General features: G+C 38.8%; 1 protein-coding gene across 1 annotated transcript; it reads left to right on the forward strand.

Annotated features, from left to right (window-relative positions):
• Window positions 1-5389: 5389 nt before the first annotated feature.
• On the forward strand, window positions 5390-73306 carry LOC149072353 (homeobox protein six1b-like). Its single transcript, XM_089246633.1, has 2 exons — window positions 5390-6737; window positions 72517-73306. The coding sequence occupies exons 1-2, from the start codon at window positions 6052-6054 to the stop codon at window positions 73016-73018; spliced, it is 1188 nt and encodes a 395-aa protein (XP_089102759.1). The 5' UTR covers window positions 5390-6051; the 3' UTR covers window positions 73019-73306.
• Window positions 73307-144179: the final 70873 nt, after the last annotated feature.

Consider the following 144179-nt stretch of genomic DNA (forward strand, 5'->3'; position numbering starts at 1 on the left):
ACGGAGTGAAATTCCAAATGCAAAAAAAATTCTAATATTAGGCCTACTGTAAAAATAATGTAATGATTATTTTTAATATAAATCATATATTGGAATAGAAAATATCAAAATAATGACACAAGTATGATTTATTTATAAAGTCAGTCAAACCCCTCAATCATGTAGCGCCAACCCCGCTTAGCGTCAAAATTTTTCAGTGAGCAAATCTTCTATATATATGGATTGCACACACGTTAATATATTAATATTAACGTCAAAAATGATGTAACGCCAAACTCGTTACAGCGCCAGAAATCTGCGTGACAAATGGTGGCGTTACATTGGGGTTCGACTGTATGTATATATGTTACGGTAAATGTGATAAATCGGTTATTATGCATATTTACCAACAGTCTTGGTAAGTTTGATAAATTTATCACTTTGGCCTGAGATTATGCATAATAACCAAGTGCCGTTGGTAAATTTGATAAATGCTTTAAATTTATCGTCTTTATCTGTAATTATGTGTAATACCCTAGAGTAATTGGTGAATTTGGCAAATATGAAAAAAAATTCTAAATGAGTCTAGCATTAGATGAATGTAGTCGGACTCCGATATAATGATAACAAATTATACGATGGAACCCCGATATAATAATACAATACATGTAAGAATTATCATGTATAGTATATCATACAGTACGATTTATTATGTTGACCAACATCGCGACGCTTGGGTATTATGCATAATCGTCGGTAAAAGTGATAATTTTTTTAGTAGGCTACTTATTGAATTTATTGAAGACGCTTGGGTATGCATAACCGCCAATCATTTTGGTAGGTTAGATAAATTTTCCTAAATTAATCACGTTCACTGGCGATTATGCATAGTACCCCAGCGTCTCATATTAACCAGATTTATTTACCGCAACATACATACATACATATATATGAAATGCATAATTATTCTACATTATAGTTGTAGAGAGGAAAATCTTTACTCCTGTCAGTTCCCTTGATGCTAGGTGATTGCATCAGAGATGCAACATCCGTGATGTCAACATTTGCTATATCTGTGGCACTGATGTGAACAATAAAATATTTTCTCACTTCTCCTCTTAAGGAAATTGGTAAAATTTTCTGTTGGACGCATCCCACACTGTTAAGTTTGCGTCTTCCAACAAATTTGACCAGGAAATAACCGAAGGCGAATAGAAAAGAAGAAATGAATGTAGCTGAAATTTTTATGGGAAAGAAGTAAGAAAACTATAAAATTTAAAACATAAATATATAAAATTGTATTTAAAAGCAAAAAGGAGACGAATTAAAAATTAGTGTAAGTTGAGTATTTTTCAAGGTAAACTATAGGAAAATTTCAAGTTTTATAACGTTCCGAGTTACACGATCTTCCACCATTCGGATTAATATCTTTCTTCACAGTGCTTGGTATGATTGAGCACTTGGTATGGTTCATCAGGTGATTGTATAGATCGGTGTTTCTCAACCTTTTTCAGCCCATGGCCCCTTTGAACCTTATTTTTTTCTCATGCTTTATTCGTGGCCCCTACCCTCGCCCAAGAGTGAGGATCCTCTCTGTTTACCGAATTGAATGTGATAAAAACTAAATTTATAGCGGACAAAGATGTTATAAATAAAATCAATATCTAGAACCCTAGAACCCTGGGCCACGCATGGATCCAAAATGCAGGTGACCAACCCTCCCGAATTATATAGGAAAAATAGGTCTGTGTAAAAAATATGGGAACGATACAACAAACCTTCGAAACTCCCGACACATTACTCGGTCTCCACCTCTACCCTGGGACAGGGCCGTCTTAAGAGCATCATGGGACCCGGGCCAAGTGGTTTTTCTGACGCCCTACCTGGTAAATTATAGAAAATTTTTACCAGATTTCATTTTTGTGAGGCCCCTTTTCTCTTGAGGCAACCGGACCGTGTCCGGGTGGGCCCATGCGTTAAGACGGCACTGCCCTGGACTTACGGATACTTAAGTGATCTACAGTCGATCCCATTCATAAAGTTCCCACTTATAACGTTTTCCCGCTTAGTACGACTTACTTTTATGGCTCCCAACTCTTACTAATTTTTATTAGTATTTGCCATCTAAAGCGTTTTCCCGCTTTTTACGGGATCCGTGATACATCTTACGGAAACATACGCAACATACTTACGGGATCCGTAAGTATGTTGCAGATGTATCACGTATCCCGTAAAAAGCGGGAAAACGCTTTAGATGGCAAATATTAATAAAAATTAGTAAGAGTTGGGAGCCATAAAAGTAAGTCGTACTAAGCGGGAAAACGTTATAAGTGGGAACTTTATGAATGGGATCGACTGTAGATCACTTAAGCTACCCATGGACCATTTACAGACCATTTAAGATAGCCACATTTCAGTTCTAAATCACTTGAATAGCCCGCTGCACATTCACAGATCACTTGAGTGACCCGCCTTGCACTCCCAGAGCACTCAAGGGACCTGCGGCACAGTTCCGGGTCACTCAAGCGCACGTTTACGTATCACTTGAGTAGCTAATGTGCGGCACCGTTACGGATGACTCAATTGGTGCCCGTGTCACGCTTTCAGACAAATGAAGTGGCCCACGCTTTCCTAAAGGTGAGCACCCCTGCCCTACTCTTGAATATGCACTATAATTCATTACTTTTCGATTTTAGACGAAAAAATTAACGAATTGATACGAAATGTTTTTGCGTTTGATTTGCGTAAAAATGCAGTATTTATCAAAGTAGTTTCTGACAAATTGATTTTAGGGGGGCGTGACACCCTTTAAGTGACGGCAGTATTTCTCAACCGCCGGGCCGCACGCAGTCCAGTACCGGGCCCTGACCTCATTCAAACCGGCCCGCTAGCGATTAGTGTTTCATTTTTCCTTATTAATTTTCCGTTGGTCATGTATTTGACTGGGCCATTGACTCTCAATAATGAATGAAACCGGGCCGCGGGCTCGAAAAGATTGAGAACCACTGCTCTATGGTTTACCGCCATACAAAAATTTTGAAAATTTTTTTTTTCACTAAAACGAATGTAAATTGAAACTGCTAGAATATTTTCAATCGAAACAATACATCAACTCAGCAATTTAATGAATTAGAGTGGTTTTTAATTAGCTAAAATTGTTAATTAAGGGTATAATATACAGTTTGATTTGATTTTAATATTTTCTATAAAAATCTTGCTAAAGGAATGTTTTTTTTAAAAATAGTTTTTATACCTTGAAATTTCCCATTCACTCAATTTAGGGCGATTTCATTCATCTCTGAACACTTAAAATTTTAGCAACTCTCAAAAAATTAGCAATCAACTCTTTCTAGATAAAAAATTATAAGCCGTTTTTTGTACTGAAAATGACACTAAAAAATGTGCTTTCTAAAATGATAAAAAATTGGGAAAAGAAATTGTTATATATACAATGGGGGTTTTTTTACCATGTATTTTTGCCATGTTTACACTGAACCATAGAGGTTAAAATTTAAAACTTATTTTCAAATAAAATTGTGTCAATGAAATCCAATTTTTTTCATCGTTTTTTGAAATGAACAGTTTTCTTTATTTTGAATCAGTTTTTATTCAATTACATAGATGTCATGTAATTTCATCATGCACGCAAGGTGTCAATAATGTATTTTTTTAAATAAAATTTGCAAAACATTAAGTATTCAAGATATTTAAAAGTTTGTACTGGCATAGGGTAGCGTATACAATGAAATATATGTGTACCAAATGCGAAATAAATCAATGATTGAATAATATTTTTTGATGATATTTCTGCTAGAGCATATATAGTTTTTTCAGCATGTTAAAATGACCCCTTAAACGTGAGATTTGTGTGAAGTGGGCTTAACCTTTTATGGTCCCGTGCGTATTTGAATATACATGGTCGAAAAAAAACCACCATAATATCAATTTATTTTCTCAATATTTTCGGTATTTTAAAAAGTACATCTTTCAGTGTCATTTCAGTACGAAATAGTGTTATATAAGTATAATGCTTTTTTAACTATAAAGAGTTGATTCCTTGTTGGTGTCATTTTTTGAGAACTGCTGAAATATTGTACATTCGAAGATTCATAAAGTCGCATCAAATTGATGAGATTGGAAATAAAATTCAAGGTAAAACTGTTCTACTTAGCTGTAAGTAAGATTTTATCTGTTTATGTGTAACATTAACATCAAGACAAACCATATATTTCACGCATAATTAACCATTTTAACTAATTAAAAAATACAGTCTTATTATATTGCTGTGTTGATTTGTATTGTTTTAATTAAGAATATGCTAATATCACCAAATCACACTGTCTTCCATAAAAGAAAAAATAATATCTTTTTTTATGGCGATTAACCATAGAGGGTCAAATCGAATAATATCCGTATCATCCAATATCCATTCAAATGTAAAATTTATCGATAATAAATTTTTATTTCAATGCCAAAATGATATATCCAGGAATGTAATAAGCCTTTAAAAATTTAAAAATATATGGATGACTTGAAATGTAAAAACAAAAATGTAGGAAACAAAAAAACAAAACTAAAAAAATACGCATTAACATGAGATTTGTGAAGTGGGGGCTTGACCGTATAACTTACGATACGAACTTGTTTTAAGCATATTCAAGATCGTAATAAGCCCTTTAAGAATGCAAAACTATACGAAAGACTTAAAATGTAAGAAAAAAAAAAAAAATTAGGAAACGCGCACGCGCGCGTAAAAAGAATCTGTTAAAAATACATAATAAAGTGAAATTTGTAAAATGAGCTTCATTGTATAACTTACGATACGAACTTGTTATAAGCATATCCAAGAATGCAATAAGTAGGCCTAATGTTAAAAATTAATGTAATTTTGAAAATGTGAAAATTTACGGAAGACTCAAAATGTCAAAACAAAAATGTTGGAAACGTAAAAAAAAGTGGGAAACTTAAAAGAAAACTAAAAAAATACGTAATGACGTGAGATGTGTAAAGCGGGCTTCACTGTAAAACTTACAATACAAACTTGTTATGAGCATATCCAAGAATGCAAAAGCCCTTTTAAAAATTTGAAGTTATACAAGACTCAAAATGTAAAAAAAAAAAAGTAGAAGCGTAAAAAAAAAAAAAAAAAAACGTAATAACGTGAGATGTGTAAAGTGGACTTAACTGCATAACTCACTATACGAACTTGTTATAAAAGCTCACGGCGCGATAATCTCTTTCTCTCTCGGCGCGAACGGGACGGGAGGAGGGCGTTACCCAAGCAGTTTTTGATTGACGTAGTTGCCAAGGCAACGGAAGACGCCCCCCAGCCAATCAGCGGTCGTCCTATTCGTTCGGGTAACGACGTCGACCCCACTTGAGAAGAGATATCATCAGAGGCAAAAAAGAATCACAAAAAAGAAAACAACCAAATCAGCTGCTGAGGGCAAAACTAGACGGGACTGGAAGCAACAACCACATCCCAACCTCACCTCACAACAGTCTCCTCTCTGTAATGTTGAAGATCATCATCAAACTCACTCACTCAGTCACTCGTCTCCTCGTCGCTCGGCGGCACTCAACTTGCTAAAAAGACCGGCAACTATCATCAAAGACGGTGTTTGTTTTTTAGCCACGGAGATGGAACCGTGTTGGAAATCATCGTCCAGTTGTCCTCGCAAATACTGACCACGAGGTGACTGAAGAAATGTATTAAGGCAGGATCTGTGAGATTATAAAGTTCCGCTCACCCATGAATTCAAGTCTGACGACGTAATAATGTGTCAACATGGATCAACTGTTTGAATCGCATTCCTCGAAACTCGCTGGTTCAATAATCAACGAAAGACTAGTCATCGTGTGTTGTTACTGTGATGCCGTCAAAATTTTTCGTCTAAGAAAGTGGTGGTCAAGTCTTTGAAACTGGCGTCCAGGTTTCTATTGAGACCGGTTTGTACACTGCAGGACAGAGACTGGAACTGCGTGAACTATTACCCGCACCACCCGCCGCTGACCACGACGGGGGTCAGTGGGGGACCTCTGGACCCCTGTGACAAAGCAGCGTCGGACCTCATGATCGTATCGCACATGGCCGCCGACTCGGCGGCTGCGTTGGCCGCCGCGTCGCAGGTGCCATCCATGTCGGGCATGTTGCCGCCGCCGTCGTCGTGTCCGTCGACCGTGAGTCCGGCCTCGCCGAGTCGAATGCCGCTGTCTTTCGGTTTCACGCAGGAACAGGTGGCTTGCGTGTGTGAGGTCCTGCAGCAATCCGGCAACATCGAGAGGCTCGGCAGGTTCTTGTGGTCACTGCCGGCCTGCGAACACTTACAGAAAAACGAGAGCGTTCTCAAAGCGAAATCTTTGGTAGCTTTCCATCGGGGCAATTTCAAAGAACTCTATAGGATCCTAGAAAGTCATAATTTCTCGCCGGCATCTCATCCGAAACTCCAGGCCCTGTGGCTCAAAGCTCATTACATAGAAGCCGAGCGGTTGAGGGGGCGACCGCTGGGAGCCGTTGGAAAATATCGAATCCGTCGCAAGTTCCCATTACCCAGGACGATATGGGACGGCGAAGAGACCAGTTATTGTTTTAAGGAAAAATCCAGAAACATTTTACGCGAATGGTATACAACTAATCCTTATCCGAGTCCCAGAGAGAAGAGGGAACTGGCCGAAGCAACTGGACTCACCACCACTCAAGTGTCCAACTGGTTTAAAAATCGACGTCAGCGAGATAGAGCGGCTGAAGCAAAAGACAGGTTAGTTCTTATTCCAAATATCTATCACAGCGTTTCTCAACCTATGGTCCGCGCTTAGGGGGGGGGGGTGTGACAGGTGCGGTCGCACCGGTCGGCGCGTTTTGGAGGGATTTCTCGCACTTACAATAATAATAATTTCTTTTACAAATTCTGAATTTTTATCAATTCTGGACGCATTTCTTTCATAAATTATGAATTCTAAAATTATAAATTTCATCAATTCTAAAATTATGAATTTCATCAATTCTAAAATTATGAATTTCATCAATTCTAAAATTATGAATTTTCATCAATTCTGGACGTATTTCTTTCATAAATTCTTAATTTTCATAAATTCTGGAATTCTTAGTTCTGATAAATTCTGGAATTTTGAATTTTCATCAATTCTGGAATTCTTAGTTTTCATCAATTCTGGAATTCTTAGTTTTCACTAATTCTGGAATTCAGAGAATTTCATCAATTCTGAAAATTTTAATCAGTGTTCTGCAATTATTTCTTTCATTTATTCTGAATTGTCATGGGTGTTGGAAAATTTTTAAAAATTCAAATTTATTTTTCTAAAATTAGTAAGTTTGAACTATCTTTTTCAGTTCGAAATTTTCATTCCTTTTTTTTTTATTAATATAGGCCTACCTTTAATTGTGTCTATATTTTTTTGGTAATGTAGATTTTCAGCACCTGTATATTTTGTGTGTAATAATGTATGCATTTTTTTAGAGCATTCCCCGGTTCCACAGAATGTGTAAAATCTGAGGTGGGGGTCCCCGAAATTATTAAGACACCTTTGGCCCTGCTATTATTTTCGAACCTCGGGGATCCATGATGTTCTTAAGTCAGCCACCTCGTTGGGCAATTTGCCTGTTGTGGCGTTGTATTTGTATTTGTATTATTTTCGAACCAGGCCACGCGTCTGGTAAAGGTGGCTCTGGGTCAGCGGCACAGAGTTAGTCCATGAGGATGATACACAAGGCCTTACTTGGCCATTTTTAGCAGCCTGTGCATGAACGGTTTTGTGGCCCTTGGCCCTCTTTAATTTTTGTATGTATGCCACTCTCCGCCCGCGAGATATATGATCGGGATTAGGCTTAGGGATTAAATCATTTTTGCTTACACATTCATTGAAAATCAATTTATAGGGCGAGCGATTTTTATGAAGTTGGCAAATTTACATGTTTTTTTAGAGCCTACTCTCGAACATTTCAACCAGGTGTCATTTTTATAAGCCCCAGTTCTCTCTTGAGGCCTCTATAGGCCATACCCGGGTTGGCTAGTGCGTTAAGATGGCGCTGATGGGGGCCCCCTAAAAGACTCGAAATTCGGGTCCGTCAAAGAACATTTCCGACGAAGTTCCAGAGTGCAGGGCCCAGTATGGCACAGCCCAACACGGTAAAAGGGTTATATGCCTCAAGAGACACAGCCTGAGTCATGTCTGGCCTTCAGAGAGCAGGGCCGTCTTAACGCAGTGGCATAGGCCCACTGGTTAGTTCAAAGTGAATAGGGAGCCTCATGTTAACAAGACACGTGCAAGAAAAAAAAAATGATGTTTTAAGGTCGGGATTACATTATAAAAGTTTGATAAAAGAGTTTTTACAAAACTTGAAAAATGTAACCAATATGCGTATCGGTTACATTCGAACGGAATGTAATAAATGGGCTTATTAGTTGTTTTTTTACAGTTTTGTAAAAGATCTTTTACAAAAACTCTTTAAAAACACAGCAATTGAGCCTCTGGGTTACATTCGCTTATCGGTTTCATTTTTGAAGTTTTATAAAAGATCTTTTATCAAACCCAATCTGATTTTGTAATTCCAAGGCCGGGATTACACTATAAAACTTTGATGAAAGATCTTTTACAAAACTTGAAAAATGCAACCAATAAGGCTGTTGGTTACATTCACTCCAATGTAACCGATACGCTTATTGGTTGAATTTGTAAAGCTTTGTAAAATAATTTTTATATATAAAACTTTTATAGTGTAATACCGGCCTAATACATGAAAAAAAAAAAACACTTGAATTGGGATGTTTGACACCAGAAATATGGACAAAAGACGTGCCCAGAGCTCACGCGCTCGTTCCCCGAGAGCTCATGGTGCTGTTAAGACCATGGCTCCCCCGACCACATGCGAAAGGCTGAAAGGGCTCCGCGTCCTTGAGTATTGGCCTTATCTCTTTTCCCAATATTTAAATCTATAAATTTTTTTGAAATTCAATATAAGGAACCAGCTAAAAAATCTCAGTCTGAAGTCCTGTCAAAAATCAAGGCCCCCATTCAAGGGTGGTGTGGGGGCCACACGGATTCGCCGTGATAAGCCTGGGTGTGTCTGTTATCGACATATTTTTCATGAATAGATAGAACGAACTTTTAAAGTTCTATCTTTTTAAAGCAGTTATAGTTAAAGTAATACGTAATGGATATATAAGAAAAGTTCAGTTTTACGGCTCTTAACATTTTGCGGCCCGGTGCGATCGCCCTCTTCGCACCAGTGAAAATCCGGCCCTGATGATATATGTGGTCCGCAGAGGCAGAATAGAAAATTTGATTCTGATTAAAACAAAAATTAACGCCACTAATACCAATGGTACTCACGCACATTCGAATAAAAAATCAGCCTAAAAATAGGCCTACTGTAAATTACTGTGGTCCGGACAAATTGTTTCAGAAATTTTAGTGGTCCTTGGGTTTCACAGAAAGTTTGAGAAACGCTGATCACTAAAAAATTTCATATCAGTGCAGTGCCAATGCATGGGCCCACCCGGGTACGGCCCGGGGGCCTCAAGTGCAGAGGGGCCTCATGAAAATAAGATCAGGTTATCATTTTCGAGAGTAAGCATGCAAAATGGTAGAAAAGTATTTATAGCCTCGTTAAGGGCCTCAGAAAAGTTACTTAACCCGAGGGCCCATGATGCTCTTAAGACGGCCCTGATTCACATAACAGAAGAAAGGCACCGAATATCAGATAGTTGCCTAATGTTGGATAAGATCCGATTAACCACAGGGTTGGACCGAGACAAAAAATCTCTACTTTTGGAAATATTTTCATCTTCCCTGCCCACCTCTTTTTTTGGAGAATAATTTTCGTTTTACCGTTCTTGTATCTCGACTTTGGCACCCCTCATTTAGCGGTGCCCCGTGTGGCCACACGGGTCACTCAGCAAAAAAAGCCGCCACCGATTGACTGTTTCCTCTATAGGCCAAGGGTGAAAATTTTTATTTGCTCCTGCAGGCTCCTTCACTGCGTAGTTTGATGTGGTTGGGGTTTAATAAGCAGCGATGCGCAAGGCCGCCTTTGCCGGACGCGGTGGCCGGTGCATAAATAGTAACGAGGCCAGTCAGGGCGGTCTTAAGAGCACCATGGGCCCACCGGTCAAAGTGATTTTTCTGAGGCCCTTCCTAGCAAATTATCGAAAATTTCAACCGGTTCTCACTTTTGTGAGGTTCCTCTTCTCTTGCGGACCCCGGGCCGTGCCCAGGTGGGCCCCATACGTTAAGACGGCACTCAAGCCAGGTGCGACTCAACAATTTCAGGGACCACAAAAATGTTCAGGACCCCTGTGCAACGATTTTACATATTTTGTGGATGAGAGAAAATCGCTATCCATTATTTCAAAATACACAACAATGCTGAGAAATATCCATGCAAAAAAAAAAATTAAACACTCAATTTTAAACGTGAATTAACACAAAAATTGATGAAAATTCAAACTTGAATTTTAAACTAATGGGGAAAAAATTTCCGAAAGTAATTGAATAGACTTAGTGAATTAAAAATAATTGAAAGAAATAATTCTAGTACACTACTGAAAATTCAGAATGGATGAAAATTTAAAGAATGGACGCAAATCCATAATTCACGGGAAAAAAATTTTTAGAACACTGGTCAAAGCCTTCAATAATTTACCGTGACTGCAGCGCCCTTGCCACCGCACCTTTCGTACACCCCTAAAAGGGCGGCTCTGCAGCGTCGCTGTGTATTTGAGGCGGGTTTCCAAATTTTTTTGTCAATTCCAATTTTTTTGAAGGCAACCATTATGAACCGAGATAGGTAAATGTTGTCAGATGCTTAAAGCACTGACAGTTGTTTCTTTCAAGTATAAAGGCCGGGTCACACTATAAAAGTTTTACAAAACTTGAAAAATGCAACCGATAAGCGCATCGGGTAGCGCATCAAGCAAATGTAACCAATAGACTCGTTAGTCTTTTTTTCAAGTTTTGTAAAAGATCTTCTATCAAACTTTTATAGTGTAAGACCGGTATTAGGCCATGATTGCACTATAAAAGTTTCATAAAAGTTCATTTGTAAAACTTGAAAAATGCAACCAACGAGGTAATCAGTTACATTTGAGTGAATGTAACCAATATTATTATTGTTTGCTTTTTCATGTTTTGTAAAATATATTTTATCAAACTTTTATAGTGTAATCCCGGCGTTAATAGAAGGTTGATAAAAGATCTTTTAAAAAACTTGAAAAACAACAACCAATAAACCTATTGTTACATTCGCTGGAATGTAACAGATGCGCTTATTGGTTGAATTTTTCATGAGTTTTAGGCCAGGATTACACTATAAAAGTTCTATAAAAGTACTTTTATATAAGTACTATTTTTTTAAATTTATAAAAGTACTTTTATAAAACTTGAAAAATGCCACCAATAAGATTATTGGTTAAATTCTAGAAAATGCAACCGATGATTTTATTGGTAGCATTTTTCAAGTTTTATAAATGGACTTTTATCAAACTTTTATACCGTAATCTCTGCCTAATAATGATGTAACACAGTGGTTCTCAACCTTCTCGTACCTGCGGCCCGGTGCCCGGTTTCATTGATTTTTGTGAGTCGAAGGCCCGGTCAAATACATGACCAACGGAAAACGAATAAGGGAAAATGAAATGCTAATCACTCGCGGCCCGGTATGAATGTGGTCAGGGCCCGGCACCGGACCGCGGCCCGGTGGTTGAGAAACACTGATGTAACAGACTCGTGGTGTCCTTGTTGAATTTTTGTCACGTGGCTCGTTCACACACACACACCCTGATATAGGATACCTGCTAATAGGAGGCCTTCCAGGGAATATTGCGTGATAATTTTCATATAAATACTGATAAAATCATCAAAGTTCTGAATAAAAATGTACCTGAACGTGGTTAAAATTTTTGACCGGTCAGTAAACTGAAGCATGGTCCTTCGAAAACCCCGATTTATGTCGATTAAAATCATGAGAAATATGGACAGGGTTCTAGCCCCTAGGGCCTGAAATAAATTATTCATAGCTACATTGCTCTATAAATATAGGGGGAAAATTCTAGCATAAGGGGGGGGGGCACAGCCTCCTTTAGGGATGTGTGACCGGTGCGGTCGCACTGGACCCCGCATTTACGATGGTGATAATTTCTTTCATAAATTCTGAAAATTCTGAATTTTCTTCAATTCTGGAATTATTTCTTTTCAAAATTCTGGAATTATTTATTTTCAAAATTCTGGAATTATTTATTTTCATAAATTCCGCATTTTTATCGATTCTGGGATCATTTATTTCATAAATTCTGAATTTCCACAATTTTGGAATTGTTTCTTCAATAAATTTTGAACTTTCTCATCATAAACATACACATTTTTTGAAATTCTGAATTATCATCGTTTCTCTGGAATAATTTTTTTATTTATTTATTCTGAATTTTTTCATCAATTCTGGAATTATTTCTTTGATTTTTCTCTGAATTTTCATCAATTCTGGAATTATTTCTTTGATTTTTCTCTGAATTTTCACCAATTCTGGAATTATTTCATTCAAGTATTCTGAATTATCACGGGTTAAGGAATTATCTCTCTAAATTACTTTTCTTATTTGCAATTCACCTATTCTGAATCGTCATTAGTTCCCTGGCAATTTCTTTAATTAGGTCCTAATTTTAGTTGGTGTTTTGGAATTATTTCTTCCATCAATTTAATTTTTTCTTCAGTTCGAGATTTTCGGCATTTTTTTTTGTTAATTTAGATTTAATTGTTTCTATATTTTTCAGCATTCCCGTGTTTTGTGTAATAATGTATGAATTTTTTAATGCCTATTCCCCTTCCCCACATCGAGAGAGGGTAATTCAAAATCGGGGCTAAGAGGCCCCCAAAATTATTGACTCCTCTGGCCCCGCTATTGTTTTCGCACCGGGCCCCGCGTCTGGTAAGGGTGGCCCTGGGGGGAGTTACTGACGTTCCTCATATAATTTTCATTGCTTTCATTATTTTGTATAGACTTCGTACTGAATTTTATTTAATTTTCAAAATATAACATTTTTGGATGTTGATGCGGAAATAGCAATATAAATTAGTATTTTTTCCCATTGTTAGATTTTTAATAGTTGAAATTTAATATTAATCTCAAATTAAACCCAGGGCCCCCGGGCATTTCACACTATAAATTTACTAGAAAACGGCCCGTGAAAAATCCTGGTGTTTGGACCGGATCTCTGATCATGACCAAAGGTCACTTTCTACAATTTCTTTTTAAATTTTTTACGATAAATTGAAAAATTTGAAATACTAAATTAATTTTTTTTTGTATTTCAGGTAAGAATTCAATTTTAAACTATTGATGGGGTGAGTATCCTGTGGGGACAACAACAAAGCCATTATTGATTGATTGATTTTTGTTAATTATGCTAGAGGTAGGAAAAATGGTGTTTTTCACAAATTTAACCTCCTCTCGAGAAGATTGTATTGTTATACGTAATCGCACAGGGGCCTTAAAAATGTAAGGTAAGTATAAATTACATTCTTATCAAAATTATAAATACAATAAATAAGGAATTTGAATGGTCAGTTGACGAATGATGGGTCATTCAGAGAATGTATTGTCGTGTATCGAAAACTACAGGTAATAGTGTGTGTGGAATAGAGTATCTTTCAGTTTTTGGAATAATTGTATTAATTATTGTATTTCAGGATTGTATTTATGTGTAATTTATCTATAAAAATTTGGCTCTTCATTTCAAAATTTATGAATATTTTTCAAACTTGATTAGTGTGGATTAATCGGTATTTTTTTTTAAATCGGTAAAGCTTCAAAGAGGCCCCTGATGTTGAATGTAATTCAAGTTTATAATAGGGCCCTCTATACACTTGGAGGTACTTCAGCACTAAGACAGTAGCCTACTGCCTACAATATACATGCTCAACCTATAGCCCGGAGGACAAATCTGGTCCTCTGATGTGGCTCGCGACCTCAAACGTAATTCTGTAAAAATGAACTAAGCAGCAGATAACCAGATTTTTTTTAGTGACTCGCCGCACATTTTCAGACCTTTTAAGTGGCCAGTAGTATATTTACAGATTATTTGAGTGACCCACGGTACATTTACAAGTCAATTAAATGACCTGGGGCGCATTCTAGATCACTTAAGTGGCTCGCGGCACATTCTTACTTCCCTCACGTGATCGGTGGCACATTCCCACATTCCCACTTATGTGACACGCATCACATTCCCAGACTACTTAAGTCAGAGATTCTCAACCTTTTTTGACTCGCGGAGCCCTTTTAAGTAAAAAAATTCTTTGGTGCAGCCCCGTAGACCAATTTTTTAATTATTCATCAAAGTTACTGATTTATTTTTACTATTTAAAAATATTTATAATTATTTTTTTAAATTTTACTGTTTTTTTTTTATTTTCCTCGAGCGGCCGCGGAGCACCTGGAGTGTGCACAAGGAGCCACAAGGGCTCCGTGGAGCACCGGTTGAGAACCTCTGCCTTAAGTGACCCACGGCATATTCCCCAAACCATTTAAGTGTCTCGCAACACATTCTCAGACAATTTAAGTGTCTGGGAATGTGTTGCGTTAAATGGCACAAGGGTCGTGGGCTTCTTGTGGCTCCCCCTGCGTACGCCTTTGGGTCCCGCCCCTTTTGATTCTCAGGGACTTCTGAGAATCTAGTTACAGCCAAGGGGTTTTTTGAGCCACTGGTCACTACCTAAACTTGATTTCCTAAACTTGAGAAGGGTCGTACAAATCTATTTGCAGTCGGGGATTCTTGAGCTATGGACCACGACCTAAACTTGACTCGGTGGCTTCCGGGTACAAAACCACAATCCTATTATAAATACACTTATTGCGTCCCTGGTTTCATTAATTTCGAAAAATAGTCTTATGGGTCGCAAAGCTGATCTTGTTGTTGATTTTGGGTCATGGTTGAAAAAATGGTTAAAAATCCCCGATCTCTAGAGAATATTCTACAAAATAGAGGAAAGTGGACTTTTCGGTTGAATCGATTTTTGGTTAGTGGTCATTCGAGGAATCGGACTCGGACAGTAGGTGGTTTGTTTGATAATTTTTCGGGCCATTTCATGGTCATTTTAAACCCACGAGAGCTAATTAGATCTGGACGTGGAATTTGAGGCAGACTGTTTTTCCATGCCAATGCTGAAATTCGTACTGTCCAATCAGAAGTTGATACGTTGACTACTTAGTTGGAAAATGTTGACCGTCAAATGTTAAACTGTATGAAGAAGCATTAAATTTTTATCCATTGAAAATTTTATTTGATTCGTTTGTTTCTTTCTTGGTCAGTATTGATCTTAGATAATGGGTTATTACTCTGTGGATCACGGGAGCACCTGAGAGGGGTCGTACAAATCAACATACAATCCTTGGAAATCCATTTGTTGTGGTATTTGTTTCAGGGGCGTCTTCACGAGACCCAGACATTTGGGGCTGTCTTGAGCCATGATTTTATGCATTTAACATTTTTTATGGGAAATTGGCATCCAAAAAGGCATAAAATTACAGCGAAACCTCGATATAACGATACTTTTCGGACCAAGAAAAAATATCGTTTCGAAGGATTATTGTTATATCGAGATGCAGCGGATTAACATTACAGCACAGTTTCCCAAACTTTTTGTTCCAACGCCCCCCCCTTCATCAGAGATTTTTTCTCTCACCGCCCTCCAACTCAAGTGAACCCATAGGATCCTATGTTAAATCCGTAGCTTCCATCGCTCCCTTGGACCATTCCATCGCCCACTTTGGGAAACACTCTGCACTAGAGTATAGAAATTGCCAAACACACGACATGAAAAAAATATCGTTGTATAGGGATTTATCGTTATAGCGATATTTCACTATATTATAGAATGTGCACAGGAATGCTGAAAAACGTCTATGCAAGTGTATGAGAACATTAACAAAAAAAATAATGAAATCGAATTACGGAATCGATTAGAAAAATAGAAATTAATGAATGAATTATAAACATTATTCCAAAGTTAATGAAAAAATTTCCCAGATTTACAGAAAAATAAAGAATGAATAACAACGAATTAATTTGCCAACTATTGAGAGAAATGACGGAAAATTAACAAATAATCAGGAAACTAATTAATATTAATTAATAATAATTAATAGATAGTAATTAATAATAATTAATAGTTAGTAATTAATAATAATTAATAGTAATTAAGAAATAATAGAAAATTAAATCTGATAAATAATTCTAGAATTAATAAAAAAATTTCCAAATTTATAAAAAAGGAATAGTGCCAGAATCAAAGATTTGAATTTTTTGGGGAGTTCTGGTTTCGGGGGCCTACCTGCACCCCAATTTCGAAAACCTAACATTTAGTTTTGAAAAACGTAATCATTTTTTTGAAATTCGAAATAAGCCCATGGGTCATGAATTCGTTCAGTTAATTTTGGGTCGTGACTAAAGAAAGAACTCCCCGTCTTAGATTTTAGATTTTATGGCTTGATGGGGGCAATTTCATTAGTCAGTAATGGAAATTAATTCGAAAATGAAATCGCTATGATCCGTCAATCACTGTGTTTCATCGTATAAGCCGCGTTATCGGGTGTCGAGACTATTGGTAGAGAATAGAAAATGTGAATCTACACATTTGAAAAGACATGATTGATTTGAGCCTGAAAAGCCGTATTACGGTTGATTCTTGAACTTGGGTTTTTCTGTACAAAGCCGGTTTGGTACCGGAGTTTTTGTTTTTACTGGTGGGCCAAATAGAAAGTCTGGTGGGATTTTTGGTGCTCTAGTTAGCATGTTAAATGAAGTCTAGTCTAGCTAGTGGTTCCGAGATGAGTCGTTCAAATCTACTAACAGTCAGAGACTCTTTAGCTATCGGTCATGGCCCAAACTTGATTCGAAGGGGCTTCCGAGATGGATAGTTCAAATTCATTTACGGCCAGGGATTCTCTAGCTATGGCTCCCGACCAACAAAATTTATTCGCATAGGCTTTAGAGATGGGTCCATGGGTCCCATATCTTCTAGTGCGGCCCCTAGGTTACGATCTTATGCGAGTTTCTGGCCGGCTTTTTCACGGGCCCCTTTGGAGTGAATTTATACTGTGAAAAAACAAAAATTGAAGACAATCTACCCGTGCCCTCGAGCTGGAGACCTGTCCACCCTAACCTTGTGAAGGCAATGAATGGGTCGTGCAGTGGGTGTGTACGACCCTTGAACTATGGGTCACGACTCAAACTTGATTCCCAGGGGCTTCCGAGATATGTCGTACAAATCCACTTATAGCAGTGTTTCTCAACGTGTGCGTCGCGGCTGCTGGGGGTGTCGCAAACCTTTGTCAGGGCGTCGTGGCGAGCTGGAGGTATTGATTTGTGTGGCTATTCATGCTTTGAAGTAGTTCTTTTATGTGGGAAATTATACGTCAAACTATTCTGGGGAGCCGTAGATAAACCATGGATCGAGCAAGGGAGCTGCGAGTGACGAAAGTTCGAGAACCGTTGACTTAGAGCCAGGGATTCTTGCGCTATTTGTAGCGACCCAAACTTGATTCGCATAGGCTCTGGAGATGGGTCCATAGCTCCCACATCTTGCAGCAGGACCCCTAGGCTGGGATCTTATGCGGGCCCCTGACCAGACTTTTCACGGCCTCCTCTATCGGGTGTCGAAACTATTAGTAGAGAATCGAAAACGTGAATTCACATTTGTAAGAACATGATTGATTTGAGCCTGAAAAGCCGTGTATTGCGGTAGATTCTTGAACTTTAGGCTTTCCTGTACAAAGCCGGTTTGGCACCGGAGTTTTTGGCATTCCATTGTGTTATTCCTCTCACTCTCTCATTTCTCCATTAGTTAACGTCTTGAGAAACTTAGGAGCTACCGTGCAATTAAGGAGAGCCCAAAAAACATAAAAAGACTATTTTCAAAGGTTAGCATGGGTTTTTTGGTTCGGGACGGATGCCAAGAAAACGTTCTTAAAAGTCAGCGCGGGATGGTGAAAAGGAGAAGCGTCTTTTCTTGTTGCCGTTTGCTTGCAAACCAACAACGTCTTTTTCTAATGTCTCCTGAAATTACAGTTGCAAATTCCTTCGACTCGTTGAGCGTTTATTTTAGAGAACCGAGACCTCCGACTTCTCTCTTTCTTAGTCGGAGAAGTGTCACGATTTATTAGTGATGTCGCCTCGTGCTCGTTGAACTAATTGTATTTTTGCCACCATCATTCTTGAATATGTACTCGGTCTACAGATATATAGACTTCACTATCACGTGTTTAAATTACATTTATTGGTGGAATATATCTTTTCGAAAAAAAAAAATTGGGGTAGAGACGCACGGGGCCTCGTGTTTTGAATGAATACATTCTTTATGCCTTGAATCGCGTGGTAGGTACTGACATAATGAAATCGGTATCATCGGATTTGTCTTTGGGATAGCTAACAGTTGATGCCAATGCCGTCTACTTGCGTTGCGAACTTCTCGAGATATAGCAAAAAACAATTTTGTTATGAATGCGGGCCGCGAGCCCGGTGCCCAGACTGGAAGACGGATTAAAATCAGAGTGATTTCATTGGATGTGCCTTTGATATATCTAACGGACACCATTCTCTTTTATTTGCGTTGCAAACCTCCCGAGATATAGCGTAAAGAAATTTCGTCACGAATGCGGGCCGCGAGACTGGTGCCCAGCTTAAGTGTCGTATAACCGAGGTCGTTATAATCGAGTTTAACGAGTTTTTCGAATGAATGAACGCCAGGGTCTCTGCCACCGGACTTATCCCGTTGCCGAGATCTCTTCCAGCTTCGTGGCAGAGTCTGGAACAAAGTGAGTGCACCTAACAGTCTGAGTGTGTAGCTAGTGTTGTGTATGATATTTCAGTGCTGCCATCTATACTTCAAATTGTGAGTGAAGTGTAATAAATGAATATTTGCAACGTTGTAGGCCTGTTGCTCTCTGTGGCGAGATTTTTTAACGGGGAGATCGGCTCGCATTCGCGCCTTGAAGTTGGGAAGCACAGAAAACCAACTTCAGGCGACCACCACTGTGGGGTTCGAACCCCACGCGAACTCCTCGCATCGCGAGTCCGTCACTATAACCACTCGACCACCACAGCGGCTATCGAGTGTAACTGTATTTCAACGGTCCAGCAACTGTTCAAAATTGGTTGCAAAATACTCCGAGAGGCTGTAATCATTGCTATGATTTTATGGGTTTGAAGTGAAGAATATTTAAATTATTATATTGAAATTTCGGGAATTTTTTTAGGTGTTTTGCGGGAATTGATCTACTTCAATGGGATTCTACGCTGAATTTGTTACAGTGGAAACAGTTTATACGACGTTCAAGAGTCGTGGTCAAAACGTCGTATAAATACGTAAGTCGCATTGAAGAAAAGACTCTTGTAACCCTAAGAGACATACAAAATATCCATTGACTTTATTTGAATATTTTCAAGTAAATTCAATGTGCTTGATTGCATCTTGCGTCTTCACTGTCTACAGCATAGTTTCTCAACCTTTTTTGTCCCACATCGCTCCCTTCTTCAGAAATTTTTTTCTCACATCGCAATCTAACCAATACGATCCTGTGCTATACCGGTAGCTTCTACCGCCCCACTGAAACATTCCATCGCCCCCACGGGACGTTAACGCCCACGTTGGGAGTCACTAATCTACAGAATATACACTTAACCCATGGCCCTCAGGCCAAATGTGACCCCTTGGTGTTATCTAATATGGCCCGCGATCCAAACCTAATTTTGCAAAAATAAACTTTATCTGAAACCGACTATAGCTCAGGCAAAAATAAACTAAGCATCACATCTCCAATGCCACGTAAGTGACCAGCAGCGAAGTTCCAGATCACAGTGTCCGCGGTACGCTTTCAGATCACTTGGTGACTCGCGGCCTATTCGAATACGAAAAAACGGAGGAAATTCGAGAAAAAAAAAACAGCTCCGAATGCGGAAAAACCGTTTCACCCTCATTTAACGCTTTTTTTCAAAAATTTCCTCGGGTTTTTGAAATCCGAGAATATCTCAGTGAATATTGTGCTTAGAAACACAGATTCACACATGGAATTTTTTTTTTGTTGGCATCAGGAGAGACAGAGCAACAACATTTTAGTTCGGTTTTTGAGCACACGGGGGACAGTATAAAAAGTTAATTTCTTTATTTTTCTTGTATACGACCCCTTAAACAAATTTTGAGGTTTTAATTAGCTGCACGTCATTTAAAAACTTTCTGTAATTGTGAAAGTATGTTTCGAAAGTCAACGGTTACACAGATATCCGCTGTGCAAACAATTTGGGACAGCCTGTATATTGTGTGTGTGTGTGAGCTCCGTGTAAATAAAATTCACAAATTTATCTACCATATTTCACCGATAACTTTTAGAAATCCCACGTAAGTATTTAGGAACGAAATTCGAAGGAGAAACGATTGATCTCACCTAGCATGTCCCCACGAATTTCTATGGATATAATCATAGCAGATCGGATCGATTTGTCCCGCCCCAGTGAGCGTGACGCCCCATTTCTCCCAATAGAAGTCCGTTATTTCCTCTGACCAATACAAAAGGAGTAAAATAGCCCTCCAGACACTGTCACCATTTTCGGGCTAAATTCACTCCACCCATTCCAGAGGAGCACCCGAGTGCCATTTTTCACGCCACTGTATACATACATATACAAAATACCCCGCGAGGAAACATTGTATAAGATATTATCGCACGCGCTAGGAAATACATGATGTCTCTATTGAAAATAATAACAATAATGGCTATTCAAAACTATTCTGTATGCTTTTCCCGTAAAGTAAATAACAATGGGAAATTTTTCAAGAGCCCTTTGGCCAATCTCTTGGTCAATCTAAATGATAATTGGCCACTCTTTAGCGGAAGTGCTGTCAACGCGGTCTGGAAATGGGCTGCGCAAGCTGTTTTAGGGGGGGGCGCAGGAATTGCGTGCGTGCGAGCGAGCCCACAGGACACAAGCGCGTTGACAGGCTATTGTTGTTTGAGATTGTTGTCAACGAGAAGTTTTTTTTTGACACGTCCACACTGGTATTTCCTTCATTATTATTGCCGTTCACGTCCTCATATTAAAAGTCCACACTGCTCAGGAAATTACATTTTATTATTAGTATTTTTTTTTTAAATATATTTTTTGATCACACTGTCGACGGGAAAATGGTGTCGATGAGCGATTACCGATGTTGGTATTGCTTTTTGTGTGTGTGTGGAAATTGTTCACGTGGTAACGGTTGCACGCGAGGAATGTGATTCGTCTAGGAGTTTAATGTTCGTGGTTAAAACCACGCTTTAAAGAATGTCATTGGATATTGGTTTTCCAATCTTTACATACATTGTTATGTCAGACGTGGAGGCGATCGAATTAAGAGTGGATGCATGTAAATGCCGGAATAAAGTCGTATTGCGGCCTATTAGGCTCAGACTCGAGCATCGCTTTTTGTTATTGGACACGTTTTTTTTTGATGGAATATCTCAATATGCAGGGCATTTTATAAGAAATTCATACTTGTGGCAGCGAGGTCATCAAGGGCCCAGAGGGGCATTTATGGTTTAGAAGCTCTTCTCCCATTCTAGTCCGATTTTCTTGACTACTCTTCCCCCTTCGAATTCACCACCCTGTGTTGTAACCCGCTTGCCTCCCTCCCACTCTTGCAAGTACGCCTGTGTCTTTAAGTCATTTTTTTGTCACTCCAATGCTCACACACTCTTTGAGTCATTCACATGCTTGCAAACTGTTTTGGTCACTCACAAACTGGCACTCTAACCTAGGTCTCTCTTTTGGTCGCTCAATAACATGGTTTCTTGCTTTATAGGTCATCTTTTGACCATTTACACGTTTATACATGCTCTAGGTTATTCTTTTGGTCATTCACACATACTTGCACTGGCTTCACGTCACTGTTTTGCTCACGCCGTTCTTGAAATTTTTCTATGCCACTCTTTTGGTCACTCACTGACCAAATCACTTACTGTATCGGTAGCAGGGTCGTCCTAAAAGCATCAAAGGCCCCTGGGCAAAGTGATATTTTTCAGGCCCTACCTGGCAAGAATACTTGTCCGTACCAATTCACACGCTTAATTTCGAAAATTTCAACCGGATCTCATTTTTATGAGCCTTCCCCCCCCCCTTATGCTTTTGAGGCTCCCCATGTGTTAAGACGGCACTGGTTGGCAGAGGTGGATTTATTTATTGTTATACAAATTTTGCCACCCTTCTCCTATCCTACTAATTTTCCCGGTCACTGATTCCTCAAATTTGCCGCCCTGGACTATAGCCCTGTAAATACGCCTATACAAGGCCCCCCCCCGGGTAAAATGATATTTTTGAGGCCCAACCTCGCTAGAAATGCTTGTACGTATCAATTTTCACCAAATTTTCAACCAATCAGCGACGGTGTCGACTCGCAAAATCGGAAACCAGCGTGCACTATCTTCGCACCTTTAACCCATTTTTGACTGACGTTGCATTTGCACAATGCTTTAATTTTCTTAAAATTAATTTTTTCATAGAAATTTTTGTATGAAATGAATTTTTTTGGCAATTAAATGATGTAATGAGTGCCCCATGGTTTTTTTTTTTCAAAAGATCAAAAGTTCAAAGAAATTTGATTTTTTGCGATTTTTAAAAATTTTATCCAAATTTTCAAATCCGGAAATTTTTTTCATGACCATGAACAGAAATAAATTTTTTAAAAATAGAAAAGATAGTTTTTTTTTTCTTAAAATTTTTTTTGCCACATGGAATATGAGGTTTCTCGAAATCACAACTCTACTAATTATTTTAATTAAATAAAATTAATTTATTTGTATCATCTACAAAAGTTAATTAGTTGGAGAAATTTGGATTATTAAATTAATACCCGATGTTTTGAAACTTCTTAAATGTGTTGTTTCAGTAATCAGTTATCATACATAAAATAATTTTACAATTTGGTCATAAATTGGAAGAGCGGTCAAAAATGGGTTTAGCCGCTTCTGCACCAGTAGATCTCTGCAGAATTCCACTGTGCAAAACCGGTTTTGTGGTGTGGCTACGAAAATCGAACATTTAAATCACCCGCGCTGTGTTAGCCATACCTCAAAAAAGGTTTTTGTGCTGCGGAGTTCTGCGGATGGGGATCCGATTTTATATTGCTACTTTATATATAAATTTATTCCCAACATATCTCACGGGACCCAGAGTGCTCTAAAGCGTTCCCAAACTGTTATGCTCGCAGCACCCTTGGGAATTAGACTAGAATTTTACATTTCTCGCGGCACTCTGTGGTGAATTATGGCCCGCGTTAAGGGCCAGGCATCACCGTTAAACTTCTGATTCTGGTTCGCGGCACTCTGTTTGTGAAACCGATCACCAATCTCATGGTACCCTAGTTCACCGTATACTATCTGGGATTCACTATTCTAGGGGCAATAGTTTTTATTTTGTACTTATCCAATATATGCAGAAATAAATTCATTGCGGCCTGCTAGGCTCAGATTCGCACTTGGCGAGTCTGAAAATTTTTCAAAAATGAGCATGCAAGGATTCCCAAACTTTTTACACATGTGGCATCCTTGGAAATTGAAAATATCTTGCAGCAATTCTCTAAAGTGCCATATGACGCAGTTTTTTTAAAGAATTTTAGCCCTACATTACTACTTTCAGTATACTTTATTTCCAATGTATCTCACGGCACCCGTAACCGATCTCACAGCATCCGGGCTCAGCCTTTTTTTTAAAATTAAAACAAACAGCAAATTACGAGATACAAGTACAAAATGTAATATACAAATGCAAACATAAATTCCACAAAGACAACGACACAATATACACGCTGTGGTGGTCGAGTGGTTATAGTGCCGGACTCGTGATGCGAGGATCCGGGTTCGAACCCCACAGTGGTGGTCGGCTGAAGTTGGTTTTCTGTGGTTCCCAACTTCAAGGCGCAAATGCGAGCCGATCTCCCCGTTAAAAAGTCTCGCCACAGAGAGCAACAGTCCTACAACGGTAAATCATTCAACCATAACACTTCACTCATAGTTAGAAAAACTGGGGGCAGATGACAGCATTACACAGAAACAAACTTTACGTCAGGTTGCACTACACGTACACGCACATTCCCGCATGTACCGATTCATTGGGGGTTCGTTGGGGGGTTCCGCGGGGGGGGTGTGCATGTGTGGTGTAGCAGTAGTAGGTGGGGCCTTCAAAAAATGGCTCGGGGATCCATGATGTTCTTAAGTCAGCCACCTCGTTGGGCAGTTTCCCTGTTGTGGCGTTGTATTTGTATTATTTGTATATTATATTACATGCGCTACGTATCCCCAAGGGACGGTAAGGTCCTTTCAGCAGGCTTATATGATTTTTATTATTGATTTAATTTTTTTTTTTGGAATGAGAGTTCCCAAAGCTCACCCCCTTACAAAATATTCTTCAGTTGTCCTCTATTTTAATAAAAAATTTCATTTTTTCAAATTTTTCCCTTCAAAATTGTTTTTATTTTCGAGTCGTAAAAATTTTTTTGATTATCGCAATGCAGATTATGCGTGTACGTATATCGATAGAAGTAAGTTCATCATGTTGGGCATAGGCACCGTAACCTCAGAGTTCATGATGATTTTGCCTCCTTCCTCAATAAGCTTTGTAAGAGGGCTGAGGCCTCCAAGAATTCATGGATATGCAATGCATGGCCTCCCCGAGGACGTCCTTGAATCCCGCACATATGGGGCATCCTGATACCAAAAATGAAAAACCAAACTGAAACGCATCGAGTAAAATGTCATCACAATTTTTTGTTGTTAAGAGACCTACCTTTGGTAGCTTACATTCAAAGGAAAGAGATTGTTCAAATGTTTGTTGGCGATAATTTATTCGATTTAAATATGAAATGGAATTTCTTGGATTTTGAAAAACTGCCACAGGTTTGCCAAATCTGGTTTAACACGTGTGATCCCTAGAAATGGGAGATAGATTTGTTCACTGAAAATGTATAGTGCTAAGTGGAATTGGTGCGAGACATCGGGAAGGCTATAACGGAGTTCGACGGTACTTCAATGATCTTTTTGTTATAGCCCGCCTCTACGATTCAATTATTTTCAATGACCCTTCTGGGGATTAGTATGTTTAAGAATTTTCAGTTAGATAATTGATGTAAATTTTTGTAAAATTCCTTGAGAGTTGTTGAGAACACATCGATTGAGATTAGAAATAAACCCTCGTTGGGGGGGATATTCGTAAAAACTGGGCACGAGTATCAACTGACTTGACAGTCGTGCAACGGTAAGCAAAAATAAAAGGAATGCATCTCAAGGAACATTATGGAAGGCATTCAACTTGGCAGTCTCAACTGACTGCGCCAGAAAATGTGGGTGGCCTATATGTGTTGTTACGTCTTCTCTTTAATGACTCTTTCGTACCGTAAACTCATACTTTTGTCCCAGAAATTTTTCGACGTCGTGCAAAAGAAAACAGACTTAATTGCTGCCTTGTTTTCTTCCTAAATAAATACATTCATCTATCTTTGTTTTTTTAGGCTTTGGAATACCCTAAGGCGGTGGTTCCCAAACTTTTTTAGACCATGCCCCACCAAAGCATCTCTGAAATCTTGATATCGCCGCGTCAAAAGCCGTAACTAGAACTTGTTAGGAGGGGTACCCCCCACCCGTGAAACTTCATAGTTCCATAACAAAGTTTATTTTTTGTCATCTAAAAACTATTCTTTTTGCTTTGCATCCTAAAGCTTTTCAACACGGGTCCTTTCCGCGTTGGGGGAGCCAAAAAGGCAGTGGTTCTTAACCAGGGGTCCTTGGAGATACTTCGGGGGGAGCTGTGAGTTTGAATCAGATGACCATTAACTAATTGTTTTACATTGCTATACACGGAATACTGTATGAGGAACCTCCTGATTTTTTGGGCTTAAAATTCGGAAAAAAGATTTTCGTCAAAGATATCTTTTTTTATATATCTTAAAAATGAAATATATATATATATATATATATTCTATAGGTAGATGTCTGTAACTAATATGTGAAGGCTTATGCACAGTGCATGGGCATGTCTTTTTTAATCAATATTTAAACATAATAATTGAAATTGTTAGTGTTCAATTGGCCAATTAAATTAAAGGTCTACATTATATATGAAATAAGTAATGTACATATGTCATAGAGAGCACACTGTGCATGTGTAAGGTGCCATGTGGGTGGTTGTGTGTGGCATGTGTACGACTATCTACACATGGGGTATGGGCAAATTATAGTGTGGTCAAAATGTAAAATAATAATTGAATTTTTATTGTGACTAATAAGCTAATATTAACTAGGGATTTGTATTGTATATAAATGCACACGTTCATTTGCATGGTTATGCCAATTTGGTTAACGCGCAAAGTAATGTTTGGATACTTTCAGTGATTAATATGAAATGGGAATTTAACTTCTAATGAAGAATGCATTGTGTATGTATATTGTACTCACGCGTAGATTTATGGTATACTCTTTAAAGCACGTGTATTCTTTTGGTCGGAGCTCGACCATCCTTTTCTTCTATATGTATTTGAAACCTGCAAATTCTTAAATCTGTTGTAGGCGATTGAAAAATTAATCCGTATAAAAATACTATTATTTGTTTTTGTTTTTTTGTTTGGCGTGCGAGTAGCAAGACCACTCCTTAAATCAAGGAGAAACTTCCTTCCTTTTTATTAATTTCCCCATGCAAGTAGCATGAACTTTAACTACTTTGTGTGCAACATAACGATATTATGTAACTAACATATATTTTTTGTGGACCGGTACTAATGGGAACCTCTCTGGAAGAACGTTAGATAGAGGGAGGGATGGGCGGGGACCACCCAGGGATGAGGCGTAGTAATGAGGATCGTGGCACAATTCTAATGATGACTATAGAACCACCGAGAAACTAAAGGCAGACAATTGTATAAACATAGCCCTAAGTAGGATTGCTAGCTCGGCGTCTGATTGACAAAAACAAACAAACTCGCATGGCCTTATGGCTGGGACGAGTAATTTATGAGAATATATATTATTCATCATAGAAACCTTCATTAAACTCCTTATTACTCTCACCTGATACATAATAATCAGTTACATCAACTAGTTCATTATCATCATCAGAGTCACACTCATAGTTTCGGTTTGAGTTTCCAGGAATTGAGTAATTTGTTATAATATCTATAATATTGTCCATGCATAACCCTTTCAGACCCGAGGACTCATTTTTTTTTTGGAATTTTCAAGATAATTTAGCATTTCTTTGAATCTCAAAAAATACATTAAAACATAAATGTCTCACAGCAAATATTTATTTTTTTTCAAATTTCCATTTTTTAAAAAATATTTTTTGTGAAGAAATAATTCACTTCATTCAAATTTTTTCAGCCAACATTATGCAAGGTATATACAATTTTTTCCAGAATTTTATTGCTAAATTTTATGTAATAAATTACACTTTTCTTCGAGGCTCTTTCTTCTAGAAGCCATCTTAAAAATCCCATGAAAGTTCAACTTCAAGTGCTGCCCTCTGATGAAAGCTCCAAAAGTTCAAAATACCCATATTTATAACTCAAAACTTACACAATTCTCTAAGTTAGGACTTAACTCCCTGAGGTTAAAACACACACACACACACACACTCACAAAGGGATAAATATAGCAAATACATGGTAGGAAAACCCATTATACCACTTTCTTTTCTCAGTTGTTTTTGGTATTTTAGAAAATATGTGTTTTAGTGTAGTTTCAGTACAAAATACAGCTATATATACATGTACGATAGATTTTTATCTAGAGAGAGAGAGAGCGAGTTGATTCCTTCTTAGAGTCATTTTGTGTGTGTAAGAGCTGCTGAAATTTTACATGTTCAAAGATTTATTAAATCGCATCAAATCGAGGGGAATTAGAAATAAAATTCAATGTAAAAACTATTCAACTTTGCTAAACAAGATTTTATCTATTTATAAGATAATATTAAAATCAAGGCAAAAACTGTATATTTCACCTTTAAATAACAACCATTTTAGCTAATTAAAAGGTTGACTCTAATTAATTAAATTTCTGTGTGGATGCATTGTTTCACCTAAAAATACACTAATGTCACCAATTTACATCCATATTTGTAAGAAAAAATTCGGTACGTACGGGGGGGGGGGTGTTGGACCGTAGAGGGTTAAAGAAAAAATTTTGGAACTGGAAAATTAATAAATTATGAAAGTTTCGTGTCTGTAATGACAAGAAGAATAACGAAAAGTGACTGCGAGTGTAACAGAGTGATAAAAATTTAGCAACTGTAACACTTCAGCAGGATGATAAAAATTTTGCAACTAGAATTTGAGCAGCGCAATGAAAGTTTCGTGACTTTTTTTAGATTGCAGGGAAATAACGAAAATTTCGTAGCTGCAATCGCTGCAGAACAATGAAAAGTGACTAGGAATGTAACAGAATAATGAAATTTTTCCCACTGGAATTGAAGCAGAATGAGACAAAAAATTGGGACTGGAATTGAAGCAGAATAATAAAAATCTCACGACTGGAGTCACAGTAGAATACGCATAATTTAAATTAAAATGAAATTAAAACAGAATAATAAAAATTTCCTGCCTAGGCAATATGGACCGCGGGGGTCGATGGAGGGATCCAGAGGGCGCTAGAAGCTATAAGTTTACTACAGGATCCCATGGGCTGGTTCGTGAGTTGGAGGCGATGAGAGTAAAAAAAAAATGAAGAAACAAATTTTGGGGAAACTATGGAATAGACAAAGTTTTTAAGAATTTATTTGTATTAAATTTTAATGGGTTTTGTGTCTGTAATGGTGAAGAAATCTTGATTTATTCGTCAATTTTTCAGTTTTTTAAGGTATAGTTGAGTTAAGAATGTCCAAGTCATAAAAATTTAGTCAATTCTCGAAACATGGTGATTTTAAGCATAATGGATGGCTAATTTGACCGGCTTTAAAAAATCAGCGTCAATTCAAACGACTACGATTGGTGCCTTTCACTGGAATTTGGATACAGACTTGTCAAAATTAAGCTCGTTACATTAAAAATATTTGGTGCAGATGGGTTTACATTGAACGTACTTGTTTGTAGTTACCGGTTGTAATGGAATTGCCCTGATTTTTCAAATTTTCTAATGGCTAAATGAGCAAGATGTCTAAAAACTTTCAGTGTTATTTTTCTTGTCAAGTTTTTTCCGGCAACAATTCAATCAGGAACAAACCATGTAAATCAGGGACGTCTTCAGCCTTTTATTACTTAGGAGAATTGTCTATGATAAGCATCAAAAGAGCACTAATATAGCATGCCAGACTAACTTTAATGTGATTTCTTCAATCCAAAACTCGAATGGGATGGTTTAATTGAGGGTGTCGATCAAGACCTCGTTGAGCACTAAATCGAGCATAAGCATCGATCACTCATGGATGCATCAATGAGCACTTGATAGGAAAAAAACAAATTCGCATACATACAACAATTTCACTTGACTCTGTTAAGAATCGACGCGCACAACTCTTCTGACTGTCTCTCACCTGAAGCATTTAGCCACATAGGACCACTAATAAAAATAAAATGGGTGGGACAGTCCCAGAAATAAAATGAAAAATAATAACAAAACAGAGGAAACGTCAACAGTCGAATTCTCCAAAGATTTAACCAAGCATGTTAACATGATGCACGCAAACCATCGACAACGCCTACCCTTGCAAAATAAAAAAAAAGCACGAATATTCTAGAAACCAACCACCAAAGTATCCAAGCATGAATACGCAACTGTTACCAAACCCTCACGTCGTAACCAATCACAGTCATTCCCTTGTCTAATTGGACATATTTTCTGACCAACCAGTCGAGCAAATCCGTGACAGTCATGGTACTGTTGTCACCAAACCTGATACAATACGTATTTACAAATACCATGACGTTCTCTCTCTCTCGATTTTTGGCTCTTGCCATATCTCCATCTCTTTCTCAACTCGGTAAACTGTTCCCTATCTGAAAAGCAATCAGTGGAATATTTTGCGTGATTCATGCTACAAGTCATACATCATACTCGATTATACATCTGTGGAGATTATCTACGTAGATTAAAATAAAAGAAATCACGGTAACGCTTGGGCAAAAAAGAGAGGATGAGGAAACGTCTTAAGAGAGTTTATGGGTGAGCGCACAAGAACTGAAATATCTTTTTTAAAAAGCATAATTTTTTTAAAGAAGGTAAAAAAGATAACACAATGAAATGGCAGTTCTCTGGTTCGGTGAGATTTTACACTGAATGAGATTGTCACAATGGTCTTGAGTTGTCTTGATACTTGAACGAGTTGATAATGATGCTCATTAAAGCCAAGAGCTTTACCAAGTCACGAAAGATCGAGCATCCACCAATCCATCTTCCACGTAGTATTATATAAGAAAACATTGTTGTGTGTGTGTGTCTCTCTTTCCTTTTCCCACTTTTATTGCAGTATAATTTCTTAAGACTCTGCAAGAAGTGTTGATATGATATTTCATATATTTGTATATAATTTCATCACAATGTTCCGCGTTAATCTCTTGAAAAATGGGGATGAAACTTGAATTTTCTTTTGCTTTGATGGATTGGGTCGAGATGGGCTGATATTGTGCATTTACTGGGACTTTTCTGTATCTGCATTTATATTCGAGTGCTATAAATACCCTTGATGAGATGGAGATTTTTTTTTTTTTTAAACTCTAAGCGTGGATGGGATTGACTTTGGATCAGGTGGTGGATTTTGCACCGGTTTTGCGCCCGAGAATGCGATTTAGATTTTTTTTTGTTACGGTAAATGTGATAAATCCAATTATTATACATAGTGAGGGCCGTTACTAGGTATTTGGCCGATATTTTAAATTTCGATAATTTTATAACGGTGTTCTTTGTCCCCACCTAAAACTGCCGCCCCTTAAATTTTTGCCGACTGGAGCATTTTCCCCCGCCCCCCTCTAGTTCCAGCCCTGTACATAGTAACCGGTTATTATATATAATCACCGAGCATTTTAGTAACTTCGATAAATTTCCCTAAATTTATCACTTTTACCGGTGACTATTTTATCACTTTTACCGCTGACTATTTTATCACTTTTACCGGTGACTATGCATAGTACCCAAGCATCGTTGGTGAATTTGATAAATTATCACTTTTATCGGCGATTATGCCTAATACCCAAGCGTACTGTATGATATACATGGCATGTATTGTATCATTATATCGCGGTACGATTGTAAAATTTGTTATCATTAGGGGTCCGACTCTATTCATCACGCACACTAGACTTATTTGTAATTTTTTTCATACTTATCGAATTCACCAATTACGCTAGGTATTATGCATAATCACTGATAAAGGCGCTAAATTTCAACTATTTATCAAATTTACCAACGACACTTGGTAATTATGCATAACGCCCGGTAAAAGTGATTTTTTTTTTTAAAATTTCAAATACAATTCAAGACATAAATACAAAAAACACAAAACACAGTGAACATTAAAACACGGTACAATATAAATACAAGAAAAATTAACACACACACACACACTTCGTGACCTATAATGATTTTGCAATCTTTCATTGTTTTGGAGCTGTATAGAAGTGGCTTTTTATTTGTGCGTGTGGCTGAGGGACATGATATATTTTAATATGTCTGTCTGAATTTCTATTTTGGTTTTTATTAACCAATTATTATTTAATAATGTAAATTTTAAAATCCTGTACATATAATTTTGCCTGAGTACTAATAATTTTTATAACTTTTATCCTGTACAAATAGTTTGGGATCTAATTCTATTGTACGTGTTGTGTGTTCAGTTGATGTATGTTGCTATCATATGAACCCCCCAAGCACAAATTCCATATAATTCACAATTTAATAAATCCATGTATAAAATACATCTATGAGAAATTTTTTATCAACAATATATTTAAGTTTATATAAAACAGCTGTAAAATTTTTTTTATTTTTTTTAATTACTTTCTCGTTCATTTCAAATTGTCTGGTATAATTAATGCCAAATAATCATATTCCGGTACTTTATTTATTTCTTGGCAGTTACAATGGGTTGTTATTTGGCAGTGGTTGTGCATGTTAAAGTAGATTTTTGTGTTAGCGTTGATGTTTCTGGTTTTTAAACACGTGTATTTAGTTTTTTGTATGTTTAATTTTAGTTTATGTTTGACTAGCTATAAATTAACGTTAATCAAGTCCACTTCTACCTTTTTTACAACACTTTCTAATTAAGTGTGCACAGTAGTTCAACGTGTAGCACAGTATCATCAGCAAAGGATATCAATTTGTCATTGATCTTCGATTTAGAAAAATCATTGATATAAATTAAGAACAACAAAGGTCCCAGATCCTTGTGGTACTCCTTTTTTGACTTCCTGAAATTGCTTATTTTTTCATCAATTTTAACAGCCTGTTGTCTGTTATAGTAATATGTTGCAAACCATTTTAACATATTGCCTCTTATTCCTATTATTGATAATTTTGTAGTTAGTATATCCAAGTCCCCAAAATCGAATGCTCTTCCCAAATCTAGAAAGACTGTTATAGAATATTTATTGTAGTTAAATCCTTTATTTAAGTAATCATTTAATTCAACTATTGACATTTCTGTATTTTTATTTTTTTGAAAACCACACTGGTTAGGAGCATAAAACATTCTGATGGTTTAGATAGCTGATTAATTGCGTTTTCATACATTTCTCTATAACTTTTGAAAAACCGGAGGAATCGAAATGGGTCTTTAGTTTCCGAGATCATTCACATTACCCGTTTTAGAGATGGGATAAACAATGGAATATTTTAACTCAGGGTAGAAAAATCCATGTAATATTGATGATATTTTTTATTACGTGAAGATGATATTTGGAAATTATTTTAAGCATTTTAGAGGCGTATTTTTTAGTATTTATCAAATTTACCAACGACGCTCGGATGTTATGCATATTCACCGGTAAAAGTGACTTGTCAAACTTAAGACGACTGGTAAGTATGCATAATAACCGGTTATTATGCATAATAACTTATTTATCACATTTAACGTAACGTAGACGCTAGAACAGTGGTTTCCAACGTTAAAACTCTAGCGGAGGGAGGGGGGAGGGAACTTGAAGTTTTGCTTTGATGGATTGAGTGGAGATGACTTATATTGTGGATTTACTGGGACTTTTCTATATTTGCATTAATATTGGAGTGATAAAAAATGCTTTGATTAGATGGAGATTTTTTAAACTCTATTGTAGATGGGATTGACTTTGGATCAGTTGATGAGTTAGCAATTGGTGAATTAGGTTTTGTGTCTGATGTAGTAAGACTAGACCCAGATGATCTGAATTGCTAAAATAGTGGGTGGAATGTAATGAGCAGAGCCCGGAAGTTTATTCACTAAAAATGGTCAAAATAGGCAGGCAAAAAAGGCACTAAAAATGCCTGAAGTAGGCACTAAAAAAAAGCATTCCTTTACAAATTCTTTACCATTCTTTTACCAATTAATGGTAAAAGAAGAAAAGTAACTAAAAGCTACGATATTTAAGGGTCTGAAAACTAGCTAAAACCTCGGCTGCACTAGCTCAATCTGTACTGTTTCAACAATAGATTATAATAATATCATTTTTTTTGTCAGGTTAATTTAATATTATCATGCCAAAGAAAAAGTGTTTGCAGTCCCTCAAGGTTAGGTTGGGGTTTGATTCAATCGATTACCTGATACATAATTAGTTAACATGTAAAAATAGTGCTTGCCAAAATCAAAGAATAATTATATCAGTCATAACATTTTCAAATGGAATTATTAAAAAAAATTCATAATAACGTCACATTTTTGTCAATTTCCGAAGATTAAGCTTTGTATTCGGTTGGGCATAAAAATATCTATTAAACGCGCGAGGTAAAAACATTTTCAAAGTTGCGTTTAAACCAATTATAGTGTCAAGATTTTCAACACAATTGGCAATTTTTGTTTTCTTCCGTTACTTAAAAAAATATTTTTGACGCCATAAAGTGTAAAAAATAATTTTTTACATAATTGTTTTAACATTCTCCAGATTATATTCTTGATATTTAATTTCAAAATCAATTACAGAATTTTCATTAATTCCGGACAATTTACTTGAAAATGCCCCCGGTACAATTTTATATCTGAAATAAATCACAGCACCTCTCATTGATTATATATCAGCAATTTTATTTGGTTTAAACATATCGAAAAATTTTAATTATACAAGTTAAAAACAATTAATTAAACTAAAAGTCAAACATATTTACAAAAACACAATAAAAGAACAAAAATTCTATTTTTACCCTAAAAAATAAAAAAAACATCCGACGTCCTTCACAATAAATATCACATAAGAGTATTTTCCCAATCAGAAAAAAAATTTATTTGTAAAATTTGGCCTTCCGTCATTATACTGAACCAATTTACCTCTTTGTATTTAGATGAAAATTCGACAGGATATCGAAATTCTTGATTTTTGTCGATATTCAAGTGCTACATCGTCTAAATTCACAAATTTTCAAAATTTTCACAAAAATCGGGAATTTTAAATCACCGATATCTCGGTGGGTTTTTATCCAAATATCGCGGGGTAAATTTTATTCTGCACAATGAATAAAAACGTAATTCTTTATAGTATTAGAAATACAAAAATTAGATTTTTATGTTTAGCTCAATTATTATTTTGTGACACTATCACAGTGAAATTTCATTTTCCTTGCCTTGCTGATCGTTTTTGAGATATTTAGTTTTAAAACCGATTACAGGAATTTTATCTATATAGGACAATATTCGTGAAACACCCGGTACAATTTTACATCCAGAATAATTCACATACGTACATTGATGTTTATAAATAATTTTATTTAGTTTATAAACTCAAAATTATTTTACAAAATTAAAAAAAGTGATTATTAAAAATCAAAAAAATTAATTATTAAAAATTAATAAAAAATTAAAAAAATTATTAAAAATTAAAAAATATGTATTATTAAAAATTAAAAAATATATATTATAGAAAATCAAAAAATATATATTATAGAAAATCAAAAAAATTGTTAAAAATTAAAAAATATATATTATTAAAAATCAAAAAAATTATTAAAAATTAAAAAATAATAAAAAATCAAAAAAATTGTTATTAAAAAATAAAAAAATAATAAAAAATCAAAAAAATTATTATTAAAAATCAAAAATTTATTATTAAAAATCAAAAATTTATTATTAAAAATCAAAAATTTATTATTAAAAATCAATAAAATTTATTATTAAACATACAAAAAAGTTATGAAAAATCAAAAAATTAATTATTAAAAATCAAATATCTTTGAAATACACAAAAACATCTAAAAAAAGCGAAAATTTAATTTTTCCGTAAAAAAAACCAAAATATCCACCGACCTCCACATTTAGATATCTAATCTTTATATCTTCTATCTAATGAATAAAATAAATTAACACGCGACATCAAAAATATATTAAAAGAGCAAAAACATTTTCAAAGTCGCGTTTAAACCAATTATAGTGTCAAGATTTTTAACGCAATTGGCAATTTTTTTCCCCCATTACGCAAAAAAAAAATATATATATATATATTTTTGACGTCATAAACTGTAAAAAACAATTTTTTACATCATTTTTTTCCCTATTCTGGAGCCTTGCGTGACGCTACTTTCACAAAAACGTCACAATCCGCTCTCCGTTCAACTTAATCTAGTTACCACCAAAAAATAAGAATAATAATGTGTAGAAAATTACCCTCGACATCCCATTCATGTATTTGACGTCCAGGGTAAAGGGGGGGGGGCTTATATTAAAAAATATACGTATGTGTATTCTTTTCCGGCTAATTTATCGTTTGTGACTCCATTTTGAAGAGCTGTAAAAAAATATTTCTAAAAAATAATAAATAAATAGGAAATTATTTTTTCCTCCCCTGTGAGATCTAAGGTTAGAGGGGGCTTGTATACAAATTGCGTGAAAATATGCGTGTAGTACCCGGTGCGTGAGGAGTTGTACGAGAGAATTCTGGATGGGGAGGGTGTGAGAGAGCCGTAGATATGGCATGGCCCCCCCACGAGGGCAGGGCTGACAGGGCTCCAGCCCCGGGACAATTACAATATTTTTTTTTGTTTTTTCACGCTATAAATGCACTATAAAAGGGCAGGTGAAAAGTCTGCCAAAGATCCCAGCCTCGGGGGGCCCTGCTCCAGGATGTGGGGGCCATGGCCGTAGAATGGGGCCACGGGATGAGAGAGAGAGAAAAAAAAATGTATTATAAAGTTTTTTCTAAATCACTCATGCTCAACCCATGGCCCGCGGACCAAATGTGGCCCTCGCAGTCAACTGATGTGGTCCATGATCTCAAACCTAATTTTGTAAAAATGACCTAAGAGGCACATTTCCAGATCACTTAAGTGAACCGCGGCACATTTACAGATCACCTATGGCACATTTCCCAGATCACTTAAGTAACTTGCGGCATATTTACAAATCGCTTGAGCGACCCGTGACACACTTGCAAAGCTCGTAAGTGGCTCGTGATGGAGTTCGTTATCACTCAAAACACCCATGGCGCAGTTCCAGATCACTCAAGTGGACCGCGACACATTCACAAATCACTAAATATGTGCTTAGTAGGAGGTGTGTGAGATGTACCTTGGATCTTGCGTGGGGGAGGCTGTGAGGGCCCTGAACTGGAGCCCCGGGATGAATTTTATTATAAATTGTGTTTCTAAAGCACACATGCTCTACCCATGCACCACGTGGACCAAATGTGGCCCTCGGAACCAACTGATGTGGTCCGTGACTTCAAACCTAATTTTGAGAGGTACATTTACAGACCCGTGGCATATTTGACACGTTATCAGACCAATGAAGTGTCCCGCACTCTCTTATAGGTTGAACATTTTTCTTCTAAAGCATATGTGCTCAACAAATGGCCCGTGGGCCAAATGTGGCCCTCATAGTAATCTGACGTGGCCCGCAACCTCAAATGTAATTTTTTTAAAATGAACTAAGAGACAGATATTTACCGTGGCATATTTACACAGGACATGTTTTGCACATAGGCGAACGGGGCACGTGGGCCCAGGGCCGAAAAATTTCAGGGGTCCAAAAATTATCTGCTTTTGTATTTTAGGCACAGCCCACACGCTCCCTTCTCTTGCCTATACCTCTGACTCAAAGGACACTACTTATAAAGGCCCCCCCTCCAAAATTCATATTTGCCCAGGACCTGAACTTATCAGAAACAGGCCCTGTATTTATAGATCACCTAAGTAACCCGCAAAATTTTTTAGACCGCTTAAGGGAGCCGTGCCATATTTAGAGATCGCTTGAGTGATCCACGGCACAGTTCTAGAGCACTTCGGTGGTCCGTGGCACGTTTACAAATCATTCAAGCGGTCCAGGGCATATTCTTACATCACTTAAGTAGCCCGTAGCACATACCCAGATCACTTAAATGACTAGTGGCATAGGCATTACAGATCACTTTAGTGATCCGCGGCACAGTTCCATATCACTCAAGTGGCCCACTGAATATTTTCACATAATTTAAGTGGCCCGCATTCCCAGATAACTTGAGTGATTCGCGTCACATTTACAGATCACTTAAGTGGCCCGCGACACGTTTACAAGCCAATGAAGTGGCCCGCACTCTCCTAAAGGTTGAGCAATCTTGTTCTAAAGTACACATTCACTAGAAATTATAACTGTACTTAGGGTCCGACGAAAATCCTATTTAAGGGGCCCTTATCGACGATGGAAAGGAGCCTTTGTAGTATAAGCTCGATGAAATGAGATTCGCGGCACCCTTGTGGAAATAAGATTATTTCGCGGCACACCAACTCGATGTTGAAAACTTTTGGCGTCCGTCACCCCTTAACAGTCCCAGCGAGTGCAGGGCCTCAAACATTTTCGGGGGGCTCTCACAATTTCTACAAAAAATTAATCGGATGGCAATAGAAATTGATAAAATAAGGGGAAAAAGCAATAAATGCAAAAATCTGATAAAAAATTAAAAATACCTTCAATGATTTTGTGGCCCCCGTTTGCCTACTCGTTCAGAAGCAATATAAACAGTCATAATACCACTAGTTAGAGACTACGGCGTCCTCATTATTACTTTTAATGGTATTTATCCCAGGGAAATAAGTATGAATGGGGCCCCCAAAACTGTAACCTGGTTTTAGCGCCCCCGTACTCACAAATTTGAAGATTTTTGTGATTATCTGAGTATTTTTTCACTCATTTGATATTTATTTTTATTTTTTGTATGCTAATGTGATATAGATGATTTTATTTATTCATTTAAATTTAGCTAGAGGGCCTACGGGACCCGTTTTTAGGGCTCATGTCACCAAATTGTTTAAGATTTGTGCTCATCTGAATGTTTTAAATAATTTCATTTATTTAATATTTTATTTCGTTTTTTCATTGGGAATTCATTTTTTTGTTGCACCAAAAACATGTTTTACAGTTGTTGAAAAGGGTCCCAAAAATTTTCTCGGATCAGGCCCCGTACACGTCAAGACCATGCTTTCCCAAAGAAGAGATTGACAAGGCTCGTGTCGGGGGTCCGGAATGGTTTTGTTATCATTTCTTTTTTCCATGATAGCTATGAACCATGATAGACGGGCCCGTAAAAATCCTGGCTTTGGTCCCACCAAATATTCCAGCTTAGGGGCCCTGCTGCAGGATGTGGCGACCATGGTTAAGATGGTCGTGATCTTGAGACCTCGTCTAGATCCCTCTCATCCTTCTATAGTCCTTGTTACATCAATAATGGGAATGGTACATGGAGTGCCAAAATTTTATGTCTCTGTAACGAGTTTCTGCTAACGCACTGACTAAAATTAAATTTTTAGTGCCGATGTTGAAAAGAAGTCCCAAAAAATGTACGGGTTAAGTCATTTCCTTCTAAAGGTTGGGCTGACAAGGGCTCCAGCCAAGGGATCCGGGACGGTTATTATCTCTCATTTATTGTTTTTCACACACACCATGAACTTCCCATAGAAAAATCTGGCCTGGGTCACACCAAATATCCCAGCCCTTCTGCAAAATGTGGGGGCCATGGCTAAGAGTCGTGATCTTGGGACCCTGTCTAGATCCGTTTCACCTTTCTATATAGTCCCTGTTAAGCCGGGTCCCTCACCCGAAGCGCTACGCAGCTTTGATCCACGGAAAAAACCGGTTTTCGGGTACGGACACGAAAAATCGACCATTAAAATTCACGCTCGCGCTATTGCTAGCCACACGTCAAGAACGTTTTTTTCCTCCCCTCAGGTAGGAGCTGCGTAGCGCTGCGGTGGATGCGGATCCAGCTTTACATTGATAATGGAACTTTCACACGGGATGCCTAAATTTTATATCTCTGTATAACGAGTTTATGTTATCGCAGCGAAATTTAATTTTTAGTTTGAAAAAAAAAACCCCAACTTTAGTTCTATATAACGCAATTTTGATTGATTAATCATCGGCGATTTGGAAGAGAATGGACTAGACACACGTTTTGGGAACCCGAAATGAAAAAAAAAAAACCAGACCCAAAAATTCGATTATTTTAATGGGACTACGGACGGGGATAACGATATGTGTGGAATGGAGAGGGCTAATTAACAGAATTTTCTCTTCTCTCGGGGAGGATTGGGTCCCCCCCCCCGGTACTCTTGCACTTAATCAGTAATGGGGGGGGGGGTCGACTGAAAATGGCGTCATTGGTTATGGAGGCATGAAGTATTAAAGGAGATAGTAAAAAAAAAACAGGTCATTTTTTAGAGTGAGTAAGAGGGTGTTAATGGTGGGTTTTTGTTGGTAGCCGAAGCGTAAAAATTAATTATTGACTCGACCAATCGCAGCTGTTACGCTTGGTACGGTACTTCATTGGTCAGACCAAAATATATATATATATATTTATGAAAATAATAAAAAAAAAAAGATAAAACCAAGATTCTTCGGCTTATTGACCTTTCCTTGATGGAGTCGAACCTGAGAGAGAGAGAGAGGAGAAAAATTAGCACCATTTTTCTTGTCTTAACCAGCTGTGTCTTGTCTATTGGCAGCTTTCGATTAAGGTGCTTTTTCCGAGGGTATTTTTCTCGTGAAGATTTCCCAGGACATGCTCAATTGATGATGGGATTCATTTTTTTTTTTTTTAAATTTCTTCTTCGGCTATAACATGATGAATTCAATGATTCGATCCTGTTGTCACGATATCTCTTCGGCTTGCGAATGATATTGATGGTTTTTTTCTTCCGAATTCTCTCCGTGGGTTCGGATGGACTTGAATACTGAATTTTGGCTGTTTTTCCAAAAAAAAGTTGGCGTAACGAAAGATGATTCTTTAAACCGGCGTTTCTCAAACTCGGACTAGAGAATGTTCTTATTGATTTTAGTAATATTCTGTCGATGAATTTTATTGAGTTAAGTAATATTCTTATGGGTTCAAATAGAAATTAGACCACTTAGAATAACCATATCTAATTGAGAAAAATACTGTTTATCGCAATACTAAATAAGCAGTAAATCGTAGCCAAAAAATTCAATTTACGACCAATTCGCTGATTATTACTAAAATTGCTGAAGAGTGTGGAAATGAAGGACTGGAGCACAAATCGCAGTTACCTAAAATGTATTTCATGAAAAAAGCATTCATCATGTCTTGGCATCATTTCCATTGAGAAAAATACGAGAAACTGTGTTTTGAAACAAGGCAAAATACGGGATATTGCCAATTGTTTCCTTAAACATTGCCACAAGTTTGATAAATCACCAATTGTTGCTAAAATGGCTGAAAATTATGAATGAGTGGAAAATGAAAGACTATTGTTGAGATGTAGTTAAGGAAAAATAGTTGATGGTGACAAGTATGTGAGAGGAGTATTCATATATAGTCATAATTATCACGATATAATTTATAAGTTATGAAATTTATCTTCACACACCATTTTAAGTAAAGATTAAAAATGCGAATACGCTTCGTTTGAAAAAACGGAACAATTGTATAAAGTTGTATATAACACGTCTCTAATTGAACGAAAAATGATCCTATTGGGAAACTGATTCCAGTATTATCTCTTTGTGGGTTCAATTAAAAACTAGGTCCCAATACTTTAGGTGGCCATATACGAACATATTTGGTTAAAAATACGGGAAATCGCGATCATTTATACGGGGCATCGCTAAAACGCGATTCTCAATAATTTCGGAACTAATGATGTTAATAGCTATTGAAAATCTTAGTGAGAGACGATGTACTTCCCGAAAAAAGTCAAAACCTGATGATCACATTTCGTTCTGGAAGAAATACGGGAAAATGGGATCTTGAATATGACATAATAGGGGGAGACATCGCCAATTTTCACCAAAAGTGTTGCCATAATTCGGCAAAATCACCAATTAGTGCTGAAATTGCTGAAAAACCACCAGTTGGAGCTGAATGAATGGTTATTGGAAATCGCGGTGAATTGTAGTTAAAATGCATTGTCTGGGAAAAAAACGTTGAAAAAATTTTGACAAATAGGCCTATGTGAAATGAATATTTATTTTTAGTCTTAAGTACCATAATATAGTTTATCAGTTATTAAAATTATCTTCAGTTACAATGTTAGTAAAGATAACAGATTGAAATGAGCTTCATTGGAAAACAAGGCAGCCATATACAAAAATGTCCGTCCAACCAAAAACACACAACGGTCCCGTAAAATATGGGCCATATGGTCACACTACTCATAGTGGTCCGCCAAAATATATCAGACAGGAATCGAAATATATTCAGGTCCTGTTGGCCCAACTATTAAAATGCCATAGACTAGTTTCACTAATTTTATTAAATTCAATCAAGATGATTTAATAAGAGCTTTTAGATCAGTAAATTAACAAGAACTTTTAAATTAAAAAGGTACCGATGGTCCACGAAGTTGATCGTGTCGTTGTTTTTGACAGAAAAAGGATAAGAACCCCCTCCCCCTCTGCCCTAGACGCTCAAGGTGCCACTAGGCTCTATTTTTGAACTCATTTAAAATTTGTCATTTGATGCAAATTACGTAATAATCCCAGCTAAACCGAAGATGATATGTATGTTTGTACTTTCGAAATAGATCCTCTTTAAAGGGGCTTGGTACACGATCTTTGCTTCCTGTGCTTTCCTATGGGAAAAATCTTCTTCCTTTCTTTCAGAATCATTTAAAAATTTTCTATTCACTTTAGACACTCAATTTTTTTTCTCTGTGGATATTTTTTATAAAATTTAACACGAGATTTCCCGATTTTAATTGATGGTTTTTTTCCCTCGAATTTTAACTTCAACAACATGCAACTTTCCCAAAATCACAAAAATTTACGCATATTTTGTGCCATAAATACTTTTCAAATAATTTTAATAAAAAATCCTCGTGTTAAAGTATGCAGCACAATAGTGTTGAAAGACACAAATTTTCAAGATATTTAAACAAGTGTGTTTGGAGGAATGTTGCTTACCCAAAAAAAAAACTTAGTTTTGAGAAGAGCATTTTTAGTGTAAAACATTAGTATATATAATGCCTGCCAGCAGTTTATATTAAAATATTTTAAAAATATTTCTATTAAAAGTAGGACAAAAACTTGAACACAGATAGACGCAGAAAATTTCATATTATTTGGAAATTGAAAAATTCGAAAATGTGTTTTTTGGAAAATTTGCGTGCACCAACCCTCTTAACGACTATAGTATTTTACAATAAATGCGAAAAAAATTCTGAATTCTTTTTTGTAAAAGTAAATAATGTTTTGCCACTTATGAAATTTTTCGTATAATCAATAATATGTTGTTCATTTCCATTCATAATTTCGATATCCTGAACCAAAAATAGGTTCGCAACAAATTTTTTAAGAAAACCTTGAAATATTCAAAAATAAGGCACGTTCATCATTCTGTGCTAGAATACGCAGACACAATGAGAGCGAAAGGGTTAACCTTTTTTTTCCCTCATGGTCCCCTTTGGAACTATATTTTCTTCTCGTGGTTCCTTGTGTTACCCACGGCCCACTCTCATCCAGGAGCGAGACCCTTTGAAATTATTGAATCGCTTTCTGAGTAAAGTATTCCTGAATTTTTCTTATAGGAATTTTATGCGTTCTATGCAAGGTCGTCTAAAAATGCATGCCCGACCCCAGCTATCTGGAAATAACCACCTACATAATTGCCAAATAGGGGTTTGGCATCTCCGCCCATGAGTCTGGTCAAGAGATCGCACCGAATTCACTCTTTTACCCTCACTTATTTATTACACTAGGACATTAATGCGGCTAACTTAGTTTCTTGTTGCTGCCTTGTAGATACTAACCCTCAAAAATCATAGCACCAGATCTTTTCATGTATGCCCCCCCCCCGGCCGTGCATGTTGGCCCCCGTGTGTTGGTAGGGCCCTAGTTGTACGGGCTGTTCTACTGGAGATTCTTAAATTAGTCCCACTTTTTCTAACCACATTCCACTTTAAAGCTTCAATTTTTTACATTCATATTTTTTCGTGGTTGTCTGTGTTACCCTTTGAATAACTCAGGGCCACAAGGTGGGACATATGAACCAAGGTTGAAAAACACTGATTCAGGTGAGTCCAACCATGGGTATTACTTGGCCAACAACACTGGGCCGTGAAATGAGATTAAAACTCGTTTCCTATACGTATTAAAAGTTTACCTAAATTACAAAACACGGTTCTATCTTAAAATTCTGTCATATCAAAAATATACAGGGTGTAGTGCTAATATATTCTGCCTTTATCTCATCAACCGTACGTCGTACTGCAGAGTTTCAATTGAAAAAATGCTCAAAAGGCGTTGAAAATTACTTTGTACCAGTTTTGAGAGTAAAATACAGTGTGTCACAAAATAAAAAAAAAATCTAAATTTTTATACGGTACCCCTTGTCCTATGACTTCCAATCAGAAAGTTGTTTCCCTGTTTCTCTCGAGGTCAACAGAAAAAATTTCGTGTTTATAAGTGCAATATTCGTTAAGATATTTGAATTCAAAAATCGGAGAAAAGTTATGAAATAACAGCAAAAACTAACGGACACAACGCTCTTTTCCCCTCGTTTTTATGCTGGCCTTTTCCAACTTTTCTCCGATTTTTGAATTCGAATGTCTCAGCTAATATTGCACTTAAAATTTGGATTTTTTTTTTGTTGGCTTCAAGAGAGACAGGGTAACAACTTCCCAACTGATGGTTAGAGGACAGGGGAACCGTAAAAAATTTAGATTTTTTTTTTATTTTGCGGCACACCACATTTTCACTCCCGAAATTGCTACAGTGTAATTTTACAACGCCTTTTGAACATTTCCTCAATTGAAATCATACCTCCACGACGGACGGTTGATGAGATAAAAGGCCACATTAGCCCTTACAGAACACCCTGTATATAGAAACTCATGCGTTGCATCATGTAAATCAGCATTTTACAAAGTGGACGGTATCGCCTCCTCATGTGTGGATCAATACAGGAGGGCGGTGGAAGCTGTAACTATATTTAGAATCCTGTGCGTTGAATCAAGATGATGGCCATTGAGAAAACTTTCTGAGAAATGGCGATGGGGATATTAATAAGTCTGGGAGCTCGAACCGCGCTCTTGAATGGTGGCCACGGAATTAATGGTGTCTTCATTAAATGAGGATGGAATGGCGATTTGAATTCTTTTGTCCAGCTTTGGCGTGGCTAAATATATTCAGCTTTTTAATGCCGTATAGCCAGAGCAAGCTAATCCCTATGGCAGTGGTTCTCAACCTTTGGATGCCTGCGGCCCGGTTCATTGCTTCTTTCTGTGAGTGGAAGGTCCGGTCATACACACGACTAATGGGAAATAAATATTGGAAAATTGAACATTGTGTGAAATCACTCACGGCCTGGTTTGACTGATATCGGGGCTCAATACTGTGCCGCGGCCTGATGGTTGAAGAAACACTGCCTTATGGCATAGCAGCAGGAGCTCTGAAGGACATTTGAGTAGACATTCGGAAGCAGCTCCAATCTGTAGATTCCAGTCTAATAACCCATCAGATTGCATAAAATTACCATGGTTCGGCCTCTGATTCGTTTTTGGCTGATGAAAGAATGGAATATTTGACGGATGTCCGAGAATTTTCAAGCTATCTTCCAATATTATTGAAATTCCAGATTTTTTCTAGTACAGGTTGGTTATAATTAAACTGAAACTGCTTCGACTTATGTAGTGCCCATTCTGGTGGACGTATTTCGTTGATACTTGGTATGTAGGTTGCCATGATGAACAGATGGACCATGAAGAACAGAAAACTGCAATAAAAAGCTCCACTTTTCTATCAGGCGGTCCTAAATTGAACTGTTTTTATTGCAGTTTTCTTTTCCCATATAGTCTATAAAACCTATATACCAAGTTTCAACGAAATACGTCCACATAGGTCTGAGTCATGTCCAGTTTAATTATAATTACCCTGTATAATCATCATTCACCATATTGGGCTTTCAACGATGGGGCCAGAGAAAATGCGCTATTCACGAACGAGAATGATGGTCATGCCGGTTCTCACTAAGCCTAATATCCATCATAGTCCTCATATCCTTCAAATATATAATGGTCATCCTTTTTCTTCTATAAGTAATATACGTCTCAAGACCTTTTTGATTTATAATCGGGGTACTGTTGCCAAAAAACTTGCTCAATTTTTTTTTTTTTTAATCTTTTGTACTTGTATCTAACATTTCTACAAGAAATCTATTTGTTATAGGAAGAAATTTTTATCGGTCAAAAAAAATTGACTAAAAATTAAATTTAAGTTTCAAGTAACTTGGCAGGAGATTAAGAAAAAGTATTAAAAATAAATAATAAGCGGAATAGTTGTAGGAGAGAGAAAGATGGCTGCGGGGCGTGTTAGGAATTTAGAACAAGGTTTTCGTGGACTATCAATATACAAAAATCGATTTATTGATAACCTATGGAGATGGGTGAATGGAATGTCACATGCTTGGAGAAGGTGAAGAATCTCTTAGTGGTGAAACTTCAATTTGCACCCGATAGTTTTGTACGTGGGTGTATTGAAAAGGTATATCGATCCAGCTGGATCGATTTTACCTACCTCGGCCAATCTGTTTTCGGACGTTTTTGAGAAATATCCTTTCTGGCAGTGTTTTTATATGATGCATTTAAAGGGGGGGACTGCTTTAAATATTGAACGAAATATCTGCATTTTTTGAGGATCACCAAATTTGAAATTGCTAAATTGAACGAGACCTGAATAACACTTGTTATTATTGAAAAATTTTGTACCCATGATCGGGATCGAGAGTTTTCTTTGACTGCATCCGACTGACATGAGATTGATTATTTACTAATATTAACGGGATTACTATCAGGGCCTACAGTGGTTTTGATTCCCAACCAGTAGTTATATGACTACGTGATGCGTGGGGGGGGGGGTCACTGAAGGGTCTCGAGATCAAGCAATGGGCCTGCGAACGTAAAAGAATTTAGAGCTGAACTGTCTGCTCTATGGACATGTACAGTTTTCTTATTCTGGCCGGTTCCCCGGTTAGAACTAATTCTGACACGACCACGCCCTCCATAGAAAGCATATATTACACAAGCAAAGCGACAGAGCCTGGTCATGCTCTGTTCAATCTTTGACTCTGCCTGATCTAAATTCTACTCATTCAAAAATATACACAACCTGTAGTCTAATTCAGTCAGATTTTGGGTTTTTAGGGCCCGATGTGACATTTGTTGGCATGACCCTTGCTATTGCTCTTTGCTGGGAGTCACAGCAAACACCTTGGCCAAGAGGTTTGGGAATTGTCTGTGTAGGTTTGCTAAAAGTTATTAAGCCATATCTTCCATTGAAATACCTTTAAATTGCTATAATTTTAAGCTTCTTTTTTAATCAGTCAAAATGAAAAACATAATCTACGTATTTTAATTCCGTTTATGAGCTCCATTATCTTGAGGCCTATTGTAGCTGCACTTCCTGCACGTGCCTAAGCCTGGCCTTAGGGTGCCAAGTATTTGATTCTAATTCTTACTAAACCTGTTAATCTCCAACTAATCCGCCTTTACTCTAATCTACAACAGTGTTTCTGAACATTTTTGCTCTAGCGGAACCCTTGAAATAATATCTATGTGCTATATAGGGAACACCTACAAGGTATACCCGTAAATATCGCCTACCCATCTGTTACTGCTATTGATCAACATTTCCCGCGGAACCCATAGTAATGTCTCACGGTACCCACAGCTGAAAGATGCTAATCCACAGTAAAGATCATATAATAGGTGCTCAACACGTCTCTTAAAGACTCTTAAAACCCTTTCTTTTTCTGCAATGAAACACTCTACTGCAATATTTTATCGCTACATAATCTTGCTTGCCATCTCGATAAGATAGTAATAAGATCAAGACCGATTCTGTATAATAGGTTAAGGACATTTAGGCGATTGCGTTGAGCGCCACAAAAGAGAAAAACTCCAAATTTGCAAGCTTTTGTTTAGTGATGAAATTATCCGATAAAAGGATGTAAAATGACACCATTAATGGGAATCAGTTTATCACACGTTCTATATTTGTATTTGGAACGGCCCAGCTTTTAGTGCAGTGCCCTATCAGTGTATTCAATGATCATTTCATTTTCATATATACAGTATATACAGCGGTATCTCAATAGCAGGGGCGGCTCGAGCTTTACCGCCGCCCGGGTGCAAAGGCTCCTAAAGATTACCCTGGCAGAAGGATGATAGGACAAAAGCCGAGAGGACGGTGGCATAAACCTATTTTGCTTTCAGAAGAAACCCGCCCGCCATTGTATATCGAGAAAATTTGCTTGACCATACGTCCTGATTTTTAAGAAAATGTTTCGTTTTCACAGTACAGTTATCTTACTTGTTTTTCTCGTCCGTAATTATTTCACCATTCTTGATTATGCCAGATAACTCAATCCACAAAACAGCACTTATTGATGAGCCATTATTACTTACAGTTATCCTGTAAAGATGATGTGGCGAGTTTTATTAAGAAATTTATTTCAAAGTGCGTTTTTGGTGCTCCAGGGACCGGGCAAGTTAGAAGCCGAATTATTTCTTTTGCGTTTTTTTGACTGTCCCGATAAAATTACTGTTCGAGAGCCCCAAAATGCATACTTGCCCCTTGTGATAAAGTACATTTTTGTTTCTGGTATTACGTTCCTAGGCCCTGTCTTTTTCTCAAGTTTGCTCAACATCTCCGTTATCAGCGTATATGGCTCTAAAGCGTCATGTCATGTGAATTTTTACTTTTGGAAACTTTCAAAAAATTTTGTGTATAACGAAAGCTCAAGCTTCCTCCCCTTACAACCTGCCGCCCGAATGCACCGCACTCCTTGCACCCTCGCTTAAGCCGCCCCTGCTCAATAGTATCAGGGGCCCAGGGCTAATCGATTCTCTGGAGCAGTGTTTCTCAACCTGAAGTCATATGGCCCCCTCGTGGAGTTGGGATATTTTAAGGGGGCCACGGGGAAAAATAAGAAGAAAGGGGGACCACGACAAATGGTGAAGTGGCCACACAGATCTGAGAAGAAATAAAGCTTACAAGTGAATTATGGTGGGAAAAAATATGACTACTTTGAGAATCCAGTAGAGCTGTCCTCAGAACCAGGGACATTTTAACCAATGGGGAACGTGCCCCGGCCCTCATATCCATAGGGATGAAATCTGGTAGGCTACCGTACTACGATTTTCAAATGTAAAGTACTATATGAATGTGTAAGCTGTTACTTCTCCAGCTGTGCAATAAACCGAGAGTCCAACGGCACCCAGGTTCGTATAAGGTGGCCGTGAGGAGGGGACTGAAAGAGAAAGCTGTGAAAAGAAAATTAATTATCAAAACTCGAACACATTGAGTGACCAAGAGTCAGTCCATTAAGATTAGAGTAGAAAATTTAATTATACGTTATCTCATGTTGCTGCTGGTTATCAAAAAATTATTATTATATATGTTTTTGTTCAAACAAATTTCAGATTCACATTAACCCATTAGCTGCCACGATCCCCATTTGGGGATTTTGGAATTTTACGTGCTTTACGTTTACAAAATTTTGTGCGTATATATAATTTATCCGGCCGAAAATTTCCAAAAAAAAATTGGCAGTTAATGGGTTAAATTAATTTTTTCAAATTAATTTTTAATTCAAATATTATGATCCGGTGCACCTTCACTCTTAAATTTAATTACTGGTTGGGGTTTAAAATTTAAATACTGGTTCACATCAATTTAATGTGAATCTGAAATTTGTTTGAAAAAAATGTATATATAATAGTAAAATATTTTGATATTATCTACAGCCGCAACATGAGATAACGTACAATTAAACTTCCTACTCTAATCTTAATGGACTGACTCTTGGTCACTCAATCCGTTCGAGTTTTGATAATTAATTTTCTTTTCACATCTTTCTCTTCCAGCCCCCTCCTCACGGCCACCTAATACGAACCTGGGTGCCGTTGAACTCTGGGTTTATTGCACACAGCTAAGTATGGGGCCCCCAGAAAACCACTTTGCTCGGGAACCCACGATGTTGCAACCGCCAAGTATAAAACCCCCACAAGAAAGGAAGCTCACTGAACTCGAGCCCAGTATAGGCGTAGACCCAGGGTGATGAATCAGGGGCGTCGATTTACTGTGCAAGTTCTCATTGCATCGTCCCATATTTTACGCAGACATATTTTTCCATGCAATTCGGCTCTTGGTAGTGCTGATCACCCACTTTCTGGATTCGTACTTGGCCCAGGGTTCACACACAAGTGACCAATACTATTAATAAATCTTTGTCATCATAAATTAGTTTCAATTAAATTCAATTCGATAAGTAGAAAGGGTATTGCTCTTTGATAAGGGTAGGAGCCCTAGGGTAAGACAGTGAAGCCGCGAAAAGAAAGAGTGGTCCAAACGGGGTTACGGGCTGAAAAAAGTTGAAAAACACTACCTTACCTCATCAACAAAGAGCAGTCTCAGTTAAATCATTTGTTGGAAATATCAGAGCTTTCGCCCCTGAACCTACAGCCTATAAATTTACGTACCTCGACCAGATCTCATTATCATGCCTTCTAGGTATCTGAGCAGCCCCCCCCCCCCCCCGAGCCATGTGTGGGGAGGGGGTTCATGCGTCAAGATGACTGTGTGTGTGTGTGTATCTCACGGAAAAGAATGTAACCTATCCAAACATTACACTAGTTGGAGACGTTAAGAATTTTAGATATTTCTCATCGATAAACAGGTAAAATGTCTTAATTAAGACACATTGGCCTATAGAGAGACAAGAGTAAACTTTTACCAGGCTGCCACTATTCCTCTACTACCACCACTACACCTAAGCAAGCCGCAAAGCAGCGGCACCTAGCGTTCGCAAGCGATAAAGAAGTGAGTGGTACGCACGCGTGGCTGTGCGTGATTAAAAGATACTTCTGCGGTTAAGAAAGGGGGCGCAAGATTTCAAGCTGAGTCCCCAAGAAACCCAAGCTTTCCGATCTGTCTCCTTTAGTTGACAAGTCTTAAGAAAACCTTAAGAAAAAAGAGGGAGAGAGAGAGAAGCAGCGAAAGAATCTTGAAGGGAGTAAAAAAGGTACCGCTTCTCTCTGCTGCTAAGACAGGCACAAGAAGGAGGAGTAGTGAGTAGGCTTCAACAACAAAAAAAAAAAAAAAAGACACCAAGAAAATGCCGAAAACTTTAAATAGAGGGGGCCCGAGGTGATGAGGGAAGAAGGTGGGCCGAAAAAGCCTCCAACATCTAAACTAAGGAGATGAGACCAAAAAATAAAATGAATGAAAAATATATAAAAAAGACGTTTGCCACCCAGACATTCTCAAATTCTGGATCATTTCCAGATTCACAGTATAAAGAAAAGCTCTAGCTCTTCATTCCCAAGCCAAGCTAGACAAAGACAACGACATATGAATGACTTGTTTTAGGTCGGTTTCGGCCTGGTATATCCATCCTTTCCGAGGATAACACGGAAATACCATAAGCTACATTCCAACTAAAACGTTATGGATTATCGTTATCGTCGGGGACCCAGTGATGGGCCTAGAATTTACGAAGCCACCAGTGAACTGTTTTAACCCTTTAAGCGGTTTAAAAGTCTTCTTGATCCGTATTGTTACTGCCACATTGGAAATAAAAGCGTGTTAAGAACCCGAGATATTTCAGGGTGACCTAAATAAAGCAGATCAAGTATGACGAGATGTCTCGGGATTGCCGCGATAAGGGTTAATGTGACTCTAAGACGACGGTCGGCGGAAAGTGAAGTTTTGCTTTTTTGAGCTTTTGTTTAACCCCTAAGCGCTCCCATCACCCACAGACGATGAGCGTAGTTTCAAATCATTACAGGATGATTGAGCAGGCAATATTTTTTTTTGTTTGAGATGAAATTCTTTAAATGACGTATAGAGGGCGTACGCATATGTGGCTTTGTTTATTATTTCTCTATTCTCTGAATGGTTTCTTGTACTGCATGGGCTGAGTCAACACCTTCTATAGCAGAAAGCCTCCGTGCGAAGCTTAGACGTCACTGAAGTCTGCCATTTCACCTGTAGAAATTGGATATAGCAATCCGACGTATGCGAAATCTTTACTTTTTTACAGTATATCCAATGACTCTAGTGAAATGGACGACTTTAGTGACGTCATGAGCTTGGCGTGGAGGCTTTTTGCTATAGGAGGTGTTGGTTGGGTGCACATAATGTTATAGTGCAGTGTTTCTCAAAGTGTACGTTGCGGCTCCAAGAAGCCTCGCTAATCTTTATCAGGGGTGTCGTGGAGGTTTTGATTTGTATGCCTAATTTGTACTTTGAAGAGGTTCTTTTATAAGTAAAAATATCAAATAAACTATTCTGGGGAGCCACAGATGAACCGTGAATTGGGCAAAGGAGCCGAGGGTGTCAAATTTTGAAAACCACTGATATAGTGGTAGAATGCCTTCTCACCAAACACTAGTGTGTAGGTGGCTGTAGGTTTCAACCCAGATTTCGTGTATATATATATGCATCATCTTTTTTTTCGATTGTATTGAACTTTCAACGTCTGAATTTGAGTGCCATCTATCTTTCACGAGTGAAAGCTTTAAAAAAGGGGACTTTTTCTTGCTCTTGCAGTGAGAGAGAGAGAAGCATTTCTCCGACTATTCCCGAAACCAAAGGATTAAACTCTTTCCATCAATTACGTGCTTCTTTCCGTGATTTCCGCAGAAAAACCCCGCTCTAATATTTCCAGTATCTTTACACCTATGCCTTGACATGTGCCATGTCATGTCATGTCTTAAAGACTTCCGAGATTGCTTTCTTTCATATACTCGTATGGGACTTCTCCCTCAATGATCTTTTGACAAGCAGTGGTTGCCCTAAGAATTGCGAGTCTTCCAGGGATTTCTTTTATTAGGCCTTAAAATGACAACTGATGAACAAGTACAGGGTGGTAATAAAATATCTTTACGGATATACGAGCCCCTGGCGTCCGCAAAATTCAGCGAATGCAAATGAAATTCGAGATGTAGGTATTTCAGAGTATGAGCTCGAGAATGAAAAAAAAAAACCTAGCTCCCGCAGTAACGGATGCAGCAACAAAATTTCGAAAAATTCAAATGGCAACATTCACTTCTATGCATTGCTAAGTGATTGGCGCAGTAAAAAAACCTATAAAAATGGCGTTTTTTATAGGTTTAAAAGGAGCTAAACGCAGGCAAAGAAGCATGCGGAAATGACCAATGCATGTAACATTACTGCCGCTACCAAGAGGTTAGCGCACTAACAATTTTGTGAGATCTTTGTCTGCGTCCTGCGCCGGTGTTTATGGTGCTATAAGTACCGTTCAAACACCATTCATGTTTTTTCACTGCACCAATCACTTAACAATTCAAAATTTGAAAAATTTAAATATCAACACTCACTTTTATGCATGGCAAAGTGATTGGTGCAGTGAAAAACCACGAATGGTGTTAAGACGGTACCTATAGCACCATAAACGCTGGCGGAGGGCGCAGTCAAAGAAGGAAGATCTCACAAAGGGGTTGGTGAGCTAACTGCTCTGCTAATCTGCAGGATTTGCAGAAGTTCCCCAGACAGATCAATTAGCGCACCAACCCCTTAGTGCAGTGTTTCTCAAAGTGTGCGTCGGGGATCCCAGGGCATTGCAAAACTTTGCAGGGCAAAGTAATTTTATGACCACCCTGTGTACTTCTGTTACTTTAGTATTTGTGTTTGAACTCTTTCCATCAACTGCTTGCTCAATTTCTGTGATTTTCGCAGATTAAAATTTTTTTTTTCTGTATCGTTATCTGGGCTCACCTGGTTATATAAATTTGTTTTTTTTTTGGATTTGACACCTTCGCCTACAAGCTTTTGTCAACAACTTTGGAGGAATTTGGTGAATCGGTGATAGATCTGGTAAACTTGTCCTAACCTAACCGCACGTTAGAAAAAGGAAGACGAAGGGGAAAGATAAAATAGAAGAAAAGAAAGGAAAAGAAATGAATAGAAAAGGAAAACAATGTAATAGATAAGTAGATAAAAGAGTATACAGTAGATTTCTCTTTTCACTGTCACCCTACGTGTTCTCTTTCGCTCTTACATGTATATAGCAGAAATATGCATTATATGTGGGGACATAAGCGTACGCAGAATTTCCTCGAGAGGGGTTTTTCAGATTTTTGGTCCTTCGGAGGGGGAGGGGTTACGTTTTTTCCTGCAAAATAACGCTATAATCTTCGCTCAAGGGGAGGGGGTTAGAATCCCAACCCCCTTTGCGTACGCCAATGTGTGAGGAAAACATCACAAATAGGAGTATAGAAAAAACGGGGAGGAAAGAAAACAACTTCGGTTGATAGGGTTACAATAAAGCTTTGCTCTATGATGATTAAAGAGGAAAAAAAACGCAGAGAGCTGGATTAAATTTATTCCACTGGCGTTTGGACGAAATATTTCATCCGTGATCGTATAGGACTTGAACGAAGAAGCGAATTCCAACAATGCCACCCCCCCCCCCCATTTCACAAGGAACAAATGAAGCTGTTACATGCCTCAAATTTTTTGTTCTCATTTATCTGTTGGGCTCAAGACGGTGCCTTGTTAGCCTCTATGTACGGCCGCTACTGCAGGACCCGATTTTGACTTGGGGGAAGACAATGGGCAAATACCTCACGTACCCGTGTGGAAATCAGATTACTATTATAATGGGTTCTTTCCCACTGATGACGAAACGTAATGAATTCACACCCAAAACGCCTACAATAGCCAAGGAAGAATCACTTTTTACCGGTGAATAATTAGGTTAAGGTAAGCAAGGTGAGACCCGACTCTCTCGTATTCATCAAATCCCGCCTCCCACGAACTCATGTGTCACTTGAGTGCCCTGTAAATGTATTCAAATGGATCTAAAGGTCACGTCTCGTCTGTATCAAGATGGTGTGATTTATATCCTTTGTGTGTTGTATAGCCACATGAGGAAAAAAAGTTTTCTTTTCCTCGAAATTTCGTAACCACGCGGCCTGTTGCGTAACGGCCTAATGAAAAATATCTATTCATACCTAGACACACAGAGAAGCGTGACATGGTATATAGGCCTAATCGAACTTGATATCTGCGGATGAAACTCACACTTGTTGTGTCAGATTGATGATAGATGAATCGTGTGTAGCCTATTTGATTTATGTAGAAAACTAGTATTATTCATTTTCCTTTTGTTTGTTTCTATCGCTTTTCTGATAGGCCAGAACTGGCCTAAGATTTATTGTTCGGTCTTGTGTAATGTGTTGCTGATTAGGATTGCGTTTTGTTTACGGAGGCCGGCTTTGAAGCTAATATACAGGGTGTCCTGTAAGTGCTAATGCGGTCTTTATCTCATCAACCGTCCGTCGTTGAGGTATGATTTAAATTTAAGTAATGCTCAAAAGTCATTGAAAAATTACCCTGTACCAGTTTTGAGAGTGAAAATACAGTGTGTCCCAACATCAAAAAAAATCTACATTTTTATACGGTTTGTTTGTCCTCTAACTTCTAATTAGAAAGTTGTTATCCTGTCTTTTTTCCTGAGCCCAAAGACAGTTTGTTTCTATCGCTTTTCTGATAGGCCAGAACAGGTCTAAGATTTATTGTTTGGCCTGTTATTATGGAATTTTAAGTTTTAAAATCCCATGTTTTTAACTGCTATATTCACCGAGATATTTGAATTCCAAAATCAGAGAAAGGTTACGAAAGAACAGCAAAAATTAACGGGCAACGCTTCTTTCCCTCATTTATGCTGTCCTTTCCCAACTTTTCTCCGTGAACATTGCAGTTGAAAACATAGGATCTCTTTGGTTGGACTCATAAAATACAGGGCAACAACTTTCTGATTGGAAGTTAGAGGACAAGAAGACCGCATAAAAATTTAGATTTTTTTTGTTTTGTTATACACTGTATTTTCATTCTCAAAAATGTTATAAGGTAATTTTTGAACGTCTTTTGAGCATTTTTTAAATTGAAACTATACTCTACGACGGACGGTTGATGAGATAAAGGCTGCATTAGCACTTACAGGACACCATGTATATACCGAAAAGAAAGAATAGGCAGTGTCGGACACACTACAGAGTTAATTTTCGTGAAAACACCCATCGTGTGTAGTAAATTTAAATTAAATTTTCCTTTCCATAAAACGCTGTGATGGGGAATATTCCCTTATGCATAGATACAAAATTCATAAAAACCGGAAAAATAACCGAAATAAAAAACGGTTTGCAGGGTCAGCATCGCTAGGTCATGGGAATTTTTCAAGACGGGAAAAATAACAAAAAACCCCCGATAGGTGGCGCTGACGCACACAAGTCAAAGAAAAGATACGCAAATAACGAACAGAATGCCTCCAAATCGTGTATTACAGCAGTATGTGTTCCACATGGCCAACACCACCACATTGCAAGCGAGTCACAAATCCAGAAACGGCAGAGTGCAGCAGGTCCACATACACGGTTTACAATGGTGAACTGGCTGTGGATTAGGAGCGCAAGTTCTTATAACCGTCTCATTTGCATATTTCCACCGAAGTCGCTCGTACCAGCGCCACCTATCGACTGTTTTTTTTAGTTATTTTTTTCCTTGCAATGTAAAAAAAAATTATCCACATCCATACTTTACCCACGCTCGCCCAACCCCACACTATCTCTAGTTCGGTATTGGTTCGTCAGATGCGGCCTGAGTTGTCTAAATTAAAACACTTTAATATACGTTATTAAGAGATCTACTCCGAGGTTATTATCTTGTCTTGCCTACAGGGTGATACTTCAAGTCACTTGGCCGCAAATTACCTATGAACCGTTGATTCTAGACACATACGCTTAATTATAAAACTACACAAATAACGTATAGATTCGTCATTCATATTGCAGGGGGTCGTATAGTCATTAACATAAAAAAATGGACTTTTTATTTTTCATCCTGTCCTAACTAATGGAAAACCTCATTATGCTATTCTTTTCCACCTTTCAATGATTTTTTGAATTTAAATATCTCAGTGAATATTGCTTTTAGAAAAATTTATTCGTTGGTCTCAAAAAAGACAAGACGTCAACTTTTTAATTCAATTTTTAGGACAGGTTGACCAAATAAGAAATTAATTTTTTTAAATAAATACACAGCCCCCTGCAGAATAAATGACGTATATAATTATCTTAAAAATCTACGCGTTATTTGAATGCTGTTTTAAGTGTAAGTATGCTCTCTCTAAGATCAACGGTTCGCCAGTAATTTGCGACCAAGGAACTTTAGGCATCACCTTGTATGTTCTCGACATTACTGCGCATTAGTTTTGGGTTCGAACCCGACGTTTTTGATGTCATTCTCTTTGGAATTTTAAGTTCTACGCATTCGTGTCCGATTTTTGTGATTCTGGTTACACTCTGCCCTCATATACCGTAACATTTTAAGAAAATCTGGAATTTTTCAAACTTTTTCAAATTCTTTGCCTCATATTTTTCCGAGTTTTCAATATACAGACTTGTAACCCAAAAGGTTTAGCTTTTTGAAATCACGCATCAAGATTATTTTTCATGACGTATTATGATATAACTATGACTCTATGATAATTAGTTACACATGTTTGTGATAGTTTTTTTTTCGGTGAATTACATTTTTACCCATTGCGACGTGCAGTAACCCTCTGTTTCCCGTCATCGGCAATTTTTCAGCAATTTTAGCCATAGTTGGCAACTTTATGCTTTGACAATTTTTCTGGCTGTCGTTGCTTGCCTTTGAGAATTTTTTTGGCTCTCAATGGCAACTTTACGTGTCTCTCTTTGACAGTTTTTGTTTTAAATATCAACTTTACTTGACATTAACAACAATACTTGCTTTTGACAACTTTTCTCTTGGCTGTAATTAGCAAAACTTCACTTGCCTTTGACAATTTATTTTTTGGATGTAATAGGTAAACTTATTTGCATTTGATAATTTTTGGCGGTAATTGACGATGTCTCGTATGGATCCCATTTCCCAAAATGTGGAATACCGCTGGAGTAAACATTGATTAGTTTGGATCTAGGCTGGTGAATTATTAAAGAGTATGGTTTGAATTCTAATGATTCCCAAACGATGTGTGTGCAACGGCACAATAGTGTTCCGTGAGATCGGTGAGGGCTGTCACGAGGCAATTTGTGGATAAACTTACATGGAGAAAAATAAATACGTCAGTGATTTTGAATCAGTGTGCCACGATAATTTGAAGCGAAGAAGTTTCTCTACATCGGACAGGGCCGTGAGATATCTTTAGTTCTTATGCGATTTCCACGTAGACTACGGACTTGTTCCCTCAAAGATACGCGCGTACCCGACCGCGCACTATGTGAAAATGCTTCCTCACATGCAAAATCACGAAACATGCACCACCGGTAGATGTATAGAGATATACTCTCCAACGAAGAAGTATTCTGTTTCCATTGCTTAGGGGTAGAGCAGTCGTCCGGCTAATGAGAGACCGGGGTTCGAGTCGTCGTGGCGGCGTGAGTTTTCTTCCTAAAATAATCATCTCCAAAATATAACCCAGTTTTTAATAAATCTTCTACCACCGGTAGATTTGGCATATTGTCATTCCGCGCGCAGAAGAAACGATTCCAAGCATTTAAAATAAGAATTAGAGCGTTGGTATGGGCACAGTGTTTCTCGAAGTGGACAATATCATCCCTCGTAGGGAGATGGGGTGGGTGGGGGTAGAAGCTATGGGTATAACGTAGGATTTTATGGGTTGGTTTAGTTGGCGGACGATGGGAACAAAAACGTTAGAAACCTCTGGTCAAGGGTCACTATTATTGCCTGATTTTTCGTCATTTCTTTGGGCCATTTTGCCACCACGGCCATCTCATGAACTCTAGAAACTAAGGGGACCGATGCTTTAGATCAGTGATTCCCAACGTGGGCGTTAACGCCCCTTGGGGGCGATGTAATGTTCCAGGGGGCGGTAGAAGCTACGACTATAATATAGGATTCTATGGGTTAGATTGCGTTGGGGGCGATGGGACAAAAAGGTTGGGAAACTATGCTTTAGATTATAAATTGGTTCTGATCACTAACAACAACTCATGGGATGTCTTAATGGCCGGTTAATTATCTACTTTAGCTTAATGTAATAGGTTTGTAATCCAAATCCAGAATCGGAGCACGAATGGCTTCGTACCAATATAAAATAGCTCGGTACTGGTCAGCTGAAGTTTGTTTTCTATATGAAGTTTCTCAGGCAAAAAGGGCCATCGTGTGTGCGTTCGTATGAGTCCATCCTCAACGTTTTGCCAGTGTACGTGTCTATCATCATCAGGAGATGTTTTCGGGCATTTGGATGGACTAACACCGTCCTTCAGCCAGCGAAACTCTTCTTCTATTGGTGCGAAAACTTGATCAGTTCGATAGTTTTTCGATTTCAAAAAGCGGTTATGTTGTTCAGAAAAGACCCCCAAAGAATCAAACCACAACACAAAAACACATTCACTCACTTATAGCTTTTAGTTAGCAAATGGCAGCACCGATCTTGCCCATCTACTAGGGTTTCCAGACGTCTTCCTTTAAGAAGACATGTCATCATTTTTGATGTCATTTCAAGTGTCCTATTACGTTTTAGAACATTTGTCCCCCTTTTTTCAGGGGTTTCTGGAATTATTTTTTTTCCCTGGGGATAATTTTTTTTGAAACATATATCTCTTGTTTTTTCACCCCACACATTTCTATCTTTGACCAAATCATCGTCAAAATTCCAAGACGAAGACACAAGAACCCAATCCTCCAACCAGGGCAGATGCTATCTGAACCACAGTCCAGCTTGCTCCAGGATAATATGAAAAAACAGTTCAAAAAACAACTCTGGAACAACAAAACGCCTACATTCATTTCAGGAATACCATTGTTTGCTCACCAACAACTATCCTGAAGTGGGAAGGGACGGGGTATGTTACCTCTTTCATTCACAAATAAAGAACATAAAATGCAAACAACGCTCAACGTTGATTCCTATAACGAAAAGGAACGCTCCCAAAACAAAAAATCTTCTGAGGGTAGAAAAAGAAAACGCCTTTGCTCCAGGAAAAGTAATAAAACTGGCCAAATTGTGTGAACAACTCATTGGTTGAGTTGAAAAAGTGATGGCGGCGGGTTTTAGTTAGTATAGTGGCGCCATCTGTGGAAGTTGAGAAAAGTGACGCTATCATGGGTGCGTGCGCAAGCGTCCTCTTTTCTCAGTTTTCGAATCTATTAACCCTACGATCTGCAGACGTGCAGTGTGGCAAAAACAACAAAAATGGATCCCGAAACAAGTGCAACATTGTAACTTTATTCGAAAATTAAGTGAGTGATTTCGTTTCCTATACGAGGAAACGTGAGTTATTTAAAACCAATGAGTATTGTGCAATCTTCCAAGATGTCGAGGTGTTCCAAGATTACTTTGAGATAAAGATAGTGTAAGAAGAGTATGATATACATAATGGAAGACGTATTAGCACACGAGGATGCATCAAGACATCCCAACGAGATTGAACACACACACATTTCTTGTGTCTCTGTCTTAGGTTTCTTTTATCTCTTCTCCATTGTCTTCTTCAGTCACCGGAGGTTTTAACATTGTCTAATGGTGAGTCGTTTTTCCAAGACAGAGAGAGGTATACGCGGGTTACGGATAAAAGAAACATAGATACGCATCCATGGCAAAGCAAATGGAGGATTCCTTAAGGAAAAATAAATAACTAAGGCAAAACACACGCGTGGAAGAAAAAGCTCCGCAAGAACTTTTTTTGTTTTCTTTTTGCCAAGTGCAGTTGACACCTTAATGTTTATGGTACTTAATGACTTAGCGGTTGAAAACGGTCGCTGCTACTTCAAAGAACGAACCCGATCTTAAAAGTTGGCACAGGATTTCTTGCCGACGACTGGCAAATTATTATTATTATTATTATGATGCTTGTTTGTCTTTGATTCTTTCACGTGGAGTTGGTTGGTACCAACATCATAATCTGAGTCCAATCCTATCCTTTCTCTCGTTTAACGTCCCGCTTTATAAACTTAACTGACGTTTTCAACTTGCGATTTATTTTGAGCAAAGAGTGGTTTTCACGTTTTTTTTTTAGTAATAATAAACTTCTTACTTGTCGAGATGGTTAAGCACGATGGGATGGATGGTCGTTGTGGATGATTTTAGAGTAATTTTTCTGACATGAATAAGTCTCTAATGCTTATAATGCTCTCGCAGGCAGCTAAATTGTCTAAATTATCTATGTTTTTTTACTTTTTGAACAGTACACGGCCCAGGCTCTTTCGGCAATTGCCAATGATCGATAGAACTTAGGCCATGAGCGGTTAAAAAGGTAGCGAAAAAAACAGTAAACACAAAACAAAAGTTAAACAAAGAAGCAGAATCGTCTATTGACGATTTGAGCTACTATCGATGTTTTAAGTTTTTAAAATGACGAACAAGTGGCGTATGCAAGGATGACGTCACTCTCCGCTACCATACGAAGGTTTTAACAACTGGCTGTTGCGAAGATATATTTCGGAAAGAGAGAAAATTCAACTGCCTCTGCGGGGAATCGAACCCACGTCCTTTCACTTTCCGGGTGAACGCCCTAGACTACAGAGGCACAGAATCTCTCAATCTTTCCTTGGAGCTCGTGTGCACTGAAAGGGACCGTACATGGACGGCCGGACCAGACTCAGGCCAATGAACGTGGGTTCGATTCCCCGCAGAGGCAGTTGAATTTTCTCTCTTTCCGAAATATATCTTCGCAACAGCCAGTTGTTAAAACCTTCGAAGTGGCGTATGGATACGTTCTCGTCACGGAATCTCTCTTCTTTGAAAGAAAATAGATTTGATGGAACAACTAAAAGGGACATTTTATCTTTGTGCGTGTCAAGAGTTACATCTTGACTTTTTACAGTTAAAATTTCCGATTCCGTACCTTATATAACCGATTGCTAACTCTGAAATGAGTGCACCATCACGAAAATCGGTCGAAATTAACACACTTATAACTCGGGAAATGCACCACAAAAACAAATTTTAATAGTTTCTGTGGTTAGGTCTTGTTCTCATAAAGCAAATGATACTCTATTTGTGAAAATCAATCTTCTCGTTTGGATACCCTACAATCCGTAGCCTAGGTCTTAACGAATCCATACGAAACCAATCTCTGCGATTCAGAAAAAGGTCACCCTACTAATAGCTGTGTCGATGGCACAATTACTGCCCACGACGTTGAATTTGAGTCTATGATCAGTTGGACTAGTGTCAGTTTTGAGAAATTTTTTACATCAACGATTTTTCTATGTTTCGTGCTCAATATAACTATTTCAATGTAAATTTTTGATAGATGGATGAAGGTTTTGAGTAATTGAGCATTATCAGCTTCCTCAGGTAGATGTGATCATCACCAATTTCCTCAGGGAGATGTGATCATCACCAATTTCCTCAGGGAGATGTGATCATCACCAATTTCCTCTCAGCAATGACTATCACCAATTTCCTCAGAATTTTCAACCATCATCAGTTCCCTCAGAATCCTTTGCCTTTAACATTTCCCTCAGGATTCTCGACCATTATCAATTCCTCAGAATTATTATTATCATTTTCCTTAGAATCCCCGATCATTATTAGTGAAATCAGAATCCTCAGCGTTCCCTTATGATCCTCGACCATTATCAGTTCCCTTATGATCCTCGACAATTCCTATATTATCCTATATCAGTTCCTATATTATCCTCGACCACATTACCAATTCCCTTAGAAAATCCTATAACTAACATCTATCTCCTCTGAATCCATCATTTCTTTGAGAAATTGACTGATCTGAATAACATTTAATCTTCATGTCACAGCTTAGGTTGAATCTCCTTAGAGTTCATTGATAAATAAATAAATAAATAAGTTTGGAATTTTTAGAAGGCTATAAAAAGATATCGGAATGTGTGTGTGTGGTAATTTAAACTCACACAGATTTATTTATTTTCATGAGATTCCCCTAATTTTAATCCTGGTAGACTCTGAAATTAAAGTACAGTATAAGCATCGTACATACCCATCACCATATAGCAGTGTTTCTCAAAGTGTGCGTCGCGGCTCCTAAGAGCATCGCCAACCTTTGTCCGGGGCGTTACTGCGAGCTGGAGATATTGATTTGTGTGTCTATGTATGCTTTGAAATGGTTCTTCTATATATATGGGAAAATATCTACCGCAAAACTATTCTGGGGAGCTGTAGATGAACCATAAATTAGACAATGGGGCGGATGACAAAAGTTTGAGGACCACTGCCGTAGAGAAATATCGAGACCTTCCCAAAAAAACTGAAAAGTCATAAAATCTTGTTCAATGACCATAAAATAACGCTATCTTTATCTGTAATCCCCCACTACAGTCAGTTGTTGATACACCAATAAAACCATTTCTTAATATAACTGGTGTCATTGCAACAGAAAAACTCCAACGTCTAGCTGGACATCCGATACCCAAAACAGCTGGATCATGTCTCACCATATAGCCTAACATTAAGGAAAAGAAAATCTCTGTAACATATATCAATCAAATATGGACGATAGGGAACATGCACAAAAAAATCTACCAGAGCTCACAGACAATCAAAAATCGTTCTCGTAATCGAGTTGCACGTGTTTGGATGAGCGTAATCTCTGTCACCGTGGAGTAGTGCCTAAACCGAGGGTTCTCAACCTTTAGGAGAGGGGAGGGGGGGGACTTCATTGGTTTGAAAACGTGCCGCGGGTCACTTAAGTGACCTGGAAACGTGTCACAAGTCTCTTGTGTGATTCTGAGCCGCTAGTAACCAAAGTGATGTGGACTTGCACCGTGGGCCGCTGAAGTAGGCTACTCCGGAAGTCTGCCACAAGTCACTGAAGTGATCTATAAATGTGCTGCGTGCCGCTTGAGTGATCTGTAAATGTACTGCGGGTCACTCGAGTGATCTGGGCAAGGGCTGAGTGTAACTCAAGTATATGGAAATGTGCCACTTAGTTCATTTTTTAAAAATTGAGTTTGAAGTCACGGGCCACATCAGATGGGGGGCCACACTTGGCAAGCGTGCCATGGGTTGAGCATATATGGTCTAAACTTTATAACCATTCACTTTACAGAGCCATTAATAAACGATAAATCGGGCGGTACCTAACATTAATTAAAGCAAATAATGTTCAAATCACCAACCATAGTTTCCCAACCTTTTTTGTCCCATCGCCCCCTTCTTCAGAAATTTTTTTCTTCCAGCGCCCCCCAACGCAATCTAACCCATAGGATCCTATGTTATACTCGTATCTTCTACTGCCCCCCCCCCCTGGAACATTCCATCGCCCCCCAGGGGGCGTTAACACTCACGCTGGGAATCACTGGTCTAAGGAAATGCAATTTCGAAAGCAATGCAATTTTTCAATATTTTACAGAATATTATGGCCCGGTCGGACGTTTTGATTTCTTTTACGCGCCACACAGCGTGTATTAGCGCAGTCCTGGGCAGTGCCGTCTTGATGCATGGGCCCACCCGGGCATGGCCAGGGGGCCTCAAGAGAAGAGGGGGGCCTCAGAAAAATGAGAAGTGTTGACTTTTTCAGGAATTTGCCAGGTAGGGCCTCAGAAAAATCACTAGGCCCAGGGACTTATGATGCGCTTGAGACGGCCTTGGTCCTGGGCTGTCACGATAGATTAGTGTCTAAACTTTCCTTTAATTTTAGCTAACTGTTCTTGCAAGTCGTAAATGAATCATAAATCGGGCGATACGTAGTGTATTAATCCAAATCACTAATGTACGCTAATGTACAAATCACTAAGGAAACGAAATTTCAAAACTTTTTTCAGAATAATTACCCGCGTCGTATGTTTTATTTTCTTTCACACGTCATAAAGTGGATGAGCGCACTCCCGGACTGTCACCATAGAGGAGTGTGTGCTTAAACTTTACTTCTTTACGAACTATTCTTGGGAGCCGTGAATAAATGACAAATCCGGGCGATATGTAGTTTAATTCATTTTGCTAATGTACAGATCACTAAGGAAACAAAAATTTCGAAATGGTGTTCAGAATATTACCCGTTGAATGCTTCAATTTCTTTTACACGTCACAAAGTACACGCAGTACCGTCTTAATGCATGGGCTCACCCGGGCACGGCCCGGAGGTCTCACAAAAATGAGAACCGGTTGAAATTTTCAATAATTTGCTACGTAGAGCCTTACAACAATCACTTGGCCCGGAAGCCATGATGTTCTTAAGATGGCCCTGAGTACACGAGCGCAATCCTTTGCTGTCACCATAGATTTTAGTGTCTAAACCATAGTTTCCCAAACTTTTTGTTCCATCGTCCCCCCTTCTTCAGAGAAATTTTTCTCTCATCGCCCCCCAACTCAACTCAAGCGAACTCATAGGATCCTATGTTATACCCGTAGTTTCTATCGCCCCCTTGGACCTTTCCATCGCCCACTTTGGGAAACACTGTTCTAAACCATAGTTTCCCAACCTTTTTTGTCCCATCGCCCCCTTCTTCAGAAATTTTTTTTTTCCAGCGCCCCCCAACGCAATCTAACCCATAGGATCCTATGTTATACCCGTATCTTCTACTGCCCCCCTGGAACATTCCATCGCCCCCCAGGGGACGTTAACACTCACGTTGGGAATCACTGGTCTAAACTTTCCTTTAATTGCCAACTACTTTTGAGATTTTTTTACGAAATTTCTATGCCATTCACATTCTTGCATGCGCTCTTGGTCATTCACAGACCTGGTCCCTCGGTCTTTAGGTCACTCTTTTCACTCACATGCTTGCTCACGCTCTAAGTCACTCTTTTGCTCACTCACGTGCTTGAAAACTCTAAGGCACTTTTTTGGTCACTCACTGACCTAGCTTCTAGCTGTCTGAATAAGAGACGGATTTATTCATTGTTATACAAATTTTGCCGTCCCATTCTACTAATTTTCTTGGCCAATCACTCCTTAAATTTTCTGCCCCTCTGAACTTGCCGCCCTGGGCTATAGCCCTCTAAGCGCCAGCCCGTTAACACGCCCACCCGCCCACCCATAGTACGAGACTGCCAATGTGTAGCATTAATTCTAATAAGCTAATATACAAATCCCGGCTAAGGAAATGAAATTTCGAAATGCTTTTCAGAATATCATCCGTCGAATGCTTCAATTTCGTTAACACGTCACAAAATGAATGAGCGCAATCCCAGGCTGTCACCTTAGAGAAGTGTCTCAACTTTCCTTTTATTACGAAACTCTCTTGGGAGCCGTGAGTGAATAATAAATCGGGTGATACACACGCATAATCTATTCAAATGGGTAATGTATAAATCACTGCTAAGGAAACGACATTTCGAAATGGTTTTCAGAGTAATACCTGTCGTATGTATTAATTTCTTTTACACGTCACAAAATGGTTGAAGCGCACTTCCGGGCACGGCCCCCCACATCCTGGAGCAGGGCCCCTAGGATGGGATCTTTTGCGGGCCAACCGACCAGACTTTCACGGGCCCCTTTATAATGAATTTATAACGTGAAAAAGCAAAAAAAAAAATTGTGAAAATCGTCCCGGTCCCCAGGGCTGGAGCCTTGTCAGCCCACCCCTTGTGTGGGCCATGCTCCCGGGCTGTCACCATAAAGGAGTGTCTTAACTTTCATTTAAATTACTATTTTCGAGAACCGTGAATAAACAATAAATCGGGCGATACTTAGTGTTAATCCAAATACTCGTACAAATCACTAAGGCAGGGGTTCTCAACCGGCTCCGTATGCACCTCCCAGGGGCTCCGCGGGAAAATAAAATAAATCAGTAAATTTTATAGATAAATAAATAAAAGAGGCCTACAGGTTCTCTGCCCTAAAAATTATGTACAAAAAAGGGCTCCTCGAGTCAAACAGGGCTTCGCCATAAAAATTATATACTGGATAGGGCTGGCTCCGCGAGTCAAAAAGGAACCGCTGCACTAAGGAAACGCAATTGGGAACTGATTTTTATAATATTACCCGTCATATGTGCTAATTTCTTTCTCACGTCACAAAGTAGACGAGTGCAATCCCTTGCCGTCACCATAAGAGAAGAGCGTCTAAAGTTTCCTTCATTACGAACTATTCTTGGGAACCGTGAATAAACGACAAATCGCGCGATACGTACAAATCACTAAGGAAACGCAATTTCGAAATACTTTTCGGAATAATAATCGCGTTTTAATTTCTTTTTACACGTCCACAAACTCGGAAAACTACAGAATCAGTAGCGGGAGCAAATACATCCGAGAAAAAAACACCGGCAACAGACTTTAAAATAAATATATTTAAAAAAAAAAACCAAAAATATATATATTCTCACATCCCCTTTTCAAGAAAGCCGTCGTTCCGAAGATTTCTCGCTTTATTTTTAAGAATAAAAACGCCAAAAAGTCAATTTTTTTTTTTTTTTTTAGGTGCTTATATTCCTTTAACACATAAATAGCTTCTTCGTCAGTCACTAGCGTTGTGTATGTGTGTGTGTGTGTGTGTGTGATATCGTTTTCGCCCCTGACTTGGAAGAGTTTCAAGTTTCCAAAATATCCGCTCGTTTATACACACACACACACACACACACACAAAAATAAAATAAAATAAAACCTCTCATTTACTCATTCCTCATCTTTTTTCTTTTAAGAATGTCGAAACAGCTTTTGTGTGTCGCTTGAGAAAACCGGCTGTTGAAAATGCCCGTCCTTTACCCCATCTACCGCATGCAATTAAGGAGAAGATTCTGTGCTTTCGGAGCTTCTCATATAAGACACACACACTAAGACACAGTGTCTTTTAAGACTAGTCTCAGAAGCCCGTGGTGTGTGTTTGTGTATATGGCGTGTCATTTAGACTTCTTCTGGCAAGAGACGTTGGGAATTGCTTGACAGATGTCCGGGGGTAGGACACAGTAGTGGTAATGGTCTCTTATATAAGTCTTATTTTCTCTTTGGTTTGGTACCTCTGTGTTCCTTTGGAGAACTATGCCTTCTTTGTTCGTTAGCGTTAATGCTGAGGAAGTGTCACCGGGGCGTAAAACACACATACTCTCTCTTTCTTGACGACTCCATCTTATTATTTTTTTTTTTTGCACCATTGTGGAGTGAGAGAGAGCCAAGAGAGACGAAGAAGAAGAAGGTGCTGACGATATGCACTGAACAGTGTTGCAAAATTAAGACGTTTGGATGCAATTACTTACTCGTTGTAAATCTACGAGACAGACGTATGTGTGCGAGGGTTTTTTTTTGTTTTTTTTTAAGAGGTTTTGGGTAAAAAAGTCCCGTTTTTTTTCGTGTTTTTTTTTAATTTTTTACCTTTTCTCTCTCTTACTTTGAGTAAGTTAGTGGCGATGGTATCTTAAGACATATCTACGTTCCGCTGAGTTAGCTTTGGAAAGTGGCGAAGGAATCTGGTTTTTTTTTTTTTGGATGTCTTGTGTCTTTATTTCCAAGTTAGCGGGAGAGGTTGGTTGATGGTTATAGGTTGGTTTCGTGGAATGATCGATTTTTCAATGTCTATTAGGTGACGAGATTGTTCCATGGAACAATGATCAATAGCACATCAAAACACTTCTACAGCTTTTTGATGCTACTGAATCCAAAGAAATCGTGGAACTCTAAGGTTTTGAGTGCTTAATCATCTTCAGTTTCCTGTGAGTGCTTGACTGTCATCAATTTTCTCAGAAACGTGATCACCACAAATTTTCTTAGTATTCTGACAATCACCAATTTCCTTAGAATCCTGACAATCACCAATTTCCTTAGAATCCTGACAATCACCAATTTCCTTAGAATCCTGACAATCACCAATTTCCTTAGAATCCTGACAATCACCAATTTCCTGAAAATTTTCAACCATCATCAGTTTTATCATATTCCCCGACTATTATCAGCTCCCTTAGAATATTTAACCATTACCAGTTCCTTTAGAATCCTCAACCATTATCCGTTCCTTCAGAATCCTCGACCATTACCAATCCTCTGAGAATTCTCAACCGTTATCAGTTCCTCGATAGAATCTATCAGAATCCTCGATCAGTTCCATCGAAATGCTTTACCACTACCAGTTTCCTCAAACGTTATGTCATTTCCCTTTTGATCCTTACTATTATCAGTTCCCTTTTGATCCTTACTATTATCAGTTCCCTTTTGATCCTTACTATTATCAGTTCCCTTTTGATCCTTACTATTATCAGTTCCCTTTTGATCCTTACTATTATCAGTTCCCTTTTGATCCTTACTATTATCAGTTCCCTTTTATAATCCTTAACTCTATTATCAGTTCCCTTTTAATCCTTAACTACTATCAGCTCCCTATAAGATTCCTCGATCATTATCAGTTTTCTAAGAAGGTGCTGACGGTATGCACTGAACAGTGTTTCAAAATTAGGACGTTTGGAGGCAATTACTTACTCGTTGTAAATCTAGGAGACAGACGTATGTGTATGTGCGAGTGTTTTTTATTTTAAGAGGTTTTGTGTGTGCGTGTGTGGGGAGGGGGGGGGGTAAAAAAGTCCCGTTTTTTACCTTTTCTCTTACTTTGAGTAAGTTAATGGTGATGATATCTTAAGACATATCGTTCCGCTGAGTTAGCTTTGGAAAGTGGTTAAGGAATCTGGTTTTAGTTTTTTTGGTGTCTTTATTTTCGAGTTAGCAAGAGATGTTGGTTGATGGTAATAGGTTAGCTTTGTGGAATGATCAATTTTTCAATGTTTGTTAGGTGTTTGTGAAGTTTCTTGGAGATTGGGTGGATGGTGGAAAATTACCAAATCTCTGATATAATGGTTTTTTAGCGTTACAAGACTTCCATGGAACAACAATAAATAACACAAAAATTTCTACAGCTTTTTGATGCCACTGAATACAAAAAAATTGTGGAACCCTAAGGTTCTGTGTTCTTAAACCATCTTCAATTTCTTGTGAGTGCTTGGCTATCATCCGTTTCCTCGAAAGCGTGATCATCACAAATTTCCTTAGAATCTGGATAATGACCAATTTTCCCCCCATCATCAGTTTAATCTCCATCATCAGCTCCCTAAGAATCCTCGAACATTATCAGTTGCCTTAGAATCCTTAATCAGTTCCATAGAATCATCGATCGTTATTAGCTCTTTCAGAATTCTCGACCGTTATCCGTTCTGTTAGAATCCTTGACCATTATCAATTCCCTTAGAATCCTCTCTTGATCAGTTCCATCAAAATCCTCTACCGTTATCAGTTAGTTCCCTGAGGGTTCTCGAACATTATCAGTTCCGTTAGAATCCTTAACGGATTTGTCAGTTACCTAAGAATCCTCAATTGTTATCGGTTCCATAAAATCCTTGATCGTGATCAGTTCCATTTTGAATTCTCGACCATTATCAGTTTTCTAAGAATCTCCGACTATTATCAATTCCTTTAGAATCCTCAACCGTTATCAGTTCTTTCAGAATCCGGATTAACATCCATTTCCTCTGGATTTTTGACCATCGTCAGTTTATTTTGAAAATCTTTACTTTTTTATCACGAGTTTCTTCCGAAAATCATTAATCATGATCAGTTTCTTAGAAAAACCCGTGATCATCGTTTATTTCCTCTGATTACTTGACCACATCAGTGTCTTTTAAATACCTACTTGATGATATTCGGTTTCTTGAGAAAATCCTTAACTATAATCAGTTTCTTGCGCATATCTTTGATAACCATAAGTTTCTCGAGAAAATCGTTGACTATCATGCATTTCTTTTGAAAATTCTAGACTATCATATCACAGTGTCTTCTAAATGTTCCAAATCATCGTTTCTCAACCTATGGTCAGCGGACCCGAGGTGGTCCGTGACGATAATACAGGTATTCTGCAAGCAGAATTGGTAATTTTTATTCTAACTGAATGATGAATATTTTTATTGATAAAAATTTTGCACATCAAAAAAGTTGTTGGAAGGTTCAAAAGCATCTACTCTACGCTAGTTTTCAATAATTTTTCTTTTTTATGGTTACGTGGCTTTGTTTGCAATAACAATGAAAAATTGAAAACTCTGCAACATTTGATGCCACTGAATCCCAGAAAATGTTCTTGTGGGACCCCGGGGTTCCGCGAGATATCGGTTGGAAAACAGTCAGAACCTTGATGTACACTAAAAGTCCGTTGTAACTAGTGTGGCTTATAACGAGAATCTCGATGTAACGAGTGATTTGCAGGTGATTGTCAGAGCCAATGGTGCAAAAACATTCGCTTATAATGAGGAGTCCGTTATAACGACAATTTTTCCCGTGATTGGGAGCTGGCGTTATAGCGGACTTCTACTATATTTTAATGGATTTTTGTCTAGATCTAAATGCATGCTTCTTCACTCTTTCCCCTTACATTGATTTTCTCACACTATGAAGTGGTTTCTTACACTTTACAATGTAGAAAATTAAAGAAATGTATATAGAATCGAGCATCAGTCCCTCCCCCTTGTGTCCTCTCTCTTGTGTGGATCTGCTTTTCAATAAGTTTAATATGTAACGCAATCTTTAGATTATGTAGTGGGCCTATGCTCAGTATCATATTTACGGGGGCAAGGCTTTTAGCGGGTTATAGCCCAGGGCGGCAATATCAGAGGGGCGGCGAATTTGAGGAATGAGTGGCCAAGAAAACTAGTAGAATGGGAGGAGAAGGGTGGCAAAATTTGTATAACCCTAAATAAATCCACCTCTGCCGAAACAGTAAGAGACTAGGTGAGTGAGTGACTAAGAGAGTGGCCTACAGAGCGAGGGACCAGGTCAGTGAGTGATCTAGAACGTATGAAAGCACGTGGATGACCAAAACAGTGATCTAGAGCAGTGTTTCTCAACCGCCGGGCCCCGATATCATTCGTACCGGGCCGCGAGTGATTAGCCGTTTCATTTTTCCTCATTCATTTTCCGTTGGTCGTGTGTGTTTGACCGGGCCTTCCGACTCACAAAAATGAATGAAACCGGACCACGGGCTTGAAAATGTTGATCTAGAGCATGTGTAAACAAGTAAATGATCAAAAGAGGTATCTACAAAGCAAGAAACCATGTCACACAGCGACCAAAAGAGTGACCTAGAGCGTGTACAAGTATGTGATTGACCAAAACAGTGTGCAATCACGAGAGTGAATAAAGCAGCGTGCAAGCATGCAAATGACTAAAAGAGTAACTTAGAGAGTGTGTGAACGTGGGAGTGACCAAAAAGAGTGAAAGCAGGTTCTCGTAGCACAGGATGGCGAGTTCGAGGAAAGAGCAGTCAAGAAAACTCCACTAGAATGGGAGAAGGGCGGCAAATTTTGTGTAGCCCACAGGCGGCCACACATTGCGCCTCTGCCTAGGCTACTGTACGTAATCATGTATTTCAATTTTAAAAGGAAGGGTCTTCTTCGGGAGATTTTATTTTGAGGGAAAATTATATGATTTGGTAGAGGGGCCAGGGCCGTCCTAACGGGTTCTGGAGGCCCTTCGCTAAACATTTTTGCGACCCCTTCTATAATTTTGGTAAAACTTTAAACTGAATTGTAACAAAATCAATCAAAGTATTGAAATGAGGAATAAAAAATCGTGAATATATGAATAAAATCTTTCATGATTTAAGGGTCACTGCTCTATTTTGAGCCCTAGGCTCCCACCCGTTAAGATGCCGCGTCTTTTACAGTAAAATCCCTCTGATGCGGTTAGACCCTTTTTTTACGGCCAAATAACAATTTCTCCTTATGCAGTAAAATTATGCATTTCAAACCCCTGATTAACGATCACCCCTCTTTTACGGACGATTTTTTTTTTGTCCCGTCGGTGTCCGCAAAAGAGAGGTTTTACTGTAATAAGATGCGGTGTGATGATTGGTTCTCGTAGTACTTTCGTAAATACTCAATTACAAAATTTATTTTGTGATTTTAAATTATAAAATTTATTGCGTAAACTATACAGAAAATGAAAAATTTAATTTTCTTTTCTATAAATTGAAAATTAAATTTATTTTCAACGAATAAAATTTGTTTTTTTTTTGTTTCTTTTTAGGGATCCGAACGAGAAACCGAAAACGCCGAATTCGACGTCGGGAGGTGGTAAACACGACCTGAGCAGTCCCGATAAGAATGACCGACGCAACTCAGATGGACATTCACACCACGTCCACCTCGATTCGGACACTCCCGGTGCCAGTGACAGCAGTTCAAACGGCATGTTCAACGATCTCAAGACGACGTCACCCGTGTCCGGAACCACTGGGACCATCGTACCAGGAGCCGTCACAGCCGCCGCCGCAGCAGCTGCAGCAGCGGCGGCCGCGGCGGCCAACTTTGGAGCGGGGGCACCACCGCCGCCGTCGATGGCTGCCGTCCTGTCGGGGGGGCACGCGGCGGGCCACCACGCTCCGCCGTCGTCGTCGGCCCTGGCGGCGGCCGCCGCCGCGGGATTCCGCTTGAACCACCTAGACTTACCATCGATAGGCAACCCGCTGATGCAACACCACCTGAGTGAACTAACCCTGGGACTCAACCCGGACTATCAGTCCTTATGACAACAAGCTAACGCTTCGGTGAACAGCAGCAGCAACAGCACGACGGACAACAATAACAGCGGCGGTGGTGGCGGCGGCGGCGGCTTGACCAGTGGCTACGGTCTATGCCAGGACGTCAAGGCCTCTTCTCCGGTATGTGTCATGACTAACAGTGGTGTTCTTTACACTTATAGGAATCCGGTCTTTGTTAGTGATTCCGCCGCTCAACATGGTTTCATGATACAAAAATACGCCGACCACTCACATTTTCCATCCAACTGCTACTGACAAAAAAACAAACAAACAAAATTGACCATTGACCAGAAATGGACAAAACATTGTTTCTTCTTCTAAATCCTTTTACTTCGAAGATATGTCGTGTAATAATAATCCATAGTTAGAATATCTTGTCAATCACACCACACGGAAAAATAAATGGCTGTTGCCTGATCTGTTCGCAAAGAGGCGATAGCAAGACACGTAAATGGACATCACTGGACATCACATTTTGATTCAAATTGTATTTCGTGCCCGACTTCTATTTATAAAATGTCATCCGTACATATACATATTATATATAAATACATATACATATATATTATATATACCATAAGGACTTTCACTCCCTCCCCTTCTATTAGTAGTACATATATATAATATATAAATCTATATATAAAATAAATTCACTGTAGTCTTTTGTGTGGTCATTTCACAATTTATTCAGGGTCTGGAGACCCCTTCCCGGACATTATATGCATTTTGTGCATTGATTCGGTTTTTGGGACGATAAATCTTGTTTTAATTCCGATTATTGCACGCGTTGACGGATATAAATTCAGATAAATGTATTTTTGAACAAAAATTGTTTTTAGGTACTGTATTATATGGTTATAATCGGTCAGTAATGGTCACTATTGCCGTAATTAGAGTCTAGTCGAGAAGTAAATGACCGGAGCGGAATCTGTAACAAATGTATTGGTTTCTGGTGGTAGGGCCCTGATTAAAGTAGGCATTATGGACCTACGATAACGACCAAAGCTGTTGCATTTAAGAAATGTATAATGCTTAGAATTTGGGGGGCCCCTAGAAAAATTTACAAATTGCCTATGCTGCAATCAGTATCAGTCTGGAGATTTTTTTACGGTTGATATTTAGCCAAAATGAATTTTTAATAATGATAATTCGGCCTCGCGAGTTATGTTAGTATATATATATATATAATGTTTAAATTTAAAACTCCAGAAATTTAGGTGCGCCTGGGAAAATTTATAATTTACTAGAAGCCGTCTAAAATGATTTTTTTTAAATTTACCTATATTGAAATTGGTGTGAGTCTGGTGATGTTTTTCTGTTGATATGTAACTAAAATTAATTATTTATATCGATAATTCGGAAGTTATGCTAATGAGTATAAGTATGCAATGCTTGAATCTAAGACTTCATAAATTAGGGGGGGCCCCTGGAAAAATTTTAGTTTATCCATGTCAAAAAATCAGTATCATTCTCCAGATGTTTTCCTGTTGATATATGTAGCCAAAATGGTTTCTTTTTATCGATAATTCTGCCAATGGTGTAAATATTTATTGGTTATATAAAATATTAATCAGTTTATAATGTTTGAATTTAATACCTCAGAAATTTGGGGGCCCCTAAGAAAATTTCTAACCTGCCCATGTGGAAATTAGTAACAGTCTAGGATGTTTTCTATCGATATACAGCTGAAATGGATTCTTTATATTGATAATTCGGGAGTTATGTTAGTAAGTAAAATGTTTAAATTTGAGACTCCTCAGAAATTTGGGCGTCCCTGGAACAATTTCAAATTTACTGGAGGCCGGCTAAAATGGGGAAATGTTTAGTTTTTATCCATATGGAAATCAGTATCAGTCTAGAGCAGTGATTCTCAACCTTTGGAAGCCCGCGGCCCGATCAAACATACGACTAACGGGAAATGAAAGGGAAAAACGAAACCGCCAATCACTCGCGGCCCGGTATGAATGATGCCAGGGCCCGGTGGTTGAGAAACACTGGTTCTAGAGAGATGTTTTTCTGTTGATGTTTTTCGTTCTCCGTTGGGCTTCATATTAGGTGGGGGAACAAAGTTCTTGCCAGAAATTGTAGGTAGCGTCAGAGACGAGCTGCAGTAAGGCTGAAACACATCACACTGACGTGGCATCACGTCAAAAACGTTGTGACTTCTGATTCGTGGAAATTCTGCGACGTCAAAATTCACAACGTCTCTGATATGACGCGGAATCACGTTACGTTGGTGTAGTGTGTTTCGGTTTTTAGTCGTGTTTACAGTCTGATTTACGTAATCCCGATCGTTTTGGAAACTTTAAAGTGTGTTCTAGTAGTACGCAAGATTTTATTCGTTGTTTGCAACTTTTAGGTGCAATACGGGACGTGTAAAATGTCTTTTGAAAAATCCAAAATTCGTGCTTTGAGGGCTGCAACCGCGATAAATTCCGTCTTAGGAGAGTCCACTGTAAGTGCCAGAACAAGAGTAGGATACCGTTTCGAATATGGACATTCCCCTCGACAATCCAGCTGGAAATTGCCCGGTGCCAGGGCAAAAACGGTCACCAGACGGACTCTGACACATTAAGAAAATTATATTGTCTGTCTACTGGAATCACCGCGGCATAATCTTGTATGACTTCCTTCCGAAAATATATTTCTTGCTATTTTTTATCCTTTTTTTCCCAAACACTATATTTCTGGCAAGAACTTTCGTCCCCACCTAATATATTCTGTTCTTTCTCAACTTTCCTCCGATTTATGAATTCAAATATCCCAGCGAATATTGCAGTTGGAAACGTGATTTTTTTTCGAGAGAGAGAGAGACAGGACAACTTTCTAATTGCAAACTGTATGACAGGGTGTCCATACAAAAAGTTAATATTTTTATTTTAATAACTTTACAACCCCTTGAAATATGAATGACTTTTCTGAGATGTACACGTTGTTTGGATATTTTTTCTAATTGAAAGTATGCCTCTAGAGTCAACGGTTCACCTGTAATTTGCTTTACGTGCACCCTGTATAATGTTTAAATTTAAGACTTCGTCAAAATTTGGGGGCTCCTAGAAAAATTTCTAGCCTATCAATCTAATCAAATGGTAATCAGAGGGTTTAGAAATGTTTTTCCGTTGATATGCAACTAAAACTAATTCTTTATATTGATAATTCGAAAATTATATCGGGGAGTATGTTTAAATTATAAGGCTCCCAGGGCAAATGTCCCCATGCCGAAATCAGAATCAGTCCGGAGGTATTTTTCGGTAGATATGTAGTCAAAATTGGATAATTACATTGCAAATTCTGTGTATCAAGTCCATACAGAGGCGTCAGATAAGATCACTTGAGTGGATGAGGAACATGTATCGAAGTAAGTGGTCATTTAAATACAGGTCAATAGCACCTAATGGTCAGTAGAATTGAAGCTATGAAAACTCAAGGTTTCACTTTCATTATCTATTACTGTCTAAGTTATACATGCTCACCCAATGACCCCCGGGCCAAATGTGGCCCTCGGATTCATCTGATGTGGCTTGTGACCTCAAACCAATTTTTGTAAAAAATGAACAAAGCGGCACATTGACAGTTAACTCGAGTGGCCCTCGGTGCAGTTCCACATCACTTTAGTGACCTGCGGCACAGTTTCACAGCATTTAAATGGACCTCGGTGCAGTTCCACATCACTTTTGTGACCCGCGGCACATTTGCAGATCCGTAAGGGATTCGCGACATACTTCCATGCACTTAACCAGTCATCTGGGTACGAGGCATATGACGTCTCAGCCATACGTGACGGTGATGCCTACGATGACATATGACGTCATGCCGATTTTTGGTCTTTCTCACGTGGATATGACGGAATAATAATGATACATCTGCTGCCACTTGTATAGACATCCTTCTACTGTGAATATCACAGCATTTAAACGGCCCTCAGTGCAGTTCCACATCACTTTTATGACCCGCGGCACATTTACAGATGACTTAAATGACCCGAGACGTATTAACAAATCACTTAAGTGACCTGTGGCACAGTTTCACAGCATTTAAACGGCCCTCGGTGCAGTTTCACATCACTTTTGTTACCCGCGGTACAGTTCCAGATCACTTAAGCGTTCCAAGTCACATTTCCATATCATTTAAGTGACCGCGGTGCATTTTCAGATCACGTAAGAGTGATATGCGGCATATTTGCATATCACTCAACTGGCCCACGACACGTTTTCAAACCAATGAAGGGGCACGATCTCTCTTAAAGGTTGAACACCCTTGGTCAAAGTCTATCGACACGATGCTGTTACATCGTCAGACAGAGAAGGAGCCTAGCATAGCTCAGGGCCGCAACTAGGATTTTTGCCGCCCGGGGCAAGCATTATTTTGCCGCTCCACCAACTTTAAAATTCGGTAAATTTGTAACGGTGTTCTTTGTCCCCACTTGAAACTTCCACTTTCTGTGCCCCTGCCCCCTCTAGTTCCGGCCATGGGCATCGGAGCCGTGGGGCCGAGGCCAGTGCAACGCAGCGCACTCCTCCCCCTCCTACATACGAGCTCAAGTCCCGTCCATACGGGACAACTGCCAACTTTCAACCTCTCATATTAATTGTTTTTCATTTATTTTGTATGCAAACCTGTGAAAGACCAAGGGGCTCTGAATTCACTAGGTGCGCAATACAAACAATAGATGAAATTGGAAGGAAAAAGCAGCAATATCAGTAAAAACAATAAAAAGACGCAAACAGAAGGAAAAACATACATAAAAAGAGATGGCGCCTATTTAATAGGATAGAAAAATAAATAAATAAAAAAGAGAAAACACCGAAAAACAATGTATAATAAAATAAGCATATATACCCAGTGGCCAAAAAATTAGGAACACCCTGCTACTCACCACTAATATCGTGTGGGAACTTCTCCGGCTTTGAGATGACAGCGGATATTCTTCTAGGCATGGACTCTGCGAGTTGCTGAAATCGTTGAGGAGGAATATTAGCCCCATGCTAACGAAATGGCAGCTCTTAATTCCCTCAGATTAAAAAGTGGTGTTTCGGAGCTTTTGACAGACCTTTCAACCTCGTTCCACAAATACTCAATTCGGTTGAGATGGCCACTGAAGCAATTGAAACTCTGGGTCGCGTTCTCAAACCAATCTGAGATAATTCCAGCCCCGTGGGCGGGTGCATTGTCCTGCTGGAAATAGCCATCATCATCAGAAAACGTTATGGCCATAAACGGGTTCACGTGGTCAGCAACGATGTGGAGGTAGGTGCTGGCATTGACGGATGTTTCCAATGAAAATAAGGAACCAAGAGTATACCAGCAAAATGCTCCCCATTACGTGATTTCGCCGCCGCCCGCTTGAACAGTTGTCATGTGGCATGCCGGATCCATGGCTTCGTGCTGCTTGCGCCACACACGGATCCTGCCATCAACGTCATGGAGAAGAAATCTTGACTCGTTAGACCAAGCAATACGAACCTTCTTCCATTCGTCAAGTGCCCAAGTTTGGCGTTCTCTAGCCCACAAAAGCCGTTTTTCTCGGTTTTTCAGAGAAATCAAAGGGACTCTTGTTGTGGTCGCCGGCTATTAAAACCAATTCGTTTTAAGATTCGCCTTGTAGAGCGTAGGGATATGCTTTGCGATGATCCTGAGTTGTATTGCGCTGCAGTTTATTGCGTTGTAGCTCTCCTGTTGCTGCACACAATGCGTGTCCGTCATCTGGCACCTTTTTTGTTTACAAGCAATTTCCACCCACTATCCCGCTTTCCGCTCGAAGTTTCTTTGGCTTAGCTGCCATTCTTTGAAGACTCGAGATATTGTTGTACGAGAAAAGCCAAGAAGGTGAGTGGCTTCTTAGATACTACTACTTCACCAACCAACTCTGGCCATATCGCAATTTACTGCCATTAGTGAGATGGGCTGGAAGTGAAAGCGCTGTCTATCGGTGGTCGCCTCGAGTTCGTTAGGGAAAATATCTTATCTATATCCTCCCTTGGGTTCGAACCCGGGACCCCGACAACAACCTTCACGATGGTAGACGAGCATCTTACCACCATGCCACTCGGGCACGCTACTTAGATACTGGAACCACCCCTTCTGGTGCCCACAATCATGCCACATTCAAAGTCACTAAAACTCTTGTTTTCCCCACGAACAGGCAAATCGCCACATTTACTGATGCTTCTGACCGGGAGAAAGCTTTTTATCAGCAAATCCGGTTTATTACGTCAGCACACGTGCTGCACGGACGAGTCGAAGTTTGAGTGAGGGGTGTTCCTGATTTTTCTGGTCACTGAGTGTATACACCAATAAAACTCAATATGTTGAACTAAAATGCATAGCATGTTAAAAATGATGAAAGATCGGAAGCACTGAGAGAGAGAGAGTGACAAAATCTGTGATGTGTGTGTGGATAAACACACGAGATCCGGTGGCAATCTGTTCCATACTCTTCCAACTCTGCATCGGAAGCTATAAAATTTAGTATTACCCATGGCAGTTGGAATTTTAATTTGTAATGGATGTCTTTTTTCTCAGTGATGGCCTGGCAATGATTTCAAAGAATGGAGATGACTGACCCGTGTAGATTGAGTTGTGTACAAGCTTGAAGCACAACTTCAAGTCGGTCTCATGGCGAAGCCATTCCAATGAGTGGAACCCAGCCTTCTCAGTCTTTCCTCGTATAGATGGTGACGCAGGCCACAGAGCTGCTTGGTGAATGACTTCTGGACCTTTTTCGATGAATTTTATGTCTTTCACTTTTGTACGGACACCATATTTGCGAACAATATTCCAGGATAGGTCATATAAGATCTGTAAATGCGTGCATAAGTGTCTGTACTAGTGTCGCATTTTTGACAGGCCTTTCGTAGAACACAAGAAGCGCGTCTCGCTTTACACACTACATTTGAATAATGTAGGCTCAAGCTTCCGCTGTTGTAAATGCCCAAGTCGGTGTAGGAACTTCTGAAGCTCTTCACCACCCATCGTGTAGCTTGAATTCTCATTCCGTGTCCCCCTATTCCCTTCATTTCGGCGCCTCTGGAGCCAAGATTATATCCACAAGTATCCAAAATCAACAGTTTCGTTCCAAATGAGGTACCATAAAAATTTGACTCCCTACTCAAACGACGCAAAAGTCCTCGTTAAGGGACTGTCTAAAAAGAAACTTGACGTGGTAGGAAATTTCTTGGAACTCCTTTCGACCCATTTTATACCACAAATACGTCAATCATCGTCGCTGGTAACGGTACTAAACGTCAAAATGTCCCCAAGACTCGCCAAAACTGTGTTTAAGTAGACTCAGATTGTTATATTTTCTCGTAAGCGGGAAGCTGAAACTTTGTATTCCGATCGTAAAAATTTAAGAGAAAACTCGTAAATTTTAGAAAACTCTTATAGGGACTAGATAATAAACGAAATTTTTTCGATAAATATACAGTCAAACTCTGTTATAACAACATCGACGATCCCTCGAAATTTTGTCGTTATAACCGATATGTCGTTACAATTAAATTTGACGTTTAGAATCCTTTGCTAATAAAAATGCGAAGATGCAATCAGAGACTGTGCAGGAAATTGTTATTGTTAATGAAATTAAAGACTGACCATATTTGTTCGAGAAAATGACGAGGAATAAGGATCATAAATACGGGATGGTTACATTCCAGCGAATGTAACTAATATTGGCTTATTGGTTGTTTCGCCAAGTTTTGTAAAAGATATTTTGCCAAACTTTTATTAAACTTGAAAAATGTAACCAATAAACGTATCGAGTGAATATAACAGATAATCTTGGTTGCATTTTAAAGTTTTATAAAAGAACTCTCATAAAACTTTTATAGTATATAATGCCGGTCTAATTCATAACACCGTTTAAAAATTATGCAAATTATTTTCATCCCGATTATAGTAAAGATCATGAATAAAAAGTAAGCTTCGGTTGAAAAACGGGACATTTTTATTTTAAAAGAAAACCGTTGGGAAGGGCAAAATTACGGAAAAGTACGAAAATGTCCCGTATACGGGCTATGCCAATGAGCAAGTGTGTGTGAGAACGTCACAAACATGTATATAATAAATCTTTTCTTCAACATTAAGTCATCAACAGACGAACATTGCCTCGATTTGATGGGATCTAATTCTAAGAATCTTTAAGTAAAACGAAATAAAAACAGAAGTGAAAGCGTCGAAAAACTGACGTTATAAACAAGGTCATTGCGTTTTTAACGATGTCATAAGCAAAGTTCCTTAATATTATTATTTATGGGAATTAGTCGGGGCTAAAAATTATTGATGGTATAACCGACGTGTTGTTGCAATTGAAGTCGTTATAAACCAGGTGCCTATCCAGGACGATGTGCAGGGAGGGGTGAATTGTTTGAGTTTTGATCATCCCGTATTTTACGGGACAAAGAATGTTTCCATATTTTTCGGCTCTTGGAAGGGACAGTCGTTCCCCCTCGTCTCCCTTTGGATCCACGCCTGAACGAGGCAGACATCTTCAGCTACAATTGGTACGGAGGCAGGCATCTTCAGCTGAGAATCGAACGGAGGCAGAGGCGGATTTACCGGTGGGCTCATCAACCGCGCGCCCTGGTCACCGACTTCTGAAGGGACTCCTCAGAACGCCAACTTTACACTTCTCTAATTTATAGGGCACAAAATTTTCTTCTGCGCCCGGGCCTCAACCGACCTTATTCCGCCTCTGTCTTTGCTGGGAATGAAGCCTAAGCCAGGCATCTTCAACCCGTTGCTCGCGAGCACCACGGTGCTCCCTGAAGCACCTGGCGTGCTCAATGCTCGTGTCCGATTTTGTACTCACGAGCACTTGTTCAACGTTCCAATTAAACACCTTGTACAAACTGCATTCACAAGGCATGCATTCGTATGTGAAACTTGCCGTAATGGAGCTCTTCTGTTAATGATTGGTACAGGCAGTGCTCGCGACTAGAAAAAGATTGAAGACCTCTGGCCTAAACAGACATCTACGAAAGGTATGATTCAGGCATCTTCAGCTGCGAATGAAGCCGAGACAAATATTTTCAGCTGTGAATCGGGTGGAGGCAGGCATCTCCCGCTTCAAATGGGGCGAAAGCAGACATCTTCAGTTTTAAATGAAGCCAAGGCAGATATCTTAAGCTGTGAATAGAGCGGAGGCAGGCGGAATCCAGGGCAAAGAAGCGATTTTCCTGTTTCTTGATTGGCAGGTTCTGGTGCCTATTGTGTATTATATTCACCAGAACGCGTGAGGCTGAGACTATTTGAGCCCCAAATGAATTTTTCAAGGGGTTCTCCCCCCCACCCCTAATAATGAATGAATATACAATGCAGAGCAATCCTCTCGCGTAAGGACCCAAGTCCCGTATATACGGGACGACTTCCAACTTTCAGTCCCCTTCAATTTCTCCTTGCCTCTGTTTTGTAAGTGCATCGGATCATCCCGTATTTTACGGACTGGTAAATTTTCTCCATACTATTCGGCTCTTGGGAGGGACGATCACCCCCATCCAGTGCCGTCTTAACGCATGGGCCCACCCGGGCACGGCCCGGGGGCCTCACAAAATGAGATCCGGTTGAAATTTTCTAGGATTTACCAGGTAGGGCCTCCGAAAAACCATTTGGCCCGGGGGCCCATGATACTCTTAAGACGGCCCAGCCCCTATCACTCCCCCCCCCCTCAATCTGGATCCACGCTCGATTATAACCGAGTTCGTATTATCGAGATATTCAGCTGATCAAAAATTCAATTTATACACGGCCCCTGACACAAGTAAAAAATAAGAAAATTACGACGACAGTCTTAGATTTACGACAAGTAACTGAGTAGAAGATCGTAAAACCAGTCATAACCTCTACGATATTTTCCCCTTACGGTATAGACGGTTACAGTCAATTAGCGATAATATATCGTAAGTTCCCCGCCCCCCCCCCCTTCAATCAAGATGGCGGCCCGCGTGGAAAGGAAGGTTTACACGGTTACGTATATCTTCTACGAGAGTATAAAATGAGCCTAGTTTTCTAATTAGGCCGCGTGGAGATGGAGGGGGGGGGGAAATAAGATATAAAATTATCTTCTGAGGTGGCTGGAATCCCGCCACTGTCATGTAAGTTAGTTTGGCAGCCGCGAGGGGCCCACTTCTAAACATAGGCCTCTGAGTATTTACTTTGCTGTCACACTGATTTTGCAAGACTTGACTGAGCCCCAAGTCTTGCCTGTCAATAAAAAACGGAATAAGAGGGGAGAAAAAATTAGAAAGAGAGAGTGTGTGTGTGTGTGTGTTGCCAATTTTTTTGGGAGCTTTCCTAATTTTGAGCCAATTTTAAACGAGTTTATGTTGCAATATTCAGGTTTGATGTAATAATTACGTTTCCTTTGGGATAAGTCAGCCAAGGCCGTAATAGAACGGGGCTAAGATATTTTTCTCAATTATATTGGCTTTGGTCAGAATTTTTCTATCTTGATTGGTCTAGGGCAGTGGTTCTCAACCTTTTAAGCCCGCAGCCCGGTTTCATTCATTTTTGTTAGTCGAAGGCCCGGTGGTTGAGAAACACTAGTCTAGGGCATCGGTTCTCAACCTTTAGAAAAACGTGGTCCGGTCGCGAAATTACTCGTGGCCGGTATGAATGTTGTCAGGGTCCGATACTGGGCCGCGGCCCGGCGGTTGAGAAACACTGGTCTTGGCCATACGTGCTGAACCCATGGCTCGCGAGCCAAATATGGACATCGGAGTCATCTGAAATAGTTGATAACCTCGATGTTGTAAAAATGAATCAAGCGGCACATTTCCAAATCATTCAAGTGCAGTTACACATCACTTAAGTGGCCTGCGACACAGTTCCACTTAAGTGAGCCACGGATGGCACATTTACAGATCACTCAAGTGGCCCGAGGCACATTTACGGTCAGAGGCGTCGGAAGTGTTTTAGATTTGCTCAACTTGATCTTCATGTAGGAGATTTTAATTTCTGAATCAATTCCTGGGTTCTCAGACCAGTGCTATAAAATACTGTGGGTGCTTGAGCACCCACTGCACCCTCGTCTCCGACACCACCGTTTACCGTTTTCTTGAGTGACCTACAGAGCTATCAGTGTCCTGCGTCACATTTTGAATTAATTTTAGTGAGCCGCGACACAGTTCCAGATCACGCAAGCGATCCATATGGCACCGGCATATTTACAGATCACTTAAGTGACCCGTAGCACATTTACAGATCACTTAAGCAACTAGCGCATCGGCGTGCTGTTCCAGATCGCTTAACTAAGTGGCCGCACGTTTTCAAATCAGTGAAGGGGGCCGTATTCTTCTAAAGGTTGAACATCCTTGGTATAGGGCCTGCATTTTTTTTCATTAGGGCCGGCATTCATTCACATGCGTGCACACTGTTTCGGTCACTCACACACTAGTACATGCTCCAGATCCACTCTTTTGGTAGTAGCTTACTGGCATCGTTCCTTGCTTTATATATGTCACTCTTTTGATCATTTACACTTTTACACATGCTCTAAGTCATTCTTTTGGTTATTCACATGCTTGCACACACTCTAGGTCACTCTTTCAGTCATTCGTGTGCTTTCCCACTCTCTATGCCATTCTTTTGGGCAGTCCCAAGCTTGCACACACTCTTGGTCACTCACTGACCTGGTCCCTCGTTCTTAAGATTACCATTTTGGTCCTTCAATTACATGCTTACTCAAGTCACTTGCTCTAAGTCACTCTTTTAATCACTCACTGACTTAGTCCCTTGCAGAGATGGATCGTTCGGTCATAGATGTATTTATTGAGGCTTATACAAATTTTGCCGTCCTTCTCCCGTTCTACTAACTTTCTTGGCCACTCATTTCTCTAATTTGCCGCCATGGGTGGAGATACGGGGGGGGGGCATGGGGGGCATTGCCCCCTTCCCCAGCGTCAAAGGTGGAGTCGACTGATCTAATGTATATATGTATATATGAATTGACATCATCATCATCGTGCCCCCCCCTCAGCAATAATGACCGTGCCCCCCCCTAGACTTCCCAGTCTATCTCCGCCTATGCCCTGGGCTATAGCCCGCTAAGCCCCCCCCCCCACCACCTCCGTAAATTCACCACTGGTCCTACTTCAAAAAGTGTCCGGTTGTGTCTTCTTGTTGATACTCGGGAAATATTTTAGCCACCACATTTGACCATTATATCCACCAACGTGATTTTTCTTAGAATTATAGTCCTACGTATATTTTGGAATTTTCGATAGTTTTCATTTCCTCAGAATGTTAGAATGTCATCATTTTCCCCCAGAGTTCTCCATCATTACCTGTTCCTTCAGAATCCTTGACCACCATCGATTTAGTCAGAATATTTGACTCGGAGTCTTCTGAATAAAATTGGTAATCGTCAATTTTTTCGCGAGATATTATTTGATATTATTATTATTTTGATTATTATCAGGTTATTTTGAAAAATCGACTGGAATAAATTTTCCCAGAATCCTTGACCCCTTCACAAATTTCCCCCCAGAATTTTTTCACTATTAATAACTTCCTGAGAGAGTCATTTCTTGAGAAAATTCTTGATTGTATTCGATTTTTTCCGAATCTTTGAAACCATCATTTTAGTGTGTTCTAAATACTTGGCCACATGGCCCTCACATCTAGAGCAGGGCCCTTAGACTGGGATCTTTGATGGGCCCCCAATACAGACTTTTCATGGGCTATTCTATAGTGAATTTATAGCATCAAAAAGATGATAATTGTCTCCGGCCTAAAGGCTAGATCCCTGTCAGCCCACCCTTGTGGGGGAAACGCTTGACCATCACTAATCTCTTCAGAATCTCTGAGTATCATTAATTTTCTCAAAATCGTGCAACATCATCAATTTCTTCACAATCGCTGATCATCCATCAGTTTCTTCAGAAAATTTTTTTACTTTCTTCAATTTCCTCAAAATCCTTGACGACTTACAACAGTACACTCCACTCAGAATTCTTGGCCACCACCAGTTTCTTCAGAAAACTCTTGATATTATTAATCATTAATTTCTTAACAATCTTTGACCATCGCCAATTTCTTTAGGATCCTTGACCATCACCAATTTCTTTAGAATTCTTAATTACCCCGTCAACTATCTGAATATCATCACTTATATATAGTCAATATTATGAGTAAATGCTTGACCATAATTAATTTCTTCTGAATCTCTGAGGTCATCTCACCAGTGTTTTTTCAAATGCTTAACACCCTTGATCTCTTCGAAATTTTTGACCATAATTAAATTCCTCATAATCCTTGACCATAACTGATTTCCTCAGAAAAAGAAATACTTGGCCATCATCAATTTTCCCAAAATCTTTGACAATAATCAATATCATCTGAATACTTGATCATCATCACCAATAAAGACCATCATCAGTGTCTCCTGAAAATACTTAACCACCATTAATCTCTTTAGAAAAAATTTCAGACCATTATCATTTATTTTTTAAAAATCCTTTACCATCACCAATTTCTTCAGAATCCTTGATTACCGTCAATTACCTGAGAGTTATCATATGCCGTCAGTTTTTTGAGTAAATGCTTGACCATAATCGATTTTCTCTGAATCCTTGAGATCATAATCAGTGTTTTCTGAATATTTAACTACCATTAATGTTTTCAGAATGTTTGACCGCCATAAATTTACTCAAAATCCTTGACCACATCACTAGTTTTCTCAAAATCTTTAACCAATTTCCTCTGAATCCTCGAGATCATCATCTTCTGAATAGTTAATCATAATTAATCTCTTCAGGATTTTGATCAGCATTGATTTTGTTTCAGAATCCTTGACCATCACCATTTCTTCAGAATCTTTTATTACGATCAATTTCTTGAGAATCGTCAGATTTTTGAGTAAACGCTTGACCATAATTAATTTCCTTTGAATCCTTGTTGAATACTTAACCATTATTCAACTCTTCAGGATTTTGACCAAAATTAAACTCTTCAGGATTTTGACCAAAATTAAACTCTTCGGAATTTTTGACCATCATTAAATTCTAATTGAAAAAAATTTATTTTAACTCTCGAAAATATTTGGCCATAATCAATTTCCCCTGAATCTATCAGGCCATTATCAGTGTCTTCTGTATACTTGATTAAACACTTCAGTATTTTTAAAATAATTAATTTTAAGAATCCTCGCGATCAACATCATTTTCTTTTGAATATTTAATCATTATTAATCTGTTCCAAATCCTTTGACCATCATCAGTTTTCCCAAAACCTTAGACCATAATCGATTTCCTCAAAATCTTTGACCATTATCAATTTCTTCTGTGAGAATCATTCACCATTACCAATTTTCTCCAAATCTTTGAGGCCATCACCAATATTAAACTCTTCAGAATCTTTGACCATGATGAATTCTTTCGAAATCTTTGACCATCATAAATTTTCTCAACAACTTCGACCATGATAAATTGTCTCAAAATCTTTGATCATGATAAATTCCCACGAAATCTTTGACCATCATAAATTTTCTCAAAATGTTTGACCATCATTTATCTCTTCAGACTATTTCACCGTCATAAATTTCTTCAAAATCCTTCACCATCACATTTCTTCAGAAAATCCTTGACCCCCTTAAAATCCCTAAAAAAAAAATCCGAAAACACGAACCATAAACCGCATATATCTAGTCCTAAATTAAGATCACACAGACTATCACCACGCATGCGCAGAGAACCAAAACTAAAAATACCATGAATACATCATCAAAATACATAAAAAATAAAAAAAATTCCACATGAGCAAAAAATATACCCATAATTCCTCATATTTTTCCAGAATGTTCCATTTCATTTTAATTTTTTCAAAAATTCATAGAAATATCATGAAATTCTTTTTCACCTCCTAGACCTAAAAAATGATAGAAGGCCTTTGAGAAATTCTTTCATATACATATTTTTCCTCTTTTTCCTAGAAAAAAAAATTTTTGCGAGGGGGATGGGGGTCCCGTTTGGGGGGGGGCCCTTAATCTTGTTGCCCGGATTTTATTGTATTCGCGCCATTAGGAGGAAAATAATGTGAGCTCTCGGCGAATGACGTGAATAATGTAATTACATTCGGTTCTTGAAAAGTATTCGTGAATTTTCCTTAGGAGGGGGAAGGGGGTGAAATACATTTTTTTGTTATTATTATTTTATTATCGTTATCACCGGAGAAGGGGGGATTTTTTTTCCTGCCTTCCCCCTCTTTACGGCCTATACCGTAAAAACGGGACGGAGCTAGGCTAAAGAGAGAGAGAGAGAGTGTGTGAGGTAATTCAGTTAATCTTTTCGCACCTCGTTTGAGATGCTCTACATCATGCAAAATGGAGTAGAGAGAGAAAGGACTGGACTATCTCTCCCACTTAAAGTCCGTTTGCTGCCCCCCACACACGCACGCCCTTCTCTTGATAAGGCTCGAAATGGGAGCGAGGGGGCGTTCGTAAAAATTACGTATGTATGAGAATAAAGGTATACTCAATGGTTTTTTTTCTTGAAGAGTGTGCGGGCCACTTCATTGGTTTGAAAACATGTCGCGGGCCACTTGAGTAATCCGGCACTGCGATCTAGGTCACTTAAGTGATCTGTAAATGTGCCGTGGGTCACTTGAGTAATTTGGAAATGTGCCGTGGGTCACTTGAGTAATTTGGAAATGTGCCGTGGGTCACTTGAGTAATTTGGAAATGTGCCCGCTGGTCACTTAAGTGGTCTGGAAATGTGCTCGCTGGTCACTTAAGTGGTCTGGAAATGTACCGCTGGTCACTTAAATTCTCTGGGAACGTGCTGCGGGTCACTTAAGGGCGGTAAGAATGTGCCACGAGCCACTTAAGTGATCCAGAACGGCAGGTGCGTAGCCAGAAATTTCGTTCGTGGGGGGGGACCAAAGTGATAGAACAATAGATTTGGCCATCTTTTTCCTTTTTTTTGGTCATTTTCTCACATTTCGGGGGGGGGGGACCCAGACCCCAAGTCCCCCCCCCCTCGCTACGCCCTTGCAGAACGGTGTCCCAGGTCACTTGAGGAATCTGTAAATGTGCCGCGGGTCAGTGATCTGGTTATATATGTGCTTCTTAGTTCATTTTAAAAAATTAAGTTTGAGGTCACGGGCCACATTAGATTTTTCCGAGGGCCATATTTGGCCCGCGAGCAACTGGTTGAGCATCTATTGAATTAGAACATCGTATCGATTCTGTCTGGACCTTCGGAACCTTCAGTTCATGATGAGTGACCATTGGCTTTATTTACGCAAAACCGCCCCTACCTAGAACAGCGATTTATTTAATAGGTAGCCTACATCAGAACCCCCTTCCCCCTCCCAAGTATTATTGCGTTAATCAGGAATTTTGTGGGACCCTGATCAAGAATTTTGGAGGGGGGGGGGCTTTATACGTTATATCTATGGGGGGAGTGATCGCCCCTTACAAGAGCGTAATAATATGGTGAAAATTTGCTGTCCCGTAAAATACGTAGCGATCGAAGGAACTTCCAACTAAGCCACTCCTGCCGACACGTCTCCTTGGATCTGCCCCTTAGCGGATCTCAAACTGTCGACACCCTCAGCTTCCTTGCCCCCCTAATTATCTTAAAATTACGGCCCCCTTCTCGATCGTGTACCTAGGGTCGTCTTAACAGCATCGTGTGGCTTCCTTCGGTAAAGGGATATTCTGAGTCTCCTACCTCTAGCTGGAACTACCTACTTACCGAGTTACATAGGAGGCTAAGCACTCTGAAGACGCCCAGAAAAACGGAATGAATTTTTATGGGACCACAGTTGAAAGACTAAAGTAGGCCTACTCACTATTGACATAAAGATCAAGCTTGTTACGGTCCAGATTGGTTTTGTGTAAATCACTATGCGACTCTTTCGTTATGTTTAATATAATGCACTGATGTGTTTTAGCTTTTAGACTAATTTAAACCTACACTAACCAATATCCGTCAGACGACTGACCAGTGAGAGCCTCATACTCGAAGGCGGATTTAACGGCGGGCGCATCGGGCGCGCGCCGGGGTCCCGACTTCTAAAGGGCCCCGAAAAACACAAACTTTGCACTTTTTTCTAATTTAAGGGGCCCAATATTTTCTTTTGCGCCCGGGGCCTCGACCGACTTTAATCCGCCACTGCTTGCAATGACCGTTGATCTTTGAGACTGATTCAAACTTGGCATTGTCCAGCTTGGGTGAGTGTAAATTTACTATATAAAACATATGGAAATAACCCAGGTGTAAGACTTACAGTTTATTAATGTTGATACTGTACAGTTCAATTAATGCGCAATATATGATTGATACTCTGATGGAACCTCTCTCTCACTGACCGTATAGATTTGAGAATTATTCAAATCTGATAATGCGAGCGATATTTGCGAGCTTGTTTGTGTAAAAAATCAATTTTCTTAATTTTTATTATGACCCAGACGCAGCACTGACCATTCAACTTTGACGATCCTAACCTAACACTGACCAATTTACGAGAGACAGCTGAACAATGAACATCTCTTACTTACGCTGACCGTTTAGCTTCGAGTCTAATTCAAACCTATATCGTTCAGTTTGCGAATTTCTGTAAATTTTTTATTGCTGACCTTCCGCGATGAACCAGGCACTACGCTGCCTATTCAAGACCGAGAACTCGATACTGACCACTTAATTTATACGATAACTGACCATTAGATCGTTCAATTCAACTGCATAAAATTCTGAAGATTTATCAATGGAGACGAATCCAAATCCGAGATTCAGTCCAGAGAGTATGATAATGATGACCAGTGGTCAGTAGCTGTTGCTGACCTTCCACGATAACCCAAACACAACTTGACTATTTAAGACCACAAACCTGATACTGAGAACTTCCGCGATGACTCAAACACTACGCTGACTCTTATGACCACAAACCTAATATACTGACCAACCATAGGATAACTCTAATTTTTCAACCAGATACAACGCTGAAGATTCATTAACGGAAACGAATCCAAATCCGAGATTCAGTCCAGACAGTTTGATAATGATGACCACTGGTCAATAACTGTTGCTGACTCTTCGCGATTACTCATACACCACACTGCCTATTTAAGGCCTCAAACCTAATACTGACCATTGGATAACCCATTTCAACCAAATACAACGCTGAAGATCCATCAACGGAAACGAATCCAAATCCAAGATTCAGTCCAGATAATATGATAATGATGACTACTGGTCAGTAACTGATATTTTTAATCAAATCCCATCCAATTAAGGAACAAAATCAATTATATCAATCTAATCAGAACCTAATAAGCAATTTTTAATTACAACAGAAATCCCGAAAACAAACTAATTAAAACAGTAATTAACATGCAATTAAAAACCAATTACACCCAAATATTAATTATAAAATAATAATTTATTTAAATTATAATAATCATCAGTGAACGCTATGAAAAATGAAGAATCCCATCAACTACTGACCGCAAAAAAAAAAATTTAAATAAAAATTCCGAAAAAAACGGAACAATCTCGAAATTTCCATAATTTAATAATTTCCCGAGAAAATAGCCCTATAAATGGGATATAACAAAAAATCCGTATATTCGCGCCTATGATATGCTATAAAACACCAGGCCGATGCCTGGATATCTTCATGTTTTCCTGGAAAAAAAAGTTTCTTTATAGAATATTCTAGAAAACTCAAAACTACATCCGGGATCTTTTACGAGAAAATTAATACAAATCGCTTGCCATAAAGCTCAGAATTCACGAAAAACGGGACGGGAAAATGATAATAATAATATTTTTCTTTAAAAAAATGAATAATAATAGGCCATATGGCCTATGTGCTTTTTCCCCCCTTTAATAGCTTCTCGTATATCATTCCGTGAATATTCTCCGAGGCTGTATTATAATATGGGGGGGGGGGGGGCTATAATTTTTATTGTTATCATTTTTTTAACCCCCCATTTTAAGTGTATTAGGATTCGCTACATCAAGCTGTAAATGATGTGTGAATGGCCTCCATGTCATAATTTCTCATTGCCGTTTTTATGGCCTCTTTATTTTTATCTCCGTTTTAGCGCGATTGTTTTTTGTTTATGAGAAAGCGTCGATGCGTTGGCCAATCCGGTTCCGAAGCGCGTTGACGCGTGGTCGCGTTGGAGCTGGGGAACATGGGATTTTCTACAGGATTGCGCTTTCTTATTGGTTATTTAAAAAGGTTATCTATTTCGTCAGTTGTCAGTTTCGCAGAATCTGCGTGAGTTTCTTTACGGCCCTTCCTGACCGTTTCTTCAGAGTTTTTGACCGTTATCACACCGTTAATCACAATACTTGGCTCTCAGTTTCTCCAGAACACGTTTCAAGGGGCCCCAAGAAAAAGTCTGCCCCGGGGAAACGAGAAGGCACGCTACGGCCCTGTCCAGAACCCTTCATAAATATAAGAATTATCCGAGGATGATGTCACACTCTCCGCTATCCATGCGAAAGTTTTTAACAGCTGACTGATGCGGAGATATATTTAGGAAAGAGAAAATTCAACTGCCCTTGCGGGGATTTGAACCCACGTCCTTTCACTTTCCGGGTGAACGCCTTAGACTACAAAGGCAACGAATATCTCAATCTCTTCTTGGAGCTCGTGTGCACTGAACGGGACCGTACATGGACTGTCGAACCTAATTCAAGCTAAAGCTCCCAATTGCTGACACTGCCACCAGATGGAGACTTATCCGAGGATGATGTCACTGAATGCTATCCATACGGAGGTTTTTAACAGCTGGCTGATGCGAAAATGTATTTAGGACGTGGGTTCGATTCCCCGCAAAGACAGTTGAATTTTCTCTCTTTCCTAAATATATCTTCGCATCAGCCAGCTGTTGAAAACCTTCGTATATAAGAATTACTCCAGAATTCTCTTATTTTTCATCAGTTTCATTAAAAAGTTTGACCATTGTAATTTTCACAGATTCCATAAATATCGTCCCTTTTGCCAAAACCGTTGACAAATTGACAAATCAGTTTCTTCATAATTCTTGATCATTAGTTTTCTCAAAATTTTTGACCATCATCAGTTTTCTCAGAATTCTTGACAATCATCAGTTTTCTCAGAATTCTTGACTATCATGTAGGTATACTAGAAACTAGATGATGGTCAAGATAGCCACCGGTTGGAGTGATGTTCTTCGGTCTTGTACTTAGCCGAAATTTTTTGCCTACCAATTTATATACTTATTATCCGAGTATCGAATATGTTCATTATGGGGGGGGGGGGCCCCCATACATTTAAGACCCCTGGGTTAAGTCACCATTTTTTCCAGAACCCTTGACCATCATCACTTTCTTCAGAATTCTTGACCGACACCGATTTTCTCCAATATCCCTGACAATTTTTTACCCGTTATCATTTCTCAGTTTAAATAACTTATTAGTTCATCCCTTTTTTAGTAAGTGTAGACTTATTGGCCAATCAGTCTGCGGCGCGTCTCCGCGCGATCACGTTGACGCGCGTCTCGTTTCCACAGTTTCACGCTCTTTGATATATATAGTTTGTTTAACCTTGGATATTTTTTTTTTTTAAAAAGTTGGTTTTTTTGGTACCTATTGGAAGATGGTACCTCATGGATTCAGATGTTTTACGGTATTGTTTGTGGATATCAGGTGCTCGTAATAATTTCCGGCAGCTAAAATCGTTGGTGGAACGGTGTTTTTGGCTAAAGACATGGCCACACTCGCGTTCAACCTGGCCCAATACGTTCCATGGGTGAGGAGTGTGCCCACTCCACCATTGGCAATGATCGTCAAATGGCCGCTGTGGTGGTCGAGTGGTCATAGTGACGGACTCGCACCCGGGTTCGAGCCCCACCGTCGCCACAGTGATGGTTGGCTGAAGTTGGTTCTCTGTGGTTCCCAAATTCAAGGCATAAATGCGAGCTGATCTCCCCGTTAAAAAGTCTCGCCAGAGGGAGCAATAAGCCTACAAACGGTAAAAATATTCAATTATTACACTTCACTTCTGAAATATAGATGGCAGAAATACTGGATACGCACTCAGACTATTAGGTACTTACGCTTCCAGCACAACTCACTAGGCAGTAAATTGCCCATGGCGATAGACCTGAGTTGTGCCCGTATATTGAAAGAAAGAAATCATTTGAAATCGTCAAATATTAAGGCTGCAAGCTATTGGAAGGATGGTCGAAGAAAACGAACAGGACCTTCCAGCCTAAGTAAAACGAGAGAGAGAGGGAGAGAGAGCCGCCTTCCTTCCCGATTTTACAATTAGTCTGGCCACACATCATAGGCGGAGATAGACTTGGAAGTCTGGGGGGGGGCACGATGATGATGATGTCAATTCATATATACATTAGATCAGTCGAGTCCACCTTTAACGCTGCCCCCCACGCCCCCCGTATCTCCGTCCATGCCACACATTCGTCAAAGAACGCCAACAGTCACAACATGCGTTGGCGTATTAAACTATTCTGAAAGCAAATAGAAACATTGATCCAGGCTGGGCCATTGTGAAGCCAGTCTATGCTTCTTTACATCAGGGGAAAGCAAATGTTTGCGAATGTCTATTGGGCTAGACTAGACACGAGTATGGCTCTCTGGCTCTACATAAATACTTTGGTCCTTTGGCCACTCAAAGATTGGATAATTGGGTTGTCTTTTTCTCGTATTGTTTGGATTTCGGCTAAATTGATTGGCGAAATAAAGAATTTTTTCTGTAATTGCCGTAATTCCTGATGGCAATCTATTTAGCGCGATATATTTGGTTCTTGGAAAAACTCTTATGATCGAATGATTGATGCTTGGTTCCTCGGTTATCCTAGGACTGGGTGGTACATGCTATAGGTCTCTCGTGCTGTTTAGATCCGGACTGAATTGATTGCCGAACAACACAGACTTTTCGTGATTGGCTGACAGGCTATTTGGTGCGACATCGTTTAATTCTTGAACGGGTTTTAGGATGAATAATTGTGATATTTTGTTCCTTGGTTATTCTATGACTAGATGGTTGTTGCTAGAGGTCTCTCGCACTGTTTGAATACAGACAGCATTGGCAAACGAGATGGTTATTTTTTTTAATTGACATAATGGACATATATTTGGTACAACAGCATTTGGTTCTTGAAAAGGTGCTATGATCGGAAGGTTTTGATTCTATGATACGTACTTGGTTCCAAGATTGAATAAGCTGGATGGATCTAGTACCATCGGTATTTGTGTTATTGATTCTTAGCTGAATATTTTCAAACACGGTAAATTTTTCGTATTTGACTAATATAATGGCAGTGTATTTGGTGTTTTGGCTGATTTTTTCCCAGCTTAATCGAATAAGAATGGCTGCATTGTGGTTGAGAGGACAATTTAAAAACTTGATTTTTATAATTAATATTTCTTTATGGCTGTATTCTCTATTTCACCACACACCTTCTCCGGCCATATCACTATACTGCAATTTACTGCCGTTAACGAGTCAGTTTGGAAATGAAGGCACCACCTATCAGTGATCTCTTCAAGCTCGATAGGGAAAAATATCTTGTTATCTATGTTCTTCCCCTTGTTCGAACCATTGACCTGACGGCAATCTTCACGGTGGTAGACGAGCATCTTACCACCACGGTACTCGAGCATGATTTCTGTAAGTTTGATGAAAGAAATCATGTTCCTAGTTGACAAGACGTTCAAGAAGCTATTGCAGTGCTATATCACTCTATAGTAAGATTGATGGCCGAGAAGATGTGGCGGTATATAATCCGCATTTAGGCCAATTAAATGTGTTTCTCGAAATGTGCGTCGCGGCTCCTCGGAACGTCGCCAACCTTTGTCAGAGGCGTCTCAGTCAGCGAGCTGGAGATATTGATTTGTGAGTCTATTTATGCTTTTTGAAGCAGTTCTTTCATATGGTAAAATATCTAATAAACTATTCTGAGGAGCCGCAGACGAACCACGAAATAGGCAAGGGTACCACGAGCGACAAAAGTTTGAGAACCACTGTGCTACTGTATTTGTCGAGATACCATTTGACTCCAATCTGAAAGAAAAAAAAAACGAAATTTCAAAATCCAAAGAATAAGCATACTACCATGAATTCCATACCACAATCGGTAACCGAAAATACATTAGCAATGTCATACGATCCTTGGTCTCAAATGAACCATCGAAGCAAATATCTGGCCAAATCGTCAAAATAGACACGAAATAGTTTCGATTACCACGACCGAAAGGGACCACCACACCGCCAATCTATCTACGGACATATTAAATACAGTAATTTTCCACACGGATTAACTCTTCAATAGAATATTCTAGAAATGCTTTCAAAACGAATCAAATGGAAAAATGATCCATCGTGTAATTTCATACATTGAATCTCTCTTTCTTCACGACACAGTAAATGAATTTGATTGCGTTGTTGGTGGTGAGTGATGACGTCTATATATATATATACATATATATATTTGGTACCAGTGGTCTCTTGTGTGATCAGGAATATAGTCTCGATAGTTGCCGATCCCGCACAGATCGAATTTCGTATGGATATGTAGAGATAGGCAAGAGAGGCATAACCTATTTTTTTATAGGGTTTTTTTTTTTTTCCTTTTCTTCATCAGTGAAGGCAAAAAACCCTGGTTTTGTTTTTTATTCTCGAATATTCCGTTACGGATTCAGTTACAGACCGGAAATTTACTTTTGCTGAGCTTGAAATTTAAGCCTAAAGGGGGAAAAGAGATAGAAAAAGGCCTGCGAGAGAGAAGCTACTGGGTTTTCTGAAACTAAAACTTAGAATGTATGGTACGAGGCTAAATATATATTATATATTCCGTGTAAAATAATTGAAACTGGGTGATAGTGCCAAAACGGTATTGAAAGTATACACCGGTATATATTTTGTTTTTTGGGGGTTTTTTTGGCTACTGTCTTTTACACTAGATACCGAACATTTACATCATGGGAATTGGAGAAACCAGAATATTAATTCAAGGAGCTCTGGGAAATTCGATCAATGAGTTTTAATGCTCTGTAGTTCGATTCCGGAACGCAAAGCAATACAGTACTTGACTACGTTAATTTATTGGAATCGTTACACTTAAAGCGGCACAGCAGAAATTGCTGATTCAGCAATTTCTGCCTTTCCTTCAAAATAGGGATATACCCCATATACTCCTTCAAAGGATTATAGGGAAAAGTGTTCGATTGATATATCAACTTTACAAAATATCTGGGATTGTCAATGTTAAAATAAGGGGCTTTTAAGGAAGCGAGATATCTCGTCGACGCCACTTAAAGGGTCAAAAATCTGATTCACCGTTTCTTAAGGCTCGAGCTTTGATTTTGGATTCTGTTGGAAACTCAATGCAAATCCAAATACAAAGGTCACAACAGGCAAAATGCCCAACGAGATGGCTGGAAAAAATATGCCCTTAGAAAATATGGATGCCAAATATATTTCAACTATATCAAAAATATTGCAGTAGCAGTGAAATGTGCGTTTCTGGGCAGTAGAAGCGTCTATAGGAGACGTCGAATTTCTCTCTACTACTGTCATATTTCACTACTACTCTCTCGTAGAGGCTTCTACGGCCCAGAAACGCACATATAGTGAGAGAATGCCAACTCTCTACTACTTACATCAACCCAATCAGAGCGATAAAAAACCAATAAAATTAGGATAAACTATAATACAATGCCCATAAAAAAATTATGGTTGCCTTATCTAAGTATGGATAGCTTCTCGGTTTATCCCAATATGTGTTGTTATCGTATTTATTTTTAAACGTGGCAATTGAGTTAGAAATCTGAGCTTAAGCTATTCCATTTATTCACAACTTCCCTGCGATACCACGACCTGGAATTGTTCCTTACCAATCGATACTAGTGTCCCCTTGTCGAACCAGTCGATTGAAGGTGTATTAATAACTCGTGGTCCATCCCTTGAAAATTTTAAACACTTCAATCATATTCCCCCGACACCTGTACTCTTCCGATGTAAACATATTCAAATAACCATGTCTATCTTTATCCGCGTGCAATCAAGAGCACGCGTAGCTCTTCCTGCACTCCCTCAACCAAGTCTACGTCCCTCTGTAAGGATGTTCTCCGAAACCTTACGGCATACTCCAATCCAGAACGAACTAAGCCAACACCATCTATAGCAGAAGGCATCCGTGCGAAGCTCGTGACGTCACTGAAGCAGCTATTTCACCTGTAGCCATTGGGTATAGCAGGCCGACGCATGTGATATCTTTACATTTTTTGTAGTATATCCAATGACTATAGGTGAAATAACTTCTTCAGGGACGTCACGAGCTTCGCGCGAAGGCCTTCTGCTATGGACGGTGTTGACTAAGCGCCGGAAAAGTGGAAGGATCACTTTAAAAAAACGTGGAGACCTTTCTGAAAATGAAACAGAGCATTCTGTACGCTTTTTTGACCACTGCTGAACAGTGTTCGGAAAACCTAAGCCGCTCGTCACTGATAATTCCCAAATCGGTGATCCTAATTGCACCCGAAATGACACCACCATTCAACTCGTAAGTGAAACGTGGATTGTTCGAACCAAAATGAGCGACCACACACTTGTCAACGCTGAAAGTAATGCTCATAATAGTCAAGTCACAGTCGTTAGCCCATGCTGGCAATCATATTCAAGTTCGTCTGGAGCCTATCTCTATAGCTTTGATTCCCGACTACGGATCCACTCATCTGCCAGTTTGTCACTTACGGTCTAAAAGGTAGATATAAAGTATATAGCAGCACTTTTTAATGAACAGTTACATTTGGTAAGTACGTACTCTGACAAGAAGTACCGAGCACTTGTAGGCATGGCCTCCACATCCTGAAGCAGGGCCCCTATATGATGAATTTATAGCGTGAAAAAACAAAAAAAATGATTAAAATCACACCGGCCCAGGGCTGGAGCCTTGTCAGCCCACCCCTTGCGGGGGGCCATGCTTGTGCGGTTTTAGCTCATTATTTTGGAGAGTGTGGCCACGTACGCTGGCAGGCTTCACCTTCCGGACAGTAACCTATAAGTAACGCTGAACTGTGAAAGTTACAATCTCGATGGTAGTACTCTTTTAGTGATAGTAATGATGCCTGTATTAGTTTTAGTATTAGATAAACAGAGAATATCGTATTTCGGAACGGAAGATAGTTATGTTGCCGTTACTGCAATTATGCCAAAGATTTCATTTTTTATGCAGGCTTTCGAAAAGCTTCCACGTTCGAGATTTCGAGTTTCGGTTCTCATCGGAATTCCTTACCCGCAGTTATGCGGTTCGAAAACTAAGCTATTTTGCAGCCTACCGGTCAGATGCTTCGAAGTTAAAAATTTAAACTCATTATTCATAATTATTGAGATCTAGGGTGTGAAAAATCTGATTTTTCTTAAAGTGTTTCATGCGGGGTTGATGGTCTAAAATGACAGTAGTTAATACATACTCCAGGGCTTTATTCCAGCTCCCTATATATATAACAAAGCCTTTAATATGAAAGTTCCAAAATTTTTAATTCTTGCAGCTCCAGAAACTACGATGTTAGAAATCTTTCTGATTCGGCTCTTAATTTTGAACCTACAGTCTCAAAAGCTTCACGGCTCTATTTCTCTTCATCTTCTAAACCTTTTCCCCAGAATCGTTCGATTGTCGCCACCCTTTCGTGAATAAAACCTCAACTTCGATTCATGCACCCATAAGCCACATACACATGATACCCAGCTTCGGAATTCGATTTTGTAGCCTTCGTTCTGGTCGAGAGTTACGAGAATCGATTCCCGCAGAGGCTGGGGGGCTTCACCGTTCCCGCTGCCTCATCCAGTTTTAAACCTCAATCACCCCTCAATTTCCGATACCAAATCTCAAGAGACCAATCCTTTTAGCGTTTCAGATTTTCGGGGTCTGATTCCTTCCACGACTCTCCATCTTTGGAACATTTAATATTCGTGCATCACCAGACTAATCCTCTCATCGTTACAGATTATCCGGATCCTGATTCCTTCTACGTCTCCCCATCTGCGGATTCGTCCGTATAAGAGCTAAATCTTCTTGGCGCTAAATTTTATCTGGTTTTGATTCTTTAAATGTCTCTCCATCTTTTGAGAATTCAAGATCTAAGGATCTTAAGCATTTTGATAAAGGAGCCCAAATGTCTGGAGCATCTAGAACCCAAAATGCCACGGATATGGAGCATCTAGAACCCAAAATGCCACGGATCTGGAGCATTTAGAATCCAAGATGCCAGGAATCTGGAGCATTTAAAATCGGGGGGGGGGGCTAATTCTCTAAAGCCTAATTACTTCCATCTCTTTTTGTTTGCGGATCCGTGCGTCCAAGAGATATCTCAGTATTATAAATTTCTTCTATGGGTCTCTCCTTCTGTAGAGCATTTAAGACCTAAGTATTTTAAGCATTTGGATGTAAGAGGCCAAAAATGTGGAGCATGAGAATCTCTAACAGGCTAATTCTCTCTGGTCCGATTCCTTCCACGTCTCAATAACTCTTTCACAAAGCATTTAAAACCAGTGCGAGAGACCAATCCTCTCGGCGATGAAACTTTTAAGCCGGCTCCACATCAGCAGAACTCTGCAAACTTATACAGTGCAAAAACGTTTTGTAGTGTGACTGTGAAAAATTGACTATTTAAATCGAACGTGCTGTGCTAGGTACACCTCAAAACCGCATTCTGCTAGTGTGGATCCAGCTTTATAGTCTCATTTTCTCGCGTCTCTCTATTTTACGGCTGTATTCACCGACAGAGTTTAACTACAATCGCAGGTAAAAGGATTAGAGATCAAAACGGATTGCTTAAATTCGGGATTTTAAATGCCGTTTCGATCTCTAATCCTTTAACCTGCGTTTGCAGTTAAACTCTGTCGGTCATCCGTTAAAAACATTCAAGATCCGTGGATCCAAGAGGTCAATTCTCTCGGGTCTGATTCCTTCTATATCTCTCCATTTACGAATCATTTAAGATTGATGCATGAAAGAGACTAATCGTCTCAGTGTTACAGACTTTCTGGGTCCGATTCTTTCTACGTTTCTCCATCTGTAAATCATTTAAGATTTTAGGAAAGCATCTGGAGCATTTAGGATCTACGGGGGTCATTTCTCTCAAATCGGATTCCTTTAACATCTGTCTATTAACAAAACATTTAAGATCAGTAGACTGAAGAGGCCGATTCTCTCAGGTCTGATTCATCCACGTCTCTTCATTTACGAAACTTCCGTTCATCCAAGAGGCCAACTCTCTCAGCGTTGAAACTTGTGGGGTCTAATTCATTCCGCTTTTCTCCATCTAAGCAACATTCAAGACTCGTGGATCCAAGAAGCCAAAAAATTCTTTCGTTTCCGATTCCTTCCCCATTTCTCCGTTTACGAAGTATTTAAGATCAGTGCGTCCAAGAGACTAAATCCTCTCGGCGTTGCAGATTTTCTGGGTCCTTCCACGTCACTCTATCTGCGACTCTTCTAAGAAACGCGAAGCACTCAACAACTTCAAAATATGATCTGATGCCGCTGTATTCTTGGATGAGAAAAGGCCGTCTATCTCTCTTTAATGACCCTCCTAGGGGTCATTTCCTGAAGTTAAGAGAGGCTAATAAAATGCATCTACTTCATCGCCTCACGCTGCAGTGCGTGAAATAAGGAAGGCAGGGTCGTGTCTCCAGTGGTGTAGATGGTAGCATGCTTGCCCGGTATGCAAAAGGGCCTAGGTTCGAGTCCTGGCTGAGACAAGATGACTTTTCTTTCCGAGTTCATCTCAGCATAATACCCAGAAAAATATGTTTCCTTGATAACTTGGCTGAGAAAAAGCCGTCCATCAGACTGCAGCTTGTTTGGATGTAGATAAATAACAACCTTCATCATCTTATTAATGTCAATTCCGAACCATTCCAATCCCGAAGCGAACCAAGCTTCTGTCAAAAATTCACACAAGACCATAATTCCAAATAACTTGGTAACCGCATTAACGTGACTCTCCTTTTCCACCACAAAACGTGAAAACGTTATGAACCTCTAATTCAACCCCATAAAAATACAAATGGAAAATATCCAACAACAATATACGAGAAGAAAAAAATCATATAAAGGGGGGTTAAAAACATTTTCAAGGATAGAAACAAAATGGAATTCAATTTCAAGTAAAAAGGGAAAATATTGAATTCAAATATTGCATGTTATGTATGTATATAAGAGAGGAAAAAAACATTTAAGATGCTTCTCTTGTTGAAGAAAACCATTTATACAATATGGAGCTTCATCTTTACAACAAGAACAACAACAACATAAGAAAGAGAGATAGTGGACTCACTCACTCACTCGCTTCTCAAAATACAAGTTTAGAATTCTAAAACAGAAATACGTAAATGTATCCTAAACAAAAATGGCCTCCATTTTTGCCAGGCGGGCGAATCATATCATACATACAAGGTTTATTTTATTTGGTAAGGAAATACTCACCCCTTTTCATTTTATTTTCCTGATCCTGTTTCCTCCAGGCCCATATATATATATATATATATACATACCTATAATAAAACAGGAGCAGGAAATGTGTATATATTGTTTGTTTTCTCTCTATAAGAGGGAACGTTTATAAAAGGAAAAATGTGGGGATTTTTGTATTTTGTGGTGTGAGATTTGAATTAAACCCTTTTTAGGACCCTCTCACGGTCAATTTTCGAGGGCTGTGAGGGTTCGATCTAGGTTCCTATCGGATAGGATGGTTTTCTGTGGTTTGCGAACTCGAAGAGGGGTATTTGATTTGGTTTTCTTTTCTGAAAAAGTTTGTTTATATATATAAAAAGTTTGCGTATGGGACCGACGAATTTCCAAAAATTGTCCATTTCAATATGACATTTACTAATTTATGCTTTAGCTGACAATCTTCAGGAATGCTACTGGAGTTTCTACCAATGACAGCAATTTCTTTAACCGGCTAAAAAATTTGTAGCCAAATTTACGCGCCATTTGGTGACATTAATGGATGGACGATCTTTTTATTTGGAAAATTTTACCTCTTATTTCAGTGTTTACAAACTTTTGGTGTTAACGACTCCTTTGATCTAGAAATGATTTGGAATCCATCGTCTTAGTGACAGTTTTCCAGCGGCTTCCTTACCTTAGCGATCATTCACCGACGCCTCTTTATTCTAATAGCCTTACCAATTGCCCTGATAATCATATATCCGCGATGCTCAAGACAGTAAAAGTTAATTACTTTTACTGTCTTGGTAATTAGAGTATTAAATCTGCCAGATTAATTTGAGTAATCAAATTAATCTGGTAAATTCAAACTGGCATTATTCAGGTTCACATCAATATTCTCGACACGCCCACGACCCCAGTCTATCGCCAACCTGGCAATTTACTACCGTTTTACCGCCGATGAAATGAACTGTGTTGAAATCGTGCTGGCAAATGTATTGCGTGAGTCATTATTTTGTGTGTTTTCAGCCGATCACAGATGCGCTGAAATTTGTCCGCATACGTCAATTTAAGACTCAATCACATTTCTATGGACGGTGGGAATCGGCGTGACATTTTTATGCGGGGGGGGGGCGATAGTATCAATCTGTGGTCATCTCAGGTTCGAAAAGGGAAGATTTCTTGTTTTCGGCGATCTCTGGAATCGAACTTGTTGGTCGTTGACAGTAGAACGATAGCGAATAAGCTGTCCCGTGGTGATAGACTGGAAGTGTTTGCTATATTCACATTCGCAAACTTACGCAGGGTTTAACTTTGACTTGGGGGGGGGGGGGAAGGGCAAAACAGGCGTCGAAGAGTTCCGGAGATTAAGGTTAGAGATGTGTTTGTGTGTTGTTCAAAGTTGGAGGTCTCTAATCGTGGTGGCACTGGGTATTGCGAATTCACTCAGGATCGTCAGTCACGGCACCAGACTTGGATAGATCTCTTGTTCCCTTGAGATACCCTACGGAATTGCCGACAGTAGGTAGTAGTTTCTCCGTACTAAAAATTTAAACTCTTAAACCTATTAGACGATCCCTCTTTATGGTACATAGTTCCACACCAAAGGCCCCAGTTTCCATCAAAGGGAGCAAATGGTTGCCCCTCTCTCTCTTTGTATATTGCGTAACAGTGTTAAAGATTATATAGAGGAGAGAGAGAAAGAGCGGATTCTTGAGAATTTTCGAAATAGCATACCAGCCATTCCTATCATGGAATAACTCTCTATACTTTAACGACTACTCCTCTTGGAGGGGGGTAAATAGGATGCTCTTATATTTTTGGGAGCTTTAACACCTGGTGATACAATCTTACACTTTGCGGCCCATAATTCTCCATCTTTACCGAATCCCCTTGCCTCCCAACTGAGAATAAAAACGGTATCTATGTTTATTCTGTTTATAGTATCTATGTTTTTTCATTCAAATGGCTATTTTAAGGGACTCGAAGATCGTTGACCAGGACCTACACCTGCAGCTGTTAAACTTTTCCAAAAAATAGCCTACTACGGATACAGATTATGAGGTATGGGGTCCTCTGGATGGACATGGAGTCGTCATCATGAAGCATATCGTAGGCGTTCAAAGTGTCCGAAGTACCAACCAAATCGTTAAAACGTCGTTGAAGGAGAAGAAGATCATTGAGACCGAGACCCACACCTGCCGATTGTTCGATTGTTAAACTTCTTTCAATACAAATCCCACCATGGAGCTCTTTGTAGGTGGTAAGTGGACATTGAATTGTCATCACAGCACATAAAAGACTCGTCAACAGTAGCAAGAACCACAAACAGTCTTGGGTCTCTCCCTCGCAGATGTAATAATCGTTCATTCTCCAATTTTAAGCCAAAAGTAACAACTTCTCTTTTACTCATAGTGGGTGTTGGAACTTGCTTCTTTGCGATGCAGCAGCATCTTCATGTCCGGAAGCAAAATTATTTTATGGTTAGCCAGATAACGGCAAATAACGAGGAGCAGTAAAAACCACGGCAAGGGAAAAAGCAATTGATGGCAAGAGTTCAAAATAAAAACTCCAAAAAAGAACAATAGCACACTTTTTTTGTCAATCGTCATTTTGTGGCCTCGTATAAAACAAAAAAAATTCACCCGGGGTCTCGCCAATCCTGGGACCGCCACTGCTCGTCAGAGTGGTTTGTAATAGGGACGACGATCGTTAAAGGGTCGTTCAAGAGAAAAGTGGTCGGATACGAGTAAATGGAAGGAAAAAGAATCGGAAGTCTTTAAGATATGACATCACACAGTACATAAGAAATTTAAGATGTTACGGCATTAGCTCAAGGGACATTCGATTCTTCGTCGTAGAAGACCCACCACCGCGTTCCTTTTCTTATTCTTATTGCCTCGAGAAAGACAACGTAACGAGAGGTAGGAGAAGATGGTGGCGGCATCTTCTAGTGTTACTCAAGGGAGTCTTTTTTTTTATTTTTTTTATTATATATTTTTTCGTTTTCCTTTTTTAAAGCAAGCTTGACTTGGCTTTTTGCTCCTAACTCACCTTTCTACGTATATAGATCAGAATGGGGCTCTGTTAAAAACTGAACATGCTGCAGCTGATTCAAGACACAAATGGTTGGATGGCATTTTAAATTTACGTAAGGTAAAGGGAATGAGTAAAAATCTAGTCCGTTTCAAATCCGTGGGCTTTAACCCTTTAACACTAGGACTATCGGAATTTCCGTATCCCCTAGAACTAACTACCAGAGCGGTCTTTTTGACCGCTGTTGCAAAAATAAGTACATGACACGGCTGTAAATGTGAATTTATTTTTGGATTAGAACAAGTGCCATAAGAACTAGGGTTGCCTGCTTTGAAATATTGCCATGTGGGTGTTTTCGAGGATATGAGGCCCCTGAGGCCCCTAACCCCGTGAAAAAAATATTATGTTTATATTTTTTGAATTTTTATATTGCGGATTGTTCATTGATTTCAAAATTTTAGAATGTAAGTTACTCCACGACAGCCAAGTAACCCTCCTTCCCTTCAACTCAGGGATTCCGATAAGGAAAAACAATGAAGGGTTACTAGGGATGCCAGAGGAATACGCTGAGGAGGGTACGTACATTGCTTTGTGTGTTCATGAATTATTAACGGCGCTCTTCACAAAAATTCTTGGGGGACTCAAGTGACCTGAATCCTTAGGGTTACGCCACCTATGCCCATTCCCCATCCCAGCTGAAGCAGTCAAGAGAGATTTTACATTTGAAGCAAATACTCTATTTATCAGCAGAAACAACGTGGGGTGCAATTTTGACGCTTTTGTTTCTAAGTCGTTCCAACAGGCAAAACATTTTATCATTTCTCATATAATTGCATAATGATGTCAAAATAGATGTGTTGTATACACGTGAAGACATGCACATACGTGCACAGAGTATCAGTTAACGCGCAACACAGTATCTTCAATTATGCTCTCTTTAACGCTGATTTTTGTAAAGGAGTTCCATAATGTACATAATTCTCAATGGACGGTGTTTTAAAGAAATTTTGTATTCAGCATTCTTGCCCGTGATCTGTCACGCACGTGTAAAACTCAGAGAAAATTCTGTTTGTGACCATGTTCACGTGTGAATATCTTTGAGTCTTATTTTCCACCAAGTATTTGCGAGACAAAAAGAAAGATTCTTTCTCAATGCGTTCTACCGCCTTTTAGAAGTTGGCCCATCTTTTTTTGAAACACCCTTTATGTTTGCTTACGCCTGAAATGTAACGAAACATGAAAGATTTTATACCCTATTTTTAGAAGAGAAAATCAATGATTTCATTTCCTAAAAAATGCATTCATAGTGTTTTAAATTTATATAAGAGCATATTTAGTATAATAAATAATATAATATAAAAAAAAATAATATGTAATAAAAAATAAAGTGTATTTAAACCTGGTTAAGCAACGAAATTTTGAACTACGGTCAAAATGACAGCTCGGTAGTTCTAGGTAAAAGTTATAAAATTCAATGTAATGAGAGACTTGGTTTATTTTTATTATTATTATTATTATTATTTTGTGCCATAAGATTCCTTTCGACAAATTAGGAAAAGTCACGGAGTGAAATTGCTAAATTTTCAAAAATAAAGATGTAGTAAGTGATCAAAGTTCAGAAAGAGGTGAGATTCACCGCTCGATACTGTTAAGGAGGCTGTAGAGAGCTATGAAAAAAATCAGATGTGACGAAATGAAGCTTTTAAGTGAAATACGATAGGAAAAATTGTGAGTAATTCCAAACTCCAGAAAAACTGCGCATAAAACGAAAGTGATCTTCAACATGTGGGGCACATCTAGGCATGGCCTGAGGGCACCTCATGTCCAAAGGAAGCCTACATGATGAGTTCTAGTACTATGATTTCCGAGAATAAATATGTACATATGAGGCTTTTACTTTTTCAGCCAAGTACGTGGCCCCAGAACATCAATTCGCATCAGGGCTCATGATTTTGAGACATCCCCATTTGAGCGTAGAACTTCTTCTCCAAGAGGAATGCTCATTGAACACTAGCCAAGGGGTCCCAGAGATCAATATTTTTTTTTCTTAATGAAAATTCGTTCAAAAGCTCATTCAATAAGTTCAAAAAGTTTCTCGCTTGGATGGAAGGGGCCCCTAGATAAGACCAGGGGGCAACAGAGAAAATATTTGGTTCAAAGGGGGCCATGGGTGAAAAAAGGTTGGGAAACACTGGTTTAAACAACTGGCTTTTGCGAAGATGAATTGTTGGAAAGAAAATTCAACTCTGCCTCTGCAGGGAATTGAACCACTGTCCCCTCTGAATCCGGGCGAGTGCACTAGACCACTACACTGCAGAAGCAGTGAGCATTTCTCTTTCCTTGGAGCCTATATACGTTGCATAAGGTCGTACAATGGACACGCCGCGGAAAAACCGATCTTGAGGTGTGGCTAGCACAGAGCGAGCTCTTTTAATGATTGGTTTTGCGTAGCCACACCCCAAAACCAGTTCTTCCGCTGGTCGGAGCTTACGGAGCTTTTGAAGGTTCAGTCATCACATAAGTATTCTATTTATTTCATTTTTATAACCGTTTAATTTTTTTTTTGGTTTTTATCAAAGGAATTTTTACCCCTTTCAGATTTTGAGTGATTTTCTCATCAATTTTTCAAAAATGCAACTTTTTTTTAAGACTTTGAATAGGTAATGTATTAAAATGTGCAAACCAAGCCTACCCACTAATCTATTTTAACTTTTTTTCAAAAATATAATGATAAAATGTCGAACTATTTTGACGAAATTACTCAGATATTTTGTAATTTAAATTTTATAGTTCTATCAATATTACTGTTTATAAATATTATTAAAATTTATAATTAAATTTATTTGGAATTCGGTATATTTTCGATTGTATGCCATGGCATACAATGTTTTCCATATATCTCTAATACTTATTTTTTTGCACATTTTCAATCATTAAGACAAAAAACTGCATTATTAAAACCTTACAACAACCGTCGATAAAATATTACGACATCAATGTAATTGAATTCAAAATTCAATTGGCACATATATACACTTTCAGTTCATCAAATGAATCAAAATATTTGAGATACATTCATAAATACTTGATTTATAAAAAAAAAGCGAACATTATTTGATTTTTTTTTAATTTTTTACATTTTGAATTTAATTTTAAATAAGATGTCTTAATTTTAAAGATGTCTTGATTTTAAATAAGTCACTGAAACTCCAATATTTTGCCTCATTTGATGAGCTGAACGGAGAGAGAGAGAGAGAGATTTATTAATTTTAATTAGTTTTTATTCAATTAAATTAACGTCATGCTATTTTATCATGCTCGTAAGTTGTCAACAATAAAGTTATTTCCTTAATGTTCGAAAATTTGCAGAAGGGAAGTTCTAAAAATTTTTTGGTGCCCCTAAATTGTTAAGACGCACCTGACCCCCACTATTATTTTTGCACCGGGGCCCTGAATCCGGTAAGTGTCCCTGAGCATAGCATATATAATCATAAATATGTATACTAAATTTAATAATATTTTTAACGATATTTCACTGTAGTATAGTTTTTTTAGGTTTTTTTATAACGTTAAAAGGTATTAGACCCCCCCCCCTAAAGACTTTCAGAATTTTATAGAAATGGAATTTTTTGGTTTTCTAAAAAAATTCAACAAAATAAATTTTTCACGGGACAGTAAAACCGTTTGTAACAATGATGTAATTACGTCAATTTCCCCACCAAAAAAAAAAAAAAAAATTCAGGAAAACAATAGTCTATAATTTCAATCACGTCTACATTGTATCCATCGTTCTGAGCACTTAAACAAAACAAAATGAGAAAAGCTTTCCTTTCTATTTCCAGTTTTAAAGATATTCTTATGATGGATGAGCACCACCTGATATGTACTAACCGTAACAAACAACTTAAAGAAAGATGACTGAAAGGGAGAGAGAGAGAGAGGAACGAGAGAACACAAACGTGAAAAGAAGTAATTGGACAACAGTTAATCATTTCCTCTATTAATTAGTTCGTTTTTTATTTCATCCAGTCGTGACTCTTGAACCAAAAGGAACCAGAGAGAGAGTGAGAGAGCGGGCCCGGGCCCTTAACAAGAAACTTTTCGACTTGAAAAGGCCTTTTTTTCTTGTTGTTGTGGATGGGAAAGAACAAAGCGAAGGCCACATAGGTAATGATTCCCGGATTGACCTCTAACTGATGATGATGACCGGTGGTGGTGGGAGTGGCCGAAATGTAACAAAAAACCATGTGTTTTCATTTTTTTTTTTTTCTCTTTTGTGGTCCCACCGTAAACAATATTTTCTAAAAAAAAATTAGTGTTGAGAGATTCGATTATTTTAGTGTATTTTTGTTTGTCTGGGAAAACAGCCTCGGTGTGGAAAAAATAATTTTGTGGCTTTGTGTGTGAAATGTCAAAAATTGTAGAGTCCAAGGATTGAAGGTATTCTAATTTTTTGTGGACATTTAAAGAATTTACGTGGTTCTGCGCATGGGGCCCTGTAGAAGTTTGGGTTTGGGGGGGGGGGGTTGCATTTGTAGTTATGAAGTTACAAAAAAATTGTGTATTTTACAATTTAATAAAGACAATGGAATTTTAAGTTCTGGATTTATGAAAAATATGCGATATTTTTACTGACGGAGGCTGATGAAAGATTTACAAAATATGACAAGAATGTGTGTTACATTTATCACTATTGTCGTAGTCTATCCTGCAGTAGGCAGTCCCTCTAGGTTGGGATCTCTGATGGGCCCCAAGCCAGACATTTTGCGGGCCCCTACATAGTGAATGTACAGTATAAAATCAAAAAATGACGAGAATCATCTCTGTTCCCCGAGCTGGAGCCCTGCTATTCCCACCCTTGTGGGAGCTATGGCTTCATTTATCCATAAGTGATGGAGGGATCTCTGACTCTACCGGGATCCACAGTTTCAAAGGTCTAATAAGTGTCATAGTATTTTAAAAATTTTGTTTACAAAGAAATTTAATTTTTTATGACTTTTCAAAAATGCAATTTTTTTAAATTTTATCCTGATTTTAGATCTGGAAATTTTCTTTTCCCATTACCATGAACGGAAATAAAAAATTTTAAAATAGGAAAAAAATAGTTTTTTTCTCAAATTTCTTATGTCACGAGACATATTGGATTTCCCAAAGCAATAATTACCAATTATTTAAACTAAATGAAGTTAATTAATTTGTATTGATTGAAAAGTTGATTAATTATAAATTTACATTAATTACAAAGAAAAAAATGCTAAATTAATATCCAATTTTTTCAAACTTCTCAAGTATGTTATTTAAGTAACCACAGTTATCATACATAAAAACTGTGCAATTTGGTTATGAATGGGAGAAATGGTCAAAAATGGGTTAAGGAAATAAATGTATTGTTAACGCACACCTTACGGGCGTGATAAAATAGCATGACATCAATGTAATTGGAAAAAAATTAATATATATAAAGAAATCTCTGTTCAGTTCATCAAATGAGGAAAAAAAATTTGCCATTTTATTAACTCTATCTTAATTAAAATTAAATTCAAAATGTAAAAATTTTTAAAAAAAATCAAATGTTCGAATCGAATTTTTTGTGGACATTTAAAGAATTTACCGAGATCCATATGTATGGGGGGGGGGGGCGCTGTGTAAAAGTTTGGCTTTGGGGAGGGCCGTAACGCCGACTGGGGCAAACATGATATTGCCGATAAAACAACTTTAAAATTCGATAATTTTATAAGGGTGTTCTTTGTTCCCACCTGAAACTGCTGGCCCCCCCCCCTGAATTTTGTCACCAGGGACAGTTGCTTCCCCCCCCCCACGCCCATCTGTAGTCCGGCCCTGAATAAATAGATAGAATTTTAATTTATGTCTGTATTGAACAGTTAACGACAAAACACGCGTAATAACGTTTTAATCCCGTTTTACGGCCCGTTACGGCACCGGCTGTTCAAGACCGGGCCTGAGGAAAACGAAAGCGAAATTATCTTGTAGATGATTGGTTAATCGAATTCTCTTACTCAGTACTTATATATAGTCTTAAGTTTTTTTTTTTTTTTTTTTTTTTTTTTAGAAAAACACACAAAAAAAAAAAAACTTTCAAATAATCCTAGATCGTAGAGAACACACGGACGGAGAAATAAAAGAGATCGATAATGACCCTCGCGACGCATGCGCGCGCCGCCTCGGATCACTGATCCGTGATGTCTTTACCCCTCCTCCCCGCCCCTACTCCAGTCTCTCCTCCGTGACCACGTGACCAACGAAGAATTCGATTCATCCCTTCCCCCCCCCCTACTCCGATCCGAAGCGCATCGAAACGAGGCGGGGTGGAGGGAGTCGGGAGAGAGAGAGAGAGAGAAGGCCGAGAGCGGGAAGGGATAGAAGGAGGGGTGTGATTGGGGGGGGGGAGAGTTCACAGCCACCCATTTTTCGTAGATCCGACCCCCGGCATCCAATCGAAAGCCGAGATGATTCCTGATACTTCTCGTAGACGTCCGTGATTGGACGCGCGTTCGCTTCGGTATTTTCTTTCCCGCCGTAAAAAATTGATAGCATCTTAATTTCTCTTCCCGAGATATTATTTCCTACCTTGGCTTTTTCTTATTTTTGCCTTGATAACGCCGAGAGTTTATTTGATGTAATAATTGCGTTATTTTCAGTATAAAATGAGCGTTTTTTTTTAATGGAATGCGCTACATGTGTAGGGCCACCCAGCCGCGACAGTGATAGCAGCAGGCCAGGGGAGAATTTTGGGGCCACGAAAATGTTTATGGGGGGGGGAACCATTTAGCCCTGATATTTTGTGGGGAAGGGGAATCATCTTAAAAAAGTTTATACATTATTGCAGAATATGCAGGGATGCTGGAAAGTATTAATTAATGCAAAAGATTTTTAAAAAATTAATGAAAATTTTTGGATTGATGGAAATTCAGAATTGAAGAAAAATTAATGAAAGAGATGATTTCAAAACGAATGAAAATTAGAACCGAAGGAAAGAAATAATTTCAGAATTGATGGCAATTATAACCGAAGGAAAGAAATAATTGCAGAATTGATGGCAATTATAACCAAATGAAAAAGAAATAATTCCAGAATTGATGGCAATTATAACCAAATGAAAAAGAAATAATTCCAGAATTGATGGCAATTATAACCAAATGAAAAAGAAATAATTCCAGAATTGATAAAAAATTTTCAATCCGAATGAAAGAAATAATTCCAGAATTGATGAAAATTCATAATCATCAAAATTCAAAAGTAATGAAAATTCAGAATTAATGAAAGAAATTATTTCTGTATTGATGAAAATTCAGAATTGGTGGAAGAAATAGTTCCAGAATTGATGAAAATTAGAACCGAATGAAATAATTCCAAGACTGATGAAAATTCATAATTATCGAAATTCAGAAGTGATGAAAATTCAGAATTAATAAAGGAAATTATTCCAGAATTGATAAAAATATTGGTGAATATTTAGAATTAATGAAAGAAGTACGTTAAGAAATTGATGAAAATTCAAAATTAGTGAAGGAAAATAATTCCAGAATCAGTGAAAAATCGGAATTACTGAAAGAAATAATTCCAGATTTGTTGAAAGCCTTCAATAATATGAGTGCCCTTGTTTGATTTGTTCCTTTGGCCAACTACAAAAATGCATTGGAACAAAGACAAACGTCTATTTTTGTGATTCCTCCACGACAGTGGTTCTCAAACTTTTTTCAGCCGCGGCTCCCTTGCCTTAGTCATAGTGTATCTGCGGATCCTCAAAATAGTTAACAGATATTATGCATGCATGATAAAAGAACCGACTTCAATGCGTAGAAGAACCGACTTCAATGCGTAGAAGAACCGACATCAATGCGTAAAAGATCCGACTTCAATGCATGAAAGAACCGACTTCATGAAAGAACCGACTTCAATGCATAAAAGAACCGACTTCAATGCGTAAAAGATCCGACTTCAATGCGTAGAAGAACCGACTCCAATGCGTAAAAGAACCGACTTCAATGCGTAGAAGAACCGACTTCAATGCGTAGAAGAACCGACATCAATGCGTAAAAGATCCGACTTCAATGCATGAAAGAACCGACTTCATGAAAGAACCGACTTCAATGCATAAAAGAACCGACTTCAATGCGTAAAAGATCCGACTTCAATGCGTAGAAGAACCGACTCCAATGCGTAAAAGAACCGACTTCAATGCGTAGAAGAACCGACTTCAATGCGTAAAAGAACCGACTTCAATGCATGAAAGAACCGACTCCAATGCGTAAAAGAACCGACTTCAATGCGTAGAAGAACCGACTTCAATTCATGAAAGAACCGACTTCAATTCATGAAAGAACCGACTTCAATGAATAAAATAACCGACTTCAATTCATGAAAGAACCGACTTCAATGAATAAAATAACCGACTTCAATGAATAAAATAACCGACTTCAATGAATAAAATAACCGACTTCAATGCGTAAAAAAGTATTCAATGCGTAAAAAAGTATTCAATGCGTTAAAGATCCGACTTCAATGCGTAGAAGAACCGACTCCAATGCGTAAAAGAACCGACTCCAATGCGTAAAAGAACCGACTCCAATGCGTAAAAGAACCGACTCCAATGCGTAAAAGAACCGACTCCAATGCGTAAAAGAACCGACTCCAATGCGTAAAGTTTTATAAAGTTTTATTTCTTGTACCTGTATATATTACCATAATACAATAGCTCCCTAAGTATTTGTCACACCTCTTGGGGGTGGGGTGGCTGGGTATCACTTTGATAGTTTAAGGGTGATCAATCTTTTTCCCTGGCCGTGTCACACTTCAGATTTTCAAATGTAGAACAATGCAGCCGTCCCGTTTTCACGGGAGATGTTAATTGCCTCCTCTCTCAGTGTGCAAATTTGACTGTCCCAATTGTCCTCAGGCAGGAATTGGCACAGCTATGGCTTACTCCGTTTAACGAGTCACTCCGATTACTAAGTCATATTTTTGCTCCCAAAAGAGTGACTCATTAACGAGGTTTGACTGTATATGCAGGGCGGAAGGTTGGGGGTAACAGGGTGCATGGGATTTTACTGGCGAACCGTTGATCCTAGAATCATACTTCTATTTAGAAAAGTATCCAAATAACGTGTATACTCACAGATACGTCATTCATGTTGTAAGGGGTAGTACAGTTATTAAAATAAAAGAAATTAACTTTTTATATAGACACCCTGTGCTCAGAAACCCAATTAGAAAGTTGTTGCTCTGTCTCTCCTGATGCCAACTGAAAGCATTTCACGTTTCCAAGTGCAATATCCTCAGAGATAATCGTTTTTAAAAACGGAGAGAAGTTGGAGAAAAAACATTAAAAATACGGGGTAAACCGTTTTACCCCGCATTTAACACACTCAATGCTGTTTTTCCCCAACTTTCCTCCGCTTTTTGAATATCTTTTGAAATATCTCAGTGAATATTGCATTTAGAAACGTGTAATTTTTTAGGTGAGACACAGGGCAACAATTTTCTAACTTGGTTTTTGAGGACAGGGTGTCAGTATAAAAAGTTATTTTTTTTAAATTTTAATAACTGTACCACCCCTTGCAGCATGAATGACGTATCTGTGAGTCTACACGTTATTTGGATACTTTTTCTAATTGAAAGTATGCCTCTAGGATCAACGGTTGGTCAGTAAAATGCCATGTGCCTTGTTCCCTGCTCACCCTGTACATAGATCAGGATTTTTTTAAACTTTTTTTAATGATGAATTTTTAACGCAAATCGTGTATGTGTGTGCATTGTTAAAAGTTAATCTTATGTGCACCGTGTTGGACATAGGTGGCGGAACGTTGGGGCTCTGGGTGCTTGCACTCCCCGAAAAATTTGTGATAAAGCTGAGACCCCCTTCCCCCCAGAATTCATGGATATCCAATGCAATGCAGCAAGTCTGGGCCCCATCCCCGAAATGGTACCAAATATATGTTCAGCTGCGCTGTTCTCTTAAAATGATAACGATGTGTAAAAATCTGTGGGAGTTATGTGTAAAACACTGTCATATAACAAATTTGTCGTAAAAAATGCCGCCCCTGTAAACACACCGCCATAGGCGGCTGCTTCGTCGCCTCGCCTCATACCTGGTGCCGGCCCTCACATTCATTAACCCTTTATCATCCTCGGATAAGTCGCCCTCTGGTGGCAGTATCAGCAATTGTGAGCTCTGTCGTGAGTTAGGTCTGACCGTCTATGTACGGTCCCATTCAGTGCACACGAGCTCCAAGGAAAGATTGAGATATTCGTTCCCTTTGTAGTCTAGGCCTCTAGGACGTTCACCTGGAAAGTGAAAGGACGTGGGTTCGATTCCCCGCACACAAGGGCAGTTGAATTTTCTCTCTTTTCTAAATATATCTTCGCATCAGCCAGCTGTTAAAAGCCTTCGTAAGAAAATTCAATCCACCCATCGCTTTAATTTCCCTCACTATGATACAAAATATGTGTGTGGCTTTCTAGGAAGAGAAATACTTTTTTTTTTGGGCAAAAAAAATCTTTTTGTATTATTTATATACTTAGCGTATATTTTCCATCCACTCCTCCCACTCCATCTTCCTATCTAACCTTGAATAAGAGCTGACTCCGCCCACCGGCAGTTGATTTGTTGGAGGAAGGGATGGAAAACACGTTTTATTGGAAAAACATCTTCACTGCGTTTTAAGAAGACGAAATATCTGGGGGGGGGGGGGGTTTGACAGAAACAAAGCAGATCAAGCTTGACGAGACATCTCGGGCTTGCCGCTGAAAGGGTTGACAAAAATGATGACAGCCCGAAAACCGGGGCATATAGTCACGCCAAGTCGGGTTTCACCGGTAAAATTCTTGTCAAAAGTCAGTCGCGCTTCAAAAAAAGAAAAGCTCGAACCACTGCCATATTCCATCCACCTCACTGCAGAACAAAGATTAAAAAATTGAACCCACGTGCATTTCCAGAAAAAGGTAGGCTATATTACGACTTTTATAACAGGAAGAAGATCATCTGGACGAAGATTGAAAAAACGAATCCTTTAAGGTAACTCAAAATGAAACCCATTCCAAGTCTACTTCATCCATCCCACAATCAAGCACAAATCCCATTTTTCTTTCATATTCCACCACGAGAGGGAGGTTGGGGGGGGCAAAATCCTTTACTATATTTCATAGACTGTGTATATGGCAACAATATAAAGCCCTTTTCTCTCTCGCTCTCGTACAATGTTCTAGAAAGGGAGAGAAATAATATGGCCAAAAAACTATAAAGCCGTTTGTAAGTTCAAACTTTTAAATGGTTGTATGTTTTTGCTTTTACACACTCCTCTCCCTTTAGCCCTCCCCAACATCATTCCATAAAACCCTTTTCTCACGCTCCTTTTTTTTTTTCTATATATATATATTTTTTTTTTTTCCTTTTTATATCCTTTCTTTTCTCCCTTCTAAATACTGGAATGAACTGGAGAACTCCGGGAGAAACATCAGTAACAACAACAACTCTTTACACCTGTAGGTTTTCTTGAGTAGAAAATATGTTCGGGGAACAGGTGCTTTGTACTTTGGCGCAAAATATATTATTGTACTTTATACTTAAATGATTTTTTTTTTTTGTTGTTTGCTTCTTTTTGAACTCCCTTAAAAAGGTGAGTTTAAACTCTTACTTAAAGGAGAAGAAATTGATGATTATATATATATATATATTCCGGAGGAAGAGGTAAATATACGGGTTTCATCCTAGATCGTACGGGATAGTGTATTATTCACTCTCGTATACAGTCGAAATCGGTTATAACGGCATTTGAGAGACCGTGAATTTACGCCGTTAAAACCGAGGTTGATGGTTTTTAAAGGGTGTTGTGGTGCAGGAAAACTGGCTGAAAACTGCATTTTTAAATTTTTTACGTGTATTTAATCCTTTTATTTACTGCTCGTACTTTAAAGCATGGGCGGAAATACGGGAAGGGGGGCATGGGGCCCCCCAGCAATAATGGCCGTGCCCTCCTCCAGACTTTCAAGTCTACCTCCGCCTATGCTCTAAAGTGCCAGATTAGATCATTTGTTTTGTACTGATTACATGTGAGAAAAGAGTATTTTATTTTTTTATATCTTTAATTAGAACTAAAGTGACCTACCAAAAAATTCATATGGCAATTGTTTATTATTAGCATGTATTTATATTTACTATGGTTTCCTTCTTATTCTATTTTCATAATCTGGTAGATAAAGGGTTAATGGGGTCTTGGTGCAGTAAAATTTGCTAAAAGGAATGCATTTCTGAATTTTTATATATTTAAATACCTTCAAATTTGGTACGTCTAACTGCGATTGAAATTTTGTCCTATGAGTATTAAAATTGACAGATAATGGTCATTTTTTAAAAAAAAAGGAGAAAAACTACTTGTTGACGAATGACAATCACAAATAAGTTTCGCTTACTTGGTCATTGATTGATTCAGATGGACCTCAAAATTGAGGTTGACGTTCTAAAAGGTCAAGGTGTTGAAATCTATGAAGGTAAAGGTAAGATAAAGACTAGTTTTTTTCATCTCCTGAAACTTAATGAATGAAACTTTTTTTTCCTCAGCCATGCTTATTCGAGTCGAGTGCTGTTTTGGCTCGAAACCTGCATCAGACCATCCTGACCCCTTCCCTAGTTACAGGTCTGTTGTACCAGGGCCGCCACTAGATGCTTGGTCAACTGGGGCAAGAACGTATTTTGTCACCCCCTTGTAATGCTGAAGGAGGGGTTAATTAGTGAAATTTATGCTCCCTCTGGTTTGGCGCCCGGAACACCAGACCCGCTTGCACCCCCTTCTAGTTACGGGCCTGTGTGGTACTATATAGCAGTGCTTCTTAAGCGCCAAGCCTTCACATCATTCATACCGGGCCGCGAGTGACTATATATATATATATATGGCCCGTTTCTTTTTTTCCCATTCATTTTCTTTTATCCATATGTTTGGTCGGGCCTTCCACTTACAAAAATAAATTAAACCGGGCTGCGGACTTCCAAAAATTGAGAACCACTGTCATATAGGATGTTGATGGTAAAAATTTCTGATATATACCTAAGCCATCTCGAAGGTAGGGTTCGAAATTTTCAATTTTAATAAAATTCCTCTAGGTGAGAGCGAAGAAGTCATTCTCATTAGTGACAGAATTCGGTGTAATTACCTTTGTTAACTCTGCAAACGTGTATTGCAGTACCCTTGAAACCTTTCGATAGTGCAAATCGATGGGACCGAAGATTTTGGACACTAATGGAAAGTGCCCAGTGGTAACCGTACGATTCCACTGTAACAAAGTGAGTATATTTCGAACCACCTGAACATACTTCAAATCAATGGTTTTGAAAAAGCATTTCGTGGCCCACAGGCGTTAAGTTATTGAGATTTCTTGAAGGCTTTAACCCAAGTTTTCCATAGTTATTATGCAGGCTGTGTCAAATAATGGGGAGAGGGCATGAGCCCAATAATACAAGTTTCAACTTATGCCGTGGTCCCTCTGAAGATTTCTGAGGGTCCAAAAAATTTTGGAACCCGATTAGAAGAAGATTGAAAATCAATCCCCCAAAATTTAGATTGAAAATTGTAGCAAGCTACTATGGCATAGCTCAGACGCATTGGCCAAGTGCTCCCCGGGTAAGTACTAATTAAAAAAGCAGCTTCTAATTATTTATTCTGTTCTAATTAGCAGTGATTTCTTGATTCCCAGTAATCTCTTTTGAATCTTGAAAGTCCTTTTGATAGCTTTATCAGCTGGAAAGATCGATTTAGAGGGAACCAAGTCATTGTCTAATTCGCTCTGTTGAACCAATCTGATGGCAGCTCTCGTGTGTTAATGCATCGAATGATTTTAGACGTTGATGGATGTCTAGTCTTATTGATGAATGCGTCGAATGACACAAAGATTCTTTAATTGTAATTGCTACGATTATCAAGATCGCGTCCACGACCATCTCGTAATGACTGTGGAAATAATGTCGAATGCCAAACTTGATGAAAATGCACGCTTGGCTCTATTTAAAGAGACATGATGTGGGAGAAAGAAGGATAAGTGAAAACAAAATCGTGAATATACACCACATGTTTGAAGAAATCCTTTTCGGACGGATATAAAGCACGGCAAATGGAATGGAAAAGAGCCTCTAAGGCCGGTATTACTCCATAAAAGTTTGATAAAATCTCTTATAAAACTTAAAAAGTCCGACCAATAAAGCTCTTAGGTTACATTCGAGCAAATGCAACCGATAAACTTATTGGTTGAATTTTTCATGTTTTATAAAAGGACTTTTATAAAACTTTTATAGTGTAATCCCGGTTTAACACTATTTTCCAATATTTTTGGAGGTGATGCAAATATTTGGGCGAGAGCTCGTGCCCCATGAGCCCAATGCACGTTTGCACCTATGTCGTGGTCCCTCTAAAGCAGTGGTTCTCAAACTTTTATCACAAGTGGCTCCCCTCGTCTTGGTCAACGTTCATCTGCGGCGGCTCCCCAGAATAGTCTTACAAAGAACCTTGCAAGGCACCGAATAAGCACACATCAATATCGCCACCTCACCGTGACGCCGCAAGATTTCAGAACTCAGATTGAATTGATTGTGAACAGAATTTATAGATTGAAACTATAGCAAGTGGCTATGGCATAGCCCAAGGGCATTGACCAAGTGGTCTCCGGGTAAGTACTAATTAAAAAGACAGCTTCCAATAATATATTCTGTTCAAATTAATAATGATTTCTTGATTCCCAATAATCTCTTTTGACTCTTGGAAGTCACTTTGAGAACTTTATCAGCTAGCAAGATCGATTTAGAACAGGGGTTCTCTACCTATGGGTCGTGACCCAAACTTGAATCGCAAGGGATTCCTAGAAGGGTCGTACAAATCAACTTCATACAAGGATTCTTGAGCCATGGGTCACGACCCAAAACGGATTCACGGGGCTTCAGAGATGAGCAGTACAAATTACCACCTGCTTATATCTCTTTATTGAGACAGAGCGGTAGGCCATGATCGGTTAGGAGGAGGTCGTACCAATACACTTACAAAGCCAGGGATTCTTGAGATATGGGTAACGACCCAAACTGGATTCACAGGAGTTTCCGATATGGGTGGTACAAATTTACTTTCAATCCTGTTACGAATGCACTTTTTGCTGTTTTCACTAATGTGGAAAAACGAACAGTGTCATGGGTCGCGAAGCTGATCCTGTCATCGTCTAACTCAGTGGTTCTCAACCGATCTCCACGGCCGCTCTAGGAAAATAAAAAAAAACATTAAAATTAAAAAAAAATAATTATAAATATTTTTAAATAGTAAAAATAAATCAGTAAAGAATTTTTTTACTAAAAAGGGCTTCGCTAGTCAAAAAAGGTTGAGAACCGCTGAACTCTATAACTAACGATATTGCCCACTTTCCCAAAGTGGGCAATATCGCCCCGGTGGGCGATTGAATGGTCCAGGGGGCGATAGAAGTTACGAATATAAAATAGAGTACTATGGGTTTACTTGAGTCGAGGGACGATGAGGGAAAAAACATTTCTGAAGAAGTGGGCGATGGAACAAAAAGTTTGGGAAACTATGGTCTAACTCGTTCTGCCGAAATAATCCGATGGTAACTTTCATATGATAATGCATCGAATGATTTTAGACGTTGATGGATATCTGGTCTTATTGATGAATGTGACACGAAGATACTTTAATTATAATTGCTACGATTATCAGAATGCATCCATGACCGTCTCTTAATGACTGTGGAATTAATGTCAAACGCCAAACTTGATGAAAATGCACGCTTGGCTCTATTAGATGTGGGAGAAAGAAGGATAAGTGAAATCAAAAATTCGTGTATATACGCCACATGATGTTTGAAGAAATCATCTTTGGACGGATATAAAGCATGGCAAATGTTACTTCTCCCAGAGGAGTGAATGAGAGCAAAACCAGAGCAAACTCGCTCGCACTCCATACACACAAACTTTTAATCTTTGTGTGGCCTTTCCTATTTCACTGAAACACGAAATACCCTCATCAAATCCCAGGGAATTCCCCAAAAACCCTCACTCACTCGCTCTTCTTCACCTACTAGTTTGCCACCAGCCAAGCTCAAGCTCTCTCTTTCTATATGACCTACCATATAGGTAGGGAGAGATTCCTACTAAAAAAAATACAGAGAAGAGTACCTACTACGTTATTTTCCCGTGCAATTCTCCCTTGTTGTTTTGTGGCCACCATCGCCACCACAGCCGCATCTCGCGACCAAAGAAATCACTTTGGCAGCTGCCAAAAAAACAGCTCCTTTCCCGTTTTTTTCCTGATTTTTTCTTTCCCCCCACCTGAAATTTTTGTTACAGACATGACTGTGGATGCCCTCTGAAATCATTTAAGACTTGGATTCATAGTAAGGGACCAAGCATAAATTTAAGTTTTAAAAATGCAATGTTGGAACCCTTGGATCAGTTCCTTTGTGACGTTAATATGTGTGAGGCTAGTATGTAATTTAATTCAAAATTTTTTTTAACCAAAAATTTGCCATCCATCAATTTTCATCACGCCCAGATATGGCCATCTCAAATGCTCCCAATTTTCAAAAGAATTGTTATCACTGCATCCTTCCAGATGATTATAAGCCGGGTGCAGACCCGCCACGCTAAGTGATACTGCCGATAATGTGATACAATGATAATGCCGCACAAAAACCGGTTTTCAACAGCAAAATAATCGCAGAAACTTCTCAAAAACCGGTTTTCGATGGCAAATCTCACCTCAACTACACCTTAAAAACCGGTTTTTAAAGGCAAAATCATCTCATCCTCATATCAAAAACCGGTATTTGAGCAGCTCGGAACGGCACTGGTGTCTGACAAGGAGGTGTCTGACAGAACTCTAGCCTGGTGTGTGTGGCCCTGGAATCTAACTTATATTTTTCAGGGTTTAATTTTACACTATAAATTTACTAGAAAATCAATTTAAATCAACTTACTACTGCCAAACGTCCTGCCCGGGACTGATAATCTAATCTAAGGACCTACTCAAGCATGTTGAGCCATGATAGTTCTGGAGCAGTAGTTCCCAACCTGCGCAAATTTAGTCGAGTAAATGCTATTTATATATGCCCATTCTTAATAGTAAGGACAAATTTCCGGATTTATACGGGTATTATTTTCATGAGTGGACCGCAGAATAACATGGGGCAAGGGACTCGTGGTTATCAAAAGTTTGAGAACTAGTATTCTAGAATTCAAGCTGATTCTGAAAGAAATGTAAATGGTCGTTTCATAGATACTGCTAATTAGGCACTGAAAAATTTCTATAGGACACAAATATATACAACGCGTTCATAATTAAAAGACCCTATTTTAAAGTAGCCTATAAGCGAAACCAATCATCGCACACACACACACACAGAAAACTGTGAAATTTTGTGGAGGACTTCGTGAAGAGTGATGGGAATTTGTTTCTGGGAAAAAAAATTAGTTGCACATGTCGCCACCTTGGGCGTTTATTAAGAAATGACACATTTAGGCAAACGTCTACAATTTTAACAATTGTTAAACACTTACAAGTGTTACTGCAACAAAACATGTTCCACATGATGGCCATCATTTTCAGATACCATGTGAAATCTCAAGATGGCATGTTTTACAACCAACCGAAGTGTGTGCGGGGAAATGTTCAGCACGTGGCGTGAAATGCTGCCTTTAAGTTCAAGTAAAGTTCTTGGATTGTCTCGACTTACCAGAAGTTTCAAATGCCCCCAAAGCCAAAAGTCGCATGGTCTGGGGATCGGAGTAGCCATATATTAGGGAAATGCCGGCTGATGACACGTTCTTCTGTAAAATGTGTTTCACGAACATTCTTAACACACACTGCAATGTGTGGAGGAGCTCCGTCTTGCATAAAGATTGTGTCTGCAAGGCAGTGACGTGCTTGCAGAGCTGGAACAATTTCGTTCTGTAACAACAATGCATATCGCTTCCCGGTGATCGAACATGTCACTGGACCTGTAGAACTTAACTCCTCGTAGAAGTAGAGACCGAGAATAAATGATGCAGTAAATCCACACCATACCGTCACTCTTGGTGAATGCAACGGAACCTCTAAGATAGCGTGTGGATTTTCTGGTTCCCAAATTCGGTAGTTGTGAGTATTGACTGCACCATCCAGGTGAAATTGCGCTTCGTCTGTCCAGAGGACATTCCAAAGCCATTCTGAATCGACCTCAACACGAGCTAGAAACTGCAGTGTGAACTGGAGTCGAGCGTCATAATCATGTGGAAGCAACCGCTGCACAAGTGAAAGTTTGTACGGATAATATCGAAGGATATTCCTCATGATCTTATGGACAGTTGAACGTGGCTTATCCAACGCCTGTTCTACACGGCTGACACTAGTGTTGCCACGAGAATTTTAAGCTCTGTCCTCTTCCATCTGAAGCTAAACCTCCTGTACTGCGTCTATAGAAACGGGGTTTCTTCTTCTTCCAGGACGAACAGCCAATGATCCTGTGGTTTCACATTTCGTAATCATACTCCGAAGATTTTTAACATTCATTGGACCTTTTCGAATACTCTTCCAAGTTCGATATTTCCGTAGAGCAGTTACTGCGGAATTGCTGGTTTAGTAAAAAAATTTGACCAAGAAAGCGCGATCTCGTAAACTTATTGTCATTGCGAGCAGTAAACACATTGAGAAACAAGAACTTCGTGAATGTTTCTAGGTTTTATAACAGCTGCTGCATGACATTACATAAATCTACATGTTTACTACAGATATTCAAAGTGAAACGCCCTCTAATGGCTACATGTGCAACTAATTTGTTTTCCCCCGAAACACAAATCCCCATCACTTCACGAAGTCCTCCACAAAATTTCACACTTTTCTGATGACTGGTTTCGCCTGTAGGCTACTTTAAAATAGCGTCTTTTAATTATGGACGCCCTGTACATCCCGTCCTCTCGGCAGCCGAGTTCTACAGAATATTTTTTCCGTAGGTACGTTTCACAAAGTTTCATCTTGGAGGGCCAGGATCGAATCTTATTTTATGTTTTTTACGCTGTAAATTTACATGGACTCACCAAATATGCCAGGCTAAAGGATGTGGGGGTGGGCATGGTCTTGAAGCCAATCTTCCATTCAATAAATCTGTTTGGAATCTCAGGAACGCTTCGTTTGAAATCCCGTTTACATGCGGCAAGTAGTTTATTAGTTAACTAAATAGTCGTCAAGTGCTCAAAAACTGCCTTAACGTAGTGATCAAGTAATCAATTCTCATTGGATAATACGAGGCCACACCCACTCGCGTATGCACATAGGGCCTACTTAACCGAAAAAATAGATTCCGGTTTATCTACTTGTCTACTTCACAACTAAACACTTTGACAACTCAGCAACTAAACGGCCTTAAACGTCTGCATACATTTTAAAGCACTTGACTTAAAATTTAGTTAACTACTAAACCACTTGATGCGTGCGAACGGACCTTAAGCTATTGCACAACAAAATTATCAAATGGCAAAAATATAACTATTGGGTTATTTTGTCCGTGAGTAAACAAAAATATTTGGTCATCGACGGTGCAGTTTGTGTCCCGGAAAGGTTTCGCCCTTGAATGATCGACAAATATTCCAAGTCTAAACAATACTTCGGTCCCCAATCTTTCAAGCCAAGAGATGGCTTTCCAAGCAAAAGACCTATTCCACGACGTCGTTACCGTAGTAGCGTGCCAATAACAGTGTGTTGGAAGGTGGTGTGTGTGTGGCCAAGTCTCTGCCCTCAAATGTTGGGCCCCCCCCACCTCTTTACCACATTTATTCCACCCTTTACTCTCTCTCTCTCACTCTCACTTCGAAACCACGTGGTCGTATTCCCGCGTAATCCCACACGTTGTCTCACGCGACGCCAGGAGATTTATCCGCATAAATGATCCTTTTCTAGAAGGTGTGTTGTGCCGACGAGTTTTAGGTGGAGGATCATCAAAAGGTGCTCTCTTTTCGTTTCCAGGGTGCGGTGGCGAAACTCCTCTTTTAAGACAGACCGACAGACAGAAACCCTTTCAGCACGTGCATCTATTTGTACAAGGGAAAAGAGAGATTTTTGGAGATATTGAGCAGAGAGAAATGAGAAAGATGTGTGCAAGGGGGCTAACACACACAGCCAAGAATGGGGTAAATCTCTTCGAAATGTTCAAGTTCTGAAAGAAAGAGCATTTTCCGTGTGAAACATAATTACGAGCTGCACGTTCTGAAGACAGGTAAATTTACCATGGAACTGGAATTCCTCAAAGCAGGATCACTTCTTCTCCCGAATATCGAATACAGCAATTCCTCGGCTAACGGACACCTCGGATTACAAATTTTTCGGCTAACGAAGATTTTTTTTCAGGATTTTTCTACCTCAGCTAACGAATATGGTTAGGGCTAAAGCAAGGGTGCTCAACCTTTTGAAGAGTGCGGCCACTACATTGGTTTGAAAACGCGAATCGTATAAGTTACCTGCAAGTGTGCCGCGAGCCCCTCAAATGATCTACCGCACACCAACTCGGGTCATATATTGCCACACGGAAATTTCCAACCTGGACTTGGGTGGGAAATAAAGGCGCCATCTATATCGGTGGTCGCCCCAGGTGCGGTAGGTAAAAAACTTGCTTCTGATGTTCTCAGGCTGGATTCGAACCCTTGGACCTTGATGGCGTAACCTTCATAGGCGTACGCAGAATTTTCTCGGAGGGGGTTTCAGATTTTTTTCCTTTTGGGGGGGAGTTTACTTTTTTTCCCCTGAAAAATAACACTACAATCTTGGCTCAAGAGGGGGGGGGTCCCCCCCTTGCGTAACCTTCTTAGTGGAAGACGAGCATCTTATCACTGCGCCACTCGGGCGCTCCGCCAAATGATCTGGGAATGTGTTGCGGGTCACATAAGTGGTATGGGGATGCACCGCTAATCAATTACGTGAGCTGGAAATGTGCCACGGGTCACTTAAGTGGTCTGGAAGTGCGCCGCGGTCACTTGAATAATCTGGTTATGTGTTGCTAGTTCATTTTTACAAAATTACGTTTGTGGTCGTTGACGGGCTCAAAGTTTGAGGTCACTGGAGGAACACATCAGATGACCCGCGGGCCATAGTTTGAGCATGTATGTTCTATATAGGAGCTTATATTTTCCATCTGCATTTATCAAACACAGAAATGAGCTGAACAAATCACAAATCGCTGGGGACACTGACAAAATTGACCAGGTCGTGTCAACCAAGTCAATTGTGTCATCTATGCCTTGCACATAATATGTAAAATAAAAAGATCAGTACCTTATCTTCCTGTAAATTCTAATTTATCCAATTTTGAAGCTTTTCATTTTACCATTTGGTCGATTTTTGCCTTTTTACACCGCTCCTCGGTGCTGTAAAAACTTATCTTTAAATTTTTGGTAGTACCTCGAACGATCTAAATCATATGTGCTCAACCTGTGGCCCTCAGAATCATCTGAAGTGGCCCATAACTTCAAACCTAATTTTGTAAAAATGAACTAAGCGGTACATTAACAGGTCACTTGGGTGACCCGCGACATATTGAGTGACCCATGACACAGTTCTAGATCACTTAAGTGATTTGGAACTGTGTCGCAGGTTCTTTAATTGCTCTGTAAATGTGCCGTAGATTCCTTAATTGCTCTATAACTGTGCCGTAGGTTCCTCAAGTGATTTATAAATATCTTAAGTCATTTGGGAATATGTTGCGAGTCACTTAAGTCATGTGGAAATGTGCCGTGGGTAACTTGAGTGATGTAAAACTCTACCACAGGCAACGTAAATGCTCAGGAACTGTGCCACAGGTCACTAAATAGGTCCCGGGTCGCTCAAGTGATCTGGAAACGTGTCACGATTTGTTTAAGTGACCCGTGACATATTGAATGACCCACGGAACAGTTACACAGAGCACTTAAACGACCCGCGGTGTAGTTTCACATCACTCAAGTTACACGCTGCACAGTTCCGGTTCATTCAAGCGACCCACGGCACATTCCCAAATCAATTAAGTGACCCGCTGCATATTTACAGTCACTTGGTTGACCCACGGCACTGTTCCAGCTCACTTAAGACACCCACCGTACATGTCCAGACCACTTAAGCGATCCGCAGTACTTTTACAAATTACTCAAGGGACATGTGATACAGTTCCACAGCGCTTAAGTGGCCCTCGGTGCAGTTCCACAGCGCTTAAGTGGCCCTCGGTGCAGTTCCACAGCGCTTAAGTGGCCCGCGACACGTTTTCAAACCAATTAAGTTCCCCCTCACTCTGCTAAATGTCGAGAACCCTTGAAACTAAATGATTTTCCATAGAAACCTATCAAAAAAATTGCTTTTCGGCTTACGAAGATTTCAGGTTACGAACGTGATACCGGAATGAATTATTTTCGTTAGCCGGAGATATCATTGTTTTAATATTTAATATAACAGGTGGGATAGATACTTTTGAGTTTTAATAATTCAAAAATGTAACGTGCTATTCTTAAGATGAATTTTACAATTTTTATCCGATCCCAAAACGACTAAAAACATCCATTTTACGCCATTGAACGTTTCACACCCCTCAAAAGATAGATAATATCCCCCCCTCAGCACTCGATTCGAAAACGCGTAAGTGTTCGTGCTTTCATTGCCTTGCATCTCTCTCTCTTGAGATCAATCAATTATCACCAGATACTCATTAATTTCCGAGTTTGAATATTACCGTAAGTAATGGTAAATAGTATTATTCGCTCAAAACGGAACTCTAAGATTAATGTAAAGGAAACTCTGCAACAGCTTTGAGAACTTTAACCATCAAAATCCCCGACTATATCTCGCGTCTATAGAGTTCGCATCTGATCAATTTTTGTTGATCGTATTGAGAAGTTTTATGCGTTCTAGTTTGATTCATGGATATATTTATAGTTATTTATATTTTGAGTTTTTCCTCTCGAAAACTTAGCTACTGGATAAAGAGGAGGAAATGGCCAGAGTTTGTGGACGAATACTTACGTCTACCGCTGGGAAGCTTTATCGCTGATTTTATTAGAGTTAAAGTTAGTACAGTATATTTATACATGAATTATGTAAAGTATCATACATGTGTTATTTTTAATCAATAAACACAGAACACGGTCTCAGATATCTACTTCTACTAGTTTTCACATTCGGACTAGGACAACTAGGCTTATTCGAGATTGTTATCTACGAAGGTTTTCCCAGTTATTTATCAAGCCCACTTCATCACATGATACTAAAGGCCCGTTTACATACGTCAGGGAGTTTACTAGTTAACTGAAGTGTAAGTCGTCAAGTTGTACATTTTAAAATGTATGCAGACGTTAAGGGCCTTTTACACGCCGCATAGTGGGGTATTTGACCCGAAAACCTCTGGTCAAAATCATTTTTACTTTTCCAGTGAGCTATTTCATTAACCAATTTACTGTTAAAATATTAAAAAATACCGTTAAGTAATATATTGTACAAAGTACATAAAATAAAAAATGCATTTACATATACAGGGTGCATAGCAATGACATTTTACTGGCGAACCGTTGATCCTAGAGGTATACTTCTAATTAGAAAAAGTTTCCAAATAACGTGAAGTACTCAGATATGTTTCAAGGAGCTGTATAGTTATTTAAATTGATCATTTTTGTCGCGCCACGGTCATTTTCTGCACACGAGGGCTAATTAGACCGGGACCTACAATTTATTGCCGATTCCGAACGGCAGGCTTGTTTTTTATACTCATCGAGAGGTTAGTGCGCTCACCCTCGATGTAGAACTCCCTGCAATAGCAATATTTTCCTGTGGTCATGTCGCCGGATATATTGGACCCCTGTGTCAAGAAAGTTTCTGACAAGGACGAACTGGGTATCGAACTCGTGACACCTCTAAACATCCTTTGGTACTTTAGGAGAGTATCTTATCGACCTGGGCTTTCGCGCGCTCGCCCTAGTTATTTAAATAAAAAAAATTAACTTTTTACACAGTCCCCATATGCCCCAAAACCCAATTATAAAGTTGTCGTCCTGTCTCTCCTGTTGCCAACAAAATATTCCACGTTTCCAAGTGCAATATTCACAGAGATATTCGAATTAAAAAAAACAGCATTAAATGCGAGTAAAACGTTTTTTTCCGCATTTAGAGCTGTTTTTTTCCCGAATTTCCTCCGCTCGTGCCAGCGCCACCTACCGGCTGTTTTTGAGGGGTTTTTTTCCTGTCTTAAAAAAAATTCCCGTGATGTAGCGATGCTTAACCCTGGAAACCATTTTTTATTTCGGTTATTTTCCCGGCTTTTATTCATTTTTAAATTTTCTACGGACTTTTTGCCCACCCTGTATATATTCCGTTGATTATCCGTAATTAAATCTTTTAATGATTTTGAAGATATTTATTTGAGTTATCTGGTCGCGACGCCATTCCCGTATGTAGCAGAAATTATTCGTATGTTTTTCTTTTGAATTTTCCGTATTATTTCCGAGCTACTCCGTTTTCATTTTTTGGCGCTTTCACTTAAATTACATTAAATTGCTTTTTTCGACGCCCGATCGAACTGTTACTATAAGCTGTTAAAAGTACCTTGATGTCACCAGATCTTATCAATTTCTTGTTTATATCTGAGGGTTTTTTATTTCAATTACAACACCTTTACTTTTAGTCTATATTTACTTTTAATCAGCATTATTTTTAAATTAATCAGCATTAAGTTTACTCAATGTTCTTTACTTTTCTGAAAAATGGCCAAATTAAGCGGAAAATGTTGAAAATAATAAAGCACCATGTTATTAATATACTTGTCTTTCTGATATTGCATGATATTATAAAAAGTCGATGTCCAATCAATATTTTGACTTCCGAGTGATCTGAAAATGAAGTAATTTTTTTTTTTAAATTCGAATATATTGGATTTGATCGTTGTATTGAATTTGAATCTAATTTACATTTTGTTTTAAAAAAGCGCACGAATTCGCAGCGAATTTTTGCGTTTATGGAGACTCAAAGATGGCCTCTTCAAGTTGACTGAAAATTTTTTTGCCAGGAACTGGTCAGAGTTATAATTAGAGCCCGGATTATATATGCAAATGCTAATTTACCTTTTCAAATTGGCCTTTTTAGCATTAATGCGTATAAATGCATAAAAATCAACGAATTTTAAGAATAAATGTATGTTTTAGCTTTATTTAAGCTCAATCGCCACCTGCGAGCAGATGGGATTTAGTGGATTAATAGAGATGTTTGTAATAATGCATTTTCATAGTATCGTCAAGTTAGTTCTAGATATATGTCAAAAGTGTCCAATTTGTTTAGAAATGGTGTCGAAGTCCAATATATTTCGTTACTGATAAGCTGTAGTTATTGGCGTATAGAAGTATATACGTATATTTTTTTGAAATGAATATATGCACTAAGAAATAGAAAATATGCATTTTTAAAACCATATCTGGTTTTTTTTTTGCATGATGATTTTTTAATGCATATGTTTTCTCATTTTTGGTACATATTTCGGAATTTTTAATTTTACGAGACTTTTTAATGCATATTTTGGGATTTTCATTCATATTTTGGCCTTTTTCTGCATATTTGCATATTTTAAATTTTTAATGCATATTTTGACATTTTTCAGTACATATTTTGACATTTTTCAGTACATATTTGCATATTTTGACATTTTTAATGCATATTTTGATATTTTTAGCGCATATTTGCATATTTTTTAGCGCATATTTGCATATTTTTTAGCGCATATTTGCATATTTTTTAGCGCATATTTGCATATTTTTTAGCGCATATTTGCATATTTTTAGAGCATATTTCGGCACTTTTTTCGCGCATATAATCCGGTCACTAGTTATAATATATGCTTCGGGTTTCAGAAAAAGTCATGTTCAAAATTTTAAAAGTTTTATCACCGCATTTAAAATTTAAAAAGAATATGGGATCAATACAATGAACATAGACGTATTTGCACAAATATGCTCAAAGTTTCTCAACCACAAAAACCCAGAAAAAAATTATGAAAAGTTCTAGTATTTGCAAGAACTGACACGCGCAATTTAAAACCACCGATTTCAGAAAACTAGCCAAAATGGACAAATCCCAACGAATAGGAGGAAACCAAGATTGCCAAAAAATGCACTATCTATTCAGCTACACAAATTCGCTCAAACGTAACCGATACGTTCATTGGTTGCATTTTTCAAGTTTTATAAGAGAACTTTCATAAAACTTTTATTGTGTAATCCCGGCCTAAGAAAGGAAAAGATCTTTTGCATTTTTTCGACAAAGGGTATTATAGGCCTATAGATTTCAATGCAATGGAAAATGCTTCTCAACATGGAAAAATATGTCGTCGTCCCCCCTCCACTTGTGGTCCTGGGATAGTCTTGGAGGCTACGGGCTACCTAAATGGAAGGGGGAGCCATGACAACACCACATAAATTGAAAATTCGTTCACCGATATCCAGATATCCATTACCTTTCCAGAAAGATGACTCGCACCTATCATCTTACAAGACACAACAGCACCAATCTTTCTTGCTTCTCACTTACCAGAAATTAATGTCTTGGATAACTTTTTCCAATAATACGGAAAAAATTCCCGCACACCTTATCCATCACGAAAAAAAAAGGGAGACTAATATTTTCTCCAACCCGATGAATTGAATCGAATTAATAAAAAGCCAAGACATTGATTATTTCTATAAGAAAATATTCCAGAAATTTATTTCAATTTTTTTTTGTTGGAAATTAAGCAAAGAGGAGGGGAGAAATTGATGATTTCAATCATTTTCAGGCTTTTTCTGTAATTTTAGAGCCGTCTGGGGATCGCTGTTCTTGCGTGATGATGATGATCAGTGTCTCGAAAAAAAAAAAAATGGCCTTACGGCCTTCGAAAGTCTTAAGTTATTAGATTTGTGTAAAACAATTTATCAAGGACGGTAACACTTGGCTTCTTCAATCCCGTTTCTCGAAACGGGAAAAAATAAAATAGGAAGGCTTTTACTAATGGGTTTAAGGTAAAGGTATCCTTTGTTATTATTATACATTGGTGTGAGAGAAAGAGATGAATGGATTCTCTGTTTTCTCTTTTACAGGTAATGGAAAGATATGAAAGAAGATCTTGAAAGATTTGTCGAAGGAAATATTAACACTGTGTGTGTTGTTTTCATCTTCGTTTAAAAATGGTTGACTCAAGGTTCTGTTTCCGCACTCATGATGTTAGGAATATTCGGCATTGGAGCCAAGATTTTTAAATCATTATAATATTGATCATGATCTATCTATATACGTCCTTTTTCAAAAAATCTGTGGTGTTTGGTTAGAACATGATATCTACAAAAAAAATGGCTTTTTGATCTAGAAGTGAGTCTTGCTAATTATAGCTAATTACAAGTGAGATAAATGCACAAATACATGCGTACGGCTAAACAACATGTTGATGTATGATATTTTCATTTGTATTTATTTGTGTGTGTGTGCTTTATTTTTGATTTTTAAGTGACAATGAAAAAGCTTGTACCTCAAAACTGTGATTTTGGAGTTGTCATATTCTGACCAAACACCACAGAAATTAGAACTCCCCAGAAATTTACGAGAGCAGTTCATGATATGCTCAAGGTAGAAAGCCCAAATTAAGAGTACGGTTGCAATTTGTATTTTCATCTTCTAAGAGGTACTTCTTGAGCATATCGGCGGCAAAAAAAATTTACATGAAGTAGATTGAATTGAATGTTTCTTACATGGCCCCCACATCCTGGAGCGGGGCTCTTAGACTGGGATCTTTTGCGGGCCCCCGGTCAGACTTTTCACGGGCCCCTTCTGTAGCTTGAAAAAAGCAAAAAATGATGAGAACTGTTCCGGGTCCCAGGGCTAGAGCCCTGTCAGCCCCCTCCTTGTGGGAGCCATGGTTTCTTAAAGTGTCAAATTACTTTTTCCCCTCTTTGTTTCAAAAAAGTAGGACATCTGACTTGAAACGATTTATTACATGGATATTTTCATGTGAAATTTACATCAACTCGAATTCGTGTTTCATGTCTTTCCTCGCTATGTAAACCCAGAATCGTTTCATTTTCGGAATACGGGTAGAAAAACGGGACATTTCTGCTAAGTTCAAAATACATCATAATTTGAGAATAAAAAATACAATTACCAAAAAAAAAATCATTAAAAAAAACTTGAAAACGCGTTTAAATCCATAAAAATGAGAGATTCGTCGAAATACTGCAAATGAATTTTTTTATATTCTGAAATGATCATAAAAAACCAAAAAAAAAAAAAAAAAAAAACATCAAAAAAACTTTTAAAAACAAAAAAAAATCATTTAAATTGATAAAAATTTATTAATTCATGGAAATACTGTCGGTACGACGAATCGGCACATGCCGCATGTACCGATTCGTTTTTGGCGATAATTGGAGATGTCCCGTATTTTCCCGTATTTGGAATCCCAATGTCCCGTATTTCTCTCGAGGAAATATGGTCAGCCTATAACATGCGGAAATGTGCGTGTTTGTTGTTCCTCTGTAATGCTTGTTATGTGTAGTGCTGCCATCTGCCACCAGTTTTTCTAACTATGAGTGAAGTGTTATGATTGAATGATTTATCGTTGTAGGACTGTTGCTCTCTGTGGCGAGACTTTTTAACGGGGAGATCGGCTCGCATTTGCGCCTCGAAGTTGGGAGAAAACCAACTTCAGCCGACCACCACTGTGGGGTTCGAACCCGGATCCTCGCATCGCGAGTCCGTCACTATAACCACTCGACGACCACCACAGCGGCAAACGAGAGGCAAAAATGAAATACATAAAAAAAAAAAAAAAGGAAATACATAAAAAATTCCAAAAATCTTAAAAAAAAATCCCAAATCCTTCCGCACCCTATGCCACCCTTACCTTCCCCACACACACACACACACATCTACCTAAAATAGAATCCCCCCCAAAAGATACAAAACACATTAAACATTAACAAAAAAAAAAAAAAATGAAAAATTCTTGGAAAGAAAATCTCGAGAGAGATCATGAATGAAAAAAAAAAATGAAAAAAAATGTACACAGAGGCGCGGATGAAAAGAGACGAGAGTTGTTGAAAAGAAAATCCCTTTTTGTAAGGGATAACAGGAAAAAGATGAAAAAGATGATGATTTTGGGTTTCCGGTTCTCTCAAAGCCCCCCTCAAATAACACACAAACCAACATCAATACACTCAAAGAAAAACGATCCAAACAAAAAATATTTCTAACACAAATCATTCCGCTCACAAAACAATCTTTTTGCTACCAAAAAAGTATGTTCAAAAAGGAAGGAAAAGAACCCCAAAAAAAAAATAATAATATCGCAACATGAACATCATCCTCTCATCACAAATAACTGTTATATCCACAACCGGGGAACGAACCAAAAAAAAAAAATGATTTTTTTTGTGTGAGTATTATTGTAAACCCCAATGTGTGTGAGTGTGATCATTTCTATCTACCATCAATCTCATGTGATACATGTGTGTTCCCCATGAGCCAGCCCTACCCCCATCATGGTCACTTACATGTGTATGTGGAGAGATGAGTGGTTCGTTTCTCTCTCTCTCTCTCGCTCTCTCGGGCATCCCGGCATCCCGTCTGTCTCTAATGATCCCTCAACAACCAATCAGCGGGTGGCATTCGCATTCTTTTTTGGTGAGTGAGACGATTTTCTTGCTAAGGATGCAGTTATTGAGTTCCGGTTTTCTCTCTCTCTCTCTCTCTGGTTATCATGTTTTTTTTGTTTGTTTGTTATCATGATGATGATTGTGTGTGTGTTTTTTTTATGTTCCTGTGGATGTACATGATGTTGTTAATGACGGAGTTCCGTAGGTGCCGTGGTTGTGATGTCTTGGTGACGCCGACGATGGGTATTGATGGGGTAAGGGATGACGTGGGTGGCAAATTGCTCTGTGATGTTTGATATCCATTTTTTTTTATTTTTTTTTAGGATGTGTTTTTTTTTATCTATCATGTTCATGTTTGTGACGTTTTGTATGCTGTATTATTTGATATTGTTAGGACTGGTTTGAATATTTTGTGGACTTGTGTTATCTTTGGGATGGTCATGTGTAGATATACTTTAGATATTTTGATGAAAGGTTATGAGTAGAGCCCGGATTATACGCACTAAAAACGTCACGAAATTTGCTCTAAAATTATGCAAATATGCACTAGAAAATGCCAAAATATGCACTAGAAAATGCCAAAATATGCACTAGAAAATGCCAAAATATGCACTAGAAAATGCCAAAATATGCACTAAAGAAAATACCAAAATATACACCAAAAATCGCAACATATTTACCACTAAACCACACGTGCACCTCATCCATATTCCTCTGCGGAACTTCTAATGAATTGGTACATGTTAGAATGTACGTATACGTATAGTCAACCTAACGTGAAGTTTGTTTCTGTGTAATGCTTGTTATGTGTAGTACTGCCATCAATTTTTCCAACTATGGGTGAAGTGCAATGACTTAATAACTGTATCGTTGTAGGCCCGTCACTCTCTGTGGCGAGTCTTTTTAACGAGGTGATCGGCTCGCATTTGCGCCTCGAAGATGGGAAAGTTGGGAAGCAAAATATTCACTAAAAGTCACCAAAATGTCACTAAAAATTCCGAAACGTGTTAAAACTGAGAAAATATGCGTTATATAGCCCATAAAAAAAAAGCAAACATGTTTTTTTATGATGTGTGCATATTTTCTATAGGCTACTTCTTAGTGAATATTCATTTAAAAAACCAATTCTCATGCAAATAAGTTTCACGTTTTTCACTCGGGAATTTTTCTTGTGAGCAGGCCAATATTTCCTCACAAATAAGAAAAAAAAAATTGCTCTGAAGAGAAATGAAGTAACACCAGTAACCAGGGCCGCAACTAGGGGGGTGCGGGCGGTTCTGGTGCTCCGGGCGTCGGACTAGAGGGGACGCAAATTTCGCTCTTTAACCTCTCCTTCGACATTATGAGGGGAAGCCAAAATGCCCGCACTTGCCCAGGCTGACCAAGCATCTAGTTGCGGCCCTGCCAGTAACACAAAACTGAAATAGCGGCTAAAAGTGGCATATTTTTTACCTGAGATTTAATATTTGACCGAAAAAAACAAAAAAAAACGCTTGGCAAACAGATAAAGTGCCCAGCTTTTAGCCTCACCTTATTGTTGCTAAAAACTTTCTGAGAGGTGAGTGAGTCAGCTCCGACTTCAGCTCACCTTATTAAACCTTCAAGCGGCAATTAGAAATCACTAAACCCCCTTCAAAATTCTACACCTTTTTCAATGAAGTGGGCGTTCTTCCGATTTTCAGCAGGTGAAACTAAAGGGCATAAGGAGAAGTTTTCTATTGCGAAATCAACTTTGCAAAATATCTCGGCTTGTCAATGCTAAAATACGAGGCTTATATCGAGGCGAGACATCTCGTCATATCGAATTTTCCGTCCTTAATGTACCGAATGTGCGGGGAGGGGGCACATATAATGAGCAATATTGCAAAATTTTAAAAATGTGATTGAGCTTTCGTTAAACTTCAAAAATATGCACTTATTCGGAAAATTCTTCCTTTTTATGCATTTATATGACGTAATACTGAACGAAAACGTGGTAATGCATATTTGCATGTGCATTTGCATATAATGACCATGATCATGACCATATTTGGTGAGCTGGGTTCCCAATCGCCGCTGTAGTAGTGGCATATAATCCGCACTCCAGTTATGAGGCTGGGAAACTTGGGGATATCCAAATAAACTGAATACAAAACTCGGTTATAACAAAATTCCGGTAAATTTTGTCATTATAACCCAGGTTGATGTTTTTAAGACATTTTTTGATGAAAATATAATCAGTGACAATCAAATACTGTGCATGTGTGTAAAGAGTTTATATTTCTTTATTATTAGGGTGATCAAATTTGATGAAGAAAATGCGAGAAATGGAGATAATTAATACAGGACACGGCCGATTCTCGCCAAACATGCTGCCAAGTGTAGGCGAAATTCCCAAATACTGCTTATAGAGTCTGGAATCCTAGGCACTAAAAATGGTCAAAATAGGCAGACAAAAACACTTAAAATGCTTAAAATAGGACCTGAAAAAAAAGGCTTTGGTACTTTAGGCGAGTATCTTATCGACCTGAGCTACCGAGCCCTCAACCCTACAGTATTGAACCCTTCACAGATGTGAATAATGTATAATCTAACCCCGTTGTATAACGCCACCATTTGCCTCACAGATTGCTGGCGCTATAACGAGTTTGGCGTTATATCAAATCACAAATTAACGAGTGTAGTCCATATATATGGAAGATTTGTTCACTGCAAAATTTTGGCTCTAAGCGGGGTTGGCGCTACAACGGAGTTTGACTGCACCTATACTGGCCTTCACAAAGAGGAGGTTGACAAGGCTACAGCCGAGGCCCGGACAAAACATTTCATTGACGAAAATACGGTTTGAGTTGGCTAGGTGGGCCATCCTATTCTGTAATGGGGGTGAAAATAGGTATTCATGTCTAAACTTTATGATGATGTATAGCCTATTAAGATTATTTTAAAATTATAAAATCACTAGAAAAATCAGTTAAGTATGTAGAAAGAGGTCAGGCGAAATAATCACGGCCTGTAGAGGCCTTTATAGTAGCCTATTATGTAGTACTTTTGTATAAATCGTTTGTAATTTTAGCATGTCAATTTGTCTTCGGTACTGTTGAGTTGCATATGTCTTGGAAATCTATATTTTAAAATGAAATCCATTAGTAATATTATTACTGTAGTAGTTGGCTGAAATTGGTTTTCTATGGTTCCCAACTTCGAGAAGCGAATGCGAGCCGATCTCACCTTTGAAAAGTCTCGCCACAGAGAGCAACAGGCCTACATACAAATACAAATACAAATACAACGCCACAACAGGCAAAATGCCCAACGAGGTGGCTGATCAAAAAGATGCCCATAAAAATATGGTTGTCACAACAAACGGTACAAATATTCAATCATCACACTTCAATTCTGAAATATAGATGGCGGCACTGAAAAATCAGACACAACACTAGGTATGCACTCAGGTTGTTAAATACACACACTTACACTTTCGGCACAACTTACTAGATAGTAAATTGCCCGTGACGATAGACCTGAGTTGTGCTCGATTTGAAAGAAAGAAAGTAATATTATTACTGAACTTTTTGGACGTTGCCAAAAGCCACCATGAAAATAAACTTTCCCATGCACACACAATTGAACCATCATTTATTTCCTTTTTGGGTCACACACTAACTGCGCCAATGTCTGCCAAGTTAGTATTGAAATAGCACATGTCGGGTGACATTTTTCGGTTAATCGAAATAAATGCGGTCCAAGATGAATATCTTTTAATGAACGAGAATCGACTTAATGGAAAAAAACTTCCAATACTGACATTTTGTTCCTGCTCCTGGCTAAGAGAAGACGATAAATTGGCACTAAAACTTGGTAATCGTCCAGAAATGCCTACATATATAGACGAGATTAAAATAAAAAGTCAATCCAGCATTAGGGAATCACTATAACCACTGTGTTGTCTCACTAATCGCGAAAACGAATCAAGTTGGCACGCGGAACATTCTAGTCTAAAATAAGTCCGCCAACTAGAGACATCGCAGAAGATCTTTTTTGGATCCGGTAACAGAGTCGAAAGAGTACTAGATGGAAGAGGTGGAACCTATACAAAGTTTTGTCAGTGTCGTCTCCGACCATCTGAGCCATCTAGAGTTCAGAGAGCTTTCCTCTTTCGGGGAGGAGGGTTCTGTTCAGGGGTTTTTTTTTTTTCAAAATCATGGGAGCCCCCCAGGCAGTGTATTGTTCAGGGGCGTCGTGCTTAGGCTGTAAATAACAGCTTGCATATTTCGTTTCGAAAATTTATATCTCATCTCATAGGTTCCCTGAAATATGTTCCCTGCAGTTTTGTTGGATTCTGATGGTTGTTACACTTTTTTCGCCATATTTCACGTAAAAATCTACATTTTCCCATCTGAATTTTTTTACAATTGTCTGTGTCCCCCCAAATCACCTGTCAGGATCCATTTCTACTTGGTTTTCACTCATGGAGCCCCTTAGGAGCTCAGGACCACGGGGGAGGGAGGGGGCATATAGCCACAGGTTGAGAATCACTGTTCTAGATAATGCCGACATTCTAGGGTTCCGTAGACTCTGCACTATAGTTTATTTTACTTTAATTAAGGAAACTCTACGTCTATTCAACTACAGTAGTTCTAACTACAGTGGATTCTTGAGAAAAATGAAACACACACAAACATATGCGTACGTGGAATTTTCTGGGGTGCTTGATGAAAAACATAGAAGTTTTGAAAAGGATTTTGTGTGAAAAACTCCAGCACCCCGGATTTTAATATTTAACAAGATATTTCCTCTAACGAGCTTGAGTTGACAAACGATAGATGTCACCTTCACTTCCAACCCGACTCGTAAACGGCAGTAAATAGCAGTATAGCGATATTGCCGGAGTTGTTGTGGGTTGGAAGCACCTCGGATTCTCCGGAGCATCGAAGATTCGAGACTCTAACCCAGTGTTTCTCAACCTTTTACGGCCCATGGCTCAATTTGGACCATATTTTCTTCTCATAATCTCCCCCCCCCCCCCACGGTTTTATCCAGGGTCACCTGCCCTCATCCAGGAGCGAGACCTTTCTGATTATTGAATTGGATTTAATCAAAATTGAATTCATATTGAACAAAAATGTTATAAACACGATCGATCTCTGGAACCCTGGGTCAAGCAAGAATCCAGAATGGGGAAGTGATCATCCCACCCAACAGCCGAATTATATGAAAGAAATAGGTCTGTGTGAAATACGAGATGATCCAACGGATTTACACAATAAACCGCCCCTCTCGATATATGAGGTCGCAAGGGTGATAGGTCCTCACCCTGGATCCAAGCCTACCCTAGGCTAGAGTTCAATGAGATTCCTCCTTGTGGGATTCTATGCATGGCCTTCTCAACATCATGGATCCCTGGATAGAGTGATGTTCTGGAGTAACATACTTAGCTGCTCTAGTAATAGCTTACATTGCAGCGTTACATACTTATACTCGAAATCATAGCACCAGATCCCATCACGTTGGCCCCTTATGGACTTGAGGCCATGGGATATGGGCACATGAGTTAAAATGGCCATGGTTCCATGAGCTGCTCTGTTGGATTCAGAAAGTAGTCATATATTTATGCCCATCATATTTCACTTGGCAGCTTTATTTATCACAGCTCTCTGTGGCCCACTTCATCACTTGTCGTAACTTCAATTTCATCTGATTTTCTCCTGTGGCAACATTAAAATATCCCAAGACCGCAAGGAGTCCATATGGTCCCAGGTTGAGAAACACTACTCTAGCCTACCGTAGAGCTGAGCTATTTTGCTCCTGCTATTTCATACTTTTTCTTCGCAACGTCTTACCCTGGGATTCCAAGGAACCCAGTTGAAAAATGCTGGGTAACACTCTGGCAGGAACATGTTCCATTCTGTAACAACTAGAGAGAAACGTTCTGTCTTAATTTTTGTTTTTCATACAACTTTTACCTCTTCATCAAAGAAGAAGTATAAAGTTTCAGCCCTATATATAAAAGCTCAATAATTCTCTTCTTTCAACAATGAAATTCTTAGACCAGGAGTCAATAATTGGCAGCCCAGATAGATAGAGTTCGTTAATAGTTCTTATCCCTCACACTGCCTACAGGGTGATTACTCAGTTCCTCTTGCTGCAATTTACTGGCGAACCGTTGATCCTAGAGGGGTAATTCCAACTAAAAAAATTATCCAAATAACGTGTAGAACTCGGATAGCTTTATCTCATTCATGTTGCAAGGGGTTGTATAGTTATTAAAATAAAATAAAAATTGATATACGTACATAGCTTCATAATTTAGACTATTGCGTAAAGGCAGACAACAAAAGGGTTTTATTACGAACTTAACTATTTCATTTTATGTATTGTGGAACACAGAATACTGTAAGTCGAAATTTGAAACATGATGAAATAGCATGGAAACTTAGCCAGAATCGACTTTTACCTGTTGATCTCCGTCTAATTAGTCTCCGCCAATGCAGAGAAACGATCATCCGAAATCAACACGTGCTGTTTTCAACCTAAAAAAATATTTTCGAATTGAATAACTTTCCATTGTCGTGCCTATTCATTGTTGATATCCAGCAGGAGCTTCCTAAAGCAACAGAATAGAAATTAAAATGTAAGTCGAAATTGGAATCATGATGCCGCGGGCCGTTCGAGTGGTTTCGAGGTGTGTCACGGGTATATATAATTTGAGTAATTTGGAACTTCACCGTGGGCTACTTCAGTGATCTGGACCTGTGCCATAGCTCACTTAGGCTATTTCATCGGTAAAAATGCCGATGGTCACTTAAGTGATTTGTAAATATGTTGCAGGCCAATTAAGTGATCTGGAACTACCGCTGGTCACTCAAGTTGTCTGTAAATATGTTGGTTCCTCGAGTGATCTTGGGAATGTGCTTCGGTTCTCGCAAGTTACGCAACGTGTCGCTTAGTTCATTTTTATAAAATTAGGTTTGAGGTCGCAGGCCACATCAGATGACTCCGAGAGCCATGGGTTGAGCACGTGGTGATGAACATCATGAAAATTAGTCACCCAGAGTGGACTTTCGATCGGTCTAATTCGTTGGTCTCAGTCTAACTGTTGATCTCGGTCTAATTAGCCACCGGCGATGAAGAAAAATGATCATCCGAAAAGTCAATGTGATTTTTTTTATACCTAAAAAAAAAAAAATCTTTTCGAAAGGAATAACTTTCCATTGTCGCGCCCATTCATTGTTGATATTCAGGAGCTTTCTAACGTAACAGAATCCGCGTCGAAGGCAGTGATTCTCCCCATTATCGTCAGTTAACTCATGAGAGAGAGCGAAACCATTCTATATATCTCTTTCGCTATATATATTTGTTTGAATTGAATGGGAAAAAAAAAAATTTTTTCGCCTAGTCAATATTTTTCATGTCCACATCTTTTCGTAAAATAGTGATTCGCGAGTGAAACCTAAAACTTTAAGTGCAGAGGGAGAGAGAGAAGCTTCTGTGTAAAGCATCGCTGGTGCTTTTTTTTCCCCACACATTTACTATGGAGACCCTATTCAAAAAAGGAAAGAATGGGAGAAACCTAGAGGGATATATGGATGGATACATGCTCATGTGATGCCCGATATTGACAAATATATATAGAGTTTCATACCGTGGGGTGGTATAACACGTGTACGCTATTACTTCGAACGAATTAAGTTTGCAACGAAGGGAGGAAATGAAATTTTTTCGGGAATAGAAAGTCACGTGGCTAATGTTTTGGGAGTAGAAATATTCTTAAATTCCGGAATTACGCTGTAAAAGTTTGATAAAAGTTATTTTATGGAAGTTGAAAATGCAACCAATAATAGTACCGGTTATACTCGCGCAAATGCAACCGGTAGTCTTATTGGCTGCATTTTTAAAGTTTTATAAAAGAACTTTTATTAAACTTTTATAGTGTAATCCCGGTTCTAGACTGGAGTTACACTATATAAATTTTAGATAAGTTCTTTTATAAAACTTTAAAAATGCAAACCAATAAGCGTATCGGTTACATTCGAGCGAATGTGTAACCAATACGGTTTAATGCTTAATTAATTAACCAATACTGCCCCAAAAGGCTTATTGCTTGTTTCTTTCAGATTTTGTAAAACATCTTTTATCAAACTCTTACCGTGTAACCCCGGCCTTACAGTAAAACCTCGAGAAGTCGTCACTCACGTTATCGGAAAATTATGACGGCTTAAGCGAAGTGACGACTTAGGCCGTGAACATCTGGCGACCAAGAGGTACGGGTGCATAATAGAGAGAGACTAGCGACGAAAACAATTGTATTGGTTTGTTCTACACCGCACATACTCGAGAAGCGAGAAAAAAGAAAAAGTGGACCAGTCAACGAGATGCGCGATTTGAACATACTTGTTTTCACCTCTATCTGCTGATTTTCGCTGTCTGCTGATTGTGTGTGTGTGTGTGTGTGTGTGGTGCGGTTCTCCCTTTTTTTTTCTTTCCCTCTTCTGAGGAGGGATCATAATCACACCCTTACATTTCAGAACCCCTCCGGTCATTCTCTATATATATATATCCTCCTCCTATTTTACTATGTGCGGTCATCTCTTCCTCCACCCTGTGCATTTTTTCTTCCTAGTCGAAATTCTCGTAACTCGTACCTCTTCGCTCCACCATGCGCGAAGGCTGTGCACCTAGTGAGGAGGAGATGTACGAGGTACGAAACCATGACAAGCAAGAAAAAACTGTATAGGATTGGAGGAAGAGATGTCCGCACATAGTCAGGAGGAGTAGGAAAGAGAAAATTTGCCAGAGGGGTTCCGAAATGTAAAAGGGGTGTGATGATGATGATGATCCTTCCACAGAAGGATCCCGGCATAAGTTTAAAGACAGACGATAATTCCCTGGCTGTAATTAGGGGTCATTCAAGTATTACGTCAGCATCGATGGGAGGGGGTTCCGACTTTTGATGACGGGGTGGGGGGGGGGGGTCGGATGATGATTACGTCATCAACCAACCGGTGCGCTAAAAACGGGAAAAACATTTCCCTAGTTTATGGGCACCTGAACGAACATTCTCCCTATTGATAAGTCCCCTACAGAGCCACTTT

The sequence above is a fragment of the Pholcus phalangioides genome, unplaced genomic scaffold (genome assembly GCF_987345545.1).
Source record: "Pholcus phalangioides strain wild (caught in Gottingen) unplaced genomic scaffold, Ppha-v1.0 ptg000017l_1, whole genome shotgun sequence".
NCBI lineage: Eukaryota > Metazoa > Arthropoda > Arachnida > Araneae > Pholcidae > Pholcus > Pholcus phalangioides.

What these genes read in the sequence shown, in the direction of transcription:
- LOC149072353 (XM_089246633.1), top strand. Translation starts at nt 6,052, where the DNA reads ATGATCGTATCGCACATGGCCGCCGACTCGGCGGCTGCGTTGGCCGCC. An exon ending in GCGGCTGAAGCAAAAGACAG is followed by an intron (nt 6,738 to 72,516) that starts GTTAGTTCTTAT and finishes GTTTCTTTTTAG; the next exon opens with GGATCCGAACGAGAAACCGA.